This window comes from Haliotis asinina, chromosome 5 (genome assembly GCF_037392515.1).
Source record: "Haliotis asinina isolate JCU_RB_2024 chromosome 5, JCU_Hal_asi_v2, whole genome shotgun sequence".
NCBI classification, from domain to species: Eukaryota; Metazoa; Mollusca; class Gastropoda; order Lepetellida; family Haliotidae; genus Haliotis; species Haliotis asinina.
This window is the reverse complement of record NC_090284.1, coordinates 60054025-60193006: the sequence shown is the minus strand read 5'-3', so window position 1 is coordinate 60193006 and position 138982 is coordinate 60054025. Positions and strand designations below refer to the sequence as shown.

General features: G+C 40.1%; 4 protein-coding genes across 4 annotated transcripts in view; 1 reads left to right on the top strand and 3 right to left on the bottom strand.

Moving 5' to 3' along the window:
• Positions 1-36465: 36465 nt before the first annotated feature.
• Positions 36466-46141, bottom strand: LOC137283946 (parapinopsin-like). Its single transcript, XM_067815617.1, has 4 exons — positions 45545-46141; positions 37630-37735; positions 36694-36883; positions 36466-36601 (listed from the first exon to the last, which is right to left on the bottom strand). The coding sequence occupies exons 1-4, from the start codon at positions 46139-46141 to the stop codon at positions 36466-36468; spliced, it is 1029 nt and encodes a 342-aa protein (XP_067671718.1).
• A 21606-nt stretch (positions 46142-67747) lies between these two features.
• LOC137283945 (putative uncharacterized protein DDB_G0285119) lies at positions 67748-94926 on the top strand. Its single transcript, XM_067815616.1, has 12 exons — positions 67748-67885; positions 69783-69887; positions 71509-71608; positions 79652-79951; positions 83363-83633; positions 84678-85055; positions 85538-85601; positions 86020-86069; positions 87318-87385; positions 89228-89374; positions 90654-90794; positions 94742-94926. The coding sequence occupies exons 1-12, from the start codon at positions 67748-67750 to the stop codon at positions 94924-94926; spliced, it is 1947 nt and encodes a 648-aa protein (XP_067671717.1).
• Positions 94927-100506: 5580 nt separating this feature from the next.
• On the bottom strand, positions 100507-110220 carry LOC137284395 (visual pigment-like receptor peropsin). The gene is made up of 4 exons (XM_067816184.1): positions 109549-110220; positions 107217-107322; positions 101544-101839; positions 100507-100826 (listed from the first exon to the last, which is right to left on the bottom strand). The coding sequence occupies exons 1-4, from the start codon at positions 110218-110220 to the stop codon at positions 100668-100670; spliced, it is 1233 nt and encodes a 410-aa protein (XP_067672285.1). The 3' UTR covers positions 100507-100667.
• Positions 110221-137811: 27591 nt separating this feature from the next.
• LOC137283944 (parapinopsin-like) overlaps positions 137812-138982 on the bottom strand; it is a 13333-nt gene continuing 12162 nt past the window's right edge. The window contains exons 3-4 of the mRNA XM_067815615.1: positions 138062-138356; positions 137812-137998 (exon numbers count right to left, since the gene is read on the bottom strand). Of these exons, the coding sequence (XP_067671716.1) occupies positions 137812-137998; positions 138062-138356 (482 nt within the window). The remainder of the gene's footprint in view (positions 137999-138061; positions 138357-138982) is intronic.

Below are 138982 nucleotides of genomic sequence, written 5' to 3'. Positions count from 1 at the left end.
CTATAAGTACAAGTTTTGTTACATGTAATTTTTGTAAGCGCCAAGTAAAAAGGCAAGTCTTAGTTTTAAATTCAGCATGCGCCTGTTGATGGAACCAGACAGGCGCTATGAGACGTTATGACACAGAGATAAGGGCAAAAGCGCGGCGACCTTGAAGTATGTGTTATACGAAAATATCAGTATGATTTACTGTTATTGACAAATAGTTACAGTTAGATACCATATTTCACATTGTGAACATGGACTCTCTAGCTGACCCAAATCCACTCACTCAATGTATCTACAACGCAAAATTATGATTGTTATTTCAATTACTGTTCATACAAAACTGTTTGTTGTTTAATATCGCAGTCAGCAAATGCTACATCTATTGACAACCAGACAGTCCAGTAGCGGATAGATAATGTCCACGGCTTTGGGTTACACTGACATGCTGTGAACTTGATCACCACGCTTGACCTCCTGCTCCCTTTAGTCGCCTCTGGCAAAAGTCCAAGACCAGTGAATGCCCAGTCAGGAAGAAGCTGTGTTATGAGGAGTTAAAGGCGTTTCAGCAACAATACCATCTGATCCTACCGGGTACCCATTACCTGTTGGGTTATGTACAGTACGTCTTTTTGTACATTTCAGTGAGTGAGTATGTTTTTACGCCGTGTTCAAGCAATATTCCAACTATATCCTTGCGGAGACACCCACAATGGGGCTCATACATGGTACCCATGTGAGGAATCGAACCCGAGTATTCGGCGTGACGAGCGAACGCTATAACCACGTGTGCCTGTGATGCCATCTGATTAATGGTCACAAAGCAATAGCGATCCTATAGCATCATATTATGATATGAAGTTTATAAATTGAGTCAAGTGAGACCCACAGTGACCATATGATAACAATAAATGTATAAATCCTTGATTGCCATGTTTGACTGAAATGATCCAGACAGTCGTCGAAATCTTCAGATTCCATCCTCGTTCAACATGTGGTCTGGATGACATTCACTTGTCTAATACATAATCGCGTGTAAACAAAATATTTGCGCTTGTTGACCGAATACTTGCAACCCGGGGCGGATTAGACAATCGCGTATAGGGGGGCGTTATGTCGATAACATTTACATATACCTGCCAGGTATGAGTCAAGTTGATTCACGTTATCATAATATCAAGCTAAACTCAGAACTCGGCGATTTAATATTATTTTGTTTTAAAGCAAGCGTAGAAAAGTTTTCTTTTTTCTGAAGTTCCATGCAGAGTACTTAGTAAACATAAACATCTACAATTATTCTGGACGTTCCAGACCGCCAGATATCCTTAACATTCATTAAAGAACGTTTCAATGTCGTGAAATCAAATAAGCACCAGTCTTGCTGTAAGAACAATAGGCATTTTAACACGGTAGATACATACACTTTTAGCTTCCTCGTGTATGTGTCGGCGTATATTGTAAGTTTCATGCAGCTAACAGAAACATTTCTCTCTGACTTGTATGTGACGACACTGCTTTGAAACGTTACAGGGAGCACCTTTAAAATGTTGCCGAATCGAGGCCCTCTATTTTGTAACATTCCTTGTCCAGTCTGGACGGTATCACGTTTCGCAAGACACCGAAACTTCTGCCTGCCTTTAAACATACTTCTTGGATTAAAGAACGGTACTCGTGGTTCATTCCAAACTTCGTGCTCAGATCTGAACATGTAGTGACTTACGCGTCAGGGCCTCTCCTGCCACTTACTTCAAGATGTACAGACTGAGTTAACGATGACGTCGCTGAATAACGGATCAACGTAACAAACTGAACCAGGCGTTTCGAACAACTGGGGTCTAAATACCAAAGCATGCCCCTACTTGTGTACCTGTCACATTGCCAGCGTGGAAATACCTCCCGGGACTTGAATCAACGTTATGTTATGTACTGAAAGAGTACCCCAACAATATTTCGATTGTTGAGTATTTTCAAGGTCGAAAGGGTAGACAACTTGTTTAACTTCCGCTTATGCTGGGAGAAGTAACTGATGTGCAGATGCATAGAAGAACCATTTCATGAGGACTTTGTTGCACTTCTTTGCGCTATGTTGTTAGGACAACAACCTGTGCAAAGGCTGGAGGAAACTGTTATTGCTTGTTTGTTGTATGAAAAACAGGTCAAGAGCAAGTCAGATAACCGAAGGTAACCGAAGGCAAGCCATGCCAGATCAGATTATATGTATTTACGGCTTAGACTGTAGACATACCCCTCGACCCATAGTAAACATACGTAAGCCAACTCTTCAGACTGTATTTACCACGGAGATGCCGGATTGCGGTAAGCGATTACATTAAGGGTTTCTTAATGTCTCTATACCCATATCATAGTGGGATAGTTGGTTTTGATGAATGAGCACTCATTTCGTTTAGTTCTACAATAAACAATAGCAGAAGTGAAAGACGGAAAATATATATGCAATGTGGAAGGCTATAAAGATAGCACACTCTTCCATGATATATATACTGATAAGACGATTTATGTTTTGATTTGTCAGTGCATAAATCTTCTTTTGAACTCAAGTGAATACGTCGATTTCATCTGTTGAAGACCTCATGCGTCTGAAGGTTTAGGATTTGATAACGTCCATCAATCATTTCATGTTGTACAATCCTAAAATTACATTCTACGTTTACAAGCATTAAGCGAATTGGATCTGTATAGACCATTGACCACATAGTCGCATATTGATTACCTTGCCATTGCATGGGTTTGTGTCGGTGACGGTCACCTGGTTGACAGAAGCATGCTTGCGATACAGACTAAATCGGACAATCAACTCTGATTTTAGCACTTATAATGTTGAATACTGAAACAAATTTGTCTCTTTTACTTACAGTTGTTTTTAACTCCACAACGCTATCTCGGTCCTATCTCAACATCAGCCCTATCTCCACCAAGAGGACTATGTTCGTGCGAACTGTGGCCCCTGCAAGACGCATGATGCTTCTAATGCTTCACTAATGTTCATGATTCATACGGTCGCTGATAATGAGCATACATGTATTTGCAGAGACATTACATTTGTGTTTTACGCTGATAGAAAGCTATACAGTTAAAGACTATTGTGTCGTGGTTCCACAACCACTATATCATGAATGAAAATGGATATATAGAGATTGCAGATACCACGTCAAAGCTAGCTACAAGTTAGCAAAGAGAACACATCCAACCTGTTCTAAAATGTCTTCATTGGCTACAAGTTCATGAAAGGATGCACAATTTTAAGCGACCAAACAGTACGCATGATTTCCCATCCATGTCATCAATGAATGAATCTTCGTACAGATGAAACTTCTGTATATTTAAATGTGAAATCATTGTGAGAAAAAGAAAAAGAAAAAAAACATTTAACCGGAGTAAAAAGCAACAACAAAGACATATCCCATGTGCATATGATTGGATGAAGGAGTCCAATGAGTACTTTCAGCTTTAAAATGTTGATTTGTTTGGATCGCTGATTATTTGTAGATTCAACTTAAAATGTTGTTAGGAGACTTTTCATTCAGTAAGGGAATGATTCAGCACAATATTTATCTCGAGGCCGTTATCATTAGTTGCAGTACGGAGTGCAGATAACAGAAGCAGCCATCGAGTTATCATATGACGCCCTTGTGACTGCCAACCTATAGCATTCAGTGCATCATGTGAAGAATATTCCGATAGTGTAAACAACTGTATATATTAATAATAAACTGTACGTTGTAAATATACTCTTACAGATTATTCAACTTATTTTCGAACCTTCCAGTGGCACTTAAAGAAAGAAATATACAACTGCCATTGTCAAAAACAAGCATTTTCTTCCAGCGTGTTATTATTAATGCATAGTAAAATATAGAACCAGCATTTTCAAATACATGAAGTCGAGGGTATCTCTCAGTACATTTAATCAGTTGAGAGAGTAAATATTCTTTCATCTTGCAGCTTGGGGAATATTTACGTGGGCAAAAGTTATCATTAATATTCTGGCTCGCGATGGGCGGATTGAAAATAGCTTCAAATAATTTGTATTAAGGAGAACTATGACATATGATACACAAGCCGATATGACTGGGCGACATGTTGTTTAATTAATCAAGGGAGTGTTCTAAGTGTCGGGTTACTTATGGTTTATGTAACAGAAATGCACGTGTTCATATATGCATTGGGAGCATGTGTGGAACGAGCCGTCTTAGGCGTTGCAATTAGTTGTGCAGAGTTGCGTCCCTTGGGCACGCCATAAACCTGTGATTGATGGTTCAAAGCCCAGCTCGCCCCCTTTATGTTTAGAGATTCTTCAGCTCCGTGCTCGGGTTTCAATAGAGGAGTGAACGTCTTCCTCCCAAATCAAGCTTATACACTGTGATATATATGGAAGACTACCCGGGACACGTTAAACCTAACCGGTTGGTTTGTTTTCAAATAGGTCGTTCAAAGTTTAAATCCGCACTCAACGATATTCTCTTTTAACTCCGCACCCAACAACATTTTTGTTTCATTCAGTGCTAAACAATATTCCTGTTTCATTCCACACTCAACAATATTCTGAGTGTGTCTGGAGTCTGGACCACGCTATGCAGTGATCAAGAGCATGAGGTCGACCTACGCAATTGTGATGTGTTTACCAAATCAGGGAGCCTGACCACCTGATCCTGTTAGTCGCCGAAACCTGCAGGTGTATGACCACCCTAGTAGTGAACAAACCGGAGTGCTGTTTGTGTTGCGATGGTTGTAGGCAAATGTAGATAGTCATATTTCAAGCTGTGTAGACTGAAATAAGATAGGAGAGGGATCGCAGAGAAATCTTTTCCTACCAATTTAATCCTGACAGATTCACTAGATTTCCTGATTCAATTCGGTTAGCTCAGGATATTATTACAATAAAGTTGATCTCAGGACGATACTTAAATGAAGTGTTGGCTTATTAGCAAAGCGAATACTAACAAATTCTACCCTATTATATCGACTTCCTGAACCGGTTCGTCCTCACACGTGTACTTTTATGCAACACAGGATAACTATATTGGTCAATCTTCTTATTGCCAGATTTAGTATTTCAGTCACGCGAACTTATAAACGTCCTGCACCTGTACAAATTAAAAATGTGAGCTGTTTTTGATATTTGCGCATGTGAACACTCATCCTGTATACGTCCACATATCACAAGTGTATAAAACAGCCGCATAATATATTTGGGTTGCTACAGACACCTACGGGGTGAAACAACAATTCCAAACATCGCTGGAATAGTCCAAACGCTTCTTCCAGTGAAACACGTCAGTATCAAATGTTAATTCCGAACACGAGAACATATATGAAGTTGATTCCAGATCATTAACCCTGATAAAATTCGTAAAATGTGTAGACATTCCGAGGTTCTTCAAACATATGATGTCGGAGTGGCGACGATCTGTAAACACAAACCACGAACATAGGAAGACATTATGGTTGAAATATGGTGCTGTATAATCAAGATAATGCAGGTCGATTCTCACCTGTCTTTCAACACGTACAAATAACATCAGCAACCTTGTTTCATATGTAATAATAAACAGGGCGAAGAAAAGAAAAGCTAACCAAATTCAACAAGATGCCATTCAAAGAGTATAGAAACATTATGGAGCCATAAAGAATCTTAGTTTTCTTCTCTTGTGTATGTATTTCGCTTGGAACCGTAGTTCACGTGCACTTTCACTGCCATTGGGTTTTCAGAAGTTTTTCGGAATAGAAGTCTCATCATTGCCAGAAGAGAGTATTGGGGTGGATCATTGCTTTGATGCAATAATGTGTTCGAAAATGAATTCAAACGATTTATTTATACGCTGGTAATGTGACTGGCCTTTCCTTATTGATCCTGTTTGACAGACATCCTATAAACAGGCAAGTTTTAGTGCGCAATATTCGGTGTGTAAAACCGCCGTTAGCAGACAGTAAGTAAACACTGTTTGATTAAGTTACTCCCGATGACCTTTCTCCCTTTGGCTTCCGCTGGTTAAACTGGAGGCCAGCCACATGCCTTCTGCGCAACGAGACCATTTGCCTCTTTGTCCCAAGCGTATCTGTACTAGACGTTTTATCGCTTTATTTGAGTTTGGCGCAGATTCGTTTCCGTTGCTCAAAGAACACTTAACTGCACCCTCTTGTCTTTCGACAATGTTTTGTAGGCTTACCGTTAAGGAAAACATGGAACGATCTCAAGGACATCAATGTTTCTACATCCTGTGTTCTGGCATGTGGGGCCGATAGCGCATGAAGTTCAAGGTCATGATAAACTAGAAATGTATGGCACAGTTTCATGTACGTCCACGTAGCTGTGGGATTTGATCGCAATTCACATGAGGACCAGTTATACATGTAGGTCATTTATTGGAACATGAAGTATGTTTTGTTAGAGATCTATAAGCTAATTACAGATAAATTTCAATCGAATGTAGGGAGTAGAAACTCGAGGATATGTTCTTGGATCAGAGACAAAATAATTTCACCACGATGATAATGCGAGAGCCGCATCATGCATTTGCGAAATTAAAGAATGTCAACATGTGAAATAGTGGACAGAACAGAAATTTTAAAATTTTAATATGTTCCGTTTTTTTTTCAAATAGATTGCTCTCTATGCATATATATCTTCTATGCATATATGTCTCTGACTGTCTGTGTGTTCATCCCCAACGCCGTACAAAAAAATCACGGATACCAGTTTGTGTACTTTTTCTAGCTTTAACAGTATTTGGACTTTAACCAATCTTTTATGCTGTTGGTAATACACGTACGGATTTACCTACCGCATATCATCAAAGTATTATTCACTAGTGTATGACCCGTGAAGGTCCGGGGTAGAATAGGCCTTCAGCAACCCATGCTTGCCTTAAGAGACGACCATCTTGTAAGTTTCGACTAACGGGATCGGGTGGTCAGGCTCGCTGACTTGGTTGACACATGTCATCGTTTCCCAATTGCGAAGATCGATGTTCATACTGTTGATCACTGCAGTGTCTGGTCCAGACTCGAATATTTACAGACCGCCGCCAAACAGCGGGAAAATGGCTTATTGCGGCGTAAAACATTACCTTCCTATCTGTATGAACTACTGAAAAACTATCACATGTTAGGAGGCATTAGCTTAGAAAACTGAACAACACAGCTTCATGCAAATCACGAAAGTAAATTCCCACATACATTCATATTAAGGTAACAATATGTACCTTTTACAGATTAATTGAGCTGTCCTTTCTTCGACCATGTCGAAATATACGAATAACAGTGATTTAGATTCCCAAAAGAAAGGTTGAAATATAATTCTGCTTTGAGACAAAGATAAACCATTTAAAGTCACCACCAGCTGAACTATTAAAACAAGAAACACGTGTTCTAGAGCTTGTAAAATTGTAAAAGAATAATTCCTATGGTTTCAGTTGTGTCTTTGATATTGGGAAAAGGTGTTTATGAACTAAAATTAACTTTGTGAATATGTTTGATTGCAAAATAACACTTTTCCCGTTTTCTGTTTACGCGAAACAATATCTATCGCCAATAAAGTAGTAATACTCAAACAGTATTTGCATCCATTCCGAGTGTAGACGGATTCTGTAGGGTGTAAAGAGAGTCTAGAATGCATGATATGATACACAAGTACGACAAATATGCCACTCTTAACAGCGAAGAGTGGAAAGAGCCATGTGATAGTGTAGGAGGGGTCGACATACAATTAATGCTGTGGCTATCGCCGTCGGATGCCACCGGTTATTTGACATATTCAGCTGGGTGACTGGGGTCTTGTAGACAGACCGTCTAGAAGTTGACGTCCATGTATCACAGCGATAGCTAAAGGTAGGTACCTCCGTCATTCAGGGAGGAGGCGTACCTCTGTTTACGAGTGTATGTTTAGGGTATGTACTCGCCATTCGTTCCCTATCCAACTTGACTGCATATCAATGCATTTGCATGTGTTTAACTCACTCTTAATCCGTAAGGGCATTACTGCAAACATCAGCGAATTTCTATTACGGCAGGATATATGTCATTTTTCCATCGAATACGCCTGTGTTCGAGCGATACATACGAGCTGCAGTGTATGCTTTAGACGGTCCTCAAAACATCAAGGTCCTGTGGCATTGTTTTTATCTATCTATACCAATGCTGTACCGGAATCCTAAATCCGGATGCCGGGACGGGTTTATGGACACTTCCAGCTAAACCTGTCTTTAAATTGGAGATTGGAATGTAAGCAATTTTATACATTGTAAGTAGTTAATATCATACCTGACATAAACCAATAGGTGGCTCCAATGTAAATATTACATACAACAAAATGTTCTTTTTCCAGACAATGTGATGTCAGAATGGCAGCAAATAGCAACCCCCATATTCCAGTCTCCTCGAGAGTGGCAACTAACAGCAATCCCCAATATTCCAGTCTACTAGAGAGTCGCACACTCAGCAGCCTCGAACACATGCAGTTACAAACCTACGAATGTTTGTAACTCTCCATATTAACCAACATGTGTTTTGTTATGCCCCTGGGGGAGAATGCCAGGTATTGGTAATTGCTTTGTTCAGTTTAGTCTACAAGGGAGGGTTAGGCTAAAAATAGACGACAAACAACAACACCAGGACAGACAGGAATATTGCTAAACACCTGTGTAACTAGGTTTTCAGTCTTCTGTACATGATGTTACGCAAGCACATCATATTTACGCTTATCTGAGCCACGGAAAAAGTACATTCTTCTATCTGCGATAACTGTGTGTGGAACTGTTTTGCACAGGATCTACTAGGTTTCATAACACTTACAAGTGCGTGCTTTCTGGAATCTTTATTTACGTAAGATAGAAATATCATGCGAGATTATCTTACGTTAATTTGACATGTATGACGTCCCTGTTTTTCACATAACGGCCAAATATTTTAGTCAGCGTAACATCATCTTTTCCGTTGTTTTTGTTTCCTTTTTGGGACTGTTATATTTTGTGATATGCATGCCTGCCATATATCAACATGAAGAACCTAATTAGCATGGGAAAAGACATTTGTTTTTTTGGTTGAAAGTACTCTTATAGACGCAGACTTTTCTTTGAGGTGGGTTAGTCAGTGATATTATAACGTGAGACAATAGAAATGGGGTTTCACGCATATTGTCAATCTGTTGAGGCGATCCAATGACTCATTGACCTTCATGTATGACACAAGACAGAGTTCACACATCATGTCCATGTGATGAGTCAAACCAATCATTCTTTCTTTCTCTGACGAGGGACACTAGAAATGGGCTTCACATATCAAACCAATCATTCTTTCTTTCTCTGACGAGGGACACTAGAAATGGGCTTCACATATCAAACCAATCATTCTTTCTTTCTCTGACGAGGGACACTAGAAATGGGCTTCACATATTAAACCAATCATTCTTTCTTTCTCTGACGAGGGACACTAGAAATGGGCTTCACATATCAAACCAATCATTCTTTCTTTCTCTGACGAGGGACACCAGAAATGGGCTTCACATATCAAACCAATCATTTTTTCTTTCTCTGACGAGGGACACTAGAAATGGGCTTCACATATTAAACCAATCATTCTTTCTTTCTCTGACGAGGGACACTAGAAATGGGCTTCACATATCAAAACAATCATTCTTTCTTTCTCTGACGAGGGACACCAGAAATGGGCTTCACATATCAAACCAATCATTTTTTCTTTCTCTGACGAGGGACACTAGAAATGGGCTTCACATATCAAACCAATCATTCTTTCTTTCTCTGACGAGGGACACTGGAAATGGGCTTCACATATCAAACCAATCATTTTTTCTTTCTCTGACGAGGGACACTAGAAATGGGCTTCACATATCAAACCAATCATTCTTTCTTTCTCTGACGAGGGACACTAGAAATGGGCTTCACATATTAAACCAATCATTCTTTATTTCTCTGACGAGGGACACTAGAAATGGGCTTCACATATCAAACCAATCATTCTTTCTTTCTCTGACGAGGGACACCAGAAATGGGCTTCACATATCATGCCCTTGTGATAAATCAAACCAATAATTTTTTCTTCTCCTGACGAGGGACACCAGAAATGGGCTTCACATATCATGCCCTTGTGATAAATCAAACCAATCATTCTTTCTTTCCCTGACGAGGGACACCAGAAATGGGCTTCACATATCAAACCAATCATTCTTTCTTTCTCTGACGAGGGACACCAGAAATGGGCTTCACATATCATGCCCTTGTGATAAATCAAACCAATCATTCTTTCTTTCTCTGACGAGGGACACTAGAAATGGGCTTCACATGTCATGCCCTTGTGATAAATCAAACCAATCATTCTTTCTTTCTCTGACGAGGGACACTAGAAATGGGCTTCACACATCAAACCAATCATTCTTTCTTTCTCTGACGAGGGACACCAGAAATGGGCTTCACATATCAAACCAATCATTTTTTCTTTCTCTGACGAGGGACACCAGAAATGGGCTTCACATATCAAACCAATCATTCTTTCTTTCTCTGACGAGGGACACTAGAAATGGGCTTCACATATCAAACCAATCATTCTTTCTTTCTCTGACGAGGGACACTAGAAATGGGCTTCACATATCAAACCAATCATTCTTTCTTTCTCTGACGAGGGACACTAGAAATGGGCTTCACATATCAAACCAATCATTCTTTCTTTCTCTGACGAGGGACACTAGAAATGGGCTTCACATATCAAACCAATCATTCTTTATTTCTCTGACGAGGGACACCAGAAATGGGCTTCACATATCAAACCAATCATTCTTTCTTTCTCTGACGAGGGACACTAGAAATGGGCTTCACATATCATGCCCTTGTGATAAATCAAACCAATAAGTTTTTCTTCTCCTGACTTGGGACACCAGAAATCGGCCTAAAACATCATGCCCATCTGATGAATCAAACCAATCATATCCTTTGTTTGCCTGACATGGGGCATATGACATGGGCTTCTCACATAAAGTAAACAATGTACTGCTTAAACTGTAATAAGCGCATGAAGAAGAGTTTAAATGTACACCTCTTACATCGTTTACTTAACTTTGATTCTTTGCCAGGACTTGTCACGTGTATAAAGCTACAATAACCATTTCCAAAACATCTACAGAGACATTAGCACCTGTATCATTCATTCATTCATTCATTCATTCATTCATTCATTCATTCATTCACAGGCAACAAACACGGATGCATATGATACAGGGACTCACATATTTTTCTCTATGTACAACCACGACTGATGTAACGGCTAATCCCATTATAGGTCATATTTTTCATCCACACCTGTAAGACGCGGCACATATGATATCATAAACATGCACATGTATTATAGATCCACGCATTCATTATATTTATATACTCTCCTGATAACAAATTACATAAGGGTATTTCTAAAATTTTGTTATTATCTACCTAAATGCTGGCATTTCAGAACGAAAATGTTTGCATAATAAATAATATATGATCATGGTGTTAAATGAAACATCAAAGGATTATCGTTTGTTCAGTTGTGTAAAATATACATACATGTTGGGGGCGAAAACGCAGTAAAACATCACAATCAACGTTCCATTCTCCACCTGTGCAGTTTTAGCTACATATATATAGATGCTTCTGCATAAAAGAACATTTCGCTAACTAACTGCGATCAGGAATAGACAGGTGGTGGATCCTCACCTGTCTCTCACCTGTATCGTACAATAATAATCGTTACTTTCGAACTGGAATGATTTGATCCATATGAGGAGGGCTTTGCAATGCGTTATGGACACATGCCAGGTATAAGTCAACACTTTATGAGCTGTTAATTACAGCTTATGGGGTATTTATATTGATAATTATACACTCATATGTCCCAAAATAAACCCAGACAAGGATTTGAAAGGATCCGAAAAGGTTTCAAGGCCAAGGTTAGGATGAAAGCAGAGCCTTCAGAGTGGTCTTCCTTGAACTGTTCCACAATGTGTATTGCACAAAGAGGAATTATTAGGTATGGTGACGTTAGGCGTAACCAACAATATCTGACTGTCATACGTTCTGAGGATCGATTGGTCCTATGAGAAAATCAATCCATTAGTCTTTATTAATAGAACTTAGTATCAACTGGTCTGCTATTGGAGTTGAGTGAGTGTGGCTACAAGGCGGCTTGTAGCAATATTCTGGTAATATCAAGTCGTTGACACAAGAAATGGGTTTTACACATTGCACACGTGGGGAATCGAACACGGGTCTTTAGCGTGATGGGCGAACGCTTTAACCACTAGGCTACCCCATCATCTCGCCTCACATGACATTTGCCATTCCAGACATTACGATGAACAATACGGGTGTGTACAGTTACGTGAATGGTTACTCATCAATTAGCATTGATTTTTTCAATACATTATGCTTTTCAACATGGTCTGGTAATTACTTCATGCTTGTCTACAGTATCACAAACCTTGAAGCATAATCTGATATCCACATCCTCTTTTTGTGACTCACACTTTGTTGAATTGTATTTGGTAACACCTAAGGCCTCAAAGAAGCTTTCGAGAGTCAAGACATGTGTAACGACCGAATTGACCGATGCAATTCCCTATTTTGACTCTCACACTCGTAGCTGCTCGCCCTCTCTCACGCTCTGTGTGTCGCTCTCGTGTTTTGAGTTGTGTTGTCATGTATTTCAGTCTGTCTTCATATCAGATACACTCCACACATTGTGTACATCTTGTTCACCTGTCCATGCACAGCAGGGTCTTAAGAATTTAACACTTCGCGGTTAAACAGTATAACTTCAGCTGAAATTAATCAGCTGTGAATATCAAATGCCCGTCTTGTGACATCACCCAACCACGCCTTCTTTTTGAATAGCTATACGGGTTTTTCTAAGAGTGTTCATTTACCCCATAAATCTCAGCATCCCTATAAAATGAAACTCGATAGGTTTATTACACAGGTGTCTTTCACATGTATTGACCCAAGAATTTTCTGAGTTCTATTATAAAAGCAGTGACACGGAAATGTTTCAGTGGGCCATGGACTTCAGGTTCTGGCTCCTGAATTGTGACTGAATTCAAGACCCATTCAGAACTCAGTCAGATGCGCGAAACGTCGTATGCTCGTAATGACAGAAATACCTGATGATAACTTTGAAGTCTCCTGAACCCCCCCCCCCCCCCCCCCTTCCTTGAAAACAAGCACACGGCCACAGACAGACAGACACACACACACACACACACACGTCCCAAGCGAGTGAACATCACATGTACAGTTACAACCAGCACATTTCATTAAGAATACTTCTGTCTCAGTAGACTAAGCCCTCGCAGCTCGATGTCGAACTGAAGTTGGTACTTAACCGCGTTGGTGTTGCGTGTAGCGAAATCAACCGCCAGATTTGCTCCAACTACGTCCTTCTTCTTAAGGCCTTTGCCAGTGGTCAAATGTTTCCACCCGAATTGGTGACATCTAAGACCTGCGTCATGTACCGACCAGACATCTTGGCCCAACTGAAATAGTGTTTCAATCGACCTCTGCCGCAATTCAATAACTCATGAGTATACAAGCCCACTTTCCGAAAATAGCTACCATTCCCAAGTTTTCCCCTTTATCGGCTGTACCAGATCGACGATAGTTCTAGCTACAACCTTGACTCTCTAATTATTAACCAAGTCAGTTCCTTACTGAAGACAACTATTTACAAGTTTCAACAAAATGTACTTAGCACTTCTGCAAGGCAGGAGGAGGTGAGCTGCTTTTCATTAGAACTTCTACAAACTGGCTCGACCTTGACGTTAAAGTGGCAACGCTTCATAGATGCCGTGGACATGACGGCCTACTTTCAGTCACTAGCAAGCTTTACGTTACGTACCTTATAACTCAACAACACGCTCGGTTTAAGAGAGCCTCTGCAGGCATTTATCATGTGGAAAGGGTGACCGTAAATCGTGTTAAAATGAAACTAAGGACAATAAAATTTGTACCTCAAGAACGTTCTAACGGATCTTAGAAACACGGTAGATCCCAATTTTATGGCAAGGTTTTATATTTTTCAGCGAAATCTTGACTCTTACTTTTTTCTTGTAAGTGGTGAACAAGTGCTTATCCTGGATATTCGAATGACATGCCGACAAGAGCGGCAATTTCGTTTTTTAAAAATCCTCTTGGACCGATTCCACATTTTCATACGTAGCTTGTGATGCCAATTCGTAGACCAGGAAAACCGTGACAATTTCAGCAACCGTGCCTCCACGGTCCACTGAAGGATTTACTATATTCATGCCGCACGCACATTTCAAGACATAGCCTCACACAGCCTTACTGAGGTTTTATGAAATGGTCATATGTTCAATGTGAGGGCAATGGCGTCTAGTAGAACGTCGATATTATACGGTGGTGACCGTTTGAACACAAATGTTAACCGTTAACTTGTGTTTCATTACTGTAGCCCAGTTTGTTTAACATATTGTTATTATATGCATTGTTCTTAAAATGCTATTGTCTTTTTGTTGAAGATCAAAATGACGAAGATGATAAAATGATGATACATGTCGTTGTTTTCTTTGACATAATTAGACATGAGAATTTAATATACTGCATTTTGGGTGTGATAATACGATAATTATTATCCAACGTTTTGACAGTAACGGATACCCAGGGAGAACGGGTTGATCTTTAGTAACTCATGATTGTAGTAAGAGGCCACGAATGGGATCGGGTGGCTCGCTAACTTAGTTGACACGTATCTCGTATCTCAGTTGTGTAGATCGATGGTCACTGAACTGTCTGGTCCAGACTCGATTGCTTACATAAGCCGCATTACAGCAAAAATATTGCTAAGTGCAGGGAAAAACTGAGCTCACCTACTCTTACGGCCAACATATGTGCTAGATACCATCTATTTTATCACCTTTAACGACAATCAACTGAATGTTGTTGACATATGTTGTTGACATATGTTGTTATCATTAATAAAACCATAATAATGTGTATGATGAGAGTATTGAATAACAGAACAACGATTGCATTTCGTAATGTAATGACCGTAACTCTTGTCTCAACCAGGAAAAAAACCCATCCACGCTGAAAACCAATAACCCCCAAAATTAAGCTGATAGTGCCGCCAGCAAAGAGAATGACATGGGAACAGGTTTAGGGTTGAGTTTGGTACCTGGTAACAAATCCAGCAAAGCGAATCACATATAAGGTCAACTTAGTCGATAAAAAACAGCCTCAGACACAACATAACCCGGACTGCGACAGCTAGGTAGTGCAGCTGAACACGGCGACATTGACGCTGATGAGACGAAATTACCGAGGCAGTGAAGTAATGTCACACGGTAGAAATCACTTATGCACTTTGAAAATAAGAGCACTTGTACATTTTACGACGAAGTGCCTTAAAGATTCGCCGCTGGAACAACCGCCAGGAACGCTTTTGAAAGAAACCTCGCAAAATGTGGGTTGACACATGAGAGCCTTCACTCATTCAGCAAGGAGTTCTTGTTTATATATCGTTATATATCATTTGTCGATTGTTCATGGACATTAATTTTAATTTTAATGTTACGTTATTATTTTCCTCATGTTCCAAAATTCTGTGTAGAAACTGTGATTTCCTGTATAAGGAAATGCGACTCACACTGTTTATGCGTATACAGACTAACATGTTCACATTTTTTACAGATTCGAACGTATGGCAATATGTTCTTATGCATTTTCAGGATCTGTCTTATTGAATGAGTTTAGTTTTACGCCGCACTCAGCAATATTCCAGCTATACGGTCTGTAAGTAATTGAGTCTGGACCAGGCAATCCAGTGATCAACAACATGGGCGTCGATCTGTGCAATTGGGAACCGATGACATGTGTCAACTAAGCCAGCGAGCCTGACCACCCAATCCCGTTAGTCACCTCTTACGACAAGAATAGTTGCCTTTTATGGCAAGCATGGGTTGTTGATGGCCTATTCTACCTCGGACCTTCACGGGTAACTTTGATATTTAGTCTTGAAAGATAGGGAAACTGGACTTTTAATTTAAACAGAACAACAAACACAGATCTTAGGAACGCACCACCATTTCTCCACCAGTGAACACGGCGTATGGGATGCACGTGCACAACGCTGTAGCCCCATACATGTGCACGGAGTTTAATTTTTGATTTTGACGGTTTTCAAGGTTGATAAATCATTGAGAACCATTAATTTTGGCCACATGTTACAAGTCAACCAAGTCAGCAAGCCTGACCACCTGATCCCGTTAGATGCCTCTTACGACAATCATAAGTTGCTGAAGATACATTCTCAAGCAGTACACATGCAAATTTCATGTCACACACCAGTCATCTTTCAAGAGCGATTAATGTACAATTAACTATGGTCGTAAGGAAATGCGTGTGGTGATGCACTCTAGAAACATTCATTATGATCATTTCGACATTGATTGATATATCTCCCAGTTTTTTCAATAAAATTTTTAAATTAAAATTAAACAAATTAAATTATTAACAAAGTTCCCCTAGTTTTTTATACGTGTAACGGGATACTATAATGATATATCATCATGTACGTTTGTTTACACCCCGAAATATTTAGATTTTATTTTAAGCTTGTAAAAGAGTGAGTGAGTTCAGTTTTTCTCCGCTTTTAGCAAATTCCACCAAATATCATTGCGCAGGACCCCGGAAATAGGTTTCACACACTGCATCAATGCGGTAAGACGTGATAAGGGAACGTGTAACCACAAGGCCTCCCATTGTTGTGAAAGAAACAAATCTCGACACCATATGTCGTAAGGCAACCTTCGGTTTTCGTAAACGTCCAGGACTTCAAGTCCTACTTGCAGGTTTATCTAGTCATAGAGATAATGGCGATCAGTAGGCATCGCCTCATCTCGCCTATACTAGTCATGTTGCGTGGTTGTGTTAAGAAGCGCCGTTGACAAACGCAGCAATCCTTAAAGCGCACGCCATCATACATAGACTTGCACAAGTCTGTTTGGTAAAAGTCCAGTAGCTTAAATGACAATTTCTATAAAAATAACAAAACGACAACAACAAAACCAAAACAAACCCATAAAAAACAAAAAAAAAACAAAACCAACAACAAAAACAACAAGAAACAACACAAAAAAAACCCCAAAAAACAAACAAACAAAAACTAGTAAGAATCTAAAAATAATAAGTAAGAAACATGACTGTCCTGATTGTCCGCTTATCTATACTTGCCATTTCGAAATATAGAGTTACAGTGCACCTCCATGGGTCTGGAATTCCGTACAGCCTTGGGGCAACGGTACATCGTACAATGAAATGTGACGTGCACGTAACGACGTGTGGTTCATTGATAAGAGCCGTAGGTGTTTACATAACTTCAGGTCTGAAGAGTTGTTTGACATGCTATTGTTAGTATGTCACCAGAAAAAGATTAAATTTTCATCAACACCATACCGTACATTTAGAATGGTCATTAGGTTACAGCTATACATCGGCCACGTGTCGTGAACAATCAGATGAACACGTCCAGCCAGCCAGCCAACCAACCAGTCAGTCAGTCAGTCAGTCAGTCAGTCAGTCAGTCAGTCAGGAAAAGGAACGGATGGACGCACTCGCATGCATGAATTCACTCACAATCATTTTTCACAATCATTTTTATGCATGATGGACTACCCGGCAAAAGAATGCATTCACTCATTGACTCATTCACTTTTGATGGTGGCCCAAATATAAGAAGCAAAGAAATAAAAGATATTCGGTGATTGTGAGGTATGATGATAGAGGTGTTTGGATCTAGATCTTCATTGTTTTAAAGTAAGTAATCGTTTGGTGTTATCTAATTATCAATTTTTCTATGCAGTTTTTGTTTAACAATGACATTAGCCTTACCTATTTATATTGACCGCTGTTCCCCTGGGGAAGTCTAGTGGTTAAAGTGTTCGCTCGTTACCTCGAATGTCCCTGTTCGATTTTCCATCTTGGTATAGAGCGTGGAGTTCATGTTCTGAGTGCCCTGCCGGGTAGTTGGTTGATTGTGAGTTTAGTTAAACCCTTATCACTCACTAGCCTACTCATTACCGTTCATCTCTTTTTCTCATCTACACTGACAACAGCTTATATCTGGTACAGACTTTCCCACAAACTAAACTTTTGAAACTGTAAAATTGAGCCATGTGAAGTTACACACACACACACACACGCACACGAACATGCACACACAATGCAAGCACAGAGACTTTCCCACTAACTGAACTTTAAAACATGAAACTTATGCCAAGTGGCTTAGCCAGATGATGTCACACGCACACAGTCATACACACAGACAAACAGATACGCATACACACAATGCACACACGCACGTACACATACAGGAACACACACAATGCGCGCACAAAATGTACTCACGCGCGGACGCACACATACACTTAACTATCTGTATATCTCTTTATCTACGCGTAACGTGAGTAAACGGGGTTTAACGCCATCCTAAACAACATTTCAGTTAAATCATGGCGTGTGGAAAGCCGGAAGTCATGCATGTCTGACACTGTGATAAATGTCATGAACCAAGTGATGACGTGAAAGAGCAGAGTGGAAACACAACCAGGGAAGACAGATCTTCATTCACGATCTGCTATGATTAAACCATGATCCTATCCCGGTGTGGTATTTCGTGGTTCAGAGGTCTGATGATCCTGTGATCCCGAGGTAGCCAGTACTGTAGCCATACTCAGTTTAATGTCGCTACTGTTGCCGACAAGCGGAACCCGAGGAGGATACGTCTTCATTGTTCCCCAAGAACCGGCTTACGTCTAGAAGTCGAGTGGTACATACTTAACCTGCGTGAATATGTACCAGCGTAGGAAGCTCACTGTCACTGGTTTGTGACTCAGGTTTGTAGATTCAGCAGTGACGGATTTTTGTAGAAAATCTCCATCCACACACACCCTCTTTGTAGTATGGTAAACATGGGATGTTTAAATTACAAATCTTACATAATATGCTGTAGAATTTCCGAATCTGATACTCCCTTTGTGATCTAAGTAAATAATAAAACAAAGGAATAGAATATGTGAATCTGACCTTATCAAACACGTACATGTATATATGAAAAACGCCAGTCCCTACATAACCATTAAAGTTCTGATTAGGAAATACACCGTGACGTTTTAAACGAAAAAAAAAAACAACAGCGTGTTCCGCGATAGACAAAGCAAATGGACCATGCCCATTGACGAATACGGTCATAGTATTTTGTACTGGGGGCACTGAACAAGTGCATCTCAGGCGCCAATGGAATGTTAACTATGGTTCTTCTAAACTTGATACTCCTATGATATATCTGCGAGAATGAGAGGTGGGCGATTGCAATACTAACACGTGCAACCTTCATCTTTGAAGGTGCTAAAGGGGATATTTTGGCATTGGCAAGGTGAACAGTCCTTGAGAGCTAGATATAAACCAAGATGGATTATACACAATAAGTAGATGGATTATAGTCAAATTTTTGTGATAGGGCTGATCGATAGTTTGGTTAACATTTTGTACCAAGACTGACGAACGTGATCTTGGAAAATTGGCCGCAGTACCACCCTGAGACAAAAGGATACCGTTATATTTCTCGGGATATGAATGCCCCGCGTTTTTCTCCACGTGCCAGGGTAATAGAGTCCATGGGCGGATCACGCGTGGGAGGGGACAGGGAGATTAAAGGTGGGGTCACGGCGTACATATGTAGGTGTCGGCCAGGGGTTGAAGTACGTTTTCCGTAACGCGCTCACTATTGATGTAAGGCCTTCTGTTGGTACAGCGTGATTCCGTAAACTGTGCTTGTGTATCGAGGAAGTTGTTCAGTCTCAGGGGCAGTCTCTTTCATGAGATATACGCATTTGGGTGTGTTATGTTCACTTCTTTCCGAGTCTCTCTTGGTGCACCAATAAAATAAAACATCACAAAGAAAAGCTGGAGCTTGGATTAAGTTACGAAAACCGTGTATATAGTTTTGTTTTACTGTCAGCAATAAGTGTTCTTAACAATGTGATATTACATGATACCAATACAAACCTCTTTTATCGAAATATTATTTTACTGATCTTTAAACAAGAGTCAGGTAGAAGAATTACTATTGATCAACTTACTTCAACGTACTTCAACAGTTAAAGGGTGCACCCCTCACAATGGTCGATTCCCCTGATGGTTACACTGTATGAAGCCTGGTTCTGGTGCTCCCATCGTCTTATTGCTGGGATATTGCTGAAAACGGCGTAAAACCATACTCACTCACTCTGGTTTAAAGATATATTTAAAACAATCATGAACTCATCTTGCCAAGAGAGGTATAAATATATTTACAACCGTTGTACTGTACGTATCGTCAACAGTACTGAAGTACCATATGCCCCGATTACTTTTGTTCGTCCGTAAACAATTAAATGAGGACACGCGTGCGGTACAGATTATCAGGACATCGAGATAATTGGACATAAATGAAATGATAAAATGTTGTTTTCGAAAAAACGGAACATGTAATTTTTGCTAATACCTGAAGTCATGATATGTGTTCACAGTATTAAGAAAGGCCGTTTGACAGCTTTAGTAGTAAGCTTGATTAAAATATGTTGATTTTCTCGATATTTCTAGGGTATAGTTTCAGACAAATCTCCATGCATGTAATACTTAAAATGGCACAATAATTAATAAAGGCTAAAAAAACCGGCACGTCGTCAAGTGATGATGGAGGTCAATCAGGTCATGTTTGTCACGTGCTACCAAACATTCTGATCTATGAACGTGACAGTTATCAACACCGAGCATGCCTCTACAGCTGACTCACACAGATGACGGTCACTAACAGCCGACTGCATGGTGCTGTAGTCTAACTATTTCACTGTCAATCATGGATGGGCATATGTAGATAGGTCGTGATATGAGCAAAAGCGTCGACGCTGATGGTTACTTACGCTTACTTTCTGTCTTGATTATATATCTCACCGATTGAATTTTTTTCAAGCATAATAACTTATTCGTAAACTTGAGCAAGTGAGTGTGTTTTACGCCGCTTTGAGCAAGATGTCAGCAATATCACGGCGGAAATGGGCTTCACACATTGTATCTATGTGGATAATCGAACCTGGGTCTTCAGCGTGACGAGCGAACGCTTTAGCCACATCGAGAGTATATTAACTCTTGGACCCCGAGAAACCAGTGAAAAGCGTATTTATCTTTCCTAACACTTCGTGGCCCTTTAGCTAACTTGTCAAACTATGACTGGAATCTTGCGTCTTGCTGAGGTATGATAAGGGTTGATGTACCCACATGGTTTGTGTATATTCCCCTCGTGACAAGTGAAGAACTTATATGTATAAATGACTTCATGCCTTGTGCGTTACCAGTGGCAGTCAAATATGCTAGTCGTGGTTCATACACAATATGAACAATATTAGGTATGTACGTGTACTTATGCGCATGAAAACATCTACTGGGAATAATGACTAGTGTAAATATGAATAATTATACTGCAGGCAAACCTGTATTAGCCGTACATCGTATATACTAACCATCAAATGTTTAGAGACCCGTGAGGATCTGGGTTAGAATAGGTCTTCAGAAACCCTACCTGGATATCTCCAGCGTATACTATCGGACAAATCTCCACTATACACTGGAGGCATCTACGGCTCTGCCCGATAATTTCATTACCTCCCTTGGATGTATTTATATCCAATCAGGTGTCAACGCTGGGAAGTTGAACGTACCAATCACAACTCACTTTTTCTTTTTATATTATAATCTAACCGATTAAACTTGGCAAAACCAACCATGCAGGGGAACTCTGAAAGAGGTAGGAGTTCTTGCATATATTTAATAAAGGTTCGGACCTGACCATCTATATGATTTCTCCCAAATCTGAGTCACACCGCGAACAAACCGTCATAGCTGCGACCGCTATATTTGTTGAGAATGGCAAGCTGGGCATTCGTGACCAACCCGTTTTATTTCGGGACAAGCCGAATAGCGACTTGTGTCCCAGTCAAAGGATTTCATATTGGCGCGGGAACTATACTAAACAGGAACGATAACTCTATGCTTATTCGATTCTAATGGTACTTAATATCACCGGAGTACTCGTACGTGTATTGCTGTTTTTGTTTATTTATTTTAAAGACTAAACCTCCTTGGCATAACAAAAAAAATAGAGAGAAACATATTTCTTAAATGCATATTCTGACGTAATTATTACCACATGTTCACCATATATTTCCAGTTGTATTTCTAAAAAAGGGTTAATAATCACAATGGAAATTGTTTTATTGAATATGGAATGGAAAGCTATTTTAAAAAATAAGAGCTACATTAAACCACAAGGCAGAAACTTCAAAATGACTTCATAATATTTCTCAAACTGACCATTCGTGTAACCTTGCGGTCATTCCCAAGATGGAATTGTAACTGAATTCGCTGAAAAGTATGATTGACCTAAGAAATTCATACTAAAATATTCAGAGATGTGAAATATGTGTGAAGTGTTAAAGATTAACGTTGATTAGTTATACAGATACAATATTATTGTTTTAAAACTCAGAGCGATTAAGAATTACAGTTCCTAAAACGGTTTGAAGCGCACGCACAATCACCACAACAAGCTCGCAAGGTCGTTAGAAAAACAATTGGACCAGTGAGACGTTATGTTGACAAACACACGTGCGTGTATTTGAATCTTTCGCAGTCAATCGCATGCTTTTTAGCAAAAACTTTACACAGCACAGGTTTGTTAACTACGTTCTTTGTACGTTCAATATGACGGTATATATTTTTCATGATTTCTAGGACAATAACATATTAATGACATGTTGTCATGATTATTTTTATCTAATCACCGCATCTATTACGCGCATTGTGATTGGTTTGTCGTAGTTTTGCACATAACTAGCATCGAGTAGGGGATGAGTCTTTTTGGAGGTTACGGAAAGGGACGAGTGGTGGCGAATGGCAAGCTCGGTTGTAACGACGGCTTAGCTGATTGGCTGCTCTGAGACTGCGGAGCTGTAGATGCATCCAGGGTATAGTGGAGATTTATTGGAACGTATACCCTGGAGATATCGAGGATGCAACAAACCAGACTTACCACAAAAGGTGACTATGCGGGATCAGGTGATTAGGCTCGCTGACTTGGCTGACACATGTCGTAAGTTCGCAGTTGCGCAGATCGACGGTTATGTTTACTGGGTTATATGGTCCAGATTTGATTGTACACTGACCGCAGCCATATAGCTGGAATATTGCTGTGTGCGGCGTGAAACTAAGCAGTCAGCTATTCATTATAAATTTTGCACATATTTCATATTATTTAAAGGTACTCTTTGCATATGAACTGATGAACTGAAAAACAAATTCGTAGCGTTGAAAACGTAAATATCATGAGGACGATAAATGATAGAACTCGGTGAGCGGATTCTACTTTTCAGCAATTCGATGCATGATCCTCTTGAAGCATGATGCATAACATTTTGTGAGTCCATTAAGTGAGTCTAAACTTTTGATGGGTTGTGCAATATTACTGAATGAGTGAGTTTGGTTTCACGCCCCTTTTAACAACATTTCAGCAACGGCACAGCAGTGGACACTAGAAATGAATTCCACAAGATGAACAATATCACCTTTACTACTACTACTACTACTACTACTACTACTACTACTACTACTACTACTACCACCACCAGTACTACTACTACTACTACCACCACCAGTATTACTACTACTACTACTACTACCACCACCACTACTACTACTACTAAGATCCGTTTTAGAACTGGTCTTCACCATCCCATGCTTGTGGCAAGAGGCGACTCACGGGATCTGTTGGTCAGACTCACGGACGTCTTTGACACATGCCATCGTGTCCCAATCATAATTCGCATGAAGTCAGTCAATGGATTATCTGGTCCAAACTGTTATTTACTGATCGCCCGACCAACCAACAACCCGACCAACCAACCATCAAGTTGTCGATGCTGTAGAGAAACTGCTTTCAGAAGTTAAAATATGATACGATATGCCTTCATAGCTTTCATGATAAACCTTGATAGTGATAAACAAAGACTGTAGAACAAGCTCAAACTGTGAAGATAACTATGTAAATACAACTCTTCCCAGCCTGTATTAATTTTGTTGACTTTAACATGAAATCAACTTATCTGCAGATACACGTGCATAAAGTATTAGTTTGACCACGATACAGACCAATGCAATACGGACAACATGTCACGCGTGGCCTGGGGTAACAATCTGACAACTCTCTTGATGACAGATAGTGTTTGGCATTAAGGGTCATACCAGCGACCTCACTGTCAACATTCTGGAACTTGATGCACACTGATGACATTTTAAGGACAGATAGTACAGCGTGTCAGTGTAAAAATTTGACGTTCTTTCTTGTGTTTAAAGGCCATTATATTATCGTTGTCGGAGCAGTAATCCCTATTGAGACAATTTCCCATTGGACCGGACTTCTTTGGACTGTCGGTTGATGTCATATTGGTTTCGTTGATTCGATCGATGCAGATCCAGTGTAAGTCTTCGTTAAGGGGAAGGGCAACAAAGACATTGCAGTTTGACTTTACGTGTTGTGATTCTTAGGCGAACAAGAACCTATGATAATGGGTCCTCTTCCCTGTTGCTTCCAGTTGGTTCATGGTTTGTCTCTTGTCGAACCGAGAAGTGACCTTTGAACTACTGCTCATTACGCCAAAACAATTACGTCAAATGGCGCTACGTTATCTTTTCTTATCACTTTGTAGTCAGAATCTTCTTTGAAATACGTAGGCACAGGTAAAGGTCAGAGCTGGGTTTGGATTACACTGGTTTGGTTGTTGTTTTACGCCGCACTCAGCAATAGTCCAACTATATGACGACGGTCAGCAAATACATGGGCCAGATAATCTAGCGACAGCATGGACATTGTTCTACTCGTTCTGGACACGAGGACACGTGTCAACCAAGTCAGCGAGCCTGATCTCCCGATCCCGAATCTGCACGGGTTAGACAGTAGGGCCTCAATGGAAAGAAATAGTAGTGGGGAGAAGAAAAAACAGTAGCCAATAGTTACCTATAGTGTCATTACTTTATGTTTGTTTCATTACGGTAAATGGTTGAGTCATTTGGATTGTAAACTGCTGAAATGTTCAGATTTACTCTTTTTCTGTCACAGATATACTATTTCCTAACATGAACATGAACTGATTCGAAAACTTTTGCCCAACTTTTGATCGGACTAAGATGCGATACAAGCTGCCACCTACAAATTAGCTACATCCCTTGGCTGACACAGTCATCGAGGTAGGTTTTGTGCGAGCGCGTGCAGAAATAAAATCATAAATATGTAAGACTGACATTTAAACTAAAACATGACCATAACAAGCCTAGAGGTACATATTGATAAATATTATGTGAGATATATATTGATCTGTAACTATTTGCAAGATAAAATGATAAAATCGAAACAAATATATGTATTTTTAAAAAAAATATATTTGGCATCCACGTACCATTCAGTTCATTGTGTCCAGTGTACACAGCATCAGATCAGTTAACAGGACGCGGCATCTTGTATATCAAAATGGGATTGGCGTCAGAATACTCCTCACGGTACATGACTACTTTCATGTACATGACCTAGATGGAGGGTGCTGTGTGAGCGTTGCTCATAGTATCAACCACCACTTAGCTTGGACCAGCTTCCATTGTTTTACAGGAGGCCATGATATAGCTGGAACATTGCTGCGTAAACCGCATTGACTACTTTCTTCACTGACCCGTGGCGTTCCGGGTGACGACTGGTCTTCAGTAATGCATAATTGTCTTAAGAGGCGACTGAGAGGATCGGGTGGCCAGACTTGCTGACCTGGTTGACAATGTCATCGTATCTCAAATACATAAATGATCGTTGTTCCTGCTTTTGGTCCCACTATAGTCGCACTATCGTAATAATGAAGTTGTTATCCATGAAGGTTGTCAGTCTTGCACTCCCGAACTTCTAACATGAAACTCAAAGAAGATGTGGGGGAACAAAGACAGATAGATTATCTTTATTTCCTCCAAGTGTATGAAGTGTATGAAGATTATTACATATTACAAGATTTCCCAAGTTAAATATACAATGAATCAATAAACAGTTAATTGTGCAGATATTGTAGAGTGGGAGATAGACGTAAAATCAGCCACTAATAACATTACATTTTCCCACTCGGTCATATTTAACTTGCCAAGTGTTGTACAAGATCCACCAAGCAGGTCAGCAATAATAATATCATCACCATTTTCCCAGAAATCAACAAAATCAGATATTGGTATAATATCACATATCCTTTCAAACATTTCATTTCTCAAATCATTAAGATGTGTACAGGACATAATAACATGTTTAACAATATCAGAGGCTACTATTCCGCATATACACTCTCTGGATTCACGCTTTTTACAGCCAATGTGAATAATATGAGATATTTTGTAAAATCTGGGCTTATTAATCAGGGGTAGTTCCCACAGTCTACTTGGATTAAAAGGTTCTCGGGTAAGGAAATATCTGGAGAGATCCTCTCTCACTGCTATCTGATGACACAGCAAACTCTCATAAGCGTCACAGATTCTGGATTTAACAGTATCATTTTGCTTTGGAGCATATAACACCTGTTGTGATGTACGTATTAATTACGTCAGACAAACCATATTTGTTCACGAGATTAACCATGTACAGGATAGGTGACGGGGATTTACCAATGATGGTCATACATCTGGATTCAAACAGACGGTGGAGAAATAATTGCTTAACAACATAGGCATTGTTTAGACGGCAGATTCTACCAAACATAAGCAAACACGATTTTTCTATATACCCTTGAATTGGTAATTGACCCAGGGTATCTATAACCACAGGAGAAGCAGTGCGTTTGGGGAGGCCTTGTACCTTTCTACAGAAAAATCTTTGCGTTGACTCCAGCATGTCCAATTCTTTTCATGTTAAGCTGCTCCAGACAGTGCAGCCGTATAAAGTACATGGTAAAATGACATTGTTCCATATACGACCAGCACAAACAGGGTTGAGTGAACCATAGCACAAGCCAAGGTCATGATACATATTAACTAGTTTACGGGCTTTTTCACTTGATGACATTGTTCTATCACATGACTTATTACATGAAGACAGCTGAACTCCAGCATAGGTAACAGACTGCATGAGAGGAATGACCGCAGAACCAAGGTACAGACTAACTGGTGAAAGAGATCCGTCTGTATTGAATACCAGCAAGGCGCTTTTGCTGACGTTATACTTCAACTTCCACTTCGTACCATAATCATATACAACTTTTAGAAGAGTCTGGGAATTACGTGGATTGCTGGAGGTTAAAGTAGTATTGTCAGCAAGAAGAGTACCTGGACACTGTTCCCATGGAAGCTGGAGACCTAGCCCTGAGTTATCTAAACTCTGTATTAGATCGTTGATGTATAGGCTGAATAGACAAGCCGAAATCACTCTCCCCTGCCCTACACCCTGCCTAATTCTAAAGACATCAGACAGGAGACCAGCATAGGAAATACATGATTGCATGGGCAAGTACGACATTCGAAGTAGCCTCCAGATTTTACCTCTTATCTCAAGGTTATACAGTTTAAGAAACAATCCACTCAGCCAAACACGGTCAAAGGCCTTTTTCATTATCGAGAAATACACAAAAGACTGAAGATTTTCTTTCTCTAAAGTAAGAATGGTTTCTATCAAGGTCAGTGCGGCTGTATCAGCTCCAAGATTTTTCCGAAACCCAAACTGGAGGCGATGTGGATGGTTACTCAGCTTAAGTGAATCCCATCTTGCAATTCTAGACAAAATGACACGTTCAAATAGTTTACCTATTGTTGATGTAAGGGTTATCTCGCGGTAATTGGAGGGGTCACATATACTTTTCCCTTTCCCTTTATGTATAGGTATGATATGTCCAAAATGATATATCACTGGAATATACTCATACTTCTAGATGTTATTAAACAGGACACAGAGCTTGGATGTCTAGGACCTGCCTGCATACTTTAAGTGCTCACTATACAAAATATCGGGGCCAGGAGATTTGCCATTCTTAAGGCGTGTCAATGAAGACACGATTTCATCACTTGTAAATGGAGTATCCAATATTTCTTGAAAAATATCTTGCTTGTTATGAACAACAGCAGAAACTTCCTCACAGACACCCTTCTCAAGGTCATCATCATAGTCCTCTAGTTCAGAAGGTGTTGCTAGTTTATTGAAATATTTGCTATTTGTGTTACATATATCTTGAGAAGTGCTGTTAATTTGAGATTCAAAAGTTAGGGTTCTTATGTGCCCCTTTTTATTTTTCAATCGTTTGGATGTTCTAAAAAGTCGTTTATGTCCAATTCAGCAGCATTATAAACTTCTTGTAGCTTTTCATTTTCAGATTTTCGCGTAGATGTTCTAAACATCTTCTGAACACAGACTTTGCTTGTTTATATTGTACATATGTAACATCATCTTTTGAGCGTGGTTTACCATTTTCTACCCAAGTCTTGCGTTTTCTTCGCATACCAACATGAAGGTGTTTGATGTGGTCTCTCTTCCAGCCAGGGTTAAGATATGGTCGAAAAGACGTTACTGGAACGCATGTAACAGCTGCTGCTAGAAGACACTGGGTAATGAGCCCATTGTGTGCTTCAATACAGTCACTTACACATGAATAACTATCAGTGGTAAAATCTAGTTCACGGAAACAATTTTCAGTTTCATAGCGGTAGAGAGTCTTTTCATCACAGCTTGCTTTACGCCAGTTCAGTCTATATCCACTAGAACGAGCTGGTTCTGGTAGAACATTGAAGGTCATCATCACAGGTAGGTGGTCCGATACTGAGAATGGAGCGTTGGTGTCTATGCAGTGGGTTAACACACTGCTCATGTTGTCCAACTTCTATAATGCCACTCAAAGAAGATGTGGGGCGACAAAGTGTAAGGGAACTAAGCCTAGTATAGGCAATGTTTTGAAGCGCTCATAAAAGAACTTTCTTACGTGGACACATCTGATCGCCGTGTGGGGAGGGTTCGATATATGTGTATTGTATCGAATTGCATATTTAGCAAATCAAAAGACATGAGAAAAAGTTTTAATGAATGACACCCGATTACTAACAGCATAATAGCATTTCTCATACCACGTTTTATCATGTATATCCTTCTGAAAACAAGCCATCTCAACTGTTTACTTCTCATAGTAATACCATTATAAACAAACTTATGATCACATCTCTCTACAATGTTGTACCTCTGTCTTCATCCCGTTACTTTTATGGCGTTTCATGTCATGTCATGTCGTGTCATGTCATGTCATGGCATGTAATTATTTTGATCTATGTGACATGTATGTGTATAAAGGGCCGGTGGCTCCTTTGCCGAATAAACAAACTACTACTACTAATGCTTCAACGTGACGATGTTTTAAATTCATACATATCCACATGATCTAGTCTCAAACCTAACAAAACGGATTGACTTGCGTGGATACGCCCATGCAAGTTGTTGCTGGATCACCAGGGGCATGTCTTAGGATAAGCGGATGTTACTCCAAATGTTATTGGAATATGCCCTTTCGAACATGATTAATTGGAATAAGTCTGCTTACTATGTTTGGGTTGAAGTTACGTCATTGCTAACAACGTAAAAGATCTATTTGTAACTCCCGGGCGAATGTTTTTCGTTTAAATTTTCCCCAGACTTAAGCTTTAACTGTTTGTCCCTTTTGTCTCCTTTTAGTTTAGCTCTACCCCAATGTGTTTTAATAATGCTAACTATAATAACGTATAGTTTTGCCCTGAACTGTTATAATTAAAGCACGAGGATGGTAGTCCGAATGTTTTGATGTTATAATAGTTCAGTAGACGATGAAGCTGACTAGTCAAGCGACGTTCCACGATTGCATTGTGGGAATTGTAAACATTGCAAACGTTGCGGTGGTGCTGGGAAATTGTGATTCAAACTATGAGACGTTTTATCCTTCGGAAAACATAAACGTAATGTCTCCACCAGTGATGTTAGTTGTGTGAGGCAACTGTAAACCAGGAAACTGGGTGCGATAGAGTAGTGTACTGTGGGAGCGGTACGAGGCGTCGGTTACATTGTGACGTGAAAAAAAACAACAAAAAGTGTTCGAATACGAGAGGGAATAGCGCAGTGACGCCAAGGCATTGTGAGGCAATGCCAAATGCCAGGCTTCATATCCTGTTAAAAGCGCACAAGTTATATAGATGCTCAAAGCACAATCTGAATATTATTACTCCAGATAGCCCATGTTACCTGTCAGGCGATAGAAGGCTAATAGTCGTAGTCCACCGGGTACCCATTTTCTTTGCACAGCTTAGGGCTTTTCGACGTTTGCCTTTTGGGTATGAGGAGCTACTAGGAGATACTGAAGAATCCTATAAGGTTTGCTTTCACCAGCTACAAATGGCTATAAAGTATTTATTTAGGTTTTCATTTAATGTAGTAGTAAACGTCTAAATGCTTTCCGTATAATTTACATATCCCATATCCAAGTCGCGTGACTTGGTGCCAGGGGTTTATTATCCCTGTCAGAAATACACAGTAATGTATCTCACGCAAAGACGAGAATCAGGTTACGTTGACGCGTAATAGAGGCAATACAACCTCGAAAAGGCGCACATTAGTTTGGAGACAGAAATGCTCGTGATTAATTTCCTTTGCCTCTAATGCCACACTTTCTGGTTTGTCAGTCGCTGTACGTTATATCTTCTGCAACTCAACATTTTTGGATCAGGGAAGCGCTCGCACAATCGCACGTTGTCGTAAAGGCAGCGCGACTACGGCGTGTGCGCATTTCGGGTAGTTGAACACTTTTTCATGAACAATATGACAACCATTTAATCAAGTCTTTATTTAATATTTAATATTTTGCAGTAATGAAATATACTCACATTTAGTTATAATACTTTTGTGATAAATCTTCTCATTCCAGTGTCTTTGCCCCAGCACCGCAGCACAGTCTGTAGTATGCCACTTATGTTTGTGAGCATCCATTTGGTTTCGGGCAGAGACTGACTGAGAGACCTGGTTGTTCAGTTATATAGTGAAGAGGAATAGATTGTTTGATAGTGATCAGTACGAAATAGACTGTTGGATTCATGCTGGGCAACAGAAACTGAAAATAGAAACTTGACATAGGTATTTTCTCAGGTGAGAAAAAAATCGAACGCAAATGTGGAAGTATTGTACAGTCCGTAACATTATCAGTTAACATTCGCTGCAACAAATCCAATAAAATCACCAATACTTTTATTGCACGTGCAAACTGAAAAAACATGGAAAAACACAAAATTCTGTGTTACCCAGACATAGTTGAGAGATTGTTTGTACGGCTGAGACAGGTTGTTTACTACAGGAAAACACTTTACAAATGGAAAAAATACCAGTAATATAATACCAAGACTGCCAAACCAGGGCCGGAAGCGCGCCTTTGGTAGGGTGAACACTGGATAGTCTGTCGCGGATGTTGCACGCACCTTTGGATGCAGTAGGCAAACACTTCATAACCTTAGGACACACCTACTTCAAACAGGTGATCACCCATGATAAGGGACGCCCCGTGTGACGTCACAACGAGATGACGTTGCAATACGGCTGCGTCTTCTTCGTAATCAATTTGTGACAGTTACGTCCACGAGTGAAGAAAGGTTCAGTGGTACACCACAGACAATACGCAATCGTTTACGGCGTGTAGGCATTAGAGCATTAGAGACATTACACTGGCTCGAATACATTTGGACTCCTGTCCATCGGCGTTAACGACGTCAACTGTTATTACTAAAGACAATAGAACAAAGTAATCTTTAGTGCTGAATCACTTTTTACATTAAGTTTTGCCGACGGAAGTGTGAAGGTATGACGGCAGAGTGGGGAATGACATGCTCAGGGCTGCGTCTGGGTGGTTGACGGGTTCACGGAAAAAAGCATCATGGCAAATGGACTCATGATTGTTCATGGCAACCTAACTGCCACAGACTACAAAGATCAGATTCTCATTCCCATTCTTCTTCCTTTCTTCAGCCAGTATGGTCCAGGTCTTACGTTTCCTTTGACTCACACCCTCACTGAGCCACACATCCACCATTTCACTTACTCGCTCACTCGCTCACTCGCTTACTCACTCACGTCTCAGCATGATACCGCTGCACCTCACTCTGCGTTTGTAACCAGAACCCTTCTGCAAAATGCTGATGTTGACGTCATAGAGTGGCCATTTCCTCACCTGACCTCAACTCAGTCAAACACATCTTGGATGACCTGGGCAGGTGATTAAACATGCAAAGAATTTACCCACATACGTAGTAAGATCTAGGACGTGATTTGTTCATCCAGTGGCGTCGACATCCGGTACGATTCTTTGTTCAGGTTGTGAGGTCAATGAGGAGACTTTGTGCAGAGGAACTAGCGTCACACGTGATACTGTCATTACTTTGATTGCCTTTCATACCAGTGTGATTTCCTTTCCTGTTAGTCACTATACATTTGCCCTCTTCGTGGATTAAAAATGCTCCAAAACATTATTGTGTGTTTTTTTTTGAGTAAATGCTGCCTTCAGCGCAGTTTAGGGTGAAACCATTAGCAAAAATGCGTGTTTGCAGGCCCAAGGACTATTATCGTCGAGTTTCTAATTTGTTTGAGTTAGAATTTATCTTCAGCAAACTCACTCAGAAACTCACCCAATAGTTTGGTCTAAAATGCTCATCCAAACAAGTGCAAATCAAATAGATACGGGTAACATAGATGACTTTGAGTGAGTGAGTGAGTGAGTTTAGTTTTACGCCTCTTTTAGCAATATTCCAGCAATTTCAGCGGACACTAGAAATGGGTTTCAAACGTTGCGCCCATGCAGGAAATCGAACCCGGATCTTCAACACCTAAACCAAAAGGCTACCCCATCACACTGAATGAATTAAACAATTAGTCACTGACACAACAACCTCGATGCTTAAAAACAGTTTTTATTGCTATGACTTGTTTCGGTATGAATGATCTCACACATATAGCCATGATGAGGTGCGTAAGGTATTTTACCACATTAAATACTAATTCAGTGATACCACAGTATAATGGCTCTAGGTGAAGGTCTGGATGATAACATACATATATCCAATATGATTCTGTCAGTAATGTATCACACAACATCAAACGATATTTCAGTTATATCAACCTATGATAACTTCAAGTGAAGGTCTGGATGATAAGACACATATACGATCCTGTCAGTAACTTATCACACAATATTAAACAATATTGCAGATAATTTTATGTGAAGCTCTGGATGACAAGACAGATATATCCAGACAGATTATGTCAGTAATATATCACACAACATTAAGCAATATTTCAGTTATATCACAGTGTGACAGCTTTAGGTGAGGGTCTGGGTGATAAGACACATATACCCAACATGATCGTGTCAGTAATGTATCACACAACATTAAACAATATTTCAGTTTTATCACACAATGATAGTTTTAAGTGAAGGTCTAGATGATAACATACATATCTCCAACATCATCCTGTCAGTAATGCATCATACAGTATTATACAATATTCATCTTAACACGCATACATCCAACACGATAGTCTGAGCTATATATCACGCCACATTAAAGTGGGTGAGTTATTATTTAAAGTCACATCAGCAATAATTGAATAATGTCGTGACTGATAAAACTAGTTCTAAAATATGAATTATATATAAAATCCTGTCAAAGAAGGACAGTAAAACTACTAGATTATCACAGATTGAATTTAAACTTGCTGGCAGATCTCTTTGAAAGTAGAAAACTATTTTTTGGAGAATACAAAGTAAACATGGGTTAGTTAACGTCAACAACTGAAGGAAGATCATCACATTCGGGTCCATGGGCACTTACATATCTTGTTCTACTCTCACCACATTAAACAATAGTCCAGTCATATCCCAGGGTGACACTTTCAGGTGAGGTTCTGGATGATAACATATGGTCGTTCACTTACTCCCGTTTGTACCGAAATTCAGTGTCGCATTATCATACAATTATGGTGTTATTTTCAGATCAGTATGCACATTTCTGTTACAGCAATGCATTTTGGAATCACGTGATTACACTTGACCATTTACATCAATTGTTTCCTTCACCGACGCATAACCTGAAGTATCACCTTTGGGTACCTTAAATCGTATTTATAATCGAACGAGCTAAACCCATCCATACGATAGACCTAAAATGGCAAAAAGTAACAGTTGGTGAGCCTTGCGACATCCTTAAATTTCTATTTACAGTATATTTCCTTTAACAAATCCGAAATTTGACTTTATATTACCGACTCTAAAACGGATTTTGAACAGACTAGTGTTCACCAAATAATCGAATAAAATGCCGAAATTTCGTTTCCAAAATATTCAACTGTGTGTATCAACATATCATACGTAAAACACTTGAGAGAACATTTACCTCGTACATTATATAATTCAGAGATATGATAAATGGTAATAATTATTTTAAAAAGCTGAAGTTTGTTTTTAGAATTTCAACTATACTGACTAAACTCTTTTATGCTTAAATACACTGGCATAGCAAAAAGATAGCTTTACGTGACATCAGTTGTGATTACAAGAAGGCTGTCTTTTCATGAGTCTCATTAACCTATTCAGACAATGACCTACTTTTCAGCCGATCCGAATTTTCTGTGTGAAAGTGACAATAGACATTCCAAAAATTTACATTGCATTCCAATTTCTTGTTTCATAAGAAAACGGTATTTATATATGAATTTTAATTGTAGACTTTAACAACACCGTATTTCTATATTTTATGGAGAGATGTAGGCAGCATGACATTAACTAAGACCGCACAGACTGTCCCTGTTTGATGAGGTCGTAAAATGATTCATAACTTGGCTCACTGGTTACACTGGTTTTTTTATGCGCTTATTCAGTGTAGTTCTCTAACGGATAATGAGATTGATTTTATATCAGTTCCGTACTCGACCGCCAAACCTTCGATTTGAGATATTCAAGATTTCCAGTTTTCCGTTTGTTAGAGCTGGCTATGCGACAGGCACGCTGTGCGACGTGTTTGCAATAACAGAAGGAGTGTAGTGTTACAGTATACAAATGCTTAGATGAATCAAATCATACTGATTGATATTTATGTGGCCAGTTAAATGAATTAGTCCAAAAATCCAGGACTGGTTATTGCATTAAACTGCGGAACAGGGTGGAGCCCAGTCACCAGGAGACTGTTGTATAATCAATGCTTTGACTTGCAAACCCATGATGATGGCGATATAGTCAGTGACTAGATTACAAGACCGACTGATCTGGAACCAATGTCTACGGAATCGTTTCCAAGAGACGAACCAGACACGTGGGGTATGAGTTGTTGAAAAGGCAATTAGAAATCATCTTGCATACACTTGTCGGCGCTTGACGAGCCACAACTCGGTTGGAGGCACTCGAAACCGAGTCCCCATTCACTTTGAACTTGCCAGAGACCTCATGATAGATTGTGCCGTCGATGTCCATGGCGTGTCGTAAAATTACCCTAGGTGCCGCAAAACCTGCTCCATATTGTGGAAGGAAGGATCTCTGGAAATTTTCTTAGGACAACAAGCTAACATATGTTTCTGTCCTGTTCGAAAGACAAGTTGACTGACGTTTAATCTTTCAGGAGGACAGGGCCCGCCTTTATTCTGTGCGCAGATTGACAATGCTTCCCCAGCAGAAGGTATTTCATGCTTCACACTCGTTCCCTCGTAGTAATATAACGTTGATTTCATCGAACAACTGACCTCAAAGGTAAACAGTTTTCAATAGCTTTAAATCACTCAGTTTAAAACCTCACAACCGTGAAGGGTGAGGTAAACTCTATTGAGGAAATCAAGATATACTGTGACAGTCGTACAGCAACCGATACTAGCATGACATTTGTCACCTTCTAGAATAGCAAGAAAAGATATAAAACGAAACATTTTGCAACAGCATCCTTAAAGTATTCCAACTAAGCGCTAAGAATTAAACTCACTACCCTACTTACTCTTGTAACAACGAGAACTGTCAACTGTTTTCCTCCTTTTCATATTTCCTGGATACAAGTCCAAGTTGTTGTCAAATCAGTCTCTAATACTGCATCACAGTGACCCAGAATCTATAATGCCCTCTGCTCTGAGAGCCAATGCTAATGTCCCGCTGATTTTACATAATCGTAATCTTCTAGAATGCTTGCCTCTACTTCTGTGTATTTGTTGAAGCAGAACAGTCTTGATATATCCTCTTGATATATCTTCCTAGGTATCCTCAAATCCAGATCTAAATGGCTTTATATATATTTTTCAGGATGATGAAGAGCGGTTACCATTCTAGGTTGGTTCGCTTCTCTACCACTCCGTCCCGATGGGGAACTCTGTCTGAAAGAAGCAATATGATTTATTTCTTGCTTGGCGCTCGGCAATGTTCGAGGGATCTCCGGTACGACAGCCAGCGCCTGGTTGACCTGACCAGTTGACGGCATAACTGAATTAAAGATTGTTGAACAATTATGAGTCGCATTACCATGTGTTTCATATAGTGATGCTGCATGGGTGCCTGTCGTCTTTTTGTGGCACGGCAACAGCTTGTAGAAAGCACTACGGAATTGCTTGTTTGTGGCAATGTAGATGATAGGATTCCACAGGCCACTCATTTTAGCTATCATTGCTGGGATTGTGCCCATGAGTGGTGATATGAGATGGGGGAAGCCAGACGCTGATGTCAACGACGTAACGGAATATGGCAGCCACGACAGAAGGAAGACAGCTGGAAGAAATAAACAGTCATTAATCTGTATATTAATATTAATATATTAATCCAATAGTCCCAGTTCAAGTAAGGTTACAGGTAAACGTAATATTCAGTTGAGCATATTCTATCTATCTATCTATCTATCCGTACACACACACATACATATATTATATCTATCTATCTGTCTATCTATCTATCTATATAATGCGCGTATGTATGTATGTATGTATGTATGTATGTATGTATGTATGTATGTATGTATGTATGTATGTATGTATGTATGTATGTATGTATGTATGAATGAATGAACATGGGCTCCACATATTGTACCCGTGTGGGTACATGAGCTCATGGTTCCCGAGGGACCAGTGAACAACGTATTTATCTTACCGAACACCTGAATCTTGATTTTGAACTGTTTGAAGCATTTCTGTTGAATGCGAGGCGAATCGCCATTTTGCAGACGACACAAGGTAAACAGATTTAGAGTCATCTCCCTTCCATCGATTTTCAATCGTTAAACATCTGTAATTTCCTTGCTTGATGCGTGATTCAATGTTATTCGAGATAAAAAAAGTACTACCATGAAGCACCAGAAGAGTTCGGAATTCCCAGCGGTGTACATTGAAAATAATACATCGCCTGTAAGCGGGGTACATTGAAAATAATAGAATAGCACGTAGCCAATCAGAAAGCGACACTCATGTGTGAGGTAAGATAAAGGTTTATGTAATATAATCCGGTGATCTGCTTCTACTTACAAACCATAATGATACATGTCTTCAGCATTTTCTGCTCTAATTGAAAGTTCCTCATCTTCACCCTGTTGCAACTGTCTAAGGTGCTGTTTTTGCGGATATGACGGATCTGCAATCAAAGAAGAAAGTTATCCTAGAAATAATAATAATGGTTATATAATCATTGTGCTGGCGAAAGCTACCGGGCGCATTCACGATTCTGTGTCCAGGAACTACACCACAAAATGTGGCAAACGTCTGAGACATACATCACTTCGGGATTTTGTCCCACATTAAACTTAGATGCAGTGATAGAACTGGAATACATATTAATCTTTTATGAGAGTTGCTCACTCTTTTCATTGATAGAGAGAACACATTTCCATGTCGGTACTGAAGTGTCCATTGCTTCCAAAACATTTGCACATACTATACCGAGCAGCAAAAGAAAAGCGAGTTTGGAAAAAGTGAAATCTCATAAAAGTAAGGGTTCGTGTTTATGTATTCTATTTAAAAACAGAGTTGCGTTTCTTTTGCTGTTCAGTATATTTCGCATTAGTTTACAGCAGCTTATGTCTATTCCAGATTGACTCAAATCAAAAAGCAAAGAAAATAAGTACGTCCACAACATTTCTTACATTAGATCCCAAATACATGTATTACATTTCTGACAACTACTTATTATTATTATAAATAACAAAATACTTCATGAACTACTGAACAGACACAATGTGACACATTTATCGCACCATTCAACAATACACTACATTGCTAAATAACAGTATTACTAATATAAAGTCTGTCATTGTAGTTCGTCAATGGTAATATTTGTATTGTATAAGGTGAGACAGTATCCCTGTCTCATCATTCGTCATAATAATTTCCGTTGTCATCGCAACAGTGAGGACGTGTTATAATACCGATTCATTGTATCAACCATAGATAGTTAATGTCTGTACTCATTTGTCTTTATCATCCTGTTGCTGAAAGGTTATTACTGCGTGAGACTAATTACTGAGGTAAGTCTACCTTAGGGTGCGGGATTTGACGGATGTGATTGAAAATGACACATTCTGATTGTGTAACCTTCAGGTGTTGATTACATATACGCTTTTGTATGTGTCTCGTTTTCAATGCGATGTTGATGGCGAAATGACCTTTCATTTGGAGAGAACCCCATCGCTACAGCATGTCATTTACACCATCTCACTTCAATACGGAACTAGAGTAACAGAGGTGTTTAAATATGAGGTGGGTACCATTTTCATCATTACTCCAGTTAAGAGGATGTGTCAGCGGGTAGGCCACTCAGAAGTGGTGCAGGTTTCATACGTTCATCACAAACGTGAAACGTAAAAAGACGGGAATGGGACAAACATACCTAGAAACTACTCTCAGTATAACTCGTTGCTTGTCTGCAACTGGTTGATACAATGTTAAAATATGCGGTTCTACACTTTTTCTGCCAAATGAAAACTAAGAAAAACGAAGCAAAGGATAATATGGCGATGCTGTAGGGGATCACAGGAGGTCTCGAAGATTCGGGTGGATGTATTGAATATAGTGGCATGCATGACGAGGTATTTACGATGTCCAAGGTTTTTACTAGACATTATAAAAGGATAAAAGATAGGAGTGATCAATCATCATAATATGTACATGTATAATGACACCTTAATTCGAAATGACGACGTTTAATGTTTCCAGAATATATTCCACGGGATCTGATGACAGTTTTCTCCTCCTATTTATAGGGGCCTTGGGTTGACGGCGATGGTCAACTATTAAAACTGACAGTGTCAGTAAGTCAAATTATACAAGCCGCAAAAAGACATAAAATAATAGGCTCTAGGTTATATTTGCAAATTGAGATTATTTGATTGAATTGGAGCATTAACTCGGATATACAATTATCACGTACTTCAATCGGGCATTTTGCCTACTAGTTCGTCTGTCGTACAGAATCTGAAGCAAAGTTATCCACAACAAAACCATTGCAAGTTTAGAAAATGTGGCAAGTCTAGATTCCCCTAGCTTCTGAAAATGGAGAAAGTCTGAGGGCTCCATTTCATTATATTATTTTTTTTCACTTGACCTTTTTTTCAGTAAAATATGTTAATTTCAGAGACTAGTTCGTAGTCTACCTAATAGTTTACATGGCCTTTAAAACAGTTTATGCACTGGATAGGAAGGATAATCACATATACACACATATCGGAATACTGATACCCTCAGCTGTTTTGCAAAATTTGATTTGAACTATTAATTCATGTGATGAATAATTAAACGGATAAATATAGGTTTCCTAAATGTCAAATTACCAGAGGATAAAATCATTTGGTAAGTCAACTTACAATTAACCCGAGACGTATATTTAATAGACAATAGATGTATGACAATGTAAATAAAAGGATGTGGCGAAGTCACGCTTGGTCTTGTACGCAATAAAATTGCCGTTCTTGAAATCCTGCGCTACTGCTGGGTTCTTACTTTCCAAAGTCAGCACATCCCTGCGACCGTCGGGCATAACTGGTGTTGATGAACCCCCTCAATGCTTGATAATACAGGTTGATGTTGGCTTCACGGAATGACCAGATCACCACAAAGACTGTACGTTCCATTGACAACACCAAATGCCAGAACTTGAATTGCGGACTTCATTGATCTCTGCTTCTTCTGTGCAATAACTATCGTAGGCACATTTTAGCAACTCGTAAAGGCTACAAGCAGTGTCCTGCGTTTGTCGTTTCTTAGTGAGACTTGAAGTTGTCAGAAATGAATCTGGAGTGCCAGGGGAAGCCACACCTACTTCTACCAGGGCGCCGGTCCAAACACTGTTCTGGTAGAAGCCACAGACCGAAAGGCAACCGTTATAGAGGCTCGCTGTAGCTACAGAGTGAGCCTCGTCCCTGAGAAGTGGCAGCAAAGAAGTGATACTCACTTCAAAGCCTAGGTTTCTTTTCTGAAATGAGTAGTGAGCTGACCATGTGAGGTTAACAGCTTCATCTATTGGTATAGCTAGATCAGCTGACGCTGAAGCCCATGCTGAGTAACACACAGTGAGGTCACCACAGTGCCCTGGTTGTCCATTGACATTCACTCTATTAGTATAGCAACACCTTGTAAACAATGTTTACATCTTTTGAGAAAAAATAGAATCTCTGAGCCCCAAAAGATGAAAAAAGTCATTCATAGTGACAGATGCTGAGGTGAAATCAATACTAACTTTTAGTACTTGGAATTGAAAACGTGATAAAAAAAATGAGCTTCTGCAAATGAATAAAACTGGTGACTGAATGAGATTATAAGTCATGATATATTCCTCTGTAACATCCCTATTCTCGATGGTGATGCAATTGTCCAATGGATGGCACCCATCCTGAAGAAAGAAGCAGCCATCTTGGATTTTTGCGTGGCTAACGCCCTTTTATGACAGAGTGGTCCCTTGAGAATGTATTTGCCAAATATTGTATGCTGGTATGATTAATTGAACTATTTTGGGTCGTTTTTGCACTTGTCTGCATCACTAGCAACGGTATTGACAATCAGTGACTTTGGAATAATTAACTAGGTATATTCATTCAAACCAAACAATAGTCTCATTTGCCATACCAATGCTTTTGTTTCTACTAGCTTCCAAGCTGTGATGTTATAACATCATAATAACACAAAATAATTTTGAAGTCCTCAGGGCCTTTGATACGTCAACTGTTACACAACGTGTCACGTGTACTTGTCAACAATAAATATTTCAGCAATAGCAAATGCATGTTTAGTCCAACGGCGTCGGTCGATTAATTCAGACACCTGAACGATTGAAACCAGTAAAACTTTCCTATAAAAAATTCTGGACAGGACCATTAGGTGGGCAAAGTAATTTATATTATTCCAGGTCGACAGTTCCAATACGTTATGGTCTGCTTTTTATGCCATATTGATCTGTCGCTGACAGCATTGATCTTCGTCATCAGTGAGACATTAATATATTTCCGTAGATATTAGTCTCTTAACAAATATTTCGTCCATGAAGTCTCAACGTTTCATGTGGGATTGAGGAAATGGGCATAAATATAGGAATACATTCAGTTGATAGCATGGTATCAGACAATTTCCATGGCTAAAGTCGTTATGTACATCAATTCGATGAGTGTGAATCATTTATCCAAAAATAAGTACCTTTAGTTTCATTCGATTGCATCCTGTCTTGATATATCAAATACTGCTTTTCATTATTTGGAGCGTTATGAGCATGGGGTGTAGATGGTCTTGATTTATGGCATATTGCGACCTTCCATAATGAAGCGATGTGCGCTTTTGATCTGACTTGCTCTTGTGAAATAGATATAGCCTGTATGAATAAAATGTCGATAATTGTACATAAATTTAATGGTATAAAAGCGTAAGTCGACACACGTCGATAGAATGACAACGTTCAGCATGTATGTATGAGCACTAATAAATTGGTTTGGCGATTATATTTTGATACAAGGTTAGTTCCGTATTTCCCCTTTTCTGTCACCAAGAAGCGGCGGGGTGGCCTAGTGGTTAAAGCGTTTGCTCGTCACACCTAAGACCTGCGTTCGAATGTCCACATTGATACAAAGTGGCTGGTGTCCTCCGCCGTGATGTTGCTAGAATATTGCTAAAAGCGGCGTAAGACCAAACTAAGTCAGTCAGTCAGTCTTTGTGACCAAGGGTTATGTATATTTGTTATAAAGCAAATTCTGTGCAGGGCAGGGCAGGGCAGGGCATGGTGCCATCACTGATTTTCAGAGTCAATATAGCATTAATAACAATTTCACAATGATTCTAATGGAATCAGCTTCTGAATAAAGTGTGGGCATTCTCTAGCACTGCCACGTTATATTTCTTTCAATCTGTTTTATGTCATTTTAATAGAAGAGGAATATGACATCACAATTTGTGCAAAGAACTTTACATGGAACGGAGAAATATGGTGCGTTAAATTTGTTCATATTGAAGTGACATTTCGTTAGCACAAAACGTGAAGAACTCATGAAATTACGTACTTACAGAGAGTTGTCCGACATATGTCTCTCATATGTAGGTAGAAAGGTCACATTTTTGTTTTAAGGATAATGCGTTTTAAGAATATCATGAGAGATAACATGGCATAAGGTAACATTTTTGTTGTGCACCTTATGTTCATCTTCAGTTTAAAAGAGATCACAACTTGGAAATGCATTCATAAAAGTTTCGTGTGCCTCATTGCTTGCATATGATGAATAAAAAGTGATATCCTAAATTAACACCTCAATATCAACGATAAATCAAAGATGTTTGCTTTATCAAAAGCCTTGAATACATGACACTGTTCGTTCAGCTGCTAAATGCCATAAGTTTCATAAACTTCATCAAATGTCTTGTATATGTCTTCATCAAATGTCTTGTGTATGTAAGTTATAGATGGGTGGTACGGTTACCGTCCTAAATGACATGTGGTTAATAATAAATGGTGGCTGATTTCGCAGACAGATACACGCACCTCATTCCATTACACGCTTGAAGGGATGCCATTATGCACTCAGTATTTTCATGCAAGGTTTAATATACATATAAACTAAATTCCCTGTGGATCCATGCCATACCAAGCTATGTAAACACCACCCCCTGTTTATTGTGGTTCGATCGACAACGCATCAAATAGTCCAGATATTGCTCTCCGGGTCAATTAGTATAAGAAGAAATCCACAAGTGAGGTAAACAGAATATACATCAGTTAATCACAAGGCCTCAGCAGTCACTACGTTATACAATCACTGAAATCCGTTAACACAACTCGTCTTGGTCCGTTAATTTCCAGCTTAACATGCGAGGGCGAGTGAGTGAATATCACTTTCCGTTTTATCAGCAATGTTGCAGCTAGTCGCGGCGAAGGTAAAGATGATCAAAAATACAAACAAATGCCACAATCAGCGGAACATCCAGCTCGATGGCCAATGACATGCTTATGGCAATTAAGATCAGTTTAATGATGAGGACAAATAAGAACAAACACTGGCAGGCATTTTTTTCACTGGGGACACTCTTTTCCATGATGGCATGCTCCAATCGAAAAATGTGAATAATAGAGCTCTACATATTAAAATCATGCTTTTAGCCAAAATACCTGTATAATATAGATTACAATCATAACGTATATTTATGACAATGATCCAGGAAGAAAGTGGTCGTCAATGAAAATCGACTGCTCTGTGCAACTATCCGTTTGGTCCTTCCATAGTAACGTTAGCCTTAGCAATCGACCTTCGACGTTTTGGGGATATTCTACATTCATGGGTTTAAGTGTTAACACTGAAGAAGTTTGTGGTATTTACGAGATCTTATTTATCACCAAATCATCCATATAACAAATTATCTCCTTCTGTTTTCAAATGGTAAACACAACAACTGTAAGGTTTGGGTTGATTAGTCCATTAATTTTACTTAAATGTGTTGCTAATTGAAATACAGCAGATATATTTCTCATCATCAGCAGGATTGTTTGATGTTAATGGACGACTTGTCTATGGTTGTCAAGTCTGGGTCTGGTCACAAGCTGAATGTATTGACCAGGTTAAAGAAACATTCTTATGCAATTCTTGGTCGTGAAAGAAGTGATAAATATGAGCGTGTACTATGGAACAGGTAGAAACGTAAACCACTATCTTAAATATATTAACACAGAAATTTTCAGATAATATCTGAAGCCGATTATCAAATCCTGTACTTGCTAGCTTGGGGTCATTAGTGGCCTGTAGTAATATAGAAGTAGGTATGTCTGTTATATGACTGACTGATATGTACTTACACCAATGATCTTAAGCTTTACTAATATTCATAGTGATCTGAGTTTTCCTAGGGGTTTGTCGTTTTACATCGAACGGATTAGGGTGCTGAGCATGATACCGCCAATTTGAGTAATTCCTTATTATGAAGATAATGTAAACATATAGTAGATCTATTTTACCAATATAAATATTTCCCGATCCTTGAAGATTCGGATTGTACTTTAACTTTAAATTGGTTTACTGTGTTCATGCTCGTGTCATGATGCATACAGCTTAAACCATTTTGATATACAGCTACCAACTGATCCCACTTCAACAAATGTTTAATGTCGGTTTCACTAAAGTTCTAATGAAGGTAATAATACATGAAAACTATGTTATGTGATGACGGAGAAAACGTTGACATCCTTAAAACTCAACTCCTTAAAGCAGACAGACAGAGAGACATTTATATTCAGCATAGAGGTCTCGGGCCCAAAATACAAACATAATTCAATTTCAGTCACTGAGCATATTTTAAATTGATCCTCTTATCAGAATGATAGAGGAAATGTCCAAAATTATAAAGAGTGTTTGTGTTGGAATCGTGTAAAATGTTAACATCAGACATAGGGTTGTGTGGTTTCTTTAGACTGTTACTAATGTATTTCTTTGTAATATCTGCACATAATGCGCATTGAAGTAAAATATGATATTCATCCTCAATGGCATTTATATTATACTTTTTGCAGTAGCTACACAGCCTTAGATGTCTGTCAGTATTAGTGTATCTTCCTGTTTCTATGGCAATAGTTTGAACATCTAAATCTGGAAATAGCAGTTCTTACATGAAGAGGTAAATCACAACATAAGTACTTTTCAACATCCAACAAAGATTTGTACGATTTGCAGAGACAACATTCAGACTCCAGAGAGGAGCACCATGCCTGCTGTAAATTTTATATCACATAACCGCTGTTTGAACATAGATGTGAAAGTCTTTGGATCTCCAACACTGTGGTTTTTCCTTAAAGCTGTGATATTTGTTAAGTACAGTTTCGAAATGACATTAATCAATTCAGTCATTTGTGGTGTTCCCCGTCGTGATATTACTGGAATTTTGCTACAAGCGGCATAAAACCAAACTCACTCACTCACTTTCAACTTACCGTCAGATAGACGTGGAAGTACGAATAGCCCATTACAGCAACAGGGAAGAGGAGACAGGCGATGAAGATAGCAATGATATAGGAAGTGTCGGCGATGTCGTCACTCTGCCAAAGGACGCTGCAGGACACTCCAGCACCCTCTCGAGTGTAATGGTTCCATCCCATGAGAGGAAAACTGGACCATAGAAATCCAAAACCCATGCAACCTGCAATCATCGCCGATGCAACTCGATATGTTATTCTGGACTTGAGTAAAGGTTTGGCGATGATAATGTATCGAACCAGTGATATCGCAGCCAGAAGATACATCGACGTCAGACCCAGAAAATACATAAAGAATCCTTCGAAAACACACAGATTGTGTTGCAAGAGGAAGTCATGGTGGAAGCAAGCAACGGCCGGGATCACTGATGCAAATGCCATGAACAAGTCGCACACACATAACGACATAATGAACCAGTTCGATGGGGATCTCAGGCTTTTACTTTTTAGGAACACCAGTAAACCGCAGCCGTTGAACATCAAACTGAACACGGCCGTCAGAATCATGATGACACCAAGTGTGTGCAAGACGGCTAATGACACAGTTGGTATCATGGCGCGTGTCCCTGGTATCTAATGGGTTGCACTAAAGAGTAGGTGAAGTCCTTGATCGGCACGTTACAGAAGACGTTCACTAACAGACTGTGTAAGTGAAATGAAAAGATGTTTTCACAACTTTTTCAATCATATGTGTTGTGTCAAAGATGCACTTGCAAATCAAAGTTTAGTCGTCCCTCTCCTCCGTCGCATGGGTTATGCCGATCGTAATTACACATGAACAGAGTTTTTTCCCGCTCTGGCTAACCAATGTTGAGATTCAAAGAAATAATTCACACAGTAATTTGTATGTAAACGTGAATTATGTAATCCAAAGGCACGGTGTTTACTAAAATTTCGTTCAAGGCAACCTGTTCAATCGTCCAAAATCAGACATAGTGTATTTTCACAGAACATCCACGGCAACACACGTCAGCTCTATAATCCCTTTCTAGCTAAGTCCCTAAGCCCTATGGCGCCACGGTCGCTTATACCACGGACGATGTCCAGTTCACGAAGTGTCAATCATCAAGGTAGTCCTAGAGTTACCAAGGTAATGGTGTATGTTTCGACAGATGTTCCCACTGTAGAGGAATTGTGTCCGACATTACATGCTGGGAGGTGACCAATCGTTAATTATAATGTTTATGACGATCTAAAGCACAACGCGATTCGACGTGTTAAGTAGGCGGAACGAGGTATCGACGAAACGTATTCACCTGGGCAGTATCGCAACTGTTTAGAACCTGATGTACATACAGTTAATGAGGTACTCACCTGGCGACTGTCTTAAAGCTACTAAATACGTAAATGACAAATGCAACTAATGTTTCGATGTGAAAAGGTTATATTATTTCAATGACAGTGCTGAAGGGAAAAATGGTAATGTTTGTTATAACAGTTGGATAGCTTGATTGTTAACGATTTTCTGTGTCTAAAGGTGTCGAAGGAGATTAGCATGTAGTGTTTGTATCACGTATGGTGAGTGAACATATGTCAGTGTAACCTGCACCGGAGAAATGTGATTTTCGTTAAGAGAAACCACTACGTCATTAATTAGTCAGTCACGCTGCGTCAGTGAAGTAAAAGTTTTCTTAAAGTACTCTGATCAAACCGAGGTTTTAATGAGTGACTATAGTCGTTCGCAGCTTGAACCGTTCCAGCAACATCACGCCGGGGAACACCAGAAGTGGGCTTCACATTTTGTGCCCACGTGGTGAATCGAATCCTGGTTTTGGGGGTGACGAGAGAACGCCTTAATCGCTAGCTTACCTCTACGGCTGACGAAACTGTTTCACGAGGGAAGTAAAGTTGGACTAAATCCTTTTATGCATTCCTTATATAATGTCACTAAAAAGCTAATGATAATACATTTGTTTGAAAAGGCCATCGCTATATAAACCCCGGCTTATGCATGTCTGTTCTGACCAGTGGTCATTCGTTGTCTGTGCTGATAATGGAATCTGTCAAGTAATTTCTATTTACTTTCATCAGCATCACACGTACGTATCTGCTTACGATAATGAACCGTCAGTTGGGCCACTGTTGTTCAAAATAACGTCAACCTCTGCCATCTTATGTCGTGTTTCGTAATGACCAGGCGATACAGCATAAGCGGTATTACAACCCATACATAACATATACACTGTCTTCAGACCTATGTGAAAGGCATGTGATCAGTTCGGCGAAATTATTACAATTTGTGTATTCTGAAGGCTATCCAACTTGCTCAGATACCACTAGAATACAATCGAGGAGATGAAAACGTGAGTGACCAAACACCAGGAATGGGTTACAAACTTTCTTCCCATGTGGGGAATCGAACCCGGATCTTCGACGTGACGAACAGATGTTTTATGCATTAGGTTATCTCACCTCCCCTAATCTAGATATAACAGTAGATGGAAAGGTCAAGGATACAAAGTCCGTTAAGCAAACCTCTCAAACAGTGACAAGATAAGCGACAACGTGAGATGCTATTGACAACCCGTATGGCCTCTTACGATGTAGCAATGCAATATACAGTACAAAGTCGATTGTGTAAATGTGTCTCTAGAATCCTTAATTGAGTTCTTTGATGCTTACTGAACTTTTTTGGGTCAAGTTTTAAACAGAATACATAAACCCGAACGCTTACTTAAGAGATTTCATTTTTTTAAAACTTGTGTTTCTTTTGTTGGTCAGTATAGTTACCTGTCTCAGCACATGGGTTTTAGGTGACTGTGAGTTTCAATGTTATCAGAGATGTGACAAGTCAAGGCTGGTAAAACGTCAGTATTTAAAACCGCAAAAGTCCAGTCACAAACGACTACAAGATGTACGCTCTGAACTGTTCCACAGAAAGTCGAGCTCAAATGTCACCCGTGACGTCTTTCCCGATGTTTATGACTGCTGCAACCTGTGTTTCAGGATTTGATCACCTTGGTCCCATGCCTATTTGATAATGATTCCTTAACACCTGCTCAGTCGCCATATCTCATGGTGTCAATCATTGGATTGTTTGGCCTGACTAGATTGTTCACAGGTTGCGACGTACAGCTGTAGTACTGCTGAATTCGGCGTCAGACAAATATATGCGCATGATATAGCCAGAAATGAAAATCTCCGGTAGCGTAGAGATTGTTAGAAAATGAAAATAAATAACTGTCGACCGAGACGCACTCAAACTTTCAGCGCATTTCTGTAAACCATATACATTATGTGATATAAATTACTATATCGTTTGCAAATTACAACTCAGCCAGAGTGCTCTCTGAGTTGAACTAAATTCCATTTCGCACAAACTCTGTTTCTTTCTACAATTCTTTAGTAACATAAAGTCATATTGGGGTTATCTTAGCCATATCGTGACGAAAACAAATTATACAACACAACAATTAACACATTTCGAAGATTTAAACCTGTCGCCGATAGACAGTAAAAACACTCGAGTATCAAATATGTGAGCACAAAACTGGCATGTAAAACTAAAACTGTAATTAAGCAAGGCAATAAAATATAGAAGACGAGCTATTGATCGCCAACAACTTAAGGTAAATGACCATATCAGGTGCCATGAGGATTTAGGTTGTTTTGCTACCTGCATGGAGCATAGCCATAATGAAACACCAAATGTTCCACGATTGAAAAAGTGTGTAGAGTTAAATAAACTTTGAAAGTTTTAGGACTCACGTATCCTCTCATGAGAACAACAGTTTTACAGTACTTTAACCCCATTCGAGGATACAGTCAGTAATAATCAATGTAACTAATCTATCCTGCTAATCATTTTATAAAGAACACATTAATAAGAATTCTTCAATGAAGTAAGTTTCCTTAAAAGACCTAAACGTGGTAGAAAGCTCATTAACTGTTTTTACAGCAAAAATATTTACCACTTGTAATGGAGAATTCAACACAGTCAAGCAGGATATGTCAATCACAAATTACACAAAATGGAGGATCTTCACTTTTTAATAAGCATTTGGTGAGTATATCTAGTATTGCCAATACGTCATTGCATGACCTCTTCAGATATGGACTGACAACCCAAATAGGTGTGATAATTGAGCTGTGATCTGGTAATCTAGAAGATATTGTTCTTGGTCACTGATGACCGTGGAACAAGCTGCCTCACCGGCATCCTTGGAAATAAGAATTTGTATAGTTACCTTAAGCTTTTAATTGATTAAATTCGCGTTTATATTGTAATTTGTTTCGGAAGTTTTAAATGCAGTTAATGTTAGATCGACTTGTGGTCTAACCGTTTGCCAAGGAGGAGGCGAAAGAAGACGGGAGGGAGATTTCCCAGCTCAGTGCCGACAGCAGAAATGAATGGCATAATTCTTAGCCCTAGAGGCGGGAAAGGAGAAGTTTTCTTAAAGACCCAGTTATAGGCAGGTTACGACTAACTAGAATAGAATTTAGTGATGCAAAGATAATTTTATAGCGTTGAGACAGAGCTCGTTAGCTTCAACGTAAATGCTGTCAATAAGAGAAGTTCTGAAGGATCCAAGACAAAGTCTTAGACCTTGGTGATAGACAGAATCTAATAGTTTTCGTTTGCAGGCCCCACCATATGCAGTGGAGCAAAAACCAAGCTTCGAGCGGGTAAGTCATCAGTATAGATGTAGGAGAGTAGTTTGATCTCCTCCCCGCTTTGAATTAGAAACATTCTTTAACAAATGGATTGCCTACAGGTAATTTGCTTTAGGGGATTTGATATGCGGAAGAAAAGTTAAATGTGAGTAAAAAGTTAGACCCAAGACATTGACTTCCTTGACAACACTGATGGGAGAGCCGTATGATTTAAAAATAGTTCTGGGTCCTTATGTGGCTTATGTTTTACAGTCGTTTTCAAGACACCATTTACTGATTTTAGTTCTACACAACTGAAATTACCGTTCATTAGTATGCACATTTTTACCGCGACAAGAAATGTTAAAATCATCTACAAATAGTGAACCATCGATTGAATCATGTAAAACGTTTGATAAACTGCTGATCTTAATGCCAATTAAAGTGATAGACAAAATACTGCTTTGTGGCACACCCTGATTCTGATTATAATAGTCAGTTAGGGTTGAACCCACTCTAATCTGAAATTGCCTGGACTTAAAAAACTGTGAAAAGAGATAAACGACCCCTTAAACCAAAATCAAGTAAATCCTTTACATGTTTTCTCGAGATCAAAGAATATCGATTTTGTTACGGTTAAGAATTTACCGTGACAACAGTTTAAGAACTCCTCTTGTAAGCCAGCAAAGACAAGTTGTTTAAATTCTATTATCATTATTATGCAACGAGAGCAAGATACGCAAAGTCACAAGTCAATATAACAATGCAGATTTCAGGTACAATTCAAGAGAGACAAAATCTAAGTCATTGGGTCACAAAATACAATATAGCAAACTCACCAAAGTCTTGGTGTGAGAGAGAATCAACTATGGCAGAATGTAAACACAGCGATTGGTGCAGCAGCAGATGATGTAGATTCAGACGTTGACAGGATTTCAAGTTTTGGCAGTAAATCCAGCAAATATGAATGAATGTCAGTGTGAGTGTCGCCCTCAACACGGCAACCAGCCTTTTTATATGTTTACAAAGTCATTTCCCGAAAGTTCGGGCACAAACGAACATCGTCAACACTGTAGAATGGTCTCGAAACAGTATCCCGGAAGTAAACATCGAAAACTAGGAACAGATAAATTCTGGAATGCCAGAATGCTAAAAGTGTTGACCAGATATTAAAACGAAATGTGACCCATCATAATTAATATTCAAAACACTAAATGTCGTGACCCAATTACAAAAATATACAGTAAATACACACTCGTAACACTCTCCCCCTTGAGGAAAAGAAAACTTCTGAAACTTTCTTTTACAATAATAGCAATAATAACATGACATGTAATAATGTGAGTAATATAAAAAACTTCCTGCAGAATTACTATGACAAAATGCAGACACATATATACAGCATCATCAGGTGATCAAACATTTATACCCTGGAAAGTGCATCAGCACAAACATTGTCTTTGCCTTTAATGTGTTTGATCACAAGCTTGAACCCTTGCAAGGTCAAACTCCACCTCATAAGTCTCTGATTCTTGTTCTTCATTTTATGAAGAAAAGTCAAGGGATTGTGATCAGTAAAAACTTCAATTGGCAAAAGGGCGGTACCAAGGTACACTTCAAAATGCTGTAAAGCTAACAAAAGACCTGATGTCTCTTTCTCAACGGTAGAATAATTTCTTTGGTGCCTTCAAATTTCTTTGAAAAGTAACAAACTGGATGTTCAATCCCTGAATCATCCTCTTGAATCAGGACAGCACCTGCACCAACATCACTTGCATCAATTTGCAACTTAAATGCTTTCTCAAAATTTGGTGCCTGCAATACTGGAGAATTCATGAGCGTGGCTTTGACTTCTTCAAATGCAGTCTGACAACTGCTATCCCACTGAAATTTTACCTTTCCCCCAAAAAGGTTAGTAAGTGGAAATACAACATCTGAGACGTTTTGACAAAACTTTCTGTAATAGCCGAGAATCTCGCGAGTTCTCTCTTAGACTGAGGTACTGGAAAATGTACAATTGCCTCAAATTTAACATGAACTTGTTGTACCTGGCCGTGCCCTACAACATGCCCTAAAACGTCCACGTGTGCCTTTCCGAATTCACATTTGGCGAGATTCACAGTTAACTTCGCCTCGGACAGTCTTTCGAAGAAAGCACGAGTCCTTTTAAGATGGTCATCCCACTCCATGTCGTAATCGATGACATCATCCATGTAAGCCTCGACACGATCAAGGCCTGACATTGTTGACGAGTCTCTGGAACATCGCTGGAGTGTTTTTCAGACCAAACGGCATCACCTTGTACTGATACAGTCCATCTGGTGTAGCATGCCGATCTTTTCTTTGCACGGTCTGTGAGGGGAATCTGCCAGAAGCCCTTCAGTAAGTCAAACTTACTTATATACTTGGCTTGATCAATGCGATCAATGCAATCGTCCACTCTCGTAATAGAATACGAGTCAGTTCGTGAGAGTGCATTGACCGCTTCATGTCGGCACAGTAACGCCAACCACCTCCACTCTTCGGCACAAGAACACATGGTGAACTCCACGGACTGTCACTGGGTTCAACAGTCATTGTCCAGCATATATTTCACCTCTTTCCGCAGAATTTCACGCTTCACTGGATACATCCGATAAGGGTGTTGTTTTATAGGCACAGCATCACCTACATCTATATCATGGCTAACCACATCTGTTCGACCATGCACATCAGGAAATAAATGATAGAACTCATAAATCAAATCTGACATCTGTACTTTCTGCTCAGAGGATAAATGTGATAGTTTCTCATCAAGAATTTCTCAACTTTGGTGAAACATTATCACTAAGATCATCAAACGTCACATTGCTAACACAATCATCAACATTTTCAAAAATGTCTTTGGTACAATCAGTAACTGGGGAGAGTGTGGCAATACAGTTGACATGTTTGGTTTCTAACATGCCATGTGTCGCTAACCTTTTTGTCAACAACATATAGACCTTGATATCTTGCTCTCTGTGACTGGCCAGGTATGGGAAGGAAAACTAACACTTTCTCACCACAAGTGAAATTTCTCTTTTGACTTTTTGTCATAGTTTAGCTTCATTTTATCTTGTGAAACTTTCAAGTTTCTTCTGGCCAGCTCACTTGCTTTTGTTAATCTGTCCCTAAATGTACACACATAGTCTAAGAGATTGATCTCAGGTCTGTCATTGAGCTTATTGGCTAATGCATTTATGACAACGGATTCTAAACGTACCAAATGATCAATGTAACTGCGATTTTTCCAGAAACCGCATTATTGGTTTCCAGATACCGAGTTAATCTATTGTTTACCATTCGTTCCATGGTTTTACAGACAACTCGTTACAGTAACTGGTCTGTCATTAGATAGATCGGTATGATCCCGGTCAGGTTTACAATGGCATTAGGCCACGAAGTTGGGAAATTCACTGTAGTCCATATTGTATCAATAATATTCAAAAGTGTTCCCAAACGTGATTCAGGTAAATGCTTCCTGTTCATAGTGTATATTATTAGCCCCTGTTGCTGTATCATGAGCTTGCTCATGGGCGGCACTTAGCTCATGTAGTGAAAATAATTCATTGTAGTCTCCACAATTGCCTGCGTTAAAATTAATTCTTTTCTTCTCCTGTTGTTTCTGAAACTCTGGGATATATATTGGGTGAAGAGGAATGCTTTGCTAGGATTTCACCAAGCTTACTGGCATTGTCAACCTTATCTGTCAAATTCTTCAAATGGTGACAGAAAGAGTTTGGGTGAGTGAGTTAATATTTAACGTCACATCGGCAATATTTAACTGATTATAAAAATACAAATGGATGAATAGCGCATATATTGTAAAAACCTGTCAACGAAGGACAGTAAAACTAAGTAGAATATCGCAGAGTAGAATGTAAAACTAGTGATTAGACCTAAAACAATGTATGTATAGAGGACAGTACAATATAAAAATGAGCTATAGACCACCAACAACTGAAGGTAGATCACCATACTAGAGGCCATGGGGACTTACAGTACTTCTGCTGCCTGCATGGTCCCTAGCTTGATTTACACCATCCCCTAAGCTGCTGGCGATTGTATGCAAGATTAGCCACAAATTTAAATGACAGAAATACTACGGCTAAACAAATGGAAGATTAAATTTGACTTCAAATGTTTTGGGACTTACGCACCCTCTCAGGAGGAGAATAATTTTATGTTACTTCAAACCCCCTCGAGGATACAGCCACTAACAATCTCAGCTTCCAATCATAAAATACTTATTTATTTACATCAACAAATTTAATTCTTTTTAAAATGCAATAATTAAATGAAAACTAACGTTACTAAAAAGGTCCTTCATAGTTCTTGATTTGAAATAATTGTCCCTTGTGATGGAATATTCAACACAGTCAAGCAAGACATGCTTTACTGTGATTATTTCATCACAAGTGATGCAGAACGGAGGATTCTCGCCTTTCAAAAGATATTCATGCGTATACCTGGTGTGGCCAATATGACATCTTCGTATAATGACCTCTTCATATCTGGACCGACAACCCAAGTAGGTGTAACCGACATATGGTTTTATTGCATGTAATTTATTGATACCTACCTGGATGTCCCACTTCTTCTGCATCAGATCACGGACGTAAGATCTAATGGTAGCTTTATAATCAGTACCCTAGGGAATGAGTGGCGTCACAGATTTGTTGAGTGCTGCCTTAGCAGCAAGGTCAGCCAAAGTGTTACCAGAGATTCCAACATGGCTGGGTAACGATGTCGTATTGGCCTGCAGTTTGGTGCAGGACAAAAGACCTGAAATGAAGTTTAACTGCAGTTGCCGTTCAATAGCATGCATATTTTTCCACGACAAGAAATATTTAAATCATCCACAAATAATGGTCCATCAACTGAATCATTTAAAACCTTAGATAAACGATTGATCTTAATGCTAAACAATGTGAGAGACAAAATACTGCCTTAAGGGACACCCTGATCCTGATTGTAATGATCAGACAGAGTTGAACCCTCTCTGACTTCAAATCTTCCGTCTTTTAAAAACTGTGATATAAAAAGAGGTAAACGGCCTCTCAAACCAAAATCATGTAAAGCATTTAAAATACCATGCTTCCAGGTCGTATCATAAGCTTTTTCAAGATCAAAGAAAACTGATACAGCACGCTGTTTATAAACTATGGCATTTTTGACAAAGCATTCTAAACGTACCAAATGATCAATGGTACTATGATTTTTCCTGAAACCACATTCTTTGTTTGTTATAAGGTTATTGGTTTCAAGATACCAAATCAATCTATTATTCACCATACGTTCCATGGTCTTGCAGACACAGCTAGTTAGAGATATCGGTCTGTAATTCGAAGGATCTGTATGATCCCTGCCAGGTTTTGTTGTCGGGACTACAATGGCATTACGCCATGAAGGAGGAAATTCCCCAGACGTCCATATTTGGTCAAATATATCTAAAAGTGTCATCAGACATGGTTCAGGTAAAAATTTCAGTGGCTGGTAATGGATATTATCATCACCAGTTGCTCAAGGCTCAGCTTGCTCAAGGGCAGTTTGTAGCTCATGTAATGAAAACACTTCATTGTAATCTTCACTATTATTTGAGTCGAAATTAAGTTTTGTCTTTTCCTGTTGTTTCTGATATTTCTGAAACTCAGGGATATAATTTGCCGACGATGAATTTGGGCAAGAGTTTCGCCAATTTTTCTTGCAATTTTAGGTGTATCAGTTATTAAATTATCACCATCTTTAAGATGACGCACAGCAGATTTTGAACCTTTGCCTTTAATTCTTTGAACCATGTTCCAGACCTTGGACATTGGTGTACGTGAATTAATTTTGGAGACATAGTTCCTCCAAGATAGTCGTTTGTTTTGTTTAAAGGTACGACGTGCCTTTGCATTCAATATTTTGAATTTATTTAAGTATTGTACAGTTCCGGGATGGTGGAAATAATTTTTGCCTTTTTCCTCGCTTTCCTGGCTTGTCTACAATCTGTATTAAACCATGGAGTTGTAGAGGATTTTGGTATACACCCATCAGCAATTTCATTTAAAACTTCGGAAAAAACACTGAACACACCATATGATAGAGAGTCAGATGGATTAATTTCTGATAAGATAGTTGGAAAGTGGTTACTTCCACAGAGGTCATTGTGGACTGACCAATCAAATTCATTAAGTAGATTATACTCTGCAAACGACAAATCTAGAGAAGAATAGGTGCCAGTCGCAGGATGCAGATAAGTGCTTGAATCGTCATTATATAAACACATGTCGTTATTGGATATAGAATCTTCCACCTTTAGTGTTAGTGTTTACACCGCCCCAGATGGGGTTATGGCCATTGAGATCACCCATTATGATACATGGTTTAGGGAGCTGGTCATGGAGAGCTTGAAGATCAGACAGCTGGAGTGTTGAACAAGGCGGAATACACAAAGAGCACAGAGTAAAGGTAACGTGAAGAGTCTCACAGCAACAGCGTGGAGATTAGTTGTGAGTATTAGAGGACTATGGATAACGCCCTGCTTTACAAGGATTGAAGACCCTCCAGTGGCCCTGACACCCGAAGGTGAAAAAGAATTATACGTACTGACGTAAATTAAAAGTATCTGTCTGCTTCAGATAGGTTTCCTGCAGGAGGATAGCTGATGGAGCAAAATCTTGTAACTCATTAAAATTGATCCGTAATCCTCTACAGTTCCACTATATTATACTTTTTGGAATGGACAATCTTTTAGGCGGGATAATTGGGGATCTACCCCGCCCCTTTTTAGAGGCCGACAAGCTATGTGCCCTGGAATGGGAGTGTTCGGACACGTCCATATCCTCAAGTGAACCATATTAATGTTCATAGTTGAACATGATTTTCTGATAACTTTGATACTCTGCTACTTTGAAGATTTTTCAGAGGACTCTGACCTTGGTTTCGGTTTGCTTTTAATGGTCTGTTGAACATTTGCTGTTGATTGAGATGGTGATTTGTCCTGTGGTATGAATGTTTCACCCTACGACTCAGATTGGACTGTTTGGGGGAAAACCTCTCGAGCTCGGGAGTAATAGTTTTCACCCATGTCAGATCTTTTTGACAGGTTATTGACGTAGTTAGGACGTTTCGGTCTGTCCTGGGGTTTGTAGGAGCTTCTGCAAACTGATGTTTTACTGAATTTATTCTTATTAATCTCCACCTGCTGTTTCCACACCGGGCACTCCTTAGAGGAAGATGAGTGTGTTCCAAAGCAGTTGGCGCACCTTATAGAATTGCTGTCACAATCTTCTGTTACATGTGTCTTCTCACTGCAGTGAGCGCATGTAACAGGCAATGTGCAGGTGTTCATACCATGGCCAAACTTCTGACATTTGAAACCTCTGAGAGGGTAAGGAATGTACGTATCAACCCTGATATTGCAGTATCCCACCTTTACTGATTGAGGTGCAGTTGGCGAGGAAAAAGAAAACAGATATGTGTTTGTCTGATGGATTTCTGAGTTTTTACGGGTGATAAACCGTTTTACAAAGGTAACTCCTTTATCTTTCATTTCTGTGACTATATCCAGTTATCGGTGCACAGAAACGGGTACACCTACAAACGATTCAAGGGAAAGGAGGTGGGATGTTTGCTGTCGTTTGTTACATTCGACGAACAAAGCACCAGAACGTAAGCGTCTGATGTTTTTCACGTCTCCTGCAATGCCCTGAATGCCTTTAGAAACTGCAAACGGATTTAATTTCAGAGGCATTCTATCAACAGTCTCAATTACTATAAACCGTGGCCAGTAATCGATAGACTGTGAAGGTCGCCGTTCATCATTATTGTCGAGTGGACGTTTAGTGTTTTTTGAGGGAGTTTCGTAAGCCATATTGAATTTGTATTGTTTCATCATCCCACCCACCACGGAGTATCACAAGGACAATGCTAAAAACAAGCAGATCTCCAGCTTGCAGCACCAAGGATACCCGGATGATATACTCTAGTAGAAAAATTAACCGATTAATGATTCCACCAGATTGGCCCATGAGCCAACGCCTTCTGGCATACAACTGGCAAAACCGACATTGACTTATGTATTGACATTCAGAGTCCAAAAAATTCGCCAAGACTTTAAAATATGTCGTATGATAATTTTCAGAATTTGGTGCAACAGTATATTAATGTAGCATAGGGCTTGGCGTGACCAGCCAATTGACTGAATCGGGCCTATTCAAGCATCCGTCTAGGTGAAGTTAGGGCCAAAGTGGTGTGTTGGGCAACAGGATCACCTAGTCCTTGTTCCAGTACCCTCGACCGCCAGCATCCCCTCCTCCACCGACACAGAGGCGCAACCCACGGCCAACAGGTTGCCCAATTTGGTCGCCTCTTACGACCAGCAATGGGGTGCTGTGGACACATTCTCTCCCAGGTCCACACGGGAGTCTGAAGATTTTGAGCCTTTGTTATTGTTATGTTTATTCTAGTGAATCAATGGTGGTAACATAGTTTTGGTTAGACTGCACATCTAGACTTTGCATTTGTAATTTGGACTTCGTCGAAATTATGGACAGTAGGACGTCGACAAAATGTTTCAGCATTCTTCCTACACTTTCTGACCTGTTTACAACCATTATTAAACCATGGTTTATGATTAGGTGGAATTGCAGAGGACTTAAAATGCTTTCATCACCAACATTCTTCAGTTTATCAGAGAACAACTGCATTGGTTTCAGAACATTGTAAAAGAAAGTCAGATTTCAAGTTGTCAGTACACAGTGTTTGCAATAATGGCCAGTCGGCCTTATCAAAATTCCACCATTCAAATGACCATTCAAATTTGGGCGCTGTTAGAGACAGATCAAGTACAGACTAAGTTCTAAAACCAGTATGTAAATATGTGGGTGATCCATCACTCATATGCACAAATTATTATTAGAAATGAAACTGTTGAGGATTTTCCCTTTATTGTTGATTTCGGTACTTCCCCACAAAGGGCTGTGTCCGATAAGATCACTCAAGATAATACAGGGTTTGGGAAGCTGGTCGGACAGATCCTCCAGATGGAGGGATGTACAATGAACATAGCGTGAATGTTATGTGTAAATAAAGGTGGAGAGCAAGAGGGACAGGGCTATGAATCATATCCTGTCTCACCAAAATTGAAGCGCCACCTGGAGGTGTGAAAACGATTGAAAGGAATTGTACTTACAAAAATCACATTTATCTGGACTTTTCAGGTATGTCTCCTGTAAACAAATGCAGATGGTTTAAAAACATTTGACAATAATTGTGTATCAGTAAAATTGGTCATAATGCCTTTCAATTCGATTGTATAGGATTAGGATATTCTGTCTAAAGGTGGTTCTATTGAGGATCTCTCACGAGAACGTGAGGAAGAACTCCTATCTTTGGTGTCTACCTCCATTTCTGTGGGTTCAAAGGAATTGTGAAGCGCTATTGGTACAGACGTCTGTACAGAAAACAGTTGTTGATGAGGAATTGTTTTCGACTTAAGCGTGTCCGGTGAGCTTTCGACATTTCAACATTTTGCTCAACGTTTTGCTCAACAGTTGTTTGAGCAACCGTTTGCTCTGAGTAGCTGATAGTCTGAGAGGCCGATGTCACAGCAGTCTGGTTACTATATGTGGTTTGCACAGAGATGGTTGTTTGGATTTAGTCACGGTCAAATCGGTTTGACATGAAGGCGACACTGATGTGTTTATTCTGGAGACAGCAGCTGTATAACTAACTGTCGAAGATTTGATGTACTTATTTTTTGTCCTTAAAAAGGGAAATGTTGCTTTCATATTTCAACTTCAGGATTTTTGACTGAATTTTGAAGATGAAACATGAGCACCGTCGCAGTTTACACTTTTAGATCTTTGATGCCGTCTTCATGATCTTCACTACGATGAACATTTGGGCAGGATTTTGAGCTATGTCCATTGAGATGGAGTGGACATGTACACCTCCACTCCGATATTGAAACCAGCTTTTATTGATTTAGGGACTGCACACAATCTAAACAGATATGTGTTGCTTGGAATAGTCCTACCATCTTGTTTATTGAATGTGAAACGCTTTACAGACGTGACACTTTGATCTGTAAGTTCTTCAACGACTTTCCCCACTGACATGCCTAACAAACAACGGACTGTCTCCGGAACAATGCCTCAACTCGAATTGAGTATTTTATGTTCTGTGACCTAAACGCAGACATTTGCAAATTGGCGTTGATGAAACAGATTTTGGAAATTTTAACTATAAATTGTATATTTATATACTTATCCTATCTCACGATTTGCACTTCTCTCTCTTGCTTCGACGCTGAGTGGAACGAATTAGAACTTTCCTGTAGGCCTCTCTTGTCCATGTGCCCGTGTTCCCCAGGCTGCTCTCCTTACAGGACGGGTCCCTTTGCCCATGACGAGCATGCAGCATGCTCCCCTATCTACCCACGTGACTACCTCAGAGAGATCATTCTTTCTTGGAGCCCACGTCTAAATCTGTGTAGTGGGGAGGCTGGGTGGGCATACATCGCGTGAGATAGGATAAGTATATAAATATACAATTTATAGTTAAAATTTCCAAATTTTTAAACTTATCCTATCTCACGATTTGCACTTATCCCACGGTTGGACGGCGGGTAGCAGATTACCCTATGTCTCAAAGCACTGACAGTATTACTGTATAGGCTAATGACAACCGTAGGTAGCAATGAACAAGAGAGGTCGCATCCAACTAGCATAGAACCTATCCTAGTGGTGGGTTCTCCTGAACCCCTTGGCTTACTAGGCGCCATCGCTCCCAAGGAGTGGGTACTCCTGAGCAATGTGGTGTTCGGCCGCAACCCTCGCATATGCAAGGAGACGCAACTAGGCGAGTCATGTCACTTCGTTGCGATTTATCAGAGTACCCCCGTAATTAAAGTCTTATGACTAGTAATCGGGCCCGTACCTGCTTCGAGACAGCCCCCCAGACCCCATCACAAAGAGGGGGAAAGGAAACTGAATCGGAAAGCTCACAAGTTTAACGTTCAGTACCAAAACAACACCACATGGCTTCCACTACTTACCACAGTAAGACCACAGAGGTGTGCTAAGGAACTTAGGAGCTATGAACGCTACGAAATCCGTAAAGGAAATCGGGAAGGACTCACTACACTGACGTGATTGCTCCAAGGAGTAGAGGTCAGCAAGCGAGATTGTTGAACTCTTCTACATCGAAAAAACAGGATCTAGCTACTGTAGATCCGTATAGACACTAATAACAATCACCCAATAAATTGAGTAAAGAGTTCAATTCCCAGAAGAATTCAGAACAAAACTCAGAAACAAAGTTCAAAATTTTATTCAGTATGTACACGAGAAAGAAAGCATAAACGCACTCTTCCTCATCTGCGTTGACGGGCCAATGACAGCAGCTGGGCCAAGACAAGGGGTCCGAACTGGTGAAGACCTTGGACATCAGTGACCGACAAATCCCTCAGTGAGTGAGTTAATATTTAGCGTCACATCGGCAATATTGCAGCCATATCGTGACGAGAGCATTTAATGAGTAATTAGGATAATACAAATGAATTAATAGCACTTACATTGTAAAACCCTGTCGACGAAGGACAGTAAAACTAACTAGAATATCACAGAGTAGAATGTAAAACTAGTGAATAGACCTAAAACAATGCATCTATAGAGGACAGTACAATATAAAAATGAGCTATAGGTTGCCAACAACTGAAGGCAGATCACCATACAAAGGACCATGGGGACTTACAGTACATTTGCTTCCTGCATGGACCCTAGTTGGATTTACATCATCCCCTCAGCTGTTAGCAATTGTAGACAAATCTAGCCATAAAGTAAAAACACACTTATTCTACGATTAAAAAGATGGAAATCTTAAATCTACTTCAAATGTTTTTGGACTTATATACCCTCTCAGGAGGACAATTATTTTACGGTACTTCAACCCCCTTTGAGGGTACAGCCACGAACGATTTGAGTTACTAATTTAATCTTCCATTTTTAAAATATTTATCTATTTACAGTTCAATTAACAAATCTAATTCCTTTAAAAATGCAATAATTAAATGAGGGCTAATATTGCTAAAAAGATCCTTCATAGTTTGTGAATTAAAATACTGATCCCTTGTGATGGAATACTCAACACAGTCAAGCAAGATATGCTTGACTGTGATTCTTTCATCACAAGGGATGCAGAATGGAGGATCCTCACCTTTCAAAAGGTATTCATGAGTATATCTGGTGTGGCCAATACGACATCGCCTCATAATGACCTCCTCAAATCTGGACTGACAACCCAAGTGGGTATAACCAATATAAGGTTTAATTGAATGTAATTTATTTACACCCACTTGGGTGTCCCACCTCTTTTGCATCAGATCTCGTATATACGATCTAATTGTAGTTTTATAATCAGAGTATGGGATAAGAAGTGGAGTCACAGTCACAGTCTTGGCAGCAAGATCGGCCATAGTATTGCCAGAAATGCCCACATGGCTGGGTAACCAACAAAAGACGATGTCGTATTGGCCAGTTGCAAGATTATTAAATAATTCAATTATTTCTATTAAAAGTGGATGTTCACATGACAGGTTTTTAATTGCCTGGAGGCAAGAAAGAGAATCGGAATAGATAATATACTGTTTATGTCTAGGATGTCTTTCAATATATTTAAGAGCCGTTAATATAGCGTTTGCTTCTGCTGTGAAAATAGAACTATTATCTGGTAATCTGAAAGATATTGTTCTGGATCCAATGACAGTGGCACAAGCCACTGCGCCACCATCCTTGGACCCATCTGTAAATAAAGATTTGTATGTATTATAGTTACTTTTTAATTGGTTATATTCTTGTTTATATTGTAATTCATTTGTTTCTGACTTTTTAAACCTCGTCAGTGTTAGGTCAACTTCGGGTCTAACTAACTGCCAAGGTGGAGACGAAAGTAGACGGGAAGGAGATATATTGGCTAGCTCAATGCCGCAAGCAGACCGAAAAGGTTTTACTCTAAGTCCCAGAGGCGGAACAAGAGAAGACTTTTTATTGTATAGATCCTCATAAAGAGGATTAAAAACACAATTAAATGCAGGATTGGTCTCATTAGAATATAGTTTTGTTATATACTGTAAGGAGAGTTTTATACGCCGTTGAGTAAGAGATGGCTCATCGGCCTCGACGTAAAGACTGTCAATAGGAGAAGTTCTAAATGACCCAAGACATAGTCTTAGACTTTGATGGTGGATAGAATCAAGTATTTTGAGGTTGCTTTTACAGGCTCCACCATAAACGATGGAGCCGTAATCAAGTTTCGAACGGATGAGAGATCTGTATAAATGGAGTAGGGTAGTTTGGTCTCCTCCCCACTTTGAATTGGAAACAACTTTTAACAGATCAAGTGCCTTCAGGCATTTAGTTTTAAGGGATTTAATGTGGGGTCGAAAAGTTAGATGTGAGTCGAAAATAAGACCCAAGAACCTGGCCTCCTTTACTACTTTGATGGGGGTGCCATTTAAAAATAGTTCTGGATCTTTATGCGGTTTATACTTTCTGCAGAAATGCAAGCAATTTGTTTTTGTTATCGAAAATTTAAACCCGTTTTCAAGTGACCATTTTTCAATTTTATTGAGACAAATTTGTAATTGCCTCTCTATTGTATGCATATTTCTACCTCTACAAGAAACATTAAAATCATCCACAAATAGTGATCCATCTACTGAATCACTTAAAACCTTAGAAAGACTATTGATTTTAATACCAAATAAAGTCACAGACAAAATACTGCCTTGTGGAACACCCTGATCTTGATGAAAGTAGTCTGAGAGGGTTGTTCCCACACGTACTTGAAACTGTCTGTCATTTAAAAAATTAGATATAAACTGAGGCAAGCGACCTCTCAACCCAAAAGAATGTAAATCTTTCAAAATACCATGCTTCCAAGTAGTATCATATGCTTTTTCAAGATCAAAAAAGATTGATACTGCATGTTGCTTTTTAATGAAAGAATTTTTAACAAATGATTCCAAACGAACCAAGTGGTCAATTGTGCTTCGGTTTTTACGAAAACCACATTGTATATCAGTAATCAGATTGTTGGTTTCCAAAAACCAGACTAAGCGATTATTTACCATTCGCTCCATGGTTTTGCAAACGCAGCTAGTTAAGGAAATAGGTCGGTAATTTGATGGATCTGTATGATCCCTCCCAGGCTTTGGAATAGGAACAACTATGGCTTTTCGCCATGAAGAAGGAAAATGTTGTGTTGTCCAAATATAGTCAAAAATGCCAAGTAACGTTTCGAGACAGGATTCAGGCAAGTGTTTTAAGAGTTGGTAATGGATATCATCAGGTCCTGTTGCAGTGTCGTGAGCCTGTGATAACGCAGTATGAAGTTCATATAATGAAAATACCTCATTATAATCTTCACCATTATCAGATTTAAAATTCACTGGTTTCTTCTCTTGGTGTGTTTGATAAGTCTGGAATTTTGGATGATAATTTGAGGAGGACGAATGTTTAGCCAAAGTTTCACCCAACTTGTTTGCAATATCAGATTTTTCAGTTAGTATGTTATTATCATTTTTGAGATGCTGAATACTACTGGATTTGGAACCCTTGCCTTTAATTTTTTGGATCATATTCCATACCCTTGACATAGGAGTACGGGAATTTATTTTGGAAACGTAATTTTTCCAAGTATGACGTTTAATGTGTTTAAACGTTCGTCGAGCCTTGGCGTAACTGATTTTTACATTATTTAAGTTATGAACAGTGGGATGAAGACGAAAATACTTCTCTGCTTTCTTCCTGTTTTTCCTAGCCTGTTTGCATTCATCATTAAACCATGGTTTACGGATGTGCGGATTTACAGAGGACTTAGGAATAGTTTCATCAGCTATATGTTTCAGTTTGTCTGAGAACATTTTAATTGGATCAGGTACATCCATGAAAAAGTCTGGTTTAAGTTCCTTAAGGCAGGTGACCTGAAATAATGGCCAATTGGCCTTTGAAAAATTCCATCTTGTTACAGGCGGATCATCGGAAGGGTTAATTGCTGTAAGTACTGTTGGAAAATGGTCACTACCACAAAGATCATTATGGACTGACCATTCAAACTCATTATAAACGTTTGAATCAGTGAGTGACAGGTCTAAGGAAGAATATGTTCCCGTTCCAGGATGTAAATATGTGTCAGATCCATCATTGAGTATACATAAATTAGTATCAGATATAAACTCTTCAAGAACTTTCCCTTTACTGTTGGTATCAGGACTTCCCCATAATGGGTTATGACCATTGAGATCACCCATTATGATACAGGGTTTTGGTAATTGGTCATACAAATCTTGGAGATCATTCTGATGGAGAATGGAAGAAGGGGAAATATACAAGGAACAAAGAGTAAGGGTTATATGTAAAGTAAGACGAACAGCAACAGCCTGAAGATTGGTTTTGAGAGGAACAGGGCTATGAATTATACCATGTCTCACCAATATGGAAGATCCACCAGTGGCTTTGTCACCAGGGGGTGAAAAAGAATGATAAGAATGGTATTTACGCAATTCGAACTTATCATTTTGTTTCAGGTACGTTTCTTGAAAACTAAATGCTGATGGTTTATAATCCTGTGCTAGTAACTGTACTTCATTAAAATTGGTCCTAAGTCCTCTGCAATTCCACTGGATTAAGGAGTTATTGTTCATTTTATAGCAGGTGGTAGTACTGGGGACCGACTTTTCCCCTTCCGAGGCGAACTGCTTCTATTTCGCGCACGGGGATGAGGAGAGACGTCCATGTCTTCTAAAAGTTGAAACTTGTTATAGATTTGAACAGGATCACGTGATCCCTTTGGTACTCGATCAGTTTTTTGTCTGTAATCCACTTTTTGACAAGGATTTTTCACAATAGGAGATATTGTTTGTGATTCAGTCTGGGAAGCTGATGTTGCATGGTGTTTATCAACAGTAGAATCTGATGCAATTAAAGTATGTTTGTCAGCTTCAACCCAGGTGATATCTGTCTGACATGCAACTGACAGAACAGACTTAGTATTGGGGCGAGCAACAACTGTTGAATATGGTACACCTGATGACTGAGGGGAGGCTACATTAACTAAACGTTTTGCCTCATGATATGTGACATTCTTTTGGATTTTGATTTTGACAATTTCATATTCACGTTTCCAGACATGGCATGACTTTGACGAAGACATATGATCTCCAAGACAATTGACACATTTTGGAGAAGACAAACAGTCAGAACCTTCATGATCATCTTTACCACATCTATAGCATGTTGCACGATTTCTGCAGGATTGGGCACCGTGACCAAACTTTTGACACTTGTAACAACGAAGTGGGTTTGGAATATACTGTTCCACTTCGATGTTACAATATCCAGCTTTTATGTACTTTGGGTGTTGGGGTTGAGAAAAAGAAATTAAGTAGGTGTTGGTATTCAAAGTTTCTCCATTTTTCTTAAACGTGAATCTTTTAACATGAGTGACTCCTTGGTGTTGCAGTTCAGTAACTATTTCCTTTTCACTCATGTGGGCAAGCCAGCGGTCTCTGTCCCTCAAGATGCCTTTGCTACTGTTCAGAGACTTGTGAGGAGAAACTGAAACTTCAGTATTTGCAAGCTGTTTTGTGGCTATGAGGGCAGCTGATTGTTTTGCTGTTTTACACTCTATGAGGAGAAACCCTGATCTAATTTTTCTGACAGCTTGGACATCACCCACAAGTCCATAAATTGCTTTTGATGTGGCAAACGGATTTAGCTTGAGTGGTTCACCATCAGTCGAAGATACAACCAAGAATCTACTCCATGTATCTGGATATCTGTTTGTGATATTTTCCTCATCAGAGGACAAACACTCATCTAGTGCTCGTTTATGTTTTTTTGGTTGAGCCATGGTTAATAATAGAAAGTTCACCATCCCAGCTCCCCACCCTCCACCGAGTATCACATGGACAATGCTATACACCAGTGGGTCTCCGACTGGTAGCACCAAGGATACTGAAATGGTATACTCCAGCAGAAGATTAATAGAAAATTAATCGATCTACCAGATTGGCCCATGAGCCACCGCCTTCTGGGCATAAGACTCTAGGCAAAGTTAATAACATCACTTTTCAAATTTACAAGTGTTATATGAGTGAAAAGCCAAGACCTAAATTGAAACAATATAAAATCAAATTTGTACAATTACATAATCCACGCACAGGGCTTGGCATGACCAGCCGATTGGTCGAACCGGGCCCATTCGACCACCCGTCTAGGCGAAGTCAGGGCCAAAGTGGTGTATTGAGCAACAGGAACACGATTGCAGGCCCCTATTGCCCTCAACCACCAGGATCCCCTCCTCCGCCGACACGGGCCGCAACCCACGGCAAACGGGTTGGTGGACCAAATATCCCCCCGGGTCCACTACGGGGGTGTCGGCGAGCTCTTGGCATTACCCAGCACCCACCACGAGGAGGTGGCTCGCCACGGGTGCCACAAATCCCTCAGATAATGCGAAGAAAACACTGTATCAGAGCGCCAAAAGCAACCCTCCATGATGGACGTCAAGGAACAGTTGCTGTGTAGAGCCATCGTAGAGGCTGCTGGGGGTGGCAGTGCAGCAAAAGCATACGCCCTCAGTATAGTAACACGCATCCAAAAAGATAAGGTTGTCCGTGAAACCTCAGCCTTGGATGTAGATGACAGCGGGATGAATAGCCTCTTACGAAGACCGTAGAGCTCTGACAGGGCAGAGAGATGAATCTTCCACATCATCAGGCCCAAGAATCGTTGACAAAGGAGGGATAGTAAAACGTCTATCTGGTTGTCTTGGTAACTGGTTTGTTGCGACAAAGTCCCAACGCAATCCCAGAAATACTCTGCCATGCCGTTTTCGTTCAAACTGCACACGATTCACATCAAGTGCATGCAACTCTGAAATACGAGCCGCAGTAGCCAATGCTACTAAAAAGAAAGTTTTGAACGTTATCTGTTCAAACGCCTTATCATGTAATGGTTCATAGTCAGTGGACACTAAATGACGGAGGACAACTGACAAATCCCATGCAGGAGGTCTGAACTTCCTGGACTGGTCAGCAAGCCTGAACGAGCGAAGCAGAGACTGGAGCTCGGGAGTAGTAGACACCTTTGTTCCAGTAGTCGTAGCAAGAACCGAATTAATGGCAGCCAAACAGGTTGACAATGTAGTACCTCTAAGCTTCCTCGTAGTTCGTAAATGCTGTAGAAATTCTTCAACGACTTGAGGTGATGCAGTGGTGGGAGAAATTATTCCCCTAATACCAAATAATGTTCAAATTTCTTCCATTTATTGTCATACAATGATCGAGTTGAAGTCCTGTGTGCAGAAGTTATAGCTGCAGCTACTCTCTGAGAGTAACCCTTGGCTCTCAGAGATTTCTGTAAATGCGCCATCCGTGCAGATCCAGGGTCTGAGGTGACCCGTGGTACACGTCTGAATGAGGATGACGAAGTAAGTCGTTGCGGGCGGGTGGCGGTACTGGATTCGGTTCTGCTAATTGCTTTAGATCGACGAACCAACTTCTTGCTGGCCAAAAGGGTGCAACCAAGACCAGACGAATCTTGCTGGTTGTAAGTAACTTCTGAACAACTTTGCGAAGTAGAGCCGGGGGAGGAAACGCGTAGGCGTTCAGTCCCTCCCAAGATATTGCTATTGCACCGTCGTCCCACGCCTGAGGATCCGGAATAGGTGATACGAACCTTGGAAGCTGATGGTTGTACCGAGTGGCGAATAGATCTACTTCTGGTTGAGATATGGGGTAGATCATTGACTGAAACATCAGAGGTAGTAATATCCTCTGTTGGTGACGGCCGTTTGGGACGAGACAAGGCGTCGGCTATGACATTCCTCACTCCGGGAATGTGTCGGGCTCTTGCCACAATGTGAAGAGAATCGATTAGGTGGTAAAACTGACCCTGTCGAGCCTTGATGGTTGATGTACCATACCACAGTTGAATTGTCAGATTGAATCAGTAGATGGGACGACTGGAGTTCTGCTGCCCAATGTTGAAAGGCTAGAATGACCGCACTGAATTCCAACTCGTTGATGTGAAGGGTCTTTTCTGCGGATGACCACTGCCCGGCCACTCAATGATGGAGAAAGTGGGCACCCCAACCCTCTAGGGATGCGTCGACGAACAGGTGAAGAGTCGGTGTGAATGGCACCATAGAGACTCCAGCGCAAACATTCTGTTCCTTGAACCACCAACGAAGAACTGGCCGTAGCTGCTCTGGAAGACGAATCATCTCCCTGGGGTTGTCGTTCCGGATGAATGGGCACAAAAACATTTGGAGAGGGCGAAGTTGTAGTTGGCCCCTGTAAGTCAGTGCTTGTGCCGACGTTAACAACCCTAGTAACTCTTGCCATTGGCGTAGGGTTCTGGGTGAATTCAGTGCTAGGGGTAGACTGCTCCGAATTTTGTCCAATCTGTCCTGAGGTACAAATAACATGCCCTGAATGTTGCGTGTCCAATATCGCCCCTATGAATTGTAATCTCCGAGTCGGTATTAATTCCGACTTCTCGTAATTCAGGAGCCACCCTAATTGCGTTAGCAACTTGATGGTGAACTGCCAGTGGAGATGAAGGACAACTGGATCCTGCTGAGCTTGAACACAGTCGTCAATGTAGCTCTCGAAAGTGATTCCCCGACAATGCAGGTAGCTTGTTATCGGTTTGGTTACCCGAGTAAAAAGCCATGGGGCCGTAGATATTCCAAATGGTAGTACCATCCACTGGTAATGACGTCCTTGGAACGTGAACCGAAGATACTTCCGGTGATCTGGATGTATTGGTATGTGAAAATAGGCATCTTGCAGGTCGAGGGAAATCAGATAGTCCCCTTTCTTCAAAATGGTTCGTAGCAGGTTGACTGACACCATCCGAAAGTGGGGTGGTGGTGACAGAAACCGGGCATTGAACTGTTTCATGTTGAATATCAAACGAAGTTTGTTTGAATTCAGGAGGATAAGGGCGTTGAAGAGGAGTGACTGTGAGATGGGGATTCCCGACAAGCGGCATCTGATATCCGTGAGTGAAAATCGCCGAAACATATGGATCTCGGAGAATCTCCCAGTTGGGTGCAAACTTTCCTAATCTTCCGCCCACCGGTGAGTCGAAGATCGGTACGACTGGGGACGGTAGGACAAAGTCGGGCAGCAATCTCTGTGAGTCACTGCTTAGAGGTGCCACTTCCAGTGTCGGGACCTGTCTTGGTGGGAGGACGAGAGGCGCCACCCCGCGAAGGTTTTCTACTCCTGTTCCGTGTTTGGATAAAGGGTCTGTCACGAAAGCAGTCTTTCAAATCTGGGTTGGTTGGAGAGAAAAGAGGCGTTCTGCGTTGTTTCAATGAACTTTGCAGCTGAGATTTCTGCATTTTCAGTAATTCAACAGAGACCTGAAAATGAGTGTCCTGATGCACCTTGTTTGAAACTTCTCCAATGTTACCACCAAAAAGCATATCTGAGGAAAAATGCTGTCTAAACAATTCAGCCCAAGATGAAATGTTGAGGGGGCCTCTCCTGCGCACTGCAAGTACGTACCCGAAACAATGGGATAATTGGTCTAGAATGACCTGAAGCTGGTCTAAGACCAATGCCATGCATCCCCTGATATAAGCATCTTGGTCAGTATATCCGTGATCAACAGCTACAGCAACGGCATCCACTGCCGAAATAGCACAATTGATAAAGGGTAGTGTGCGACGAATAGTCATATCCATATGTGCCAATTGCCTATCTTCCACAAAGAAAGGTGAAGCAGCGCGTTTGCCACATAGGGTAGAAATATCCTCGTCAACTGATGGAGACGAAGTCAATCCAGAAAACCCATGGCCGTGAGCAATGGATGGCATAAACTTGGGTGAAGACAAACCATCCTTCACGCGTTTCAATTTCTTAAACGCATCATCTAATGAACTTTTCATTTGCAGAATGCACGGTCGTGGTGCCAAGGTAATGTTCGATAGGTCATAAGACACATTAAGGTCATCCGGAGATCTGCTCACCGACAGCTGAAGCTTTTCAACAATCCAGGCAAGTACATGCGAAGGTTCTACTAAATCAAAACTACCCTCTGGGGTAGAAATATCCGAATTATTTGGAGAGCGGGATGAGGGTTGATGAGATACACCAGTGGAAGACAGGTTACCAGTTGATGCAACTGGAACTGAACTTGACGTAGTCGAAGGTTGACATTGATTCCAAGCTACTGTAATAGCCCGAAGCATTGTATTTAAATTTGGCCCTTGAGAGGAATCCTGATTAGGATTCCATGATTCAGGCAGAATCGTCGCCCCCGTCATATGATCCGAATCAGTTTGACGTGAAGGAGAGCGACGGGTCCCTGGAACTATACCGGCGTCTGGATGGGGAGCGAACTGGTGAGATCAAACGAACCATAGCATGTTGACTAGTCGGGGAGACAGAAGGATGGGATGACCTAACTCCATCTGGCGATCTGGATCGATTAGTAGAGCCTGGCCTACCATCCCGATGGGATGATCTTGTGCGAGCAGGTGAACCTGAACGCTGAAGTGATCTAGTACGGGAAACAACCCCAGAACGCTGATGCGAATCACATAAGTGACATGAATCGGGATGAGCTGACGAATCAAATTGATGAGGCAAACCAGTTCGTGTACTTGAATCAATTCGATTCCATCACTCACTTTGTCTAGAAGCCGTGGTTCGAGAAACTGCCTCAGTATGATTAAGTGAAGCCGAACGGTGCACTGAACTGGTGAACCCGTTCACGCAAACCTGTACATGGTGAATTGAAACGGCCATGTGAATTGATTCTATCTGGTGAATTGATTCGACCATGTGAACTGATTCGATCTGGTGAATTGATTCGGCCTGGTGAATCAGTTTGGCAACGTGAATCCAAACGGGAGGAAGTTCCGATACCACCATTTGAATCAATACGTGTTTTAGTATGATCAATAGAAACAGACTGACGACCAACGCCACTCTGCTATGGTGAACATGACCGCTCAGTCGATCTACGAGATGGATTCGCCTTGAATGACTTGGAGAAACGGAATTATTTGGTAATGCAGGTGATGCAGATCGGTGAACCGAAGCGACTGTTCTCACGTTTTGAGATGAACCAGAGGCCCTAGAAACCAAGAGAGTAGACCGCAGATCGGGGGAGACAGTAGATACTAAAGGTTTGTCCATAACAACTAACCTAGAGCCGGCCTGAGACGTTGAGCCAGGTGAAGAATGCGTCCCCTAAAGCTTCCGAACATCTTCCGAAAGGTAAGAATCTCGGAGAGCGGGGATTTCAAACGACGAGGGGTGAGGGTAGGACGATCCTGGCGTGGTTTCTTGGTAGGAGTGGGGCCTTGGTCAGCAGATGCATTCCTAGCTCTGTCTGCAATCCTACGAGCACAAACCCGCTTATAAGCCTTGAAATCTTCTGTTGATAAACCTGCACACTTCTCACAACGTTTCTCCCAAGAACATTGACCCACACAATCAACACACGATATGTGTGGGTCCAAAGTCGAAAACATAGTTTTACACTGAGCGCAAAACTTACGCTTCTTGTTTGGAGGATCTGTTTTCCTCATAACACAAAACAACTCAAACTCTATACAAGAACTAAGATACGTCCACTCTGTCGTGCGACAAGAAGAAGAATGATCTCTCTGAGGTAGTCACGTGGGTAGATAGGGGAGCATGCTGCATGCTCTGCATGGGCAAAGGGACCCGTCCTGTAAGGAGAGCAGCCTGGGGAACACGGGCACATGGACAAGAGAGGCCTACAGGAAAGTTCTAATTCGTTCCACTCAGCGTCGAAGCAAGAGAGAGAAGTGCAAATCGTGAGATAGGATAAGTTTAAAAATAATTGATTGTTGTCTCCTTTAACATTCTACAAGGAGCTCGTCACCTCGGAGACGGTTGTCCTCCTGTTTTGAAACTGAGATATCTTGAGCATTCAGACGCCTTTTCTTGGTGGCGGAACCAGAATGTATTTGACTCATGATGTATCTAAGATGTTCAGTACCCTTGCTCCCCACCCGCTACCGAGTGTCAACAAGGGCAGTGTGTATCTGCAGCGGATATCCAGCATGCAAACTCTAGGGATGCCAGGGTGGTATACTCCAGTAAATACGACATACACAGCTATATATTTTGTCTACCAAATATAATGTCAGGCTGGTTCGAGTCTAACACAAACGTGGATAGTTTAGAGGTCGACATCACCAGATTGGCCCATGTGCCGCCACCAAACACACTCGTTGTTGTAGACACTTTATACCTCTCTGCTGTAATTGTGTCAGCAATTTTAATCTTTTATATTGATGAAATACCTTGGAGAAATACTGTTTATTGTTTCCTTTTTCACTGAAATGGAGTGCGTTACAATATTGCTGACATAATTGTTACAGATCTCCTTCTTGATCATTACTGATTATAGTTGAAATGATGAAATGATGATGAAAGTGTTTTTTTACAATGTATCACACCCTAGTAGAAGGTCTGGCATCTTTAGACCTACGGGACACAGTAAAATAAAGAAAAAAGCCATGATGTTATATTCCGGTTAACACTCTCGTAACAGTTATTAAAAATTTTAAATGGCACACCATCATACAGTGGCACAAACAACCATCAGACCCACACAGTTACTTTAACTTTAACCTTAGCCTTACGTATATAGGGCTATCAATTACTTGTATTAGTTGTTGTGTTGTTATTATGGGGGGCACTTGTCCAAGGGGGCAATTAGTCTAGGGGGCAGTTGTCCAGGAGGCACAATGGACGGGGGGCTGATAGCTAGGGGGCAGTTGGCGGGGGGCACCTGTCCGGGGGGCATTTGTCCGGGGGGCAGTTAGCCTAGACCCAAAAAATGGTATAACAGATACACAAACGTAATGGGATAACACACCGGTTTACTGAAGAAAAGGATACGTTTAGCGATATGCAGATCGCAAACTTGTATTTTGACATACATTCGGAAAACTTCGTAACACGCGGAAATCTTCGGATATTTCCGATTTTCATACTGGAAGTTATATAAGTGGAAGTTTGGTATAGAATAGCAGCCCCAACAATTTAATGTGTGATCACGCCGAGGACCCAGGTTCGATTCCCCACATGTGTACAATATGTGAAGCAAATTTCTGGTGTCTTCGCCGCGAGTGGCTTAAAACTAAACTGACACTCATTCAATCCACTGTATAGCCTGGAATAGCTGTGAAACTGCTGATGCGCCTGCAAATCAACAATTAATTACTCACTCATTCCACTGTAGCACGATAGTTAATTTTTGTTGTGTGCCATAGTCCCTGGATGGTGACAGTGTTTGACAGCTTGACTACTGACAGTTTCTACGACTCCAGTCCTGCCCCACAACGAAGCACACAACACATGTTGTCTCACCTTAGGCAAGTGAGTTCAAAATCAGCAGGAAATGGGTACCCGATGGAATAAGTCATGTAACCACTAACCTACTAGCGCCTAACATGCAGCTTGGGTTAATCGGGGTAATAATTATCAAACTGTTTGGGCGCTTCAAGCATGCATTGTGCATGGAGCAATACGCATGATGCATGGACTATTATTTACACATATACGTTAGGCACGATAAAAAGTACATGTTAATGATGATCATCATATCCGTCATTTTATCTACTCCACGCCCAATGCGTCTTTTCATGTTTAGAGTAAGTGCAAAGAAACTTGTATTCCGTTTTAGGAAGCTACGCTACTTAAGCTAATTTCATTGCTAGGACGGTCGTACTTCTTTACGACAGTCGTGGGCCTAATTTCGTCATACCGCACAATGCGTCCTTTCATGGTTAGAATAGGCGCCAGGAAACCTATGACAGCCTTAGGGCTAATATCGTGAGAGGTTAAGGCATGGCCAGTGGTCACCATCTTATTTGGTCCATGTTCAAGTGAAAGGTTGAAGTAAAGCAAAGCTGCCGATGTATACATTCTCGCAATTACCCCATTTACAATAGCATCATAGAAAAGGCATATTCATAAAAACAGACGCACGAATACATGTAAAACTGGAATGACAAAAAATGTTACCGTTCGTGAGGACTACGTAGGTCTGTAAATAATCGAGTCTGGACTAGACAATCCAGTGATCAACAACATGAGCATCGATCTGTGCAATTGGGAACAGATGACATGTGTCAACCAAGTCAGCAAGCCTGACCACCCGATCCCGTTAGTCGTCTCTTACGACGAGCATAGTCACCTGTTATGACAAGCAGGGGTTGCTGAAGGCCTATTCTACCCCTGGACCTTCATCTGTCTACCCCGGGACCTTCACCTGTCTATCCCGGGACCTTCACCTGTCTATCCCGGGACCTTCACCTGTCTATCCCGGGACCTTCATCTGTCTACCCCGGGACCTTCATCTGTCTATCCCGGGACCTTCACCTGTCTATCCCGGGACCTTCACCTGTCTATCCCGGGACCTTCACCTGTCTACCCCGGGACCTTCACCTGTCTATCCCGGGACCTTCACCTGTCTATCCCGGGACCTTCACCTGTCTATCCCGGGACCTTCACCTGTCTATCCCGGGACCTTCACCTGTCTATCCCGGGACCTTCACCTGTCTATCCCGGGACCTTCACCTGTCTATCCCTACAACAGATACTAGTATATGTATAACATAAACATGAAACACAAAATAACATCTAAAGAAGATGAGAAAAAAACAGCTGCAAAACAAAACACGGGTATATGCATCAATGTCATAATCTGTAAAAGTAAGCCCATATCAGACACGCCTTGTATTCAACACAGTAGAAAGCCTGATGAGGGTTCTCTATTAATACTGCATTTATTGACCTTAATATACAATAGCCATCAAGATAATTCACCCAGGTAGCAAATGGGAACGTGCGCAGTGACCGTGGGTCTAATGCAAAGTACAATATGTTGGAAATTAGTTTCCTAATAGTTGTTGTATTTCAAGGCCCAGATACCTGACATGACATTGAAACTGATAATGGACGTTTCTCAACAAATGCTATTATAGCTTTGGGGGTCAGTGTCATTCTGTATGAAAGCAATAATTATAGTATGTATTTAATGGTGTCTCGTTTGGTCGGGTCTATGTGTGGTTATTCAGAGCTTTTGTCAGTGATGTCACAACAATTCATTAAGAACAACCATTGTCCAAATAATGATTCCAAAGGCCAAAGATATGTAGAACGTATCTGCAATTATTCATATGTCGCTAATCTCCATTCATAATAGTCATGGGATGGTGGGGTAGCCTAGTGGTTAAAGCGTTCGCCCGTCACACCGAAAACCCGCGTTCGATTCCCCACATGGGTACAATGTGTGAAGCCCATTTCCCGCCGTGATATTGCTGGAATATTGCTAAAAGCGACGTAAAAGTAAACTCACTCACTCACTCACTCATAATAGTCATCCCCACTGCACTATTTATTGACTGTCAGACAGTCCGTGCCTCTCGAGCATTTTCAATAATTACTGCATACTTATGTTCTGATTGTATCTGACCCATCTGGTCGACTTTAAACGGGCTCAGTGCTGACATCATTAAGAGCCACTGTACAAAGCCGTGCATGTGTGTGCGCGCTTGCGGGTGCGTATGTGTATGTGTGTTATTGTGACATTAATGAAAACACATGACAATAAGGTTGAAGAAGAATGTCCAAGATGAAATACAAATTCGCGTCCTGATACCATCTTACCTTGACATGACATAGCAGGTGCAGACAAGTGATAGTTTTCTCGTGTCCTATGAAATTGGAGAAAAAGGTTTCTTTTTCATATGAACAAACCCATTTGTGTTGGCCAGGATCTATTATTTGCAGTCGACCTTGATACTGAAGATTAGTGCTAGCCTTAGAGTTAAATAACAAACGGCAAACTATAGTGAAATTAAACCTGTGACATGAAAGGCGCTTATTATAGTCACTCACGTGTACAATTCTCACTCAGTGGGATTGATCATGTCTCGATTAAAATATTTTCAATCACCTTTACATAAAGCATTACAATTTTATTTAGTATGGTCTCCATGGCAAGCAATAAATAAGGATATATATTTATTCCAACAGTGACATGGTGTCAAGGATGTGAATCTAAGGCTCGAGGAAATAATGTGGTACTGTTAGAGGGAGATGTGAATATAGATATATCTTGACTAAATGGGGAAACAGAGTTGGAAATGTGCTGGATAAAATCCAGCTAAAATACCAGATTAGTACGAAGGAAACTGGAATTTTGCTTGACTCAGTCTATGTCTATTTATTCTTGATTACGTTTGCTATTACAGTTTAATGCATGGTTAATGAAGGATGGGCGGGTGGATTAGGGGTGGTAGTTCTCTCATTAGTTGATGTTTGTCACATTTACAAACCGCCATTCAGGAAGTTTTAAAATTCGATTTTCTTTGCCTCCATGGCAACAAGTTAACAGAGTTTTGTTTTCATCACTCGTATAGTGTCAGTGCGGTGAATGTCGGGCTCGACCTATGTAGGCTACAGAAGACATTTGACTGAAACTGGATAAAGGTCATTTCAAATATCCGAACACTGCTAAAGAAACCGAAATTTCGAGTGACCTCGTCTACAATATGTGTCAAGATTTCATTGGTAAAAATCCTTTAACAAGTTTCCGTGGCAACCCGCCCAGGATACTGACCACAGGAAACAATTGTACCCACTGCCACGGTAACCGCCACACATTTCTCCGAGAACCTGTATCCCTAACAATCGGATGATGTCATAACATGAAGAATGCAATGCACCGAGTTTGAAAACCATTCGAACAGCTGTTTTTGTGTTCATCATGTACACATTTATTTCAGCGACCTTCTCTCCTTTATTTAATACAATTTTAAACGTTTGATCTTTTGCACACGCCACTTAAGCAGGAATCCCGCAGGATAACTGCAAATATTACTTCATCCTAGAACACTTAAACATAATTAACATTTTTAATGCGGTTTTTAAACTTTTATACTTGTCAGATTATGTCTTCAGTTGAGAAACAGACGCCATGTTGTTTACATGTCACATAGGCGATAGCGATCCTCAAAATAACATAAAAGGATGTTTTTCACATTTAACATGGTGGTAAGACTAACACGTTGTATTCTTCCCCCGCGGGGAATACGGTCTGATGAACGCCTCTTTGTAGCTGAGTCATCCCTCGCATACCGACTCTGGTGACACTGCTAGAAAGAGCTGTACATCAGACCGTATTTCCCTCGAAAATAATTATATATAAAATTTTTTTTTTATTTTATGAACTCATCCCCGAATCACGCCACAATTCGATCTGAGAGTGTCTGTTTCGTATATTTACAAATCTCTACAAAACTAGATGTCCCTTAATTATGTAAAGCACCCCTGCCCCCGCCCCCAACCTCCTCCATCAAAGCGGAACCTCTCGCGTGCCATACCAGTGTCGTTTCACCTGGGAAGCAACTTCTATAATTTTGTTCTAGTTTCATGGGCCTCTTAAGCTTTATACACATACTTACTTTGACAAAGATAAAGTATAATAGACCGAATCCACAAGTAAATAGACCCGTGAAGATCCCGGGGTAGAACAGGCCTTCAGCAACCCATGCTTGCCATAAAAGGCGACTCAGCTTGTCGTAAGAGGCGACTAACGGGATCGGGTGGTCAGGCTCGCTGACTTGGTTGACACATGTCATCGGTTCCCAGTTGCGCAGATGGATGCTCATGTTGTTGATCACTGGAGTGTCTGGTACAGACTCGATTATTTACAGACCGCCGACATATAGCTGTAATAATGCTGAGTGCGGCGTAAAACTAAATTCACTCACTCACAAGTAAATATCTAATAGTAAATATTGACATTAAATCTAACACTGTTAAAGGAACATTTAAACCTAATGATTTGTACAGTGTACACAAAATAGTTTTAGTGAACTCAACATAGAAATCATCCTTTAACACAGTTATTGTTTGTGTACGTGTGTACTCTATTGATCATGTTTTGTTTTCGTTTGCTAATGGTAGTATTACAGAATAGAATGATTTATGTGGAAATTAATGAAGTTTACACTTTCAACGTCACCTGCTGTCATCTCAAGTGTTGATTTCTGATTTAAAAAAAAGCCTCAGAAGTTGACTTTCCAAGTCAGGATATTGCTTAATGCACAAGTTTTGGATGTCCGTCAGCTTGGGCGTTGTTACATAACACTTTGCGACTCGAATCGAGCCGAGGTGATATTTCACACCGGGTTCCATTGTTTTAAGTTGCTGATGATGGCAGTGTTCTTGAGTCGCACGAGACAACGTCAGCTCTCAGCTGTTGGCTCGTGACCACCTCCATTGTCCCGGGGCTTGTTGTCCTGAGTGACCGAGTATAAAACACAGATACACCTACAGAAGTGTTGCGTTTATCGTTCACTTGTGTTCATATCGCTCCCATATTCTCGCAGTATTATTCTCATTGATTCTCCTCTTCTGTCAACATGAACAGATTTCTACAAGGTTTGGGTCTGGTCTCAGGCGTCCCTCCAGCCCCACAGGTCAGACCGCAAGTCCCTACAGCCCAACAGGCCAGACCGCTCGCACCTCAAGCAGGACCATCCACCCAGGTGGCAAGAGGTACGCCCATCGCCAACCTGCGACCTTCGTCCACCAGCTCGACTTCGTTTTCAACCCCGATGACGTCCACGCCGTACTGCACGCCAGGACAGGGGACTGGGCCAACTGGCGGAATGGCATCTCAGTTGGATGTGAGTGAACAGAATATCTTTATGTAATCTCTGTACCGATACTACTGTATGCCTCTAAATCGTCTTTATCACGTTCAACTTGGCATGCATGCTGATTGTATCCACGTGTCTTTTGTCTGTGTTGTTATCGGGTGACGTTTTCAACCTAGCGTTGTATTATTTGGAAGCTTAGACTTTCCAGGAAGGTTTTACATGGTTATATAGCTATTCCTAAGATGTGCAAGCAATCTCTACATAATATCATCAATGAATATTTAAAGGTATACGTAACTGACGTATTTTACTGACGTAATACTACAGAGATTAGTGAAGGCGGTACAGGCGGTACATTTGTGAAAACGGGTGAAGGGTGAACACACCTGCACCCGCTCAGGATCCGACAATGCGGTATGTAGACAAACTCACTCACTATTGGTGCGGTTGCAAAGTATTTTGGTGTTAATACACTACACCATTACACTGGTCCGTCCGTCAAGTGATTAGTGAGGTGGTACACAGCAGTGTATCAAGAAGTATCATGTTATTGACCTGCATGTATCTGATATGTCTGACATGTATTTTTTCACAGGCTAACGATGCAGCAGAGTTACAGAGACTCCGAGAAGAAAACGAAAGACTGAGAGATGAAATCAGGCGTCTGAAGGGAATGGTAAGTCAAATGAAGTTACTGAATATAATAAATTTCATTCTGGCCAAATAATATCACCTTAATGTATATTCCTCGAATGATGAGGGTGAGTTTTAACATGCTTCTTTAATGGTATCTGAACATTCTGAAAGACATATCCGACTTCTAAATATGCCACTAAAAGATATATGTCCCTATCGTTAAAAAGTCTTACCGAAGGGGAGTTGAACTTGCCGATAATCAAACTCGGGCCGTATTAACATACTGTCATCATTTAGTTGACAGAACGATAGCCTTTCGATTTGGGAATACCTTCGAAGTATGCATCAATTTCATAAATGAGAACATTATTATCCTTACCAATGACACCATGCTGCGTATGACATTTAGTATTATTATCAGTGTCGCTACTCAAAGAGGACACAGCACTTAGTCGCCGGTAGTTGGTCAAAACATTTACTGCCACTTCGGTATTTGCATACAGACATTGCAAGCCAAAACATGAAACACCGTCAACAACACGGACAGCATGTGGCTACATCAAAAAGTATGCAAGGATTCGGGTGCATATAATTGTTGAATTGGCAACGAAATGGCAGTTGAACGAATTCACAATACACCCATTGTGTCGTAGTCAGTGTCGATGTGTTCGGTAGTGTGACATTTGTAGCCTGCTGTTTTCCATCATACCCTATCAATTATGTTATCATTGAAATAGGGTAAATATACATTCTTTCATAGAAGTTGTGATATGATATGAAAATACGACAAGTATAACACCTGTCAATAGATTGAAAGGGCAAATCTAAAAAGAAACATACTGTCGGAAATAGAAAAAAATGATTAACAGAGGTAACACTATGTAGTTCAGCCCTATATATGTGGCAGAGTCAACTTTGTATATAATTACTGTTGTAAATATAATAAACATGTGAATCTTTTAAAGTATTATGTCATAATATTACTTTTAGATATACTATCTCATTAAATAGCCTAAATCTAAATAAATTGTATCAGTTAATTTATGCTAACATCTTTTATCATAACCCAGTCTAGTCTTAATGTAGTCTATTTCAGTAATACTCATTTGCACTGCATGCCTTTCTCCTGTCAATCCCTCTTAAAGCAAATAGCATATGTCCAAATAACCCACCGTCGGTCTAACTGGGCGTTCATTGGGATGCGTATTAGGATATCGTAAAATCGCGCAAAACTTTGAAAAAAATACGAATAGATGACAAAAACAATAGATCTGACATTTGATGGCAATTGGGGCGCTCATCAAGGTCTAACAATTGTAAAAGTAATTGGGTTCACGAATCGAAGTACTTATTGTTTCGATTTGGCTATATATGGGAATCACAAACAATAATTAGCAAAGAATCCTTCATTACGGAAGTTAATGGTAAGATTAATATGTTCGTTGGAACGGACTTGGCACTACTCTCTATCCAACAGCTCTAAAAAAAGAAATGATACTTTTTTTAAAGGTTCATTTGGAACAGAGTTATATCTTAAACGATTAACAATTGCAAAATTCCACGTGGCCATGGCAAGATTCCGCTGCAGTTCCCATGGAAACAGGTAGATATGTGAATACTCCTACAGATGAAAGGGTGTGCACTGTCTGTAATCTGTAATGAAGGATATATGGAAGATGAGTACCATTTTTTAATGGTCTGTGTACGGTATAAAATATTGCGTGAGAGGTATTTACCTACTAAATTCATATCATATCCAACGCGTGATAAATTTAACATGCTTTTGAGATCAGAGGATGTTAATATCGTTAGAAAGCTGGCCATGTGTAGACACTGTGTCAGAATAACCTGCCGATTAATTATTACCCCCCCCTCCCTTCCCCCTTTCTAAATTCATTATGGGTATGTATACGTATATGTGTATATGTGTATGTATATGTATGTGTAATGTATACAATATGCAATTTATGCTGACTGACCACATGTATATGTGAAAATGGCCCGGGGGCCTACATTCGTCTTGATTAAAGATGTTAACCAAGGTCTAACGACGGACCATCGACTCACCTTGCATGTGTACAAGTGGTCATCTCAAAGATATTGTATGCTTTTATGTTAAATCAGTCATGGTATTAAATGTCTCAAAATATATTTGTGGCATGGTCATCCCATGATTATCAGGACTGGATAATATGTGTATATTGCTATGGCATGTCGTTTGCTTCCCCAATATAATTCCCCTTAACTATAATCCTATCTCATCTGATATCTGTCCCCTAACTCGACCCAAATCACTGCCTGTGACGCCCGTCCTGACACACCGTTTGAGTTTGTTTTCATAAGTAATAGTGAGACTCCATGGTAGCTATATTCTTAACTGCTCCAGTATTAAAGTTTATTACGTCAGCTATCATTTATAATGAAGCTAAGTTTAATTTCAAAACGGGCACTTAAAGAGTTTCCTTTGAAGTGCAATATCATAGTACACTAATTTGCATGAATTCATGTTTCAAATCAGTCACTTTGGATGTAGGAAAACAAACCGCATTGCTCATTTCTTTCCTTGTCTCAGTTAAGTCCCTTTTCTACGTTTCCTATCTCCCCACCACTGAGCTTGTAGTTTGTCTGAGTTCACGCTTTCAGATATTAACTAGATAAATTGAATATTTTTTTGTAGACCATTGGCAATATACCTATTTTTGTCAAATTGGTTCATAGGATTAAATGGAGCTGTGTGGATGCGTTCTGTATTAACACACACGTTAGTCATCCAATGTATTTACATTTGCTTTGTTTGTGCAGTTGGACACAACACCAACCGCTGCTTCATCGGCACCAGCACCATCGGCAGCAGCACCATCGGCAGCAACACCATCGGCAGCTCCTACAGCAGCTCCGACAGCAGGTCCATTAGCACCACCATCGGCAGCACCGACAGCCGCATCATCAGCTCCACTAGCCGCACGATCAGCAGGTCCATTGGCGACAACAACCGCTACAGCACCGGTGACCATGAATGTGGCGACACAAACTCTTACAGCAGTGAGTATGCAATTGGACTTCATCACTGGGAGTATGTTTGATGGATCCTTCTGAAACTAAATCCCAAGACGTTCCAAGTGAAATTTAAAATTACCGTTTTTCTTAAACGTAATACTTTTGCTAATTTAAATTTCGGCAAAACTTTCTTACAATCGACAGCGGCTGTAAATCCAGTTAGGGCCCACGCAGGTAGCAACAGCACTGTAAGTCCCCATGACCCCTGTATAGTGATCTACGTCAGTTGTTGACGACTTAGAGCCTGTTGTTGTGTTGTATTGTCCTCGTAAATACAATAGTTTTAGACACCATCTGTGATTCTCTAGGTATTTTACAGTCCTCCTTCGATGACTGATATGCTATCAAATTATATTTATTGTGTATGCAGAACTTTCTCGTCACTACATGACTGGAATATTGCTGAGGTGACGTTAAATTCTATCTCCCTCACCCACGCACTCGATAACTGGATAAGTCTTCATCTTCGCTTGACACGACTTTCGTGTCTCATCTCCCTCTGTCCGCTCATATATTATATATCTGAAGCATATCGGCAGCTGTTTGAGATTTGTGTTTTCTTTTGCGTTCTAGAGTGAGTGAGTTTAGTTTTACGCCACACTCAGCAATATTCCAGCTATATGGCGGCGGTGTGTGTAAATAATCGAGTCTGGACCAGACAATCCAGTGATCAACAACATGAGGATCGATCTGCGCAATTGTGAACCGATGACATGTTAACCAAGTCAGCGAACCTGACCACCCGATACCGTTAGTCGCCTCTTACGACAAGCATAGTCACCTTTTATGGCAAGCATGGGATGCTGAAGGCCTATACTACGCCGGACCTTCTCGGGTGTTTTGCGCTCTGAAGTATTTAATGATTATTTTCTAACAGATTAAGGCGAACTATTCACTGTGGTGCATTTCATATTCTAATGAATCCTCTCTACATTGCTTTCTTGTTCTCAAAGAACCCTGAACCCGATTCCCATTGATACATTGAAGCAGCTCTACATTATTGTATTTCCGAACTTCAACTGTTCATCGTGTTCTTTTCATCTTCTTTGATTTTATTCAGGTTCAAGCAGCAGATGAAGCAAGGCAAAGGCGTGATGCTAGGTACAGACAAAGGGAAGCAAGACAACAGCAACGTGAAAGGCAACAACAGCAGCAACGCCAACGACGATTTCAACTTCATCAACAACACAGACAGCAGCAGCAGCCCCAACAACAGCAACATCCCCGTCAGCAGCAGCAACCTCAGCAGCAACAACCTCAGCAGCAGCAACAACCTCAGCACCAGCACCAGCAGCAGTACCATCAGCCGCGTCATCAGCAACAGTCCCGCCAGCGACTGCAGCACCAACAGCACCAGCAGCAGTACCACCACAGACAGCAGCAAGAAACCCCATACCAGGAGCTGTTACGTCTTTTCGATGAGGAGAAGAGGACTTCGGTGAGATATCTTACCTGACTTTTGAGAATACCAATTGCGGGTTTTTAACATTCCCAAAGTGCCATAGCTGATTGTAAGACAACATATGGCCATTTACTTGGAACACAATAAGGATGCAGGTCGTTGCTGATCCTGTTAATCTCAGGATGCCCCAAACTGGACCTTGCTGACTGCATCACACAGCAATGTTAACTCCTAATTACCCAAATTCTTCAAATCAGTTAATGAAACAAACTTCCCATTGTCTTGCGTGGGCCTCAACTGCTCTGTTACACAAGAGGCAAAGGACCATGGCGCTAGTAGTCTTTAGCAAGGTATTCACTTATTTTCCATCACGCATATCTCCGAGGAAACTGAAAAATGCTCAGGTGTAATAGGTGGAACACCAATATGTTGCGCCATATGTTAAGTAGATCCAGTAGGTAAAAGATACCATACCCTGGACTGGAGATGATGTCTAGGTATTGTTTGTTTACTTGCAGACAAGGGGCCGAATACGGAAGCCAGCGGGTGTTGTCCAGGTGTCGATGGGAGGAGGAGTGTCCAGTAAGTTCAGCGCCCTGTGTTTCTAAACTTGAAAATAATGTGTTCTTGCATTCGGATTGGGCATATGACATTTGCTGATGGCCTGTGAAAATCTGGGGTAGAATAGGCCGTCAGTTTCCCATGCTTGCCATAAAAGGCGACCATCCTTATCGCAAGAGGCGACTAGTTAGATCGGGTGATCAGGATCGCTGATTTGGTTGACCCACGTCATAGGTTACCAATTGCGGAAATCGATGCTCATGCTGAATTGTCTGGTCCATACTCGATTACTTACAGACCGCCGCCATATATAGCTGGAATATTGCTCAGAGTGGCACAAAAAACACAACTCACTCACTCACATATGATGGTGACTGTGATGTTTAAGATGTTTTCATCTTTGTCTCTCTACATTTGAACAAAACACTTCTTTCTACAGATGTCATTACCACAGAACAACGGGTCTTCATCAGACAGAGACAACGTCAGGTGAGTTGGCCAACAGATTTGCCTGCATTCTTGTGTTGTCATGACTAGTAATCCTCACCTTTCATTGACACCAGACCTCCTCAGCCAAAGTTGACATGCTCAGTCGGCATAAATCATTGCTGTCATCAGTCTCTCCATGACTGTCCACAACACCATCCTTCTGCCACCTCTCCGGGTATAAAGTTATGATAATCAAACCATATACGATTTTTAGGGTCGGTGTGGTAACCTAGTTGTTAAAGGCGTTTGCTCATCATGTCCTCACTTCCTTAAATAACTCACTTCCTTAAATCTTTACAGTATATTTTCCTGGGTGTATTTCATTTTCCTAAGTGGCCGCCTTCAATGATGTTTGGTTTGATTTCACAAAATGCTCAGGCCGTCCAGTGTGAAAAGCATTTATTGGGGAACATACAAGTTATTTTATCACCTCTGCCAAGAGCTGTTTAATTGTTCAGAACCTGGCACATTTTTAGGGGGGAAGTGAGTCCAGACTTTCTTCATTATGAAACCATAACCGTTGTGTCATTGGAAATAGAACATATCTTATATATAATTATTATAGCATTATTTGAAAACAGCTGTAATGTCACTGAGTATATGTACAAAAATGGTTGTGTAAATATATATGAAAGAGCAAATCTGGGAAAAGTGATTAAAGGTTGTAAAGATAATTGAAAATACAAGTCTAGTATTGATTTGTCTTGTATAGTTTTGAATCGTGCGTGTGTGAATGTTCATTATATTGAAATGTATGTAAGTCGAATTGCGGTCATTTTGTTTTCCCAGCAGAGAACACCGACAGCAGCTGCAACGGCTCCAACTACATCACGAAGAGCAACATCAACTAGTACGACCACAACAGCTGCAGCAGCAGTGAGTATGCTTTGCCTGGCATAGCTAGCTATGGTCCCGTTGCACTGGAGTACTTTTGTGAGATTTGTTACAGTAACTATATCTTCACCCATGGTCCCTAGCCTGGTGATTCTTTTGCAGTTGCTGGTGAATATGAGCCCATATAAATATTGTACTGTTGAGAATATTAATAATTTTTTATACCATTTTAGTTTTATTTCAATGTCTGTGGCACTATAGTATTTTTACTGTCCATGGTCTTAATCTTTCCAACGTGGTGCTAAATCCAACTCACTCGTAATGTTCCTTGTAAGACCCCCTACGACCAGTTGTTTTCGTTTGCCGTGAGTGTGAAGGTAGTTGCAGATCATGTAGTAAGATCATGTGTAACAGGCGACGGTCGGGGTCGGGGTCGGGGTCGGGGTCGGGGTCGGGGTCGGGGTCGGGGTCGGGGTCGGGTGGTCAGTCTCGCACACTTGTTGACACATGTCATCTGTTCCCAATTGCGCAGATCGATGCTCATGCCGTTGATGACTGGACTGTCTGGTCCAGTCACGATTATTTACAGACCTCCGCCATATAGCATTGCATGCATGTACCTGACATCACGCCTACCCCCGACGAAACGTTCTCATGCAATAGAAAAAAAGCCAATATGTTGTTCCGTATGTTAAGTATATCCAATAGGCAAAAGTTACCATGCAGTGGAATGTAGATAATGTCTAAGTATTGTTTCCTTGTAGACAAGGAGCTGATTACTGAGCCGTCCCGCTGTTGTCCGGGTGGCGGTAGGAAGAGGACTGACAAGTAAGTGGAAAGCCATGTGTTTCTATACTTGGAATTAATTGGTTGCTGCACTGGAGTAGAGCAACAACTATGATGATGATTATGACGTAACAATATTTACATGTTTGCCGTTCCGAGTATGAATGTACTTTTCCTTTCCTTAGATGTCATTACCACACAACGGCCCTTCCTGAGAAGAGACAACGTAATGTGCCTCTGTCAACCACCTAATTTGGCATCCTCAGTTGACAATCCATCAATCACGCCGACAATTCATGTGATCAACAACACGCTGCCATTAGTCCCGTCATGACTACAAGCGACCATCCTCCTGCTACCTCTGCAGCTGCCTGCGATGTTTCAGGTTAGCTTTCACAAAACTATTCCCCTCTTAATATCAAAACCATCATAAAGGAACACTACAAGTTAATTCATCATCTTTAAAAGAATCGTTTCAATTCTTCCCATTCCAACGAAATAGTATGATTGTTATCTTTTTCTCCTCAGGTGTGTTGAGAGTCCAGCGCTTCCTCATTACCTCTACCATTCATACCGCACATGAACTCTTACCACTCCATACGCTATGTTATCATTCCCAGCATCATGCTATCAGATGTGGATGTGAAAGTACTCTCCACTTGTTTTCACATAAGGAAGAGGGCTCTTTAGAACTACATGTTTGGTCACCCAACCCGATGGTGCATCTTGTACCTACTGATAACCGGACAGCTTTGAGGTGTTGAGGGGTGTTTCATTTTTCATGGCTCACACTCCTGCGTGAAACGCCCGCTAACACCTAGCTGAACGATGACTCGGCGGTATAGGTAAGCACAATCTCAGTTGGTTGTATTTGGTGAGCAATTTTGAAGACAACTGGTACTGTCACCAGCATGTTCAATATCCCTGCAACATAATGTCAGACACAAACTGATATTTCGTTTACATCTCGAATCGAACTATATTGGCCCTTTTCACTTGTAGTAGGGGATGGAGTGTGTTCCTAATCATGTGCGGTCATATGGCTGGTATTCTGAAGTACCTTTTCCTCATTCTTCCTGTCTTATCGGGTCCACTTGTGTCAAACGCTGTCTCGTGCGATTTGCGGAACGCTGTCTCCAGCCTACCAAAATGGACAAAATCTGGATTTTTGCCAACTACTACGGTCTACGAACAAACCTCATCAAGCATGGACATTGTCTAGTGACTCAGCCAGATCCGTTCAAACATCTGATTTCAAGTGTGGATGTGTGAGTCTGGAAGGTAAATTTCAAACTATGCGTTTCGGAAATATATATCCAGCAATTACTCAACTAATATCCTCAGAATGTGTTTATTATGGACGTTATGTGTAACATTCAGGAGTGAACATATTCTAACTTAATTGCATCAGTGAGCAAAAATGATGTCCGATACAATTTGTTGTTATATATATGATACACGTTGTGTCACATGATTGAATAGGGCTTAGTGATAGCGCTCAATGTGGAAACGCATTTACGTTTGTTTTGCTTTTGCAGCGGGGCTCAACACCAGCAGCTCCACCAGCATCTCCATCGGCAGCACAACTGGCAGCTACATCCACAGTTCTGAGAGCAGCACTATCGGCAGCACCATCGGCATCACCATCTGCAGCTCAAACGACAGCAGCTCCATTGGCCACATGAGTATGCTATTGGAGTTCATCACTGGGAATTTTGTTTTCACTCACCTTGAGGGGCATGCACCCTCGATAGGCGGATTAGTCTTTAGGTTAGCATGACACGGCTACGTTGTCTCAGCTGTCCGCACATCATGCTTCCACTCTGATATCCTCAATACAACTTCCACTTCCGTGTCACGATATGTTCCCAGTAGCATATTGCTTTCCACACTGTCAAAAATGTCTGAAGAACATTACGATTTATATGTGGTTCAATGTAGAGTATCTATGTTTAAACTAAATCAAGGTTAATTCCGCAGAGTAATGCATTTGATATTTGAAAAATACAGCTCAGCATTGCGTTTTTGTTCTCAAAGAATTCTGAACCCGTTTCCCATTAGTACATTGAAGGAATTCTACATTAGTGTATTTCATAACAAACAACCTTTCATCAAGTCCTTTTCATGTTTTATTTTCATTTGGGTTCAGGCAGCTGATGAAGCGAGGGAAAAGCAAAGGGAAGTAAGACAACATTAACTTGAAAGGCAACAAAAGCAGCAACACTAATTCCAACTTCAACAACAACCCCGACAGCAGCAGCAGCAGCAGCACTGACAGCAGCCCAAACGGCATCATCCCCATGTGAGGAACTGCTACATCTTTTCGATGAGAAGAGGAGGCCTTTGGTGAGATGTCTTTGGAGTGTGACGATTATGGGTTTTTAGCGTTCCCAAACAACCAAAACTCATTGCTAGATCCCATATGATCGTTTTGTTAGAGTACTATGAGGGTACAGGTTGTTGCGGATCCGACCAATCTCAGGATGCCTCAATACAGACCTTGTTGACTTCAGCACACAATCATATTCACTCCCAATTGCTAATAATCTTCAAACCTGTTAATGAAACAGTCTCCTCTTTGTCTCGGTTGGGCCTCAGCTGTTCTCAGTAACACAGGCGACAAAAGGATCATGGTGTTAGGTAGCTCCCGAGAGATACAGATCGACAAATATACAAGGCGTTTATTTATCCTCCATTACACACATCCTAGATACTACTGAAAGTGCTCACGTGCAATAGGGAGAACACCAATATGTTACACCATACAGTACTTCCAACGGGTAAACGGTACCGTGCCCCAGGGACTGGAAAAAATTTCTAAGTTTTCTTCGTTTCGTTGTAGAACTGAAAATACAAGTCTCCTATGGACGTGTCCTATACAATATTGAATAGTGCGTGTGAATGTTCACTATATTGAAACGTATGTAAGACACACTACGCATTACGTAGATTTTGTTTTTCCAGCAGGAAACAACACCAACCACAGCTGTGACAGTTTCAACTGCATCACGAAGAACAGCCTCAACCACTATGACCACGACAGCAACTGCTCCAGCAGCACTTTCGACCATGAATGCGACGACTCAACCGCTTACAGCTGCGAGTGTGCTATTCAAGTTGATCATATATCACTGGAATTTGCCTTTAAGAAGTATGCATCCTCTACACATGGATTTGTCCGACATACAACTCAATCCTTATTTCCAAGCCTCTTGATGAAATATTTCCCATTGTCATGGCTGAGAAATAACTGGTCTCAGTTACAGCAATTGGTAATTCACGGTGTTAGCCTTTAGCTCCCTGAAACTTTTGATGGACAAATAAGAGACGTTCATAAATCCGGCACCTCTCCCTCTCCCAGTGAAACGCTCTCATACAACAGAAAACGCCAGTATGTTGCTCGTTATGCTATGTACATACCACAGGTTGATCGGAGAAAGTCCCGTTTCTTTCCTTGTAGAAGAGGAGCTGATTTCTGAAGCTTTCTGGTGTTGTAAACTTGAAATAATTGTTGCTGCATTCACTTTAGAAACATTGATGATGTAGCATGTTTGTCCTTCCAAATGTGAACGTACTCTTTCTTTCCTCAGATGTCATTACCTCACAACAACGAGCTTTCCTGAGAAAAAGACAGCGTTACGCGTCTCGGTCAACCACCTAGTTTAGCATCCATCCTGTAATCCATGTGATCAACCACGCGCTGCCATCAGTCCCTCCATGATCACAAGCGACTATCCTCCAGTTACCTCTGCAGCTGCCTTGCGATGTTTCAGGTTAGCTTTCACAATTCTATTCCCCTCTTAATACCAAAACAATCATAAAGGAACACTACAAGTTAATTCATCATCTTTAAAAAATCGTTTCAATTCTTCCCATTCTAACGAAATAATATGATTAATCAAATTTCTAAAAAAATTAGCAGCTGACTTGTATTCTTTTTGATTAACTTTCTCAAACCTATTACCCTCTGAATATCGAATCCTCTATTAAAGAACATAAGTTGAATTTTCATCTTTAACAAGATCTTTTCAATTCTCATCCTAACAGTCCCTAGTATGGTGATTTACCTTCAGTTGTTAGCAATCTGTAGCTCATTTTTATATTGTATTGTCCTCTATAGATAAACTGTTTTGGGTATAATTACTAGTTTTACATTCTTTTCTGTGATATTCTAGTTGTTTTACTGTCCTTTGTCGACAGGTTTTTATAATACTTACATACTAGTATTCCTTTTCAGTGTTATGTTCCCGTGACGATATGGCTGAAATATTGCCGATGTGACGTTAAATATTAACTCACTGTCACTCATTATAACAAAATAAAAAATATTATCTTTTTCTCCTCAGGTGTGTTGCGAGTCAAGAACTTCCTCAGCACCTCTGCCATTTATACCGCACATGTGCAGGAATTCTTACCACTTCATTCGCTATGTTATTCCCACGATCATTCTACCCGATTAGGATGCGAATTTACTGAAGTTTTCTCCACTTATTTTAACATAAGGAAGAGGGCTCTACAGGATTACCTCTGTGGCCACATCGCCCAACCCGATGGTACATCTTATACCTGCTGACAACCGAACAGCTTTGAGGTGTTGAGGGGTGTTTCATGTTTCATGGCTCACACTCCTACATGAAACACCCGCTAACACCTTGTTGAACGATGACTCGGTGGTATAGGTAAGCACAATCTCAGTTGGTTGTATTTGGTGAGCATTTTCAACAGCAACTGTCAACAGGAGAATCAATACCATTGACACGAGAATGTCAAATCATACTGATATTTCGTTTACCCTATTATGTTGCTTGGTGTATCAAAGTAGCTTACGTATCCTTGATACTAGGAATTGAAGATGGAATGTATTCCTAATCATGTGCGATCATATGTTTGGTATCATAAAGTGCTTTGCTCATCTTGCCCGTCTGATCGGATCAGCCTATGCCACATATTGCCTCTTCGGGTGCACTATGCGGAATAGTCTCCAGTGTACCAAAATGGATAAAGTCTGAGAGAGTCTGAGATGGATCAGATCCGGATCTTTGCCACCCACTGAGATTCACTGCTCGATGTCAGACAACCACAAAGATCTACAGATCTCAAACATGGACACAGACTTATGACTCATCCAAATGCTGCCAAACATCAAATCTCAGGCATGGATGTCTGACCCCAGAAGGCGAGTTAAATACTATACATTCCATTCAAGAAGGGTGACTTTCCAAAATCATCTTTCCCTTTATTCCAATATCCCAACATCTTCAGATGTAAATGTACAGATGAATAGATTACACGCATTTGCAAGTAACGCCGTACGTACAGGCTCGCCATAACAATAATATAAACAGCCTCACAATCTGTTTGATGGACGACACGTAGAACATTTAAGCGTAGACATTTCTAATGTGTCGTATCAGCGACCAAAATTGATGTCCGATACCATTTACTATGAGATACAGAAACGGTAGAACTGACATCGATTTTCGTAATCCAAACGAATATGCTGTCATTCATCTTTTTACTTCCTGTTTGTATCCTTGTTTGCCCACGTTCAAAAGCATAATATTTCAACATTAATTTTTGGAACTGCATATATATTTCACAAAATAAGTTAGGGATGTTGGTATTTTTTAGGATTGATATTGGATCAGTGTGCCCATGAATAAATGGATCGTTATTGATTTGAAAATTTACGCATATCCCTAACTATTTTTGTCAAGGGTATGATGTGCTTATGGCAAACGTATCTTTTACAAAATTTGTACAAAATATTAGCAAGCAAACAATTACTACAAAGAAGTATATTAATGATATAACGGCTATTGACGTACACTGGCATACTTTTAAAACATTTTTATCGAAGATCAAGATATATTACTAATAGGCACTCTCCAATATTAATACTATTATAAAATCTCCATAAACTTTGCTGCCTGGGTAGCGAGTGAGTGAATTACAATTTTACATCGCATCGGCAATAAAACTGCAATATAGCGAGGAACACAAGGTAATCAGTACCAGGTAATACCCTGTCGCCAAAGGACAGTAAAACTAACTAGACTATCACAGATGTATATATTTAAAACTAGTAATGAAATCTAAAATACTACAACTATCGAGGACGATTCAATATAAAAACAAATGAAGGTATATCACCATACAGGGGACCAAGAGGACTCTCAGTACCTTTGCTACCTGCATGGAAGCTTGTTAGATTTACATCTTACCTTCAGATGCTGGCGGTCGTAGGAATGTTAAACCATAATTTAAAACAACGAATATGTTACGATTAACAAAAATTGGCCGTAGAAGTTTTCGGACTTACGTACCCTCTCAGGTGGACAACAATTTTATTGTTCGTTAACCACCTTTAAGGATATAACCAATTACAATCGAAGTTGATAATTTGAACTACCAATTATTTAACCTTACCTACAAAGCTTACATAAAAATCATTTAGCAAATATATTTAAAAATCAATGATAAACTGTAATTAACATTACTAGAAAGGTCCTTTACTGTTTTTAGCTGCCTGGGTAATCTATACTTTTTTGACATTTAAGTGATGTATATGTGATTCTGATACCAGTTTGTCCTTGTACAGGCACCATTAGTGCAGCAGTCTCCCACACCTATGTTCCACCTGTCGTACCTGTAACATCAGACTCTCCTGTCTCACTATCAGCATCAGCATGTTGTCTACGGTAAGTAGTTGAAACTTTGATGTGAGCTATGAATAGGTGTGTTTACAACCCTTAAAACAAAGTTGGTGACAGCACACACCTTGTCTAACACCTCGATAAGATGAAAACATTTCAGTAAACTGATATGGATATACATGCTCATGCATTGGATATCCTCCACCTGAACATCGATCAGGCAGCGAAAATAGATTGTCTACTCAGACATAAGAAGCCACTTGATAATGCGGTCCGTCTTATATTTCTTTCATGCTTTATGATTCATATCAGGGTTTTAAGGTAAAACTAAATACAGTAATCGCAATGTATACATTCACAGTTAGAGATATTTGACTCTGCACGTTTTACCAACAGGCATGAAGTACCGGACTGGCAATGTGACCGACTTCATCCTCCATGACGTGAAGGGTCTCCCGAGGCTACAAAACACGTCTCCAGCAGACATCAAGAAGTACCGCACGGGCAATGTGACCGGCTTTCCTCTCCCCTGCACCCCCACCCCACCCCACCCCCACCCACCTCCCCACACACACATATAAACACACCCTCACCCTTGATGTTTAGGCTTGCCCGAGGTTCATGTGGCACTGTCAATGATCAGCATATCAACTGATGTAAATTTTCTCTGTCATTTAAAAGAGTACGTGTCCCTGGTACAGTTGAGCAGTATCCTAGAGCAGTCGTTCTTGAATACAATGGGTTAAAGGCTAAAATGTTAACAGTGTCAGGAACTCATTAATAGATAACCTGTCCTCAATTTGTCGGGTAAATGTATGCTTACTGCTTCTGTTACTGAGCATTTCCTCTCTTTCGGCCTGTCAGGAGGGTGGATATATACAGGTGTGGTCGAGCCATGCTACCCTGGATGTATTCAGCCGAGAGACATTCTGAAAACACACGTTATACATTTTGTCAGGTTTGGATTTCAAATGCCCATTATGTGTTGGTACATGTAGATGTCTGAGTAAAGCGTCTTTGTGTAAGACAGGAATTGCTTTTGTCTGTCAGGACGACAGATATATACACACAGATGTAGTTGAGTCATGCCGCTCTCGATGTGTGCAGTCTGTCAATATAAGGAAGTTCATTCACAAACCGTGAACAACATGCCATGCATGTAGGTTTAACTGTTGCACCATTTACTGTTATGATAACTGAGCACTTCCACTGTTTCGGCCTGTCACGAGGGTGGATATATACAGGTGTGGTCGAGCCATGCTACGCTGGATGTATTCAGCCAAGTGACGTTCCAACACAACATTGTATACTAGTATTTTTGTCAGGTTTGAAATTCAAATGAACTTAGCTTTTGGCGTATTTTGATGTCTGGGAAAACGTCTCCATGTGGTCATGTAATTGCAGGAGAATGGATACATACAGACGTAGTTGAGTCATGCCGCTCTGGATATATACATACTACTGTCAGTATTAATATCATAGCACCAAATACAATGTCATACCTGGGGAGTTACACATTGCAACAAGACATACGCACTTGCCATATGTAGAATATGTGAAGATCATGAACTATTAAAACATGCACCGGTCGTTGTTTAGCCAGGGATATTGTCATACAAGCTTCAGAGATGTGCTGCGACTCGCAGTTCCGTTTCCATGTTACGTTGTGTCGATGTTAGTTCCCACCCATATTAACTCCACTCCCCCATCCAACGGATTGCATTGTAAATAATCTGTAAATTGACTTGGTCACCCGACTGTGTGAATAGCACATTGATGTATTTTGTTCATTTCTGTTGTGTTCAATCCTGTCTTTAATAAATTTTGTTTTACTATGTACGTTATTTTGTTGTCAGCTTGAAAAAATGGAAATATAACATTTTAGGTGCTCCACCGTTGATTGTGCCGATTTGTCGCATAATCACTCAATGGGTTCGAACTATATAAATACTGTCGGAAATAGGGAAAAAATATACACAACTGCAAACAAAATATGTCGAAATAACTCAAATCAACTGGGCATTCAGCGGTATGCATAATATGCCATCCAGAAAAGCACGTTTACTCGTCAAATCGGGCAAAACTTACAAAAATACGACTAGCTGCAGCTGAAAACAATAGATCAGACGATAGATGGCAGTTAGGTCGCTCGGGACGGTATGACGACGGACCGTCGACTCATGCAGCATGAAATGTATGTGCTGCCTACGGGCCCAAGGGGCCATCTCATCTTTTGATTGACGTCTTACGTGTCTTTCTTTCATAAGGTTTATGATGACATATGAGTATGACAGCCACAGAGAAGCATAATCAGATATCGTATAAAATGACTCAGTATATAGGTAGCATGACCCATGATCGAAAGGACGGGGCATTATTTGTTATGACATGCGTTTGCATGTACAGTTTAATTCCCATAAAGGATTATCCTGTCTCAGCCCGACCCCAACCACCGTCTGTGACACATCGTTTGAGACGACCCCTCCTACTTGTTGTTTTTCATAGTGACAGTGATCCTTTTAACACTGTTAGTTTTAATGATTGTTTAATTATTTAATTGTTGTTTTTTTTTTTTAAAAAAAATTGATTTTACTGATATATTCTGATTAATATTTATATTGTCTGTATATGGATGTATTTTATATAGTGGCTCAATCCTCGAAATGGGTTAAAGTTTTGTAAAGCTATTTTCCTCCTTACCGTAAGTAGGTCAGCAAAGCATTCAAAGTACATTGAAAGTTTCCACTGTTTTAATCGTAGTATTTTTGTATTGATAGTGTATGGCTAGATGAGTTGAAAGTGCTAACAGCTGAAGGAATGGTGTAAATCCAGCTAGGCCCCATACAGGAAGAAATGTACTAAAGTCCCCATGTTCCCTAGTATGGTTGTTGGCGATCTGTACCCCATTTTTGTACTGTCTCTTCCGAATATGAAATCCAATTTTAGAGATAGATGCTAGTTTTAAATCCAAACTACTGTGATATTTTAACTGGTTTTACTGTCCTTCGTCGGCAGGTTTTGATTCTTTACCTACATTCATGGTGAATATACACCTTGTTGTAGCCACGATAGTGTTGAAATACTGCGGTTGTGACTTTAAATTTGAACTCACTCACCCACACACTCACTCATTCACTCACTCGTCTTCAAGTCCCTATAGTTTGCTGCTGTCAGTGCACTCAGATACTCATATGACAACCGCGAAGTTCCGGGTTAGAATTGATCTTCAGCAACCCACTTACTGGATCACTTACTGGAACAGGGGTCAGGTTCGATGAAGTGGTTGACACACTCATGTCATCGTATCCAAGGTCATGCTGTTGATCACTGGATTGTCTGGTCCATGTTCGATTATTTACAAACCTCCGCCATGTAGCTGGAATGTTACTAATACTCCAAAAGAAAATAGACTTTGTAAACTTTGTGATTCTCCGTCTGTTGGGGACGAATTCCATTATCTTTTTAAATGCGAAGCTCTTCTCCAACAGCGGGTGATGTACATCCCAGAATACTTCTAGAAATGGCCAAATGCATTCAAACTAAAAAAAACTATTCTCAGTACAGAAAACAAAACACATTAAAAACCTCTCTAAGTTTTTGAATACTCTTTCTAGCATGCTCAAATTGTAGTTATTGCACTTCAATTTATGAGATGTTTTATCCGCCATCTTGATTGAAGATACATTTCCATCCACAATGTTTTCTCATGTACCACCGTAGGTGGGTCTTTTTCGAGAATAAACTGTTCATTAAATGAAAAAAATTGTGGTGTAAATAGAAACCCACTCACTACTTAAATGATTGTTTCAAGATTTCAACACAAACAGAGCAATTAAAATGCCTAAGCCGAAACACCGTTTAACTAACTGAGAGACGTCCATAAAATGAATGCAACAAGTGCAGTCTTCTGTGAAGACTGCTACCGTTCAATGACGAACCTGGCCATGGATCTGCGGTGGGTGGTTGTGGGTCATTGGCGTACACGTAGGTGCACCGGCTTTAGGTTAAGTATAAGCTTAATGTTCAAGGGCTTAGTTATATTTTCCATGAACAAAACCTCCATAACGCAACAGTAACAAGTATTCTACGGACACTTTTGTTTAGTCTGACGCTGAAAATGTACTCCAGGAATGTGGTGCACATATTATTTCCGCCTTGATTAAGTTTATTTATTGAAATACTCCTCCCTTTCTCATGAAAATGAAATGGTTTCTGAGGATAAAGACAGTGCATCATAAAGTACTATCATCAGGAAGAAATAGTTTGTTGTAGCCTTGTAGTCTACTGTTGAAGACTGAAGACCGATTCTAGCCCTGATCTTAACTGTCAGCAAAATATCGGAAATGGCAAAGCATCGACGACTTTTATGTACTGAATAAATTGATTAAATATTTCCACTGAAACAGATAATTTCTCCCGAAAGGATACCCCACTATGTGATTATCTGACAACTGTTGTGCAAGATGTACCTAATGAGAGTTTTGGACGGCGAATATTGTTGAAGGATTCCTGAATTCCGGATCCACTCGTATGAAATTGTCTCCAGTACAGTAATTGTGTTTTTATTTTTTAACATGAAGTTTACGTATGTTATCAATTCATCTATATGTGCACGTTTACTCAACGTATCATGGTCAACTTTCGTCTTTTGTCCTTGTAGCCATGTAAGTTGGAATCTTTTACTCAGATATTGTTTCTCCGAACGTGCTAAACTCAACACGGGCCATTGTCTACTGACGGGTTCTTCATTTCGGAGCCTGGGTGGACTCCAGACGTGGCAGTTCTGCGTGTCCTACATTACATATCGTATATTTACTGCCTGAATGTCACAGTTTTTGACCTTAGGAAACGACGACTGATGTATGGGTATTAATGTTGGCGGGTGCCAGCAATGATCTTACTTAACTGATAATTTGACCATTTTAACACAATGTCCACCGACATTACTGATCATACGCAAGCATATAACACGATGATTTCACTGATAATTAAGGTTACATTTGCTGTTTTGTGTAAGATATTACAGCAAAAAGAAAAGCGAAAAATACAGTCACCGGTTGATCAGTATTTTATTTATTGTAGTAATACATAGTTTAATACGCGGGTAATGAAAATATATATCACTGGCCAAGTAAACCTGTGTCCTACATAACAGTAAGCACAAATAATATGTGTGCTTCAAAATCCCCAGTGCCCTATATACACAATGTAGTCCCACATGCTGAACTTCCATAGCTTATATATATATCTATATATCTATAACCATCTATCTATCTACATACAGATACTAGAGGAAAACGTTTATATTGCAAAAATGCATGGACGTGTAGACGGCAACCGTTGTATACATTGTTCCCCGTAAGTAAACGGTAAATATATGATTGTGGTTCAGTCCTAAGACTTCTATTCTATTCTATTAAGTGGAATTTATTGCGAAAGGTGACAGGAACAAACAAACCGTATACAGACCCTGACCAAAGGCATAAGTGCTTATCATGTCTGTTGGACAGTCGTGTATCTATACCATACATTATACACGTTTCATTTTTGTGATGTTATTACTGCATGCACAGACTGCAAGTGTCTGTAAAGGTGAATTTTGGTGTAAGACATGGTACGAAATTACAAACAGTACGTGTTTAACAGTAAGTTTTCGGGATACAAAGATTCAAGAATTAGTTTCACCATAGTTATGTATGTTTTCAATTAGATTTGATAGTGTATTGGCAGGAAACGTCTAACCAATGATCACTATTCCAACCATGATATTTTAACACATGTGGAAGACACCTCAGTTTGTTAAGATATGTCTGATGTAATTGTGACCTCGTCATTATGTTCCGTGCTTTTGTCAATGAACAATTTCGGTTCGTTTGCATGTAATACTTGAGGGCGTCAGTATCTGTTTTATTAACTGACGCTTACGATATGGTCGGGATCGAACTATGGATTGCGATCTAAGATGTCCTGCCACTATCGAACGCGTTTCATCTCTTTTTATATAGTAAATATGTGTTACATATACCGCAACGTCTGTAGCTTGTAATCATTGTAATCAGTAGCGTGTAACGGACAGCAGAGGATGAAATATATATATATATATATCTTCAAATATGTACGTAATCCTGCTCACAGTAGGACACCAAGGTCTGGTGCCTGTTTCCAGAATAAACCTACATGTTCTAAATTAAGCTAATTTAAGACTCGTCTCTGCGTAGTAAGGGGAAAGCTTATCGTTTTACTTTGATCCAAAGCCTCGTTCAATGACATATAGTGTTTACTCGCCCACTAGATGAAAAATCAATACGCATAGCCTATTGGCCTATTTCTTCTTGATGTCCTTGAGTTCGACGTCCGTCTCATCCATGTGTGAAACATCCTCAATTACCGTAGGTTCATTACCGGACTCTTCCTCAGGTGCCGGAGCCACAGCATTGCCTTTGGGTCGTCCGGATGTCCCGGCTTTCTCTTCTTTCTTTTCCTGAAATGACCAGTCGGATACAGCAAACGTGTTGACACAAATGAAAACAAGATTAGGGCCGAAAGGCTTGGCAGTCGCACGTTTTGATTCAAGGGTCTGAAACCCTTTGAACCACGAATCTCTGTCTAGGCCTGTGACTCTGGCTGTTGATCAATGATCCACTAGTGGTATACAGATTAAAGCTGATTGCATTTACAGTGGTGTTGCTCGTAACTGAACATTGGTATTTTGCAAAACAATGAGTCAAATAGTCCCTTAAGCATTTAGGAGGGCTGTGACTTTGTTGGTACGCCATGGAGCTATGAGATCATGTAGATATTGCTATCATTAACCAAGGAAAATGAGTCAGTATATATTTTTCTATGTCTAGCTGTTATGTATTGGGGATAAGAGTTTCTTAGTTAAGTAAACATTTCACTTCTCAATGAAGACTGTACAATATATGTAGCGTTTGTGGAAACCTCTGTGAATGAGTGTCTTTGATATCTGCTGGCGATTAGGTGCCTGGCTATATATATATATAGATTAAGTACTGTATGAAACGGTATTGTGTATATCCGTAGATTGTCATTTTGTTTGTTTGGCTATTTTCAACGGCGTTATTTATTCTTAGGTGGTTTGTAAATAATCGAGTCTGGGCTAGACAATCCAGTGATTATCATTGATGGATTCCCTCACCCAGGTTTTGTTATCAGATCGAGAATTTAAAAGTGTTACCTTTTTAGTATTCTTCTTGTCGTCTTCTTCATCCAGATCTGATTCTTGCGAGGACTCTGGTTGTTTTTCTTCCTTCTTCACCAGCGAGTCTTTGATTCCTTTGCATGGAATGATGGCGTAGAAGCCATAGCGGAATTGTTTGTTGGTGGCAACGTAGATCAGAGGGTTCCACAATCCAGCCGACTTGGCTACCAGGGCGGGTATTGTCGCCATTAGCGGGGAAATCAGGGTAGGGTCACCAAAGGCTGAGATGAAGGACACAACGGCGTAGGGCAACCAGGACAGAAGAAATATAGCTGAAAGGTGCAATCAATCTTTGATGCATATTTTGACCTTCGTCTCGCATGTTTTTAACACGTTTGATGCGGTACTACGGGTAGAACATACTGGCGTTTCTCTTAATGTTTTGCGAACCGTGAAGATCCGAGGTAATAATAGGTCCACATGCTTGCCACAAACGGCCAATATGCTTGTCGTAAGAGGCGACTAACGGGATCGGGTGGTCAGGCTCGCTGTCTTGGTTGACACATGTCATCGGTTACCATTTGTGTAGATCGATGCTCTTGCTCTTGATCTCTGGAGTGTCTGGCCCACTCTCGATTATTTACAGACCGCCGCCATATAGATGGAATATTGCTTAGTGCGGTGTAAAACTCACTCTCTCACTTAATGTCTTGCACATCTGTGTAACCTTGTGGTTTGGCCAGCCATTTGATTCCATTCCACACTTGGGTTGGACGTGTGTTGTTCGTATTGTGAAATGTCATCGTGCTGGGACCGAACTCGTGGTATAAACAGTCTAAAGACACCTAGAGCATAAGAAGCCCGATCAACAACAAAGGATTTATATTATTAGAGATGGTATTGCTGCGCAACAAATTTCAACAACAAAAAACAGATATTGTGTGCGTGACTATTACACCTTGCTCAGTTCTCGGTGGAAAAAAGTTTTTATTGTTCAGTTTAATATCTTGTTATTGTAACAGTTACGGTCAACATCATCCGGCCAAATGAAACATGATGTACGGGCAGTCTACTAGCATCCATTCTTAGACATACAACAACAGCATCCTCAATGGATGATGAAGCACTGTTAAATTATTGCCCTGGATACCTTCAACCTATCACGTAGCATTTGTGTGATTTTCAGTTACGGCTTAAATTTCGAACAATCGCCAGCGGGTGATGGGATGGCATAAATCCAGCTAGGGTCCATGCAGGTATCAAAGGTACTGTACGTTCCATGGTCCCAAGTATGGTGACTTGCCACCGGTCGCTGGCGATCCATATATTATTGCATTGTCCTTGTTTGAAATCCGAGCTAGATACTAGTTTTACATTTGTGTCTGTGACATTCTACTTGAGTTTACTCTGCTTCGTTGGCAGGCTTTTAATGGTTTACATGTGTTTATGATGAAGTTAGAAACGCGTTGTAATCACGATATGGGTTAAATATTGCCGATGTGACCTGAAATTGTAACTCACCCACTAAAACACCAGAAACCTAATACATTAAGTTTTCATCCATACTCAATAGACGTCACCAACGAGCCTGCAAATTGTTATGTTACGTATGGCTGTGATATGTTGTCATGATTACTCGTCCGTTTATTCGTAGTTGTCTCATTAACATATGTATTAATATTTTTTATTAAAATCAAGATAAAAAGATACAAGAAACCATGATGTTAGGAGCGAACAAATTCTGCCCTCACCCCAGTAATGTCAATGGCCTTTGACCATGTTCATGTTTTAGAGCTCATAAGTCAGAATCTCTGAGATTGTATTAAGTGCACAATCTTCTAATATGGAATGACTAAGTGAGTTAATATTTAACGTCACATCGGCAATATTTCAGCCTTATCGTGACGAGAACAGATTTGAAACGTCATTGGGATATGTGTATATTATGATAACATGTCGTCAAAGGACAGTTAAACAACGAGAATATCACAGTTACAATTTAAAACTAGTGTCGAACGGTAAACCTGATAGCACTATTTGGATAAAACAAGATAAAACGCGGGCTATATACATCACCAACAGCTGAAGGTAGATCACCATGCGAGGATCCAGGGGACTTACATTTCTTTTGCTACTTACATGGACCCTAGCTGGATTTACACCATCCTTTAGACACTGATGATGATAGGAAGATTTAACCAGAATTTCAAATATGGAATGTGCGGTAACAGTGTTATATACACATGAATGGGCGGGCAATATTCCAGCTATATAGCGGCGGCCTTTAAATAATCGAGTCTGTGTCAGACAATCCAATGATCAACAGCATGATCATCGGTCTATGACATGTATCAACCAAGTCAGCAAGCCTGACAACCCGATCCCGGGGGTCGTCTCTAACGATAAGCAATTCTAATCTGGATCTTCTCGAGAGACAGTTAATGGGCCATACCAGATTACGGTGATAGTCAATTTCAATGTTGACATCTTATCACGTTCCTGACAGAGGTGAAGACCCATCGATGAATTATGTAAATTCACATAATCTATTAATACTAATCCACAGATGAAAGATATATATGCTAATAGGAGTAATCCCATGATGGACAATTGATTACAATAATGAAAAAGATACCTGATAATCTCTGTTGCATATTAATAATGCAGCATGATTAATGTGCCCCTTTGGAATTCCGATTCTAAACGGGATTATTTGCTGGTCACAAGAGGCGGTTTGATGAATAGGAGGCTTAAGTGCCACTGATAAATGTGGCAACGCATCTTGACAGTGAATGAGTATGGACGTAGGTCTCATTAAGCAATATTTCAGTAGTATCACGGCAGGGGACTCCAGAAATGGGCACCTTTTACCCAGGGAATCTGAACTGTATGTTCTACACGACCAGCGAACGCCTTAAGACCAAGGTACCACACCATCCCTTGTATCCTGACAGTGGAACATTGATCAGGATATTCTAAAATTCATCATGTTTGCGTGGTCCTGACGTCTTCATACACACACACACGCACACACGCACACACACGCATACATACACACACACCCTCACGCAAGCCCGCACAATCACACACACACACTGAACATGAGTTACTTTGTCATACCACATTATGACTCGTCACAAATACACTGTTGTCGTTAATACGTGTCCACAGCTACCAGTTCGGAAGTGGCCAGTTTGTCACTGCTTAGAATTTGTTTTAAAGAAAATATTGTTCTTGGTCTTGTCGTCAAATGTTTACGATTCACAGATTATGCGTCTAACTAAACTCAAGAGCAAAAGAAAGTACACAGGTGTAATTGTTGCTGCAATCCTAAATATACGTTTTAACTAGTAAAGTTAAAATTGAAGAACATTCATTGCATAGAGCGCAACCATCGTGTTTCTTTTGTCAAAACAACACAAAAAAAACAAAAAACATTTGAACGCGTTTTGCACGACGTTTTGCAAAATTGTGATTGTTGTGCAGAGGGTCTAAAACATGTTTGTCGTGAAGACTGAACAACCACTTGACACAAATCTCACGAGAAAATACCAATATTGACGTCGGCGCCACGGGCATGGACGACAGGAATGGCACAAATGGGCACCTCCAAAAGCCATATTGCAAAGGCATTGGGTTGCACAAAATAAACCATAACTCAGCTGTTTAACCGTGTCAGTATGCCACGTCAGACATGTGATCGACCGGAAGTGGACGTCCCAAAGTCACAATACCCCACGAGGGTCGCTATCCGCGGGTTGTTCACCTACACAATCGAATGCTGACGGTGACGTCTTCAGGTTCCACATCATTGTGTCGTCGCGTGAGCCGATTCAGTCACCAGACGACTTCGTGCTGTTGACATACGGGCCAACCGTCGGCTGTGAGGAATGGCCTTGACCTTCCAGCATCGCACGTACCGTCTGCAGTTGTCACCACTACGTCCATGTTTATTGTTATAATGCCATCTTGCTGATGAAACACGTCTTCACGTCAGTTTGCTTCAACATGCATTATCAATTTCATCAAAAGCTTTGGTTATTTATATCGTACTGGAAGAAACACAACCCATCAAACATGGCGTCACTGGAAGGAGCACCCGTATCGGTGAGTTTTGTTTTTGGTTTCTACTGTTTTCATTTTTGTAATTATCCATCTTTGATCACCTGTGTTGAATGCGTTTAGGGATGGGGTGTTGTCTGAGCTATAGATTATTTTCTTAGGAAACGATCGTCACTGCAAAAGAGCGTCATAAGTCATGCCCCTGAAAAAAATAATCTATAGCTAGGACAACACCTCATACCTAAACACATTCAACATTCTTGTTATAAAAAAACCTATTGATCTTCAGCAACCAACGTTTGTCATAAGACGCGACTGACAGGGTAGAGTGGTCAAAGTCGCTGACTTGGTTAATGGTGTATGGCATTACGTGTCATTTCCACTTGTCTACAGACTGTATTTATCATATATATTGCTGAATGAGCGTCAAACAAGAAAGAAACCGTTCATACAACATACCCAGCGAGATGTGTGTGAAGCGGACGGTCAATATCGTTCTGCGACGCTTCGAATTCTGTGTCGCTGCTGACACCGTTATCAAGCCAGTAATGGTATCTTTTGTTTGTGGTCCCGGACTCATGTTTTACTTCAATAATGTTATCACTATTTTAAACAAGGTACTTTCCCAGACAAACATACATAGCGAAGACATTTTATGTCTTTCATAGTTAAGATGTTAAAAGTTTTCATATACACGTTTTAAAGTTGTAATTGTGATGTTCTAGTTACCTCACTGCATTTTGCAGGCAGGTAAGTATATTCTCTGAATTTATTTTTGTTGAGGTATAAATTTGAACCTTTGTTAGTCACGATTTGATTTGGCTGCATTTTGCAGGCAGATAAGTATATTCTCTGAATTTATTTTTGTTGAGGTATAAATTTGAACCTTTGTTAGTCACGATTTGATTTGGCTGAAATAGAGCCCATGTGACATTAAATCTGCACTCAATCATGATAAATTGATATAATTACCATCCACGAATGCAAGGTACGATAAAAAGAGTCCATTGCGAAATGAAATGATTGAAATGTATTATTGAGCTTTCAGTTTCAATGAAACCTAGTCTCACTGGAATACGTTTGACAGTTTAGTAATAAAACTGCATAAAATGGGGATTAAAAAAGCCGTAGCGAGAGAGCGAGATGGGTTCACATTTCGAGTCGAACGTGGGAACGATGCTCAAGGTGATGACATGCCGCTGAACGAGAGGTCCACGCACACGGAAGAAGCAAACGGTGCCCATGTTAAAGTTATCTTAGGAGATAAATAATTGAATATAACGCCTTTTCAGTCTAAACGAATGTTTTCGTCATTTAAATAAACCACTTAACAGATGCGATAAATGATCACATGACCGGTGAATGCAGAGAACCGTGTATACTTCACACGAAGAAAATCAAACGTCAAGGCTGTTTTAAATGATACAACACCCTATCAGGTTCCACCCAACATACTTTATTTGAGGCGTTCGACTATATCCGAGCAACGCTAAAATCCAGTTTTAGTGGTATTATGGGCATATTGTCAAAGGGTGGATATTCAAATGATATTTCACGCTGAATAAAAGACAAACAAACACACAGCAAACAAAAAACATATGCATTTTAACAGAAAAAAATTGCATAGTGTTATTAGGGATTACTCACAAACCATCGCTACACAAGTCTTCAACATCTTTTTCTCTACTTTCAGTTTTTTCCTGGCGACTCGACTCTTGAGGTCCCACACACTGTTCCTCGAGACGTTTCGCACCTGGCAAAATGTGATAGTTGAATTACTGTTTGTTTTCTTTGTATTAATATTGTTTAAGAAGTCAGTAGTATCTCAGTCTGTTCTGTAGTAACACATTAAACGAAGGTTAACAGTAACAGTGAGTGACGTTTAGATCTGGTGAAGTCATTGATTGATGCTTTTGTCATGTTTGTTTAGTTTGTCATAGTATGCTGGTTTAATACAGAAATAACGACCAATACCATCATATTTGTAATTTAAACAAAACAGGATACACAATATGACATGATCACAACATAATTAACACAAATGTGTTAAAAAATCAAAACAGAGTGAGTATAGTGATCAGTATTTGAGTCGTCGTTTTCAACTTAATGTCCACCGAATTCCACATGGGATGCAGGTCTTTGAAGCTCACACGTACTGGAATCCAAAACAAAACGTAGACCGTACTCAGAGCGAAGTAAAACTTGCATTCGCGATCATCGGACGCTGAGCGCGCACCAGTATTGCAAGGGTCCCCGTATATTTTAGTGGGAAATATATTGTTATTAAATCTATCCGGTGCTAATACACAACAAACTTCTTTTATTCGTGAGTGCGCCGTTTCGCGCGATACAGATTCTTGTACCGTCGCACACACGAATAAATGAAGTTGTTATCCGTAAAACTTGTTCTGTATTATACATCCCAACATCTAAAATGCCTTTCAAAGAATTTATCCGAGACGATATCTGAATTCACAAAATATACTCAAGGAAAGCACAAATGTTCCTTTATTTTTTACCCTGTGTCTTCACAAGTTGTACGATACTAAGCTTGTGACGAAACCTGGGGAAAACACAGGCACACTTGTATTTTCAAGCTATTCCTTATTTCTTCTCTCAGTATACTTGACATTTGGGCACAATCTACAAAATAACGGCGCTCTATCTTAGCCTCACTTGCTATTGTTCCGTTAATTGTGATGATTTAGGTGAGAGAGCTCAATGATACACCGCTTCTAGCATTATTCATTATATGCAATCTGAATAACATTATCAGCTTTCAAAATGAATCCCCGAACAGGTGTAGGTCTCGAATGTCCATGTATTGATATCAAGAGTGAGCCGATTAATGGGGATCTTGTGATTAGAATGTGTAAGCAGGTTGACTGTGGGTCATCTACTTTGATCGTTTGATACTTACCAACCACAGTAGTATCAGTTTGTCATTGCAGAGGTTAGTTGATTTAGCAAATATAAGTACCACCTACAACCAACATCCGACAAAGCACATCATCTTCCTAATGATATAAATCCAGCCAGGTCCATGCAGGTAGCAAAGGTATTGTACGTCCCCGTGGTCTCGGTGATTTTACATTACAATGTTCAGAAATATTTTTCTGTGTTTAAAGATATATGCTTGCTAGTTTTATTGTGCTAATCTAGTGATTTTACTGCCATTAGTTGGCGAAGTGTTATATATCATATGTATGCATTATGAATTTAGAAGTAGTTTTAGTCAAGATATGGCTGAATATTTGCCGATGCGACTTCAAAACTTAACGCTCTCACACACACACACTATCATCTTCCGTTACATTTAGTAACAGGACAGCAGTTGTAAGGGTGAAATAGTATTGCCTAGTTCAAAAGAACAAAGGTTTGTCAAATTCATGTTCGATGATCCAAATATACGCCAAGAAAATAAATCGCGAAAAACCTTCCGTATTGTTTTGCTTTTATCCTTCGACCTTTAGATTCCAATCTGTCGAAGAATATCCGGTTTAGAATTTGGGCCAACCCCTGCCTATTGCACGTGATCCATACATTGTACAGGGTCGGTGGGGGTAGCCTAGTGATTGACGCGTCACGCCAAAGACTCGGTTTCGATTCCCAACATGTATACAATGTGTGAAACCCATTTCTGGTGTTCCCCGAAGTGATATTGCCGAAATATTGCTAAAAGCGGCGTAAAACACAACTCTCTCACTCACGCAGTGCATGCAGTAGCAAAGAAAACGGTCTGACAGGATTGGGTGGCCACGCTCGCTGACCTGCTTGACACATGTCATCGTATCCCATATACACAGGTCGTTACTCTTGATGTCAATCACTTGTTTGGTTCAGTCTCGGTAATTTACAGGTCGCCGTTACATAGCTACAGTAATGATGAGTGTGGCGTTCAGTTACAAACAATACTTACAGTAGTCTCGAAATCGATAAAAATCAGTGATGAGGCGTTGTGCACTAATGTAATACTTACAGCCATGTACACATTGTAGTAGGAGAAGGACATCAAACAGACGGGAATTACAAGACACGAAAAAAAGATGGCGATGATGTAGCTGGAGTAGAATGGGTCGTCACTCTGCCAAATCACACTACATGAGATCCCAATACCTTCAACAGTATATTCGTTCCATCCCAAGATGGGAAATAGTGCCCATAAGAAGCCAAGCACCCAACAGACACCGGTACACAGTAGAGCTACGTTCTGGGTAATCTTGGAGGCTGACAGTGGTTTAGATATTACAATATATCTGTCAAGCGCAATGGACGCCAAGAGGTACATTGATGAGAGGCCAAGGAAATACACCATAAATCCTTCAAAAACACACATATTGTGTCCGAATACCCATCCATGGTTGAAGGCGGCAAATGCTGCTATAAAGGCCACCATCCCCATCAGCATGTCACAGAAGATTAAGTTCATGATGAACGTGTTGGTAGGGGACCGTAGCTGCTTATGCTTTAAAAATATCAGAACGGCCATACCATTTCCAAAGAAACTACAGAAGGCAAGTGAGAACTGTATAAAGCCAATGATGTCATAGCCAAATCCTGAGAAAGAAACACTAGGTTCTGGTTCAGCCGTTGACGCTTCTGTTGGAACAGTCGTCGAATTAACTGTATCATTTGTGGAAGAGGAGTTCATGGTGGTGTATAGTTCTGTGCAGATCAAAACGTAAGAGTGGTGACAGAAGTACAACTATACCATCATTCGCTTTATATACAGTATTGAAGACTTGTCTGTTCGTGTTTGAAACTGTTTGCATGTCCTGACATTGTATACACAATGTATATGTCAAATTAGACTTAATTTGTCATTAATGAAGTGTGGGCAGTCTCTGAGCATAAGGTAGACAGACCATGTTTTATGATGATTGCTGCTTGTCCTTGACTGTTGATTTGAGTGATCTGACATTGACTTTAATGCAACAAACACCGGACGTGAAACGTGCCCTCATCACGGCATGGGTTCATCGGGAAATACGTCATCATATGACAGAAGTAAGGAAATCTCCATTTGCAGCTTTTATAGACTTCCAAAAGGCACAAGAATGGATTAACAGAGAAAAACTATGGAAGAAGCTAAGTACAACTGATGTGCAGGGGAAAAACAAAATCGCTATACAAGAATGTACAATGTTGTGTGTCAGTCAAAGACGGATCTATTGGGTGTTAACCGAAGACTAAAACAAGGATGTATTTTATCCTCACTGCTGTTTAGTCTATACATTAATGAACTTTTAGATACTATTTATGAAATGGAAAGAGGTGTACGTATAGGAAAAGCCTAAGCCGAGGACATTGTGTAAATTATTTATTATTATGGGATATTAATATAGCGCTGATATCCAAGTAGCTAGTGACTGCTCAAGGCGCTGATATTTGTTTCCCTCGCTGGATGTCAGTGTCACATCGTATTATTAATCTCAACTCTCTGGGGTGTATGCAACTCTTGCTGCCACTAGTTTATTGTGACTCTCTCATCCTAACGAGGTATCCATTCACAGCTGTGTGGACTTGGACACATAGTCTTGGTACTTAGTCCATGTTTACTGCACGTTGCTGTACCACCATCTGGGCATATAACAACGATTCGTGGGTTCTTGTAAGTGCACAGGGTTGGGTACTGCACACTAGGGATGTGACAACATGGAAAAGTCTGTACACCAATTTGAAACCTATGTTTTTACACCCGGCGAATGACACGACAGAGAATGACAAGAATTTCATGTTCTGTGTACTACACAAATGGTGCCATAAGAACACGATGTCAGTGAAGAGGTATAAATCAAAGATAGTTCACTTAAGGGGGTTTTCAATGCCACAGACCGAAATTACCTTCAGTTTGGGGGAAATAGAAACAGGCGTTTGTTCACAAGACCAATACCTGGGAATCATGCTGTCAGAACATCTGAATTATAATGCAATGGTGCATACGTGCGGTGAAGCCAGTAAACAGAGCATTGGGTTTACTCGTCGCTACAATCAAGCACCTTGGATTCATGTATGCACGAAATTTCTGCGACTCAATGGTTTGGTCGATTCCACACTATGGTGCAGGGATATTCACCGCAGAGCGATACGCTTTTGTATGGCCGTAGGGAAATACACCTCAAATCTCAGTGCGAACGTCTGTATGACGTTATCGTTACTGCTCTTGTTCCCACTTGGGACACGGTGGAGCATTGTGAAGTTTGAAACTGTCCATTGACATGACCTTCAGTTTAAACCTCAGACATGAGTTGTCTTAAACACTGGTACACGTTTTATTGCATTTATATGTGTCTTAAACATAACGCTTGTACGTATCCATAAATTAATCCATTCTGACCACATTGGTCATCGACTGGTCGTCGTCTTCGTTAGTAGACAGTGCCTGCTACCGGATAGTGTTGGTTTGGTTTTGGCTCTCTGGAAAGCAATCACACGCTGATTGATTGCCATGAATAATAACATTTGACTTCAGTAGGAGCCCTTAAAGACTGAGGAACCCAGTAATGCTGAGTGATGTGTACCATGTCTTTGATACCGAAATACGACTGTTAATGTGACAACTAATTTTCGTGACTTCAGAAGATACAAAGAGGGTATTTCAAAGATGTGTCGATACCGCTTTTCGAGACCGAGTGGACATTTATGGCGCATGTGTTCCTTGACATGGCATCCAATATAACAGCTTGTCAAGATGCAGTTTTTAGTAATTAATCACTGAGCTATGGTAATCAATTATATTTGAAGGAATGATTAATCAACTGCAAAACTATCGGTTACCCTAACCTTTCGCCACGTTTTGGAATTGTGGGTGTGACACGGTAAGAGTTAACATTAATTGACGATTTGATGTGGAGCAGAATCAAAGGTACAAATACATCCAATCACATTGTACAATTCCATCTCAGTTTGTGCAGGACAAGACCAGATGGCTAGCAACAAGTGAGTTAAAAGTTATCGTCACATAAGCAATATCTCAGCCCTACCATGACGTGGTCAAATAAATTTATACAGTGTAATTAATGAGAAATTATAAAAACTTGTCAGGGAAGGACAGTGAAATAGCTAGATTATCACAGATTTGAATGTAAAATTAGTAATGAGATCTAAAACAGTTGAACTCTAGGTGACAATACAAGGTAAAAAACAGTCTATATATTGAAGATAGTCTATACAACTGAAGGCAGATCGCCATACTACATTACAATACACATATGATACCATTAAACCAGTGGAAAAGTTTTAATTTACTTTGAATATTTTGGGACTTAGGGGCAAGGCACAACGATGAATATGATGATCATGCACATCTTGCAATGTTTGAATAGATTATTTATTCTGAGTCAGTTTTGTTTCATCTCTTATGATCCCTGACAATGGGCACGTAGATGTAAGAAAGGTTAAATGTCTATACCTCTTTGCTCAATCTGTTACAAATATATGAACTGATTGACTATACAAAACATGATTTAAAAAGCTATGTTTATTCTGTAATACCACCATGGACACAATTCCATTCCAAAACCATTCCACCGTCCTGTATATTCTCAGAGGTATATTTGTACCTATCACGTCCTGTGCCTTATTCTGTTCCGTTTTGTCGTGTCAGGCTTTGGTGTCAAGATGATATTCCCAAGCGATCGGCATCAGGTAGGAAGTTCACCGGGGGTTGACCTGTCGTATCAAATAACCGAAATACACTTCTAGGTGCTCTACATTTCACTTCCATAATTCACTCACTGAGTCATGTATGCGTTCTATGTTACGACAGAGAGACAGACATTTTAATCCAATCCTAAGGCCATCGGCCCAAAATACATTCTTGAATGAGTGAGTGAGTTTAGTTTTACGCCGCACTCAACAATATTACAGCTATAATTAATGTCTAATTAATCGAGACTGGACCGGAGAATCCAATGATCCACAACATGAGCATCGATCTGCGCATGACATGTGTGAACCAAGTCAGCAAGCCTAACCACCCGATCCCGTTAGTCACCTCTTACGACAAGCATAGTCGCCTTTTATGGCAAGCGTGGGTTCCTGACGGCCTATTCTACCCCCGAACCTTCACGGGTCCATTCTTGAATGAACTTTCACCATGAGTTATTCCACGCAATGGTTGTCATGCGTATGGATTTACCTGTGATATGTACACATATCACACTCTCACGTGTAAGGACAACTCTATGTTCATATACCTTACGTAAAAACTGACCAATATCATAGACAACACTATCCTTATCTGATGCCATAATATGCTCAATTGACGTACAATTATTAATGTACAAGTGAATCGAAAGAAAAACCAATTGTCTTTTTTCAGAGACGTGCATAGACCATCTTTTTAAACAATACCGGAGAAACGAATTATTGTGCTAACATTAAGCTGTTTAAAGAATTATCGAGATACCCGCAAACCGATGTACACTGTGGCGCTTTCTGACCTCATGAAAAGTAATTATATATCCAAAGTGAGCATAACAAAATCAATCAGGCAATACACTTCACCACAATGCACATACGAACTAATCACAACTGATCTGTCCAATAAAGCTAAATTGACCGGCAGTGCCCCCAATCACCATTATCACAGTAGTGAACATCCATTAGAATAAATGACCAATCCTTTAAATGGCCAATCTAAGATCAACAAAGAAGCGGAATGTCAATTGGATCACAAGACACAACTAACGGAATCGTCCTATGATAATCCGCTGTGCTGCTTTCTGGCTATTGCTGGTTCAAGTATTCCATTTGTGCATCATTGATTCACGGTTGCCAAAACACTTCACACAAGACATCTTTGAAAGCATTCAATATCCGGTTAATTGCAATATGGGATTCTTATGTTCTGCGGTATTTGTTTTGAATTACAAAAGTTGACGGATTTTTCCGCACATTGACCTCCATAGTTCCTACCCTAAGGTCTATGACTGGAAACACTGACTATATTTCATTTACCAATGTGATATCCTATACTGTCTTTATTTGAATTTGAGACAGTTGCAATAATTAGTGTAAACGTGAGCTGTGGACTTTCGACTGTCTATCAGTGATGGCTAATGCATTCACAGGCACCTCATAACGTGGACTTTTCATTGAACTCTACATAGTTCAATCAACATTATGTATTTTGTATGTCGTATACACTTCATATATATTGATAAGGGCGTTCTACCAAAACGGATTTGAGGTCCTGGATCTTGATGAAAGGGACATCGATATGTCTCAAAGACTGGGCTGTCCACTTACTGTCAGCTTCCAATGTGAAAGTTTCCTCTTTATATTTAAGGCAGTGACACACACTGTTCGACCAGCAGTCAAATGTTCCGCGGATCCGGTTGAGAAGACGAAGCAAAGTGTTACTACTACTACCTGTGGTAAGGGTGAGATGATGAAGCACGGTGTTACCATTACTACCCGTGGTAAAGGTTGAGAAGACGAAGCACAGTGTTATCACTACTACCCGTGGTAAAGGTTGAGAAGACGAAGCACAGTGTTATCACTACTACCCGTGGTAAAGGTTGAGAAGACGAAGCACAGTGTTACCACTACTACCCGTGGTAAAGGTTGAGAAGACGAAGCACAGTGTTACCGCTACTACCCGTGGTAAAGGTTGAGAAGACGAAGCTCGGTGTTATCACTACTACCCGTGGTAAAGGTTGAGAAGACGAAGCTCAGTGTTACCACTACTACCAGTGGTAAAGGTTCAAGATGCGTTGGCTGTGACAGCTGGGGACAGTTACCTGGTGAGAAGAAGATGGACGATGACAATAACACTGAATAAAGGGGATTCGGACGAGGCTTCGCATCAACAACCACTTGGAAGATTCTCGTCACTATATTAACAAAAATGCATTGGAGACACTCACATATTTGAATGCAGAGCTAGCCGCATGTCACTGTGACGTTTCAGCAATTACAAAGTCATTGAAGACAAGCAGCAAGAATAAAACGCGATGCGGGTCTATGTTCACTTGATGGTGAACGTTTGATTAGTGTATTTACAAATGCTTAGAGCAATAGTGGGGCGTACCTTGTGAAATGAAATGAGCCATGGGAGTTTGATTTGAAATTTTGATACTCATTTGCAAAACCAGATGTTCCAAATATTCTTACACAAAACACACAACTGAAACGTCGTTATTTCTTGTGACCAACCATTTGTCTGAGAACAACAGTCTCAGGCATAATTTCTAAATCAGTGAGGAGTGCGCTGGCACACACACAAACACACACACACACACACACACACACACACACACACACACACACACACACACACACACACACACGCACACACACGCACACACACGCACACACACATACACAATACACCCTCATATGATACTCTCTGTCACACACACAACTTCGGGTACAAGCTGTTCCATCTAACATGAGCCTGCCATTTTTTGTGAGTGGATGCATGTATTGGAGCTTCTGTGATAAATACGCTAACAATTCATTGTGTGGCACGACCTGGCATTTTTAATCGCGGGAAAACATCACACAATATACAACCAGGGGCAGCATCGATGTTTGTATAATACACGATGTCCTAAAATACTTGCTGAATACACTTACCCATACTCGTTCAAGAACCCAACTATTTTCCCAGCTAGGCAATCAGCGTATCTAATCCCATACATACGTACATACTAGCTCGTAAAATCAAATCCCCGCTACTGTACCATGGACCAAATCCTGTTACATTCATCATATACTCATCTGCAAAATTAAGTCTCTCTGAATTAATGAATTCGCAAACAAGGTCAAAGATAACTGCACCACTATTACCCAGTTACATTCTCATACAATCCAGTTGCATTGTTTTTATTTTCTGATAAAATTATCCTTAATCCTGTACAATGCGTGCATGGAAAATGAGATGAATGTACTGGGAACATATTGAATAAATGAGATCTAACCACCAGTATAGACAATTATAAAACAACTGTGAAAATGAAAATGAAAAAAATGTTCTGAAACGAAACATGGTTCTGCAAAGGTGCTGTCTTAGAAAGAAGTAATTCCTATAATACATTAGATATCAATTTCGCAAATCATCTGTTATGTTCACTACATGCGACTTACTCATGGAAACAAGCTACGGAAACCATGATCCTTGTCTTTCTTTCGAACAAGATTTTCTGCTACAAGTTCTATGATGTTATATAATGTAATTCATATGTCTGGGGATTTTTTTTATTTTTGAGTATTTTTACTGTCCTTAGATGACAAGTTTTACTTTCGAAGTCTATTGATTTTGATATTGATATAAATTGAATTGTTTTCGTCACGAAATGGTTGAAAGTTAGGCTAAATATAAACTCAGTCGCTCGCCCACTGGGGAGTTAACTCTTGCCTCACATGTCACATTTCATCTACAGATACCAGAAGAGCATAATTGTGTGTGAAGATGGAAGATAAATAATACCATCAATGACTCCTCTTGTAATATGTTACTGCCACTCTATTTTGTACAGCTATTGCCATACCACTGCACTGACTTTTATTGTTTTCTTGACATCGTCAATTGTAGAATACATTGTCTTAATCACAGCGTATTTCTTTGCTGTTTGTTGGCTTCACACTGTTACCGACTGATCTGAGCCTTGAGCTTGAAAAAATATCTCCTTCCCGTCTTGTCTCATACTCTCCTTGGCAACTGGTAAGGCGTGAAGTTGACCTAACTCTGACAAATTATAAGAAATTGGAAACTAATAAATTACAATAAAAGCAAGAATTTAATCAGAGTAAGATAACATAAAATAGATACAAATCCTCATTAACAGAGAGGTCCAAGGGTGGTGGGGCCAAGGCACTTGCCACTGTCACTGGAACCAGAATCATATCGTCTAGAATACCAGATAACAGCTCTATTTTACAGAAGAAGCAAATGCTGTATCAACGGCTCTTAAATACATTAATAAAAACCGTAATTATAAACAATACATAAATTTTTCTGATTCTCTTGCTTGTCTTCAGGCTATTAAAATATATTTCGTGTAAACTTCCACTTCTCATAGAAATTATTGAATCATATAATGAGCTTGTTCCTAGCCAATGCGACATCGTCTTTGTAACATTATTGTCCTCCTGAGAGGGTATGTAAGTCACAAAACATTCAGAGTACGTTAAAACTTCCACTGGTTTTAATCGTAACATATGTGTATTATTAACTTTTGGCTAGATGTGTCTAAATTGCTAACAGCTGCAATACAACATCATCTTTTGTTGGTTACCAAGCCATGTTGTCATTTCTGGGAATACAATGGCTAATCTTGCTGCCAAGGCAGCACTCGATAAATCTGTGACACCACTCTCTTTCAGTTTAGTACTCACGTGTGTATGCTTTATGTTGCGTATTAGAAAAGGGATTGGGTCGACACTTGTCCTCAGTTTTCCACATCTATGTTTGGAATAGTTAATACACAAGGTTTACAACTTAAAGGACCACTAAACTCAATTTTTGGGTACTCTTGTTATCACTGCATATGAAAGACTTTTGGTTAGTCATAAACGAAACACCATTTATTTTTAAAAAAACTTGTGGTTAATGAATACCAAGCGCTTAAAAGTTGCTAAAAAGCCGTCTGCTTCTCTCTCGCCCGCAAACGAAACCCGCAGACAGGTTACGTAACTCTGTCGCCAGAGCCCTACAGTGACGTCACAGAAGGAACGATTTCCCGTTAAATGTATAGAAAATGTGTAGGAAGTTCGTCATTTTGCTGATTTCTCGACGTCACCAAAGACATGCCGAATTGTTGTTTTGCCGTCAATTGTTCCTTGGGGTCGGATGGTGGTGTCACTATGCAGAGATTTCCACCAGACTCTGTAGTTTGTGCTTAAATTGGTTGTTAGTGTGTGCGAAGTGAGCTTTGTGGAAGCCTGTGGTATATACTAAATTGGATGCTTCGCCCCCAACCACGCTTCCAGGATAGAAAATGGAGTTCAAGTTTCATCGAGTTTATAAAATCAAGACTGCATACTACACATTGCTGACCAAAAGGATTTTGCATGGATATATCGCTTTCTTCGTCGGAAAAGAGGTTGTGCTCGAAGTGACAATAGTATCATAAGTAATATTATATTGACCCCTTATATTGACCGATTCCAAGATTTATGTTATAAGCAATGTCATTTAAAATCCTAATGTCCATCAATAAAACACATATTTTACTACCAGTAGAAAGTAATTTTGATTTTGTAAGTCGGTGAAAACAAACTTAAATAGCATTCATCCCAAGACAGGGCGCCGCCATTTTTGAAAATCGTGAAGTCACGGGCTAAAGACCGTTAGAATTAATGAGATTATGATTTGTTCTCATCAAGTTAGAAAATCTAACTTTTAACTGGTAGTTAAATATGCATTTGAATCATGGCCAAAATGATTTTGCATGACACAACTTTTAACATAAGGACTGCTTCCAAGGAAGCAAGGTGAGGGTCGAAGTGACATTCATATCGCAAGCAATGTTATACTGACCTCCACCTCACTTCCAAGAGTGAAATTGTTATGTTATAAGCAATGTCATGCAAAATCCTATTGTCCATCAATAAAATACATATTGTACTACCAGTAGAAAGTAATTGTCCCTTTGTACGTCGGTGAAAACACACTTAAATAGCATTCATCCTCAGACAGGGCGCCGCCATTTTGAAAATCGTGAAGTCAAATCCATTTGGATTAATGAGATTATGTATGGTTTATTCTCATGAAGTTAGAAAATCAAAACTACATAAATATGTATTTGAATCATTACCAAAAGGAGTTTGCATGCCCCATCCTGTAACATAACCTAAGCGAGGTCGGGGCCGAAGTGAAAATACTGACCGATAAATTTCTACACTTGCTAAATTTACTTGCTTTGTAACGTTCACTCACCAGTATTTAGACACTTGTCAATATACGTCTTTATACTTGGTCTCATAATCCTAATTACTTTATAGTCATACTTGCATGCATTTTTAAACTTTTTAAACTAAAAAAGAAGCGATCTGCGAATGTATAACAGGAATGTAATATGTAGACATTTCATAGTTTTCCTATATGAATCATAATTCGCACGCACGCCCTAGTGTATGTAGTCTGCATCATTACACTTAACGACGAAAACAATGATTCTGTTGAAAGCTACGACAACTTATTAAAACAAAAATGCAAATATTGAAACTAAAGTTATAGGAGCAATGTCAGGCTATTACCTTCTTCGAGGTATGTATCCATCAATATCCACAAAAACAAGTGATATATAATTCATCTGCAGATTTCCCAAGTGATGTGACTTTTAACAGTCTAATATACGAAAACGTGATGTATCGTTTCAGGTTTTTCACATTGCTGTATAGCTTCATTGGTTACCCAAGATAGCACAACTGGCAACTAATTGCATAATGTGCGTCATTCTTTTCATTCTAAAAAGTTATTTAGTTAGCCAATAATGAGCAATCAATCAACGTGTTGCGGTTAATCCTTTGAAAGAAGGGTGTTGTTTTACACAGACACAGACACGACAGAGTGTATTCAGTATAGATTAGTAAATGTACATACATAAACACTGCCTTTTGACAAATCCCCCATTTATCCCCATAAAACTAATTAATCAATCAGCGTGTTGTCGGTTAATCCTTTGATCGATCCAGACAAAAGAAATACCAAATGGGGGCCTTTGTCGGGTAATCTAAGTGGCGTTACCACTAATTATACCTCTTATATATTCATTAACTGAGCATCAAGTGATTGGTGACAAGTCTTTGAATGTCATTTAGAAGTGAAAATACATAAGAATGAAGATTTTTATGGATATCAACTTCTTTATGAGAGAACACAACGTTTCGGAGTTAATGCTTACTCCTTCATCAGGTGATTGAGAAAGGGATACAGAGGTGTATTTATATGTACAGGTAAAACAATAACAAAGTAACAAGTGGAATGAGTTAACGAAAGCTAGTATAAACAAGCACTGATAGGAAGCCGATAGATAACAATGATGGAAGCCAATGGTAATGCATTACAGTTGATTGGATATGTTTACATAACACAGATACGGGGTAAGGACGATGTACATGATTGGGGATAAGGATGGAAGCCAATGGTGATACATTACGCATGATAGGATGATGTACACAACACACGATAAGGGGTGAGCATGTTTACATGAGGGTTGATGATGTACAAACACAAGTAGGTAAGGATGTACTCGGGTAGATTGGCTATACATGAATTACATAGATAGAATGTACACAGATAGATGAGATTAATTTATCAATTTATCAATAAGTCCCAGGCACTTGGTAGGTACACTCCTTGGTCGCGGTTGATGGCTGGTTTCTGTCTCCGGATCTCGATGGCCTCTTGCAGTTTCCTTTGGCGCCAGTTGTTGTTGTTGGTAGATAGTATCCTAGTGTCCTCCCATCGAATTGAGTGTTCAGGGTTCTTGAGAATGTGTTCAGAGATGGCCGATTTCTGGTCGAGTTTCCTGACTGAGGTCTGATGTTCCTTCATTCTGGTGTTGATTGGTCTCAGCGTTTCTCCAATGTATAGGTCGCCACAGTTGCAAGGGATCTGGTAGATGCATCCTCTCGGGTTAGGGTGTTCACAGCTGGGTCCTTTACCGTTGGCTTTTAGGTAGGTCTTGATGGTCTTGCCACTGGAGAAGGTGACATCGATGCTGGCTTTGGTCTTGATGAGGCGTGATATTTGATGACTGATGGGGCCAAGGTAGGATATGGTTACTCTGATGGGTGATGGAGAAGGTTTGGGGCGGGGTTCTCGGTCCTTGAGGGGCTTGTTGATGGTGGCTGTGACGAGCTGGGGAGGGTAACCGTTGAGTGTGGTGAATGTCTTTCTGAGGTGGTCCAGTTCATTGTTATCATAACTATCGGCTTCCTATCAGTGCTTGTTTATACTAGCTTTCGTTAACTCATTCCACTTGTTACTTTGTTATTGTTTTACCTGTACATATAAATACACCTCTGTATCCCTTTCTCAATCACCTGATGAAGGAGTAAGCATTAACTCCGAAACGTTGTGTTCTCTCATAAAGAAGTTGATATCCATAAAAATCTTCATTCTTATGATTGGTGACAAATAACGTGTAGGTTTATACCACCTAACACGGATTACAACCTAGCGACACCAAGTGATTTTGACAGAATCATCTATGAAAACAAGGGCTGTAACTCGAAAACTAGGCAAAGCAGGAGACAAAACTAGATGATAGACTAAGTAGATTGTGAGAACAAACCTGTAAACGAAATAGTTTAACCCCTGAAATGTAGATGAATACTGCACAGACCCTCATTTCTATACCCACTATTACGTCACGGAGACACGCCGCTCGGATTGGTTGAAATTTCGTTTCCGGTTGAGAATTGTGCACTGTTGACAAAAAGCTCGATTTAAGGTAATTAAAGATCGAAATGAGCAGTTTTAATGACGGGGTTTCATTTATAACGGTGTCAGCAACTGATTTAGCATTTGCACCCTCTTAGAGTATACGTGACCTTTAAAGCTTAGTCAAACATGAAAAAAGCCTTTTTGAAGGGCACTTAAAACCTACATTCGACCTTATAGTTGACCAAGTCTGTTGAATACTATCGCTGGTATCGCCTATCATGATGGTATTAGTTTTGGTGTTTCTTCATTGCTTAGTGGATAAATATGGAAAAATAGAAAGAGAGTACCACTTATTCCGACCCATTGCCTCTTTATCCTTCCGTGTCTGTGTCGTGTTGTCGTAACGACATCATTGGAGCCTCGCTACACATACAGCTAATGCGTTTGTGAAACTAACATCATTAAGTTACTCCGAGCCTTATCAAATACACTAAACACATCATTTCCTCTGATTGGTGTGCTCTTAGACAAAAAGCTGAGACAGGCATGGCAGCAACTGCATTAAATCAGTTAATTTCATTTATCATACACTCGTAGCATATTTTCAATATTGAGATTAGCAAGAGCTGGAGAAGGTGCGTCTTTTTTGTGACCTACAACGCTGAGTATCCACAAATTGAAAGACGTCCGGTATTCCTTCGCTTGCAAAATGTAGCTCACCTTAATGTGCAAGACAGCTGAGATCAATACACGAGAACACATTCCCAGAACCACGTACTTGACTCAAGGAATCTTGTGTTGAAACGCCACGTGTCATTATCGGGAGGAAACTGGATCTGGTGTTTAATGAAAAGTCATAGGCATGGGGAAGCGGTCTATATTATTTCTCATTGCGTGTAGAAATGTTTCATTTTGTCATTTCTACGCCTTTATTTAAAGGCAATCAGCATGAAAAGTTATGATATAGCTGACGTCTCATCCTTACCAAATGGTCTGTGTATATTCATGTACTTTAACGCAATGGCAAATGGATTTGAAGTGGATAATATTCTACATTATGATGTCGGGGATGGCGCCCCACAACTGCTGTAGACTAAAACCTGTATTTTGGTGTCAATTACACATCGTGATGAAAGCCACTTTAAGCGCTAGAATCACAGCATGTATCGCCCAACTAATTCGACTTTGTGCGGATATGGGTTTGCCTGGAAGTACACACGTTCTATTAAGGCAAGCAATTATTGGAATGTTCTTTCAGAGAAAGCACCATGAAAGAAAATTACATAACGAAACATTCTTGCATCACAGACAATAGACCTTCCATGAATGAGAATGTGACATTAGTTGCTATTTGCCTCCAACATTTGCATATAAACACACAGACAGTATTTGGCAAGGTAAATAAGACGGTTTTTTTCGGAAGGCCAGTTTCGTTATTACACAGACGCAAAATGTGAGCCTTCATATCAACGTACTTTGTCATCAGTAAAAATTAGTCTAAAATAGACGGGATAAACTAGTGTCTTTCAGATAATTACATGCAATTAAAGATAATTTAAGATAATGAAACTCTTCGGAATTATGTAAATTGAAGTCAATGAAATGTATCTTGATAAAAAAAATAACTGCTTCCACGTAGAGATATTGAACGCATATTCTACAACGCACGCAGTAATATTCGAACTAAAGAAACGATGGAAGGCCCCTAAGTAGCTTTAAGCGCTTTACACGGTATCTAATGGATATTGACAATTCTTCGATCCAGTCGTTCCTTGCGTCAAACTACAGCACCACGGATGACGGTGCCAGAGGGATTCAGCGATGTGGTAAACGTTCCGGATTGTCTACCTGGGTCCATGTGTTAAGTTTGTAAAGGGACGTAAAATAGGTAGCAGACCAGAGTTAGAAACTTTCAAGTGGGTGCTTGACATTGTAGAAACCTCGACCATCATCTTTTCAAACCCGCATTTTATTTATTCACATATTCACATGGAGGGTGCGACCAGGAGGCAAATATATGATTAGAATATTAATACATACATTAACAACTGACTGAAGTTGTGAAGGTACAATATCACGGGACTGATACCAGGCACACACACACATTCTTAACCCATGCTTAGCGTAGACTGATTTCCCACTGGGTTTCAAATAGATAAGTCGAACTCTTTTACTTCAGCAACCCAGTCAACCTTCCTTTGGTAGTCAAACCAACCTTACCGGAGATGGGACTTGCCACAGGGGAAAGCACAGAGTCCGATAAAAAGTATCTTGACCAAACCATCTAAATTCCGTGCTTTTCCAGTGTGCGAAAGCGACAGAATGGTCCGATAATCTACACATAACCGGCAAGTCGCTTAAGTTGCCATGAGACAATACCATTCGCATGCATGCTTACCGAACGCAGCAAAATTTCCGAGACCAAATCCCGCGGCTTAAAAATCTCATGCGCCATGATCCAGTTCAACCCATAAGAGCGAAATGCTCAAGTGGAAGCAGAGACAAAACTTCTAATGGATGTCTGTGTCAACCTCTTTCCTGTTCCTGACAGAAATGTTCCTGGTGCAGAGCCCGTTGGCCCCGAAATTTTGCAGATTTTTCTGAAAATCATGCGTATATTTTGTTTCATTTTAATTATTAGTGAATGAGTTAAAATATAAATTACCATCGGCAATATTTCAGCCATATCGTGATTAAAACAAGTAACTGTTGTAAAACCACCTGAAATACATGTTTATATGTCAACGAAGGACAGTAAAAGCAGCTGTAATTTATACGTATCTAAAACTTGAGTTCAAATGTGGACAAGACAGTATAAAAATGGGCTATAGTTCGCCAACAACTGAAGATAGATCACCATATTTGGGACCATGGGAACTTGCAGTACACTGCATGGGCCCTAACTGGATTGACACCATCCCTTCAGCTGTTAGAAATTTAGTCACATCTAGCCAAAAACTAAAAATGCACACATGCTACGACTCATAGCAGTGGAAAGTGTTAATGTACTTTGAATGTTTTGGGACTTATGTACCCTCTAAAGAGGACAATAATTTTACAGTACTTTAACCCGTCCCGAGGATATAGCCACTAACAATCTTAGTTACAAAGCCAAACTTCCAATCATGAAATATATGTCTATTTAGAAATCAGTTAACAAATCTAATTCTTTCAAACATGCAAAAATTAAATGAGTTACTGTAGTAATATTGTTAAAAAGATCCTTCATAGTTCGTGAGTAAAATATTTTCTCTTATGATGGAATATCCAACACAGTCAGTCAGGACATATTCGGCTGTGATTATTTCATAACAAGGGATGCAGAACGGAGGATCCTCGCCTTTCAACAAGTATTCATGAGTATATCTTGTGTGGCCAATGCGACGTCGTCGCATGATAACCTCTTCAAATCAGCACTGGCAACCCAAGTAGGTATGACCAATGTAAGGTTTTATTGCATGTAATGTATTTATTCCCATTTGGGTGTCCCACGTCTTCTGCATCAGATCGAGGATGTAGGTTCTAATGCTAGATTGTAATCAGAGTAAGGGATAAGAAGTGGCGTCACAGATTTTTTGAATGCTGTCTTGGCAGCAAGATCGGCCATTACGTTACCAGAAATGCCAACCTGGCTGGGTAACCAACAAAAGACAATGTCGTACCTGCCAGTAACAAGATCATTACAGAGGTCAATAATTTCTATTAAAAGTGGATTTTTCATGACAAGTTTTTATTGCCTGAATGCACGAAAGAGAGTCTGAATCGATTATATATTGTTTATGTTTACGGTGCTTTAGAACATATTTAAGACCCGATAATTTGCTTCTGTGGTAAAATAGAGCTGTTATCTGGTACTCTAGAAGATATTGTTCTGGATCAAGTGGCAGTGGCTGAAGCCACTGCATCACCGTCCTTAAAAAAGGCTTTGTAAGTACTATATTTACATTTTATTTGATTATATTCTTGTTTATATTGTAATTCATTAGCGACTGCGTTTGTAAATGTAGTTAATGTTAGGTCAACCTGTGGCCTAACCAGTTGCCAAGGAGGAGAAGAAAGAAGTCGGGAAGGGGCTCTATATTTTCTGGGCATTGTCTGCAGCAGCAATAAATGACTTATTTCTGTGCCCAATAGGCACAAGAGACACAGATCCTCATAGAGAGGATTGAAGACATAGTTATATGCAGGGTTAGAGTCACTGGAGTATAGTTTTGTCATATACTAGTATTGTAAAGCTAATTTTATACGGCGTTGTGCAAGAGATGGTTCATTTGCCTCGACGTAGAGACTGTCAACAAGAGAAATTCTAAAAGATCCAAAACAAAGACTTAGACCTTGGTGGTGGACAGAATGCAAACAAAATAAGGTTGCCTTTACAGGTGAAACCATATATGATGGTGCCATAATCAAGTTTAGATTGCACCAACAAAAAACGTCCAATGGGAGTCTTTTAATAATGATTGAATAACTGATATACCTATAGAGAGGCAAGTAAAAGAAACAAGTAAAGCTAAACAAGTAAATTAATTATCAAATGACATTATTTCAATGAAACATTCTGCGGACTGCAAAACATGCATTGATCTCATGACGCAGATCAGGAGAGTGCTCGGGTTTTGTGGGTAGAGCCCTTCTGACACTCTGTATAATGCGGAAGGCCTCTCAGTTTGGGGGAGCCTTCATATTCTCCGGAAAGTTCTCAGAGGGTTCGACTTCGCAGCATTTACTGGGAGAAGTCCCATTCGCTGTCAGGGCTGCGTGTAGAGGGTGCAAGGGCTCTGAGCTGATATTGGATCTTACCAGCCTAACTGCGAGGATCACCCGAACCCACTCTGCTGCATATTTCATTTTTGTCTGCAACAGGTAATAATATGGATAAACACCATACCAAAGTCTGCCCAAAGCGCTGACAGGTCCATTTCTGGTGAACTGGCAGGTCTTAAGATGCTTCTTGAAACAAGATGTAGTTGGAGTTACTTTCAGATCAAATGGGAGACTGTTTCATTCAATGGCAGCATTATATGCAAAGAATGTCCAGCCAAATGTCCTGAGCCTGATGTTAATGTAGCATTTGATCACCGGAAAGGAGAGTTCTTTTAGGGACATACATCGTCTACTAGATCAAACAGATAATAAGTAGCTGTATCATTGATACAGTGATACGTGAGGGTTAGGATCTGATGATGTATCCGTTCTTTGCTAGGCAGCCAGTATAGATACCTGAGTACAGGAGTGATGTGACAGAACATTGTTCACAGTGTGACAATTCTAGCCGCTGAGTTCTGGATGTTTTGCAGCCTTATTCAGCTGGAGCCCCTACATGCAGACTATGACAGTAGTCGAACCTGGCGAGGATGATTGAAAGTGCAAGTGCTGCAGGCGTTTGTTCTGTGAGAAGGTGGCGGATGTTACCTATGTTTCGTAGGTGAATTAAAGCAGCATTGTTTGACGAGGTCTTTGATATGCTTGTCCATGTTGAGAGATGAGTATCTTCACACCCAGGTTTCTAACATCTGTCGAAAAGCTGATTACATCATTGTCGACTGTGATGTGAGTTGCTTTTTCTGCCTTTTATGAGGTCTTATGAGCAAAGTTCATGTCTTACCACTGTTTAACGTCGGCGTGTTGGCGTTTATCCATCCACTAACTTTGCAGTCTTCTATCGCACTTAGTCCTGGCCTCTGGGACTGGTCATCAAAAGCAAAACTATTGTGCAACTGCGTGCCATCAGCATAAAAACGATCATTGATGGCACAATTACTAATGACTTAGAGACAGGCTTGTTGTAAAGGGTAATTACTACTGGACCCCGTGCTGTACCCTGGGTATGCCACAAGTCAAAAGAACGTTGTCAGATGATGTAGCATTGATGCTAACTCTCTGGTATCTGTTTCTTAGGTACGAGCGGAACCAGTCCAAAGCAACGTCGGCCCAAACCATATTTGGTATGATGTCAGTCTATTAGCAAGGTGTAGTCAACAGTATCAAAAGTCGCTGATACATCTAGGAGGGGCGTTTCTATCTCCGCCATCCACACTGGTCCTCAAATCCGTCATTGAGAGCTGCCCCTGTACTGAATCCCGCTTCTGTAAGCCGACTGACACCTATAAAGCACGCGTGAAAATGAACACGATGCAGCAGTCTGGTTTTAACTGCTTTCTCTAAGATCTTGGATATTAATGTCCGATTTGATACCGGCCGGTAACATTTCAGTTTGTTGTGATCAAGTGAGTGAGTAAGTTAATATTTATTGTCACATCGACAATACTGCAGCCATATCGTGACGAGAACAAGTAATAATGACATTGTAGAATGAAGAAACTAAAACCAGAGGAACAGTAAAACCACCAGTATATATCACAGATATCAATTTAAGACTAGTAATTAAATCTAAAACAGTTAAACTTTAGTGGACAATACAACATAAAAATTGGCTATAGATTGCCAACAACTGAAGGTAGATCACCACACTAGGGACCATAGGGAGGTACATTAGTTTTGCTACCTGCATGGACCCAAGCTGGACCCTTCTAGATATCTGAGGTTTGGACAAACGGGGCACGACTGTATCTACAAGTCTGTTATCAAATCTAAGTCTTTTAAAAATGCTAGAATTGAACGAGCACTTATGTTACTAAAAAGATCCTTCATAGTTCGTGATTTGAAATATTTATCCCTTGTGATGGAATATTCGACACAGTCAAGCAAGATATGCTTGACCGTGATTATTTCATCACAAGGGATGCAGAACGGAGGATCCTCACCTTTCAATAAGTATTCGTGAGTATATCTCGTATGGCCAATACGACATCGCTCCATGATATTGTGATCAAGATTAGGCATCTTACTCAACTAAAGTTTACAATATCTGTAATAACAGGATGTGATGGAAAACAAATTCACCAACAGCGAGTACGTCCAGTTAACTTGCAACAACTGCAACGATGTGTTGTTGACGCTTTCCTCAGTCATGGAGGGAGGGATTGGGCAGCTGTTACCGATTCCAATGGAGGTCACACCCATTACTGACTTTAACGTTTATTTCGCTTTTAAGGACAAAACATAAAGTCATGCCATTACGTACTGATGTATTGCATTTTCATGTCATGTGGAGAATGAACACACTCAGTGATTTCTTCGAGTTATCATCGTCTCATGTGAAATAGTAGTAGAAAAAATGTCATGTTTTCACTCATTGTCATTATCTTCATTTCACACTATTCGCGTCTCTTTCGGTGGCCAGTATAGCTCAAAGGCGGCACTCAACTGTATAAACCTGCGTAATATGCCAATAACGTGTATCTGGATGTTCGACCATTCCGTGTTACTATGGCATTAAGAACAGTGTTTATGTTACCAGGCTACTCAGATAACTCATCAAGGACCACAATGAGCCGACACACAGAGAAATGGTTTTATTAATTATAGATCAGTGTTGTATAGTACATGGCGAAGATGAGCTGCCCAGAACACAACAGGCAACTTGATATATTCGATTTGTCTATAAGAGCATTTCCTTAATGATATCGTCAATAGTAGTAGTGTGATGCATTTCAGTAATCATGCCAGAGAAGCGAGCCAGTGACTGTATGTGAACCCAGTATAATGACGTAGACCTTCACCTGCAGCTAAGTGTGGCGTTCCCAAAGCCCGGTTTGTGTAGCTCCTAAAACTGTATAACAAGTGACTTGAATTAATGAATCACAATATCGTCATGTATATAATAATTCATTATTATGCATAGTGGATTAATCATATCGTCATTTATTTCCTGTGCTTCTCAATTATGTGAAAACGGGACTCAGTTTTGTCCAAATCTGATAAGATTGATGCAGTGTTATTGTCATTTGACGTATAGAAATTTGACGTTATGACATTTGTTTGGGCCAAGTTAGTATACTGAGGCTCCGATGAAATAGTGACATACGTATTTACGTATAATTTTAATACAGTGGAAGCTGTCAAAACCGGCATCTGTCCAATCCGGCAAGTTGTTGACACTGGCATAAAATCCAGTCCCGTCTGCGGCATATACATATGTCTTCAGCTCTACATTTCGGCACGTTGTCTTCACCGGAAAAACAAGTTAAGAGTTATCTTCCTTTCATCGATTCGCAAAACATCGACAGTTTCCGTACGTCATGTTGGATTCAGGGTTATTCGGGGTAAAAACGTTTAACCACGAAGTATCGAATGAGTTGCCATTAGCAGCGGGGTACAGTGCAATGTACCTCGCTTGTAAGTGGGGCACTTTGAAAATAACAGAAGAACGCTTAGCCAGTCAGAAAAAGAAAACGACATTTAAGTGTGAGGTAATAGAATTACGTTTATAATACTGTTGTTATCAGCTGACCATCAATGAACAGAAAATCCTTACAATGTATCTCAGGCAGTGGCAGTTGTATTTATGAAGGTTGAGCATACGTTATGCTTGCTAATTCCAATTCTTCCTTTTCCTGATATCTTTTATTATAATTACTGCAAAATAAGAAATGAATATGATGTATATTATGACAATCCCTACGCTGCTGCACAAACAAAATACACCTTCCAAAGATAAACCTGTAAATAAGTAGGACCTTGTTTAACGTGGAATGGAGAGTTTACATTATATCACCACTGCAGAAGTGAACATAGAATTTCATGCATGGACTGGCAAGACCTGACTTTCAACGTGCGTCACTGTGTATCTTTTTCTATGGTTAACTTGGTTATGGCCTTCTTAGGTGTTTGAGCCTAAAGTGTTGTCATTTCCATTTCATGTCATCTGGTCTGTTGTCCGGAAGTGCTGTTTCAGGTTGATTTAACTGTACCGTGTTTAATCTATCCTTCTCTGTCCCCACTTTCGTTTGTAATTATGGTCGTAATTCTATAACACCATGAATCCACGAAATGAGAAATGCATATTTTCATATGGGTTAGCAGGCACGTTTGATCATGACGAAGGCGCTCCTAATTCTCCCACACCACTCTCCTCTCGTGTCTTCCAGATTGGTGAAAATGAGCTACAACGTTCTAAACTTCATGACTGAAGTTTATTGAAATAGAAATGTAGAATAATGTACAAGCATATCTTTCATTTTGAACTGTTTGATGTGGCTGTTTGTCGTTCGACGTGAATACGTCCGCACCTGGGACATGAAGTAAATTACGTTTTGAAACATGGTTTTGCTATCTAGTCTCCTGAGCAGTCTCCTGTTTCAAATACGTCCATTTCCAGAAGATGATTATGTCAACACTGAGGATCATTATTTGCACAAAATAGATTGAACTCCCATTTCATATTAGATTCCAACGTTGACTTTTGCTTCTATGCATCCCTGCTTGATGGGCATATACGTAATGTAGCCAGCGTGCTTTGATCTCCGGCAAGTATGGCATAAACGAGAGGGCTTCAGTCGAAGGTGGAGTGTCATCAGCATTGACTGTCTGCAGGTAATGAGATGAAATAACGTTCAACTAAAAGCATATTGACTTGCATCGATTCCTTGTGTTGCGTGACCCTTTCCTGGGGCTTTGAAGTAGAGGAAATGGCTTATGTTCGGATTATACTGTTCTTTTACATTTTCTAAGATAAAAAAAATGGTAGGAAAGAATAAACATACATCAAACATCGAACGAAAGAATTTGTTTGTGAAAGTGGCCTAAAACGCTGGGCATTCATATGAATATATGCGTAAATAAGACTATTTCAGCATATAATGTCTTCAAGCAATCCAGGATGAAATGTGTACGGTTTATCTATTCCATGATGGCAAAACCACAGTCATTTTCAAAACTGGTTGGAGCCTGTTACACATAAATCTGTCATATCATCTAGGAAGTGTTTAGCGTATATTATACTTTTTGGTGAGTGTAAATAATCACCATTATGGTTCACACACTGTCATATGAAATTCATACAGTATTCACACAATGAAGGTTGAAGAATCAATCATCCTGAAGATTGTCCATTACGGAACTCCAAAACAACAATTGCACTTAAGGTTATCATTTTGCAAGATTTGTTGCCAGTTTAGTGATTGCATCTTGGATATTGCTCTAATCGGTGCACTGGGTACACGCACAGCTTCAAATGGATCAAGCTACGATGGATTAATTACTCTCATAGGGTTTAATATTGTTGAGCACTGATATATCCCATTGAAGTAATTTCATTGACATTCAAGCATGAGTTAAATATTCCCCAGGGAGTCGATTTGGTTAAACAATGTCAGAAAAAAGACATTCGTTGATCAAGGGAACATCCAAGCGCCTTGGGCATGTACTAGTTGCGTGGATATGAGCGCAATATAAATATCGTCACCACCACCACCACCACAACCATCCTCCTCCTCCTCCTCATCATCATCATATGGTTGTCATGTTACTGAATGGCCCAGCGTGGCTCAGTTCAACAGTAAATGCATGCTGCTCTCTGACCTCTAAACACATCTCCAGATTGAGTAACTTAAAACTTGAAGTCACATTCGCACTATGTTAGTCATATTGTGACTATTAGAAGCTAAATCAAGCATCCAAACACAGAGAACCTTTATAAACGTATTTCCATTTCTATTATTATTTAGATATGTTAAAATTGGCGGACATGGTTTAACAAAATATCAACGTTGTAACTTGCTAATGTGGGGTCTGTTATCATACCTCATCACTATATCTGTGTTTTCGTCAGGGTTTGCACCGTGCCCCTTGGCGTGGACCTAGCGATCATGGGTTTGATTCCCGACTGTGGCAGCAAACACCACCATATCATTTGATAAATATATTCTGATTCTGGAGCCATGATCGTTATGTTGTGTGTTATGGTACATCTTCATTTGTATGGGTTTTAACGAAAATCTTTCGTGGAATTAGCATGACCATTGTCTGCTATGGTAGCGCTTGTCATATTTATGTAGTTATGTGGTGCATATTTTTTAAAATCCTGTATATTACAAGAAAATGACGACTTTCAGTGTCAGTGTCATATGTTGTTATTATTGTGAAAAATGGTTTTCGACCATCATTGTCTGTTTGCTAATTCTTGAGATGTTGATGTTTTCATTTAGACGAGGACCATGTGTCGGATATAATCAGTTCGCATATTTGCACTTGAATATCCCTGATCTACTTAGCTACATCCTAATCAAGCTTAACAAATTGAATACAGCAGTTAACAAGTTTGCAATGAGAAGATCATCAGCTAATTTCCACGGGCTAATCAGTTTATGCCAGAAATCCTCTTAAGTAGCATTACATTAAGTGGTTAATGATCCATATTGCCATTAGTAACCGTAAAATGCAAAACTGTCGCGTCATCTCCAGAGTATGGTTTACAGGTGTTGATTCTGTGCAAAGAGCTGTAACATAAAGCACCCACACACTTCTCCGCTTAGGCACAGTGTATTCCTCTCCACATGAGACCTCTATTTAAAGTAAAGATGCCATTTGTTCCTGTTTGTTACCCTGTGTATTCATATCTGTGCTTATATGTCAGTAATTACGTCGTTCGTATTTATAATGCGTCATTGACGACCCAGGACTCCGATCCACAAAGCGTTCGTAGCGCTGAAACATTCGTAAGCCTATGATAACGTATAGAGTTACGACAGGACGTAACGTTGCGAACGCTTTTTTGGATCACAAAATGATGGAAACAACACTGTGTATTAGTCTTGATGTTTTTGTTTCTTTTGGTCATATATGGTAACAAAGAAGTCATGAACGTGTTCAAGGCATTGCTCAAGAGTGACGAGTGATGTAATAAACTCAGCAAAATGAAACTTGACACTCGTTTCAAAGTCAATAATTTGAACATTTTGAAAAATGGATTTGAAATAACGGTTGTATTCAATTCTCTTGTCATTAAAGGTGCTATAGCATACAGATCATGTTTGTCATGGAATCAGTTCCACCGGAAATGCGACTACAATGTCCCTGACCAAAAACTGTGAGTCACAACTTAATGAAATCATGTCAATATCGGGTGTGTCCTCAATGGGCGTTCACAACTGCGATACAACGTCTACTCATGGATTGGATGATGCGTCTGAATGGGGAATGCGTCGCCATATTTGTACCAACATTCCACCAAGTTCCTGCAAGCTCTGTGGATGGTTCCTTACTTGACGGAGCCGCCTGCCTGCACATCCCACACATGCTCTATGGGGTTGAGGTAGGGGGATCTTGAGGGCCACTCAAGATATTGATGCCAGCGTTCTTGAGGAAATTCGTTCGTAACTTGGCCGTATGAGGTTTCCCTGGATGACAAAGAGTCGGGATCGAGCATGACCGTCGATATCAACCCAAACCATAACGCTACCTATCCCAAATCGATTCCCTTCCTGTACGCAATACTGGGCATTGCGTTCTCCTCGTCTTCTTCAAACTCTAACCCTTCCACCAGCAAAGGTTAATGTGAACCTTGATTCATCACTAAACACAACCCTATTCCAATCTCGCCGGGTCCATCTCAGGTGCCGTCGTGCCCAGAGAAGACGTTGGCGTCGATGGAAACGGGTTAGAAATGGCCCACGATGTGGTCACCGTGCATGAAGACGAGCAGAGCGCAGACGATTTCGAGTGGTGTGGGCACCTCGACCTCCAAACAATACATTCCCAGTGGACGAGGCAGTGACAAACCGATTACCCAAATGACGTAAGAAAATTTGTCGGTCTTCTGCGTGTGACGTCACACGTGGTCGACCAGGACGGGGGCGGTCAGCTGTGGTGCCAGTTTGATGGACTCGTGTCTGGAGATAATGGATGGTCCGTCGACTGCATCCTATAACCCTCGCAACATCAGTGACAGACGTTCCCGTATTCAGCATGCCAATGGCACGTTCACGCTGAATGTTTGACAGTCGTGGCATTGCAAATTAACGAATAATTAACCATAAAACCGTGTTTTTCTGAGATGACACTCAACTCTGCTAACATGAGATCAATTGGACGTGTATCAATAGGTCATGTGACTTGTGGCACGTGGGAACGTGATTTTAGCGTGCAGTGCTCTCCCCTTGCTTCGTAGGCCCGATCAGTAGAATGAATGTTTGACGTAATGCCTTTGACAATGCATTTAAACATAATCACAACAAGAAGTCTTTCAAGAAAAGTTTCAAAACATTTTTTGAAAAATAATGAGTGTCAAGTTTTTATTTTTGCTGAGTTTATATGCCACATCTAAAATCGAGAGACTTTAATTTATTTAAGCTTCACTTTGCTATTTTATTGAAGAAATAAATTCACTACGGTTTCGCTTAACAGACGTCATTTAATTGGTGATTACACTTTCGATATTACTGATGTTTACCTGAAATGTTTTGCATGTTTGATGTGTTATCAAAGGCTAGAGATGATGTATAGTACACCCATAGAGATGTACGAAAGTACTACCAATGCTTACAGACTGCATGTGAACCATATACATGGCTGTACATGACCTAATAGCATTATGGCTGAGGAATCAAAGTATCTAGGTATTGTAAAGTGTAGATATATATCGTATTATGACGGATTATTGATGACCAACCCGCGTCATACACACAATACAGCGTATAAGTCTGACGAGAGTGAGTGAGTTTAGTTTTACGCCGCACTCAGCAATATTCCAGCTTGTGGCGGCGGTCTGTAAATATAACAAGATATTAAACTGAACCATACAAATGGAGCAAGGTGTAATGGTCACGCCCACAATATCTGTTTTTTTTTGTCATTGACATTTGTTGCGTGGCAATAATATCTTTAATACTATGAATCTTTTGTTGTTGATCGAGTTTTTTATGCCCAAGTGTCTTTAGGCTGTTTATACCACGTATTCGGTTCCACCAAGATGGCATTTAACAATATGAACAACACACGTCGAAGCCATGTGTGGAATGGAAGCAAATGATTGGCCAAACCACAAGGCTACACAGCCGTTACAAATAATTAAGTGAGAGAGTTTAGTTTTACTCCGCACTAAGCAATATTCCTTCTACATGGCGGCGGTCTGTAAATAATCGAGTCGAGACCAGACAATCCAGTGATCAACAACATGAGCATTGATCTGCGCAATTGGGAACCGATGACATGTGTCAACCAAGTCAGTGAGCCTGACCACCCGATCCCGTTAGTCGCCTTTTATGGCAAGCATGAGTTGCTGAAGGTCTATTCTATCCCGGGACCTTCACGAATCTCTCATGAGAGGGTTCAAGAGTTGTTTTAAACATATTTTATTACCAGAGAAAAAGATTAGACACAAATTCTTCATCTTAACATACCCTCTTCTTGGTATGTATCTAGGTAATATAGACTCCCGCGACTAAAGACGACAGGCAGTGTTAAAAAACTAGTATAGGCAAAAGGGTTAGCGCTTATACAGAACAACACCAATATGCTATGCAAATTGTTGTGTGACACTAATGAACGATCGCACTCACTTGAATACATGTGTATTTTCACTTGATGATGAGTTCAAGAGCTCTGGGGAATGAACTGCTCCCGAACCAATCAACACTTTGGAAACGCACTTATCGTTCGTGAGAATTTATACCGGTTTCAAAACAGAACGACTTGAATTTGCTGAGTAATTTATTACAACGAATGAGTATTGAGTTCATCATTGTCAACCAGAATCGATGTAAACTGTCACAACAGTGGAAATGTCTCTCGTCTGCTCTTTAAGAAAAAAGCAAAGTCAATGACGCCAGCTTCCAGGGAAATTCTACTGGCTGACCTCCAGATAAGTCAGATCTGCTGATACGCATAGGCAACTGTGTGTGAATATGAAGCCTAAACATGTGCATGAAAAACGTCGTTTTGTTTTCAAATTCCCATTTTCAAGAGATGTCTGAAAGTATTGTGCAAATATTTTGCAGCATGTCTGTTCATAAAGGATAAGGTTACCCAGCATCATTTGTTTGGATGGAACTCGAGGGCACCATTTGGGATTTGAGAAAAGAGTTTTCAGATTTGAATTTATCTGTAGTTGATGTTTGTACATCTACAGAACTGTAAACATTATCACAGAATTAACAATATCTCTTGACTATGGTCACTGTTACATGTAGTACTCCGATCACGTTATACATGTCTCGTTATGGAACATACAGTTTGAGCAAAATACCTCCATTATTTTATCTTCAGTAAATCAAGAGGCTCAAACACAAACCTATAATAACCCTTACACTAAAGCAGATCCGTTTTACAACGGATTCATTTGGATCTGATCAGCTTGTAGCATGTGATATCATGTGAGTTTTGTTTAATTAATGTTATCTATAGCCTACCCGTGTGTTGCCATGTTTTGTGTTAAAACTAACTGCGCCATATTCTGTCACAGGGTTTCAATACACGTGGAATACAAACACTAGAATATTACAATATTTCGGTTTGGGAAATTTGGCAAGATTTACCAGAGGGCATCAGACAGGGGGCACTTTCTAGAAATCTGTCTTCAAAAACACGATATCACGGATTATTTATCACAACGCTCTCGCTGTTCCCATTTATACAAATATACTTTCCGTCGCCAGTAGCCTGGAGGCGATCGTAGTTGCTGACACACTGGTTAATGGTATTCTGATTATTCCTGGGTCTGCAATTAAAGCGATCGATCGATCGATCGTCTATAAGTCTCATTATGGCCAATATAATTTATAACACAACACGAAGACATTGTGTCTAGTATTTCTAGGTGGAATGTAAGGTTCTGTATGATACGTGATGCCAATAGATAGACTTGACAACATTGGTGATTGTTTGTGTAGGATAATAATACATCAGTAAGTACTTACAACATGAAAGATTTGCAACACTCTGGACCTGTCGACAGTTAAAGACTTATAAACAGCCCCCGTCTAAAAGGTTTCAATTTGAAGCAATGGCGATTCTGCTATAATAATGTTTCACACACCCCTTGATATATAAATGCCAGTTATGTCACGCTTTCGTCTTATTTATGATACTAAGATCATCAAGCTCAAATTTCTCTGGATCAACACTGTCCTTCACTGGCGACACACGAGGCAACAACTCCTGCACTTCCGGATGACCACGTGCGTCATCCTTTGTCGATTGGAAAGTGAACACAATGGATGAAACGTTGCCTTTAATGTTCTTTTCATTTGTGTCATTTGATGTTCCAGATGTTATATTATCACCATTACAATTCTTGGTTCCCAGATCATATGGTTCATCCGATCTCTTAGATGTCACGTTATCATCATCATCTTCATCAGACAGGTTGGATTTCAGTTCCTGTTGGTCTTTGTTTAAGAGAGCCATCTTCGAACAAGGAATGAGCTCACAGAAGGCATTCCTGAATTGAGCATTTGTGGCTATGTAAATCACAGGGTTCCATAATCCATTGCACTTAGCAACAAGAGCTGGAAGAGTCGCCATTAAAGGTGTAATATCCCTGGAGTCACCAAATGCCGACATGAAAGACACGATGGCGTATGGTAGCCACGAGAATACGAAGATGCCTAAAACAGATGAAGATCGCAATTATTATGAATGAATGTGAACGAAAAGTATCATAAATATAGTTTACAGTGTCATATTTTCTATTCATTCATGTTTTACTTGTGTTTTGTTTGTGTGTGTCTGTTTGTCTGTGTGTGTACTGAACATCATTGAAAACGCACCACCTGTAAATTTTGAAATAAGGCAATAGAATCTTTTGGAAATGGAAAATTAATGGTGGGAATTTTGATAATAACACACTAGATCGTAAATAACGCTCTACAGTAAAAAACGGATCGTTCGAACACATCATCGAACACATCACATGAAAACAACAAAATTCATGCACATCACACACGAAGGGCACAAATTGCATGCAGAAAGCATGCTGTTCAGGGGTATAAATGACCTTCGGCACAAAACCGTTCTCATTTTCGCAGTACTTTCGTAAGTAAAGTGTTTTCGCCATGCCAAGATTGTCACCAGAGGAACGAGAACAGGCCTTGGGTATGTTGCAGGTCGGCGCTTCAAGCAGAAACATTGCACGACGATTTGGGTGTCATCATTCGACCATTCTGAGGCTTGCTAACAGATACCAACAAACAGGAACCAGCAGGGACCGGCAACGCCCAGGTCAGGCACGTGT

What these genes read in the sequence shown, in the direction of transcription:
- LOC137283946 (XM_067815617.1), bottom strand. Translation starts at nt 46,141, where the DNA reads ATGATACCAACTGTGTCATTAGCCGTCTTGCACACACTTGGTGTCATC. An exon ending in GACATGTATCATTATGGTTT is followed by an intron (nt 36,884 to 37,629) that starts GTAAGTAGAAGC and finishes TATTTCTTCCAG; the next exon opens with CTGTCTTCCTTCTGTCGTGG. An exon ending in GCTTTCTACAAGCTGTTGCC is followed by an intron (nt 36,602 to 36,693) that starts GTGCCACAAAAA and finishes TCTTTAATTCAG; the next exon opens with TTATGCCGTCAACTGGTCAG.
- LOC137283945 (XM_067815616.1), top strand. Translation starts at nt 67,748, where the DNA reads ATGGACGTCAAGGAACAGTTGCTGTGTAGAGCCATCGTAGAGGCTGCT. An exon ending in ATGAGGAGAAGAGGACTTCG is followed by an intron (nt 85,056 to 85,537) that starts GTGAGATATCTT and finishes GTTTACTTGCAG; the next exon opens with ACAAGGGGCCGAATACGGAA. An exon ending in TCAGACAGAGACAACGTCAG is followed by an intron (nt 86,070 to 87,317) that starts GTGAGTTGGCCA and finishes CATGTGTAACAG; the next exon opens with GCGACGGTCGGGGTCGGGGT.
- LOC137284395 (XM_067816184.1), bottom strand. Translation starts at nt 110,220, where the DNA reads ATGAACTCCTCTTCCACAAATGATACAGTTAATTCGACGACTGTTCCA. An exon ending in GACTTGTGTAGCGATGGTTT is followed by an intron (nt 101,840 to 107,216) that starts GTGAGTAATCCC and finishes TGCACCTTTCAG; the next exon opens with CTATATTTCTTCTGTCCTGG. An exon ending in ACAAGAAGAATACTAAAAAG is followed by an intron (nt 100,827 to 101,543) that starts GTAACACTTTTA and finishes TGGTCATTTCAG; the next exon opens with GAAAAGAAAGAAGAGAAAGC.